This window comes from Polyodon spathula, chromosome 10 (assembly GCF_017654505.1).
Source record: "Polyodon spathula isolate WHYD16114869_AA chromosome 10, ASM1765450v1, whole genome shotgun sequence".
Lineage (NCBI taxonomy): Eukaryota > Metazoa > Chordata > Actinopteri > Acipenseriformes > Polyodontidae > Polyodon > Polyodon spathula.
This window is the reverse complement of record NC_054543.1, coordinates 10,090,373-10,216,437: the sequence shown is the minus strand read 5'-3', so window position 1 is coordinate 10,216,437 and position 126,065 is coordinate 10,090,373. Positions and strand designations below refer to the sequence as shown.

General features: G+C 35.4%; 5 protein-coding genes and 2 long non-coding RNA genes across 11 annotated transcripts in view; 2 read left to right on the top strand and 5 right to left on the bottom strand.

Annotated features, from left to right (window-relative positions):
- Positions 1–21,605: 21,605 nt before the first annotated feature.
- On the bottom strand, positions 21,606–38,625 carry LOC121321841 (disintegrin and metalloproteinase domain-containing protein 8-like). Its single transcript, XM_041261107.1, has 25 exons — positions 38,476–38,625; positions 37,087–37,196; positions 35,225–35,301; positions 34,921–34,999; positions 34,735–34,811; positions 32,039–32,222; positions 31,506–31,571; positions 31,134–31,205; positions 30,665–30,834; positions 30,276–30,357; positions 29,826–29,968; positions 28,986–29,163; positions 28,769–28,858; positions 27,804–27,999; positions 27,505–27,604; positions 26,765–26,942; positions 26,359–26,436; positions 26,136–26,220; positions 25,921–26,041; positions 25,270–25,441; positions 25,108–25,161; positions 24,920–24,976; positions 24,554–24,604; positions 23,446–23,523; positions 21,606–23,113 (listed from the first exon to the last, which is right to left on the bottom strand). Exons 1-25 carry the CDS (start codon positions 38,525–38,527, stop codon positions 23,063–23,065), a joined length of 2,601 nt encoding a protein of 866 aa, XP_041117041.1. The 5' UTR covers positions 38,528–38,625; the 3' UTR covers positions 21,606–23,062.
- Positions 38,626–40,186: 1,561 nt separating this feature from the next.
- Positions 40,187–51,038, bottom strand: LOC121321462 (gamma-tubulin complex component 2-like). 3 transcript variants are annotated; one of them, XM_041260424.1, is made up of 19 exons: positions 50,992–51,038; positions 50,437–50,596; positions 50,018–50,146; positions 49,580–49,756; positions 48,999–49,158; positions 48,527–48,734; positions 48,239–48,438; positions 46,981–47,170; positions 46,689–46,834; positions 46,221–46,401; positions 45,807–45,987; positions 45,409–45,581; positions 44,130–44,258; positions 43,703–43,823; positions 43,161–43,304; positions 42,766–42,894; positions 42,508–42,671; positions 42,048–42,129; positions 40,187–41,705 (listed from the first exon to the last, which is right to left on the bottom strand). In XM_041260424.1, exons 2-19 carry the CDS (start codon positions 50,584–50,586, stop codon positions 41,670–41,672), a joined length of 2,700 nt encoding a protein of 899 aa, XP_041116358.1. In that variant the 5' UTR covers positions 50,587–50,596; positions 50,992–51,038; the 3' UTR covers positions 40,187–41,669. The 3 variants fall into 3 exon arrangements, 2 of the variants coding, with proteins under 2 accessions (XP_041116358.1, XP_041116359.1); XR_005950943.1 differs by having other exon boundaries at positions 41,619–41,705; positions 41,803–42,129; XM_041260425.1 differs by lacking the exon at positions 42,048–42,129.
- A 236-nt stretch (positions 51,039–51,274) lies between these two features.
- Positions 51,275–56,479, top strand: LOC121321472 (zinc finger protein 511-like). Of its 2 annotated transcripts, XM_041260436.1 has the most exons (6): positions 51,278–51,571; positions 51,881–51,954; positions 52,544–52,745; positions 53,111–53,235; positions 55,047–55,229; positions 55,700–56,479. In XM_041260436.1, exons 1-6 carry the CDS (start codon positions 51,377–51,379, stop codon positions 55,767–55,769), a joined length of 849 nt encoding a protein of 282 aa, XP_041116370.1. In that variant the 5' UTR covers positions 51,278–51,376; the 3' UTR covers positions 55,770–56,479. The 2 variants fall into 2 exon arrangements, with proteins under 2 accessions (XP_041116369.1, XP_041116370.1); XM_041260435.1 differs by lacking the exon at positions 55,700–56,479 and having other exon boundaries at positions 51,275–51,571; positions 55,047–55,690.
- Positions 56,480–60,850: 4,371 nt separating this feature from the next.
- Positions 60,851–62,973, bottom strand: LOC121321580 (homeobox protein MSH-C-like). Its single transcript, XM_041260584.1, has 2 exons — positions 62,472–62,973; positions 60,851–61,380 (listed from the first exon to the last, which is right to left on the bottom strand). The coding sequence occupies exons 1-2, from the start codon at positions 62,872–62,874 to the stop codon at positions 60,965–60,967; spliced, it is 819 nt and encodes a 272-aa protein (XP_041116518.1). The 5' UTR covers positions 62,875–62,973; the 3' UTR covers positions 60,851–60,964.
- A 744-nt stretch (positions 62,974–63,717) lies between these two features.
- Positions 63,718–84,781, top strand: LOC121321508. The gene is made up of 3 exons (XR_005950946.1): positions 63,718–63,864; positions 83,821–83,924; positions 84,342–84,781. It is a non-coding gene; the product is annotated as an uncharacterized LOC121321508 (long non-coding RNA).
- Positions 84,782–85,786: 1,005 nt separating this feature from the next.
- LOC121321606 lies at positions 85,787–99,575 on the bottom strand. Its single transcript, XR_005950958.1, has 5 exons — positions 99,485–99,575; positions 98,148–98,220; positions 95,303–95,353; positions 88,068–88,238; positions 85,787–87,635 (listed from the first exon to the last, which is right to left on the bottom strand). It is a non-coding gene; the product is annotated as an uncharacterized LOC121321606 (long non-coding RNA).
- Positions 99,576–117,775: 18,200 nt separating this feature from the next.
- Positions 117,776–126,065, bottom strand: part of LOC121321519 (neuronal vesicle trafficking-associated protein 1-like) — a 19,133-nt gene continuing 10,843 nt past the window's right edge. The window contains exons 2-5 of one of the 2 annotated variants that reach the window (XM_041260503.1): positions 125,355–125,498; positions 124,949–125,068; positions 124,178–124,294; positions 117,776–120,350 (exon numbers count right to left, since the gene is read on the bottom strand). In XM_041260503.1, the coding sequence (XP_041116437.1) occupies positions 120,150–120,350; positions 124,178–124,294; positions 124,949–125,068; positions 125,355–125,483 (567 nt within the window). In that variant the 5' untranslated portion in view covers positions 125,484–125,498 and the 3' untranslated portion in view covers positions 117,776–120,149. The remainder of the gene's footprint in view (positions 120,351–124,177; positions 124,295–124,948; positions 125,069–125,354; positions 125,499–126,065) is intronic. The other variant, XM_041260504.1, reaches the window with a different exon arrangement.

Sequence of the window (126,065 nt, the reverse complement as noted above, 5' to 3'; positions counted from 1 at the left end):
ATACCCATTACAGAATCTCTGTGTCACGAGAACTGCAAATGAAGCTGAGCAAACCAACAAAGACCTTAAAATAAATAAAGTACATACAGCACTACAATATGCTTCAGTGTACCAAAGACACATTTCATCTAGTTCAAAATAAACATTATCTTAGACATTTGTTTTCTCTGTTATGTGTTGAATATAGAAAAGATGGTGATTCATTTGCTGTTGGCTTCATGCAGCGTTTATTAATATCAGGGAACTGTAGGGAATCTCAGACTTACAATCACTGGAATGCCACATATTTTGGGTATGTAGTAAACACTCAACATTTACATTAACTTTGTTGATAAAGATATGGCAGTAGAGGCTTTTCAACCTATAAAAAAATGTGTTTTTAGTACAAAAGACTGCAGTCTTGACCTTGTAATGGGAGGAGGCGACATTCTCAGGCTGCAGACTCAGTTACAGATGCTTTCCTATTCCCTGCAGACTCCATGTGTAATTACGTTCTTCTGCAAATACTTATTTCAAATGATTAAATTGAACTTTTTTTATAATACAAGCAGTAGCATGTCTTGCCGATGTTTGGTTTCAGCAAAACAGCTGTCCTTGTTTCTCAGTTCACTTTCTTGTTTTAGTTTAATGTGTCGCTTATTTTTCAGTATGTACTTTTATTGTCAGTGCAAACACGTACCTCAGTGCAACATTATTTGCAGCGCTATGCGTAGTCTGCCTCATTTGACCCACTTCTGCTGTTTTCTTTTTACATACTTCGAAACATTTATTTTCTTTTGAATATTCATAAATTAATTTATGTTCTCTATTCCTCATCCACTAAAAATATAATATTTTCTTGTTAATATTTAAATTTTTCATTCTCTCTCTGTCACATGACCCAAGGGACTTTTTCGACCTGGACCAAGGGTCGCAAATGGACATTAGATAAAGGGGAATTCAGAACAGAAAATAGGAGGCACTTTTTTACACAGAAAATTGTGGGAGTCTGGCACCAACTCCCCAGTAATGTTGTTGAAGCTGACACCCTGGGATCCTTCAAGATCTTCATTATTGGGTGACAATTTCTCCTGTAAAAGGTTCTTTTTTACCAGTATATAATAATAATATTAAAATGCTTTTATGGGCAATATTGCTTACTACAAACCAATCATCTGGCTCTGTGGAACAGAACCAATTCAACCTACATTTAGTCATGTGTTTTTATACAATATCTTAAGAACAGCCTTAATCTAGAATAAACCAAACCAAGTACAAGCTATCGTATTATATTCTGTACAAGATATATTAAATAGGAAGGAGCATTTAACAAATAAATACCAATTTTTTGGAAATTACAGAAAGTCTTACAATACAAACTATCTGACTGTGTGCCATTCAAGAACATAAGAGTGAAGTTCACGGGAAGTTCTTTGCATTAGCAAGCAATTCAATCACAAATTGTGTAACTTGTGGGCTATAAATATGAAAACTCAAGACTTGGAATAAGATGACATCAGTAACTAAAAGGGAAATTCATAAAGACTTTCATTGCATCTTTTTTTTCTGAATGAGTAAAACAACCATTGGTGATTCTAACACTAGAGTAAATAGCTTTCCTTTCATTATTTTTTAATTCTCACACAATTACCCCTTAACTAGTTAACTGTACATCCTCTGTAATTCCTGCTGGGGCTATATTGACACAAGGGGAATGTATTCATCCTATCACCAAGGGAATTCACCTGTCACATGCAAATCAGTTTACAAGGCATTGGAGAGAAAACAGTAGTTGACAGCATTGAGCTATAAACTGTGATGCAATGAAGTAGGAATTTAAAAAAGGGGCAGAAAGCATTTCCCTATTTTCTTCAGCATGGGGGTGAGAGACCTCCCAGGGAAGGAAACTCACTAAGTTAGCGAGCTCTCTGTAATGCTGACCCAGTGGCAAACCATGTCTGTGTCAGGAAGTTCACAGATTTTTCACTTCCAGCTGGGAGCTTAAGAGGTCATGGTGTATAAAACATCTTTTAACTCTTAACATGCAACTTCCCCGTGGCAACAGATCATTTCCTGAGCAGTCCCCAAAAGTCCTCAGTGAAGAAACCTTTTTTACTCGGGTGCAGCCAAGGTTTATTGAATGGGGTGGGAGGTTGTAGACGCACAAGGCAGAGTTTTTGTGGGTGTCATTTTGGATCAACTGTAAGCATTGAACAGCATTACACAGCACAGAAGAGTAATTCAAAATGGCACCGAATGGAAATAAATAGAACATTCGGTTTGAAGTTTCCTTTACTATACCATGAGTGTAGCTCACATTTAAGACATTGTTCCCCACTAAATTATCAGATTAGATATTTTTCAAATATATTTCCCTTGCTTTGACCAAGCTAGAACAATATACACAATGTCAAAAGTCGTGGCTCAAAGCAGGGCATAATGTGCTATGGGTATAGATTAGATTCTAGTGACCCACCAAAGTGACCTGCGACAGTCATTGTACAGCCCTCAAAATAAAACGTAACCTTGGCTGGTTCACGGCCTCCGTGCTCAGCTCAAGACGAGAGTCCTCCCTGTCTCTGTAGTTATCAGCCACAAGATGGTCATGTTTGTAGTTGAGGATGTTTGTACAATTATATCATTTTAAATCAATAACTGTTGTTTTCTTCTTCTTAAATTGATTCAAAATGTAATTTTAATAATTTAGGTCAGATAATCATTAATGTCCAAAATATTCTTGAGGAAGGGGGATACCCTGAACCCCCTCACTCAGCACTCCAGTTGATGAAATATGGGGCCTATGGATTCTCACCTGCAAAAAGAAACTTACAAAGCACTGTGGGCCAAGACATTTGAAACCCTCTATAGTCTGGAGTGTTTTAAAAAGTCAGATGATTCATTGAGAGGTACAATGCAGGAGTCCAACACTACGTGATACACACATTCCACACAGGCCAGCTCCATAATCTGCGGTATTGAAGGCAAAGCTGTAAAAAGGCTTGGTGACAGTTTGTTTCTGAATCAGCATGTTGACTTGCTGACTATACCCCGGTGCTTGTCATGTGGTAAGATGGAATTAGGCTCACAGGACTGAAAAACAAACCTAAATCACCACGCCTGGCATAAAAATTCTTCTCATTTGATGTTGTGGTTTTAACAGAGGAAAGGTAACAAATTAAAAATGCACTGTAAGACACTGAAAGAATCAGTTTACTTCTTCATGGACAGGATTCTTTAGAAAGCGAATACAAAAACCCATTTGATAAGAAGGTACTACAGTTTACGACAGGTATTGCATTGTCTGAATTTACTGCCAAATTTAAATCCAGGATTATAAATAGATACTTAATATATTCCCTTCAAATGTGCAATTTAATGTGTGCATAAATATTTTCAAGCATCTCCTTTCATCTATCAAGCATAGTGCTAGTCCACCTTGGGGGGGTCAGAAACCTAATGCAGTGACATTGACCAGCTAAGTAACTTGACCTGAGTCAGTTTCATATCCTCAACATTTTTGTAAATACTGTTGACCAAATCTTTTAAACAGAGGCTGGTCCAGGGGTACACAGGAATATAGCAATGATTCTAGTAACACTTAAACATGATTGATCTTTTTTCCTCCAAAATGTTGCCTTGCTAGGCATATTAAAACCAACATTTTACATTCCATGACTGATGATCAATATATGAAATCCTCTATGGCTCCATATTTAATATTATTATGATTAATTAGTCATTTAGCAGACGTTTTCATCCAAAGCGACTTGCAGAGATTAGGCGGGTGAACTATGTATCACAACTGCTGCTGCAGAGTCACTTACAATAGGACCTTGGTTGTATGTCTCATCCGAAGGATATACTGTATACAAATTATTTTAAACATTATACACAATAGTGATTTTATTTAACACATAATTGTATGTCCACATATTTGGATCCCAGGACTCAAAGGGGATATAAATAAATTACAAATATTTTTGCTATTAACAATGGCACTATTTTGAATAATTTCCTGGCTAAGTTCCAAAGCCTCCAGTACCTCCTCAATGCCACCTAAGGGGTACAGGATATGCAATGAAAATGAGATATTGCACCTTGCCAGAATTCTGGATAAATATCTACATAACAATGGCTGACATTTGTGGGGAGTAGCTCAGAAAGAACAGGGATTGCCTGGCTATAAACTTCCCTCTCACCTCTTGAGCTATTTATGAGGTGCTGTAGTGAGCTGTGTGAGGAACTGAAACATGACTCGCACCACAGCCTCCTAAGCTTTGCCTGCCAAGTAAAAATAAATAAAATAAATAACTATAATTTATTTAGTACCAAAACTCAACATGCAAAATGAGTTTATAAAAAGTTTGTTTGCCTATAGCCCTGTGCTGATGAGAAGACAGTGGAAACAGCAGTTAAGATTAAATTATACAAGAGAGTACACAATAATAAATCAAATCATATTTTAATGTATGGTATAAGACATCTACTTATGAGAGGACTCAACTGTGTTGCCAGTGTGGTGGGTACTGGGGAAAGTAAAGGTCAGTAAGATCCCTTCTTTGCACACAGGAATGCCTGTAATCTCGAGTTTCTTTGATTCCTTCTGGACATCTGGAACATGTTAAGTACTATTTAAATTTTCAGCTAATAACATCCCCCTGGGAATTGAATGAGGCTAGTAATGCATGCTGTGCATATCTTTCAGTGCTGGTAAGTCTGTTCCACATCAGAGCAACTTCTTATAGTGTGTTGATAGCATATGATTGAACCATGAGTATGAGTAATCACAATATAAATGAGGATGCAGGTTAAGGACACAGATTTCAAAAGTGATCAGACACAAACAAGGATTCCTTTGTGTTAGACTGGTAAGAGTAGAAGACTATCCCATTTATAACATTACTGAATAGAAGGCTTTCAGAACGTGAGTCTTACCTTGACAAGATTAGATCACACTCCCTGCATGGAGATTTACCTGTGAAGGGTGTCTTTTAAGCAATATGTTTTTTGTAGAGCTAGAAAGGAAATTTAAAAAATAGCTCATTTCCTACCCTAAACAACCAAAAGTATTACTACAAAGCATCTTTAGTGTGCTTTTAATAGAAGTCAAAGTACTTTTCCTCTATCATATCTTCTTATTGTAAGACCTGCCATTGAACATGCCTTCCATGCGCAGACAGTATCTCTCCCTGTGATACAAACCAGTCCTCTTCTTATCAAAGTACTTGTAATGAAATGTTGAATCTTTAGGGGAAGACTTAAATCAAATAATTGTTATTAAAATATGTATTTGTAATTGAGTGATTTTGAAAATGTGACCACGGGTGGCACCCTTCACAAATTGATGTTCTTGCTCCTGGAGCTGTGATAGCATCCAGCACAGCAGTCAATGCTGGGCATTTGAAAACATCTCCTTACAGCTGACTGCTACAAACAAACAATCTCATTGGTTTAGTACAATAAAGTGAGGTATTAGTGAGAGATCAAATGGGAAAAATGGAACTATCCGTGTCTCAGAAATTTGTCTTCACCTTGTGCATCTCAATAAGCATGGTGCAAATAAATTCTTCCTGGAGACAGATAAATTAACCACAAATTAGGCCATTTGGCTGATACAACACAGGGGGGATCTTTCCTAAAACAATGTTTTTAAGCAGCATTGTTTAGGTTCAACTATAGTTTATAATTGGACCTAAAGTGAACAGAATGCATTTTTTACATTTCAGAAGTTACACAACATAATGCTGGTATTCATACTTGTATTAAATGTACATTAATCATGCACCTATACAAGACCAAAAATGTACGCCTCTAAAATTGCATAATATTGGGCATATTTATTTATTTCAAGAATTTACTTGATTTAGACGGCTTAGCATACACAAGGTTCTCCCTGAAGTATGTTAAAATAATAGCTTCAGTTCATGTTTTTTAATATAACTAATTTTGACTGGATAGATAGTCCAGAGATATTACATATGTTGGCACTGAATGTTTTTTTTTCCATAGCTTAATCATGAGTAACAATGAGTTGTGTTTTAATAACTGGTCATGTCTCAGCAGAGGATAGTCCCAGTATTATCCGCTCTGTCTAGTCGTTCCCAGTGCCCTGTTGCTTTTCTCTGTCAGACAAACCAGAAGTGTTTTTCATTAACATCTGACTACCAATAGCAATACATTGGCAAAGGTGCAAGTATGGTAGTTGTTGACAACGTGAAAGTGGGCCCTAAGATGTTCTCTTTTTATTCCAGGGAGATAATGTTGACTTCAGGATATTCTCTTTTGCAAAATGGGTGCTACCCAGTTGAACAAGTTTTGAACTAAATTCTAGTTAAAAAAATAAAAAGGAATGCTATGAGGGACAATATAAAGAGGTTTAAAATGCGGTTAGTGGAAAAAACTTGGAACTTCCTTATAAATGGCATTAGCCCCACATCAAATCAGACTCAACTGTTTGCTCCACTGTGAGCTTACTTTGTATACTGGATGGAGAGTATACAGTACTCTGCAAGTAAAAGGACTACCTTGTTAAACTTCTGTAATAGTGTCACTAGTCGTGTAATAAATCTGCTGTACCTGTCCAATAAATAATATGTACAAACAAACTAAGCAGTGGCAGTTTGTTAGTGTCTTACAGAAAAGATAACGTATTTAACTGCCAGTAATCATTTGCTGTGTGGTTTCACATGCCTTGTCTTCATCTGAAATCTGATAACTGGCTTTTAATAATACATACTTTAAGAGAAACTGGGTTAAGAGTTAACTAGGTCAGATGACGCAATTCAGTTTAAAAGAGCCAAGAAGCTAGTGTGGCTTTTGCAAATAATTTGTGGAATTTTATTTTTTAAACACTTCATAAATTTTGCTTGCTCTTGGTCAAAGTCAGCTCCTTGACATCTTTCCCACACAAGTCCTAGTCCCCATTAGAAACATTATATCATGCATTAGAATTCCTATACTGTGTCTGATTCTATATTACTGTACCCTTCCTTTAACAATTTGAAAGTCTATTTCTTCTATCCCATCTGCACCCATCAATATTTATATTGATATTACTTAACTTCATATTTTATCAATTGTGGGAATCCTGAGCAGTAAATCATCTGCAATATTATATGGTAAAGGCCATTTGTATGGGCTGCCTTACTTATATGGAGAAGCTAAAACCTCTAGTTTGTCTCTGTGTACTTTCTGATGTATATACATTGGAGTGTATATTTTGTTTCTCACCAACACCACTAAGAAAGAATTTGCCTATAGCTTGCATATAAAAATGTTTATGTTGGCAGTTTCTGAAAATAAACTTCTGTGAAGATCCAGAATATAATTTCTATTGAAAGAATGCTGTTTTTTTATTTTCAACATCAGGAATACAATATTAAAACCCTTTCATTAAAGTAATACATCGCAGTCAACATCAACATGTTTACTGAAATGTTTATTTTTCGTTTCACGTTTACATCTACACTGCAGACAGCCTTACCTGATTACACAAAGTTTATGATACATTTTTAAAACCGCAAGCATGAATGAAAAAACAAGATCATTAGCTTTGTCTGTAGACTTCTTTACAAAAATTCAGCACGGAGAATCCGCTATGAATGAATGGCAGTGAATGAATGATGATGAAAGAGATTGCAATTGCAGATGATTTTTGACTGTGAAGGCTGCTCAGGGCCTGAGTGAAATACATATTTGGCCTGAGGCCTCATTCATTGGTGCCCGACGGCTACCTGCATGAGGCCGGCTAGAGAAACATGAAGAGTTACTTGCATCCCAGTGCCTCAGATAAGAAATGGTGTGGCCAACTACCCCTGAAAAGACAAGGCCGCCAAACCATGAATGAAGAATAATAAATAATTAACACGCTCCACAGTGGCACTCTGCCACATAACCCCCAAATATTGAATTTAATAAAAATCAGCAGCTGAGACACGGCCCATCCCCCAGAGTATGACTGCGCCGTGGGAGAGAGCCCCGCCTCTCAAACCCGACCACGCACCCCACAGAACTACTAAATACGAACCGCTCAGCACTGAGGTAAAGAAAAACCCCCTACTCATATATTATTTTTTTTTAGGAGGAAACTTCATGAAATCCATAGCTGAGGGCAACCCTTCCTCCAGGTTCTACATGGGCAACTCCTGTTTTGGCTTCCCAGCGCTTGACTGAGCAGCCGAAACTAAAAGAAGTGACAAAAAAGAATAACACTGAGAGCTTTTATACTCTTGCTGATGACGTTTTGGGGCAGATTCTCCTTCCAGAAAAGCAACCAAGTTTACAAGTATTACTATACTGGTGCAATTGGTAGACTAGTGTCAAAGTTATGAAAAAATTATAAATTGCTGTACTTCTTTTTTTCATTCTCACCTGTGTCCTCTATTCAGACCCATACTTTCTATTTTTGTCTCAGATATTTCTAACATTTCACTGTGACTGGGTGACCATAGTTGAAAATGCAATGCAAGAATAACACTGCTCCTAACTTTCTGTGGTACTTCCTGGTGCCTTTCTTCAGCATAATGAGGTCTATCTATTCAATTGACCTAGGCTGGTATAAATAAATCAAACTATGACCTTGCACATTTCTACATACGGAAGTACACTTCAGAGACTATGTGCTGTTAACCTTTATACACAATAAACCTTTTTTAATTATCAAACAGATCAATTCCATATTTGTTGTTACTGTTTACCTTGAAGCCATTTGATTCATTGTACTTCAACTGCCAATTTGTTAAGTGGTAGAGAGAGCAATATCGATTCCATACACAGTAGAGATACCAGTATCAATGTGAATTATGTAGTAGAGAGCATTTTTGTAAAATTAATAAAATTATACTTCTTCAGTACATATTGTAATTACAGAATATAAATTATAACAACATAGTAGTGATTTTTATGAGAAGGCAGTATTCTAGGCATGGAAAATAATACTCAAAAGGTTGTATTGAAAATAAGCCTGGTCACAAATAGGTTTGAAGACTATGTAGGGAACGATTCCCAGAGCATCGAAGAGTTAAAACAGACCTGCTGCTCTGAGACTGATCTAAGTATGAAGATCTGAGGGTGAAACTTTGATTTTATGTTATTTACTTTTTGATCTATGTAGGGGATTGGTAATAGGAGACACAAAATCAGCCTTCAAGACACTAATTAGATTTCAACAATGTTGGCACTGTAGATTAAAAAAACATTTTCATCTGATGTAAGTTGGACTCAATGTAAAGTGAGTTCATGTGATGTCAGCCCATTTCCTATGGGTGCTCATATCACAAACCCAACATAATCTATAGCCCATAGTAATCTATCCATGGCTGGTTTAATTGAATGGATTGGTTATGAAATATGTATTGTATATTTAGGAAACCAGGCAACCCCAACTGCAAGAAAAGTGAGTGAGCAAGAGTATTGACCTGTGAGTGCCTGGTATTAAATAAATATAAAAAATGCAATACTAACCCATAGAGAAACACCAAAGAAATGATAAAAATAAGACATTTCTATTCTAACTTGTAAATCTTAAGTGTCTTAGCACAAAAAATAAATAAATAAATAAGGACAGTATTTCCTTACAAGTTGCAAGAAAGGAAAATAGAACCATCTCTAGTTGGGTTTATTTCGCTATACAATATCTCTTAAGAGGTATTTTTAATGCATGTGATCCCTGATTCTATGCATACCAGATTCAATTCCCTGATGCTCCTAATTTGAACACTTTGTTACTAAGCCTAATTCAGAGCAACATCCGTTATGTATGAAAGCAGAATATTTGAATTAAGGCTAACTGTCTGAAGTGACTTCATTTGATATAAGGTCTTGATTTATGCTCCACTGAACCTTGCCATGGTATACTTTTATAATGAAAACAGTAATGTGCTCCCAGCCTTAACTCATTTTGTTTGAAGGCGCTATAGCTGATGAAATAATTTTATAAAATGGAATTATCATTTTTGTCATTTCAAACATGCATTTTAATTAAAAAAAGACCCCTGTTGCACTACTAGCTTACAAAAAGCTCTCTCTGCATGCCCGACTTTAAGGTGTTCTTCCATTTCCTCAGACACTTTGCCTGGAGACTGAAATTGTCCCCAACTCTTTCCTGTCAGTAACCAACACGCTGCTTCTTTGAAGTCCGTGACGTGCTCTGACCCCAAAGACAACGCTGAGGTGAGATTACCTTAGAGTACATATTACTGTACCTGAAAGTGAGGCATCCAGATTGAGAACTTTCTTTAACATAGCATGATATCAAATATTACTTTTAAAAATGAAAATACATATTTGCTAAAACAAACCGTACATTTCAGATCTGCATAGCAAATGGAAGTGCACAACTTGTAAAATTAATGTATTTTTTTTCATTCGCAATAGCCCATTGGGTGGAGTGGTCGTTCAGTTGCAATATATTCAACTTTAATATTTGCGTAATCAAAACAACATCCTGGGTTCTTGAAACATCAGAACTGTTGAAATGGTTATGTTCTACTGCTGTCTACATCATTAAGGGGAAATGACATAACAAATCGAGATTAAGAAACATGTTCCTCACAGGTTTCAAAATATCCTTTCCTCTTTGCTCTTAGGAAACATTTAAACTAGAGCCACAGGTTAGAATTCTAGTTAGTGATTCTCAATGACCCACCTCCACAGTCTCGTATAGAGCTAGCAAGGCCTGTTATTTTTCCTCCATTAATAGACATACTGAAGGATCCAAATGGGCATGCTGGGTAATCTTGTGACCTGGTCTGGGAGATAGAAACAGCATATGAATTGAATGAACACGCTAGACTGACATAATAAAGTGTACACTGCTCTGGTTTGTTGCTGTTATCAGAACAAAACAAAAGCTATATGTTCCTTTACACATGTCTGTCTCTCTGTGTATATTTCCATTCCTCTTGCTTCTGCATTTGAATATTCTTATCATTGAATTGCATGGAAATCTATACATATTTTATAAAACAAAAAAAGATGATGTAGAGCTTTACAGTGAAACTGGTTCTCAGAACATACTTATTGCTGTTTCTGACTTGCAAAAAACAGAATATAACAGAATAAAAATATATGATCAGGTCCTTCCTCTATGTGTAATCTTAAGGCATGCTGCATTCAGTTCAGTTCAGTTTTATTTTACCAGAGATTAACCTATTCAGCAATCAAGCATAACTAATGTTGCTTCTACTAGAATCTTACGCTTGGGAATCATGAGAACTGCATAATGTGTGCAATTCGTGTGAATAAACATGGAATTGATGTCATGCCGTGAAGTGTAATATATTGTTTAAAATGTTTAATGTTGTTTATTTAATTCTGTAATTCTTGATCCCCTTAATGGTAAATTCATAAAGACTTTTGCCCACAGTGACTCATGGAAAATGCATGGCCTAGATAAACGATGGACTGAATGTGTCTTAACTAATTAGGCCCCTCTCTGGCAAGTGGTTTGCAGAGGTCAAAAGGACAGAATGTAAGACTGATGCAACAGTGATCCATCAAATGCTTCACTTAAATTTAATTGCACAACTAATACAGTAACCTCAGTGTGCATCTAGCATCCATCCACAACCACTGATAATCAGCTAAGTATCTACAAGCAAGTCCAGCAGGCAATTTCCTAGATTCCCTTTGTAAAGTACAAATACATGCATGGTAGTGGGTAGGCTTCTGTCTCCCTTGATGCTTCCTCTGTGGGCTTCAGTGCACAGTACAACCCTAATATGCCTTCCTACCTCACTTTCCCACAACCAGCCTTGAAGAATCGTTACAGAATCTATTTTTTCTAGAACAGTTAATAAGCATGGGAAACATGTTTTAAGCTGAAACAACAACATTGAATCATGGAAAAGACATGCTAGAAAATATTAAAACAGGTATGAAATTCAATCTTTTTTCCTGAAATCCTTTAATGGACTCAAACCGGTTTATTAAACCTCAGAAATGGGCAGGATTCAGGTCTCAAACTAAGTGGATTTTTATTTATTCCTGGAGAAACCATACAGACTGGCCAGGTTTTCTCAGGTACAAATAAGAAAAAAAGATGGAAGTCATGGTAACATGACTACAAAAAACAAAAAACAGGACAGTCTTGCTCTACTTTATCCTGCTAAACCACTCCTGTATAAGCAAGTGTCTTTGTATAATATGAATTGCCTTTAACCATGTAAAGAACTGATGTCATATAACTCAAGTATATACTGCTATTCTTTCGCTGATTATAGAAATTGTATATTGTATCACTGCATCAATGAAGTGCTGACTTACTTCAGTTGAAGTGGGATGGTACAGAAACATCTCTTAGAGGCTTTTATTCATCCAGAGAAAATAAAATAAAAAATGTATCAGGCTTATTATGGTTAAATATGATTCTTTCTTCCCAGGGAAGGAACATTAAGCAAAAGCATTAAGTAGCAGAAGTAAACCACATAGTTTTCATTTAAATTGTTGTAGAAACCTGATAGGAGTCATTCAAAATATAAATGAAGTATATCGATACTGGCGTCTCTATGTCGAGAAGCTATTTATTTGTAATGCTGTCAACCACAAAAGAGTTACAAAGATTTATAAACCATTCTGTGTTAAACACTATCTATCTATCTATCTATCTATCTATCTATCTATCTATATATATATATATATATATATATATATATATATATATATATATATATATATATATGTTGGAATTCAACAGGCCTTAGTTAACTATGGCCAAAGGTTCTATATCACCCTATAGAAGGAAGGAACGAGTTGAATTAAACTTACTGAATAATGCTAACATATTGAATTACATACCACTTTGTAGTTTTCTGAAAAAATGTGACATTTCGAAACCTAACATGAAATACTGCAGTAACACTGCTATGGCTTCCGCTAGACTTTTGTGATATTTTTTGTAGTTTCTTTGGTTACATGATGTAAATAAAAGATCAAAATTATGTTCATATAGTTTATTTTTTAAATTATGTCTCAATCCTAAAATGTTTGGCCTAGCTGCATGCTCGGCTTTTCAACAAATGTCTGCAAAGCTGAGTCATTGCATAAAACTTTCATATAACAGGCTGGATAATGTCTATTCTTATTGTTGGAACAAGTTTGTTTCAGTGCAAGTAACAGCAGGAGTAGGCGTGGGAACTTCGTCAAAATAATATATTATTCAGAGTTCTGATTCACTTTTTAATGTAAAAACATACAGTATCTACAATAAGGAAATGCCAAAAACATAATAATGAAGCACAATTAGCAATATTCACCAAACATGCATTGAACCACTACAGTCTAAAGAACGTTATTAAATTGCAATAATCAGGCAAAGGGAAGAGCTTAACTTGTTTGATTTTTGCTCTTTGATAGACACATTGATACCCAGTTGCAGCAGAAAACTTCACTTATTACTAGCAATTTTGTCACTAGGCATGAGAATAATTTTTCCATAAGGTCTAATATTGCGTGTAAAAAATTAATAAATGACTCAATCAGAAGTTAAGGTTGTGGTACAGAGTCTGTAAGGGTATCTACGCAACAACCATGTTCATTTTCATTAACAGTAGAAATGAAAGCTGGAGAAGAAATGAAAATGTTTACAAACCCCCCTTTTTCACATGTGACTATTAGCAAGCTTTCCAGTTTAAGTGCATTCAAGAGAGCTTACCTAATACAGTACGAAAGCATTATTGTTTATAATCATTGATCAAAAAGTAAAGCTGCGTTTTGCAGAAGCTGCAAAAAAACCACCACTGTCTTCTTGTTATTTGTGTAAAAAACTTGCATCATTGTTTGACAAAGAGACTTGCTGATTTCAACCAGTACCACAGTTCCTGTCAGCATATTACTTTCCCAAAAACCCAGCTGAGCATGCCATACAAGTGGCAAAAATGATGGTTTTGTATACAGTTCTTCTGATGTGTTGCATTAATCATTGTAAGAGCAGTAGTGGTCTTGGGAGTTTGAATAAGGCATTAAACAAGGAGTCACTGGAGACATTAATGGGGATACTAGAGAGGGATTACTGGGAAGTTCCATATTCTTAGGTGTGTACAAAACCATGTACTCATACATCATGGTTCAGATCGCACACCACAGGTAAATCAGTATCAGTTTTGATTGGAAATCCTATTTCCCATGCTTTTTACAGACAAATTATCCTCATATAATGTATTATTGAGCTATTCTTGTTTTAAAAAGAAAATACTAAACCTCCATTATTTTATTACCTATCTAGATATCATAACAGCTTCAGCAAACTTTGAAATCACAACAATGGCCCTGTCTTCACTCACTCATGCTGTGCTACCCACTTAGGAACACAGTGTACCCTCTCAATTTTCAAAGTATCTTAACTTCTGATGGCTTTTGATCAGTTATACTGAAATATCGTAAGTCCTGAAAAAAACATAAGGTGGTCTTATTTTAAAGGTTAAGCCTAAACCTAGTTCTCACATTTTAATTTAATAAAATTGAATATATACCTCATTTTACGACAAATATATTGAGTACAGATTTTTTGGAATTCCATAATGCTACCTACAAAAAAGGAAGCAAGTCACATAATTTGTAACTATTTGGGTAGAAATCATGCAGCATACATGAATCATATGCAGAAACACAAAACAGGTTACACTTGTTATTAAACAGACCTGTGCTTGCCCCTGGGGTATCTGAGTGAGGGGTTTTCCAGTGCATTTCTCTTCAATCCTATCTCTTAATGTGCAGAGGGCAGTTTCAATAACTCCATTCATACTTAAAATAATCTTTTTTTACAGTTTCTTCTAGTACATGAAAGTTTAACTTGGAAAACACCATCCAAGAATGGATAAATACATAATGTTATAGTTTTATCCAGACAGCTGCTTTAGCTGCATGCTATAAAAAACATTTTGTAAATAAATGATTCCGTCCCTCATGTAATGGAAGAAGTGTACCACTATTGTATCAGACTCTCAAGCAACAGGCAGCTAACCTGAATTCTGCTTGAGCAGATTTGATTCTATCAATGAATCTGATCAAAATTAATTGAGAAAGGGGGTCCTGTAGTGAGCTTTCGCTGTGTATCCCAAAAGGCTTAATGGAAGATAAATGAGGCAGAATGCTGTCCTAATATTCAATGCCTGTTGTCTGTTTCCCTCGTCTTAAGATAAAGTTGAGAATTCTGTTTACAACTTTGAGTATCTGTCTAACAGTAATTAAATTACTCTTTCACACTGTTACTTCACTAGTGTAACTGACGGCACACATGTCTTCAATAAAAGCTATACTATGAATAAGTCAAATATTGTCACTTATGTGAAAGAACCTGTCTTCTTTTTCTTTTTGTTGATTCAGACCACAATACTGATGAAAATCATTCTTAAACAGTTTCTCCATGGATTTCTCCAAGGAAAACTAGCTAATAAAATGAAAACTAATGAAAGTGTAGGTTATCAGCAGTCCCCGTGGTCAATATCTCTGTTATAATGTAATGTTGACAAAAGATATTAAAAAAAAAAAACAAAAAAAAAAAAAACACTTACCTGTTCAATGCCCCCCGTTACTGAGTTTTGTTGGGTGGAGTTTGCTGGTATATAGTTTCGGAAAAAAAATACTTCACAACCTCTGCTGCCATAACTAATATATTAAAAGGAAACTATGTAAAAATGAATGGAGCACAAATAAGACCTGAGGATACAAGCCACGCTGATTTGTCATATTATGTGTAACAAAAAAAAAAAAACGTATGAATTACAAAATATAGAGTATTAACTACAGGTAAGTGTGTGTAATAAGCCTGTTAAATGTATGTAATAAGCATGTTATGTATGTGTAATAAGCCGGTTAAGTAGATGTAATAATCATGTTACATGTGTTTAATAAACATGTTAAGTGTGTGGAATAAGCCTGTTAAGTATGTGTAATAAGCCTGTTAAGGAAACTCCACCTCCAGCAAGGAAGGTCACCGTAAACAAATAACCCACCACGCAGCACAAAAAGCTTACTGTTACGTGGGGTTTGAAGACAGACATTGGTGGATAAACTCGCTGTGCTTTTTAACAGCATGGCTTCAGCGCTGCAGTGAACTTTTCCAAAGGCTTAGGCTAGCTGTGGAATACAGCAATAGGCTCAAAGATAACTTTTCCCCTTAAAGTAAACATTGAATAATAATATGCTTTATAATATACAGATATTTTTCCTCATAAACACTTCTTAGATAGTCTCTGAACAAATGTTGGCCACATATTGTTTTCCTTTGTGTGCCTTTGTTTTCTTGTTCCTGAATAAAACTATCCAGCTAGAAATCTTGAGACTAACTTAGTTTCTCAGTTTGCTTAGAATTCTGACAGGTTGATGATATCACTGCCATGTCCTTAATTGATTACAGGCCACGGCAGTGACATTACGTATGGAATAAGACCCGACAGGGCTTCTGTATACGATGAATGTATGGATGCCTCGGGCCATTGCCTCCAACCCCGAGAAGTCTGTAAATTCAACGTATACGGACGCCCTGAAAGGCCTTATTGCATTTATAATCCAAGTCAAACAGTAGATTTGAAGAAAAAAAAGCATAAATCATATTTCATATTTTTTTATAATTTTTTCAAATTAAATATCTTTAGGCCAATTGTGGGAACAATTCAATCATTGATCATTTAATATTTGGGTTGATTAGTTCTCTCAATAATAATATTTAAATTGACGTGCTTCAAAGATTGAGGATTTACTATGAACACACATTCACGCGCAGACACAAGGAATGGTTAATCAATAGTAGCATTTTATTAAGCACACAAATTATAAACAGATATCAGAAAAGTCAGAAAGTAAATCTCTTCGTCTCTAAGCACAAAACACAATTGAAAAGCTCTCACTACATTCATGCTTGACTAGAAGGCAGTTGAAATAGGACACCGCCTTTCCCCAAGAACATCAGCAGCAGGCAGCAGCCTATGACATAGCTATTCTCTCACTCACTCACACACAAACACACACACACACACACACACACACACACACACACACGTCCAGTACATCTGAGATAATGCAGACAATCTTAAGAATATATCACATTAAGTTTATTAATTTTACATAGATTAAGTATATGGCAAGCTTACTTTTAAAGAAATTCTTCATATAATAATATGAGGTAGATTACTTATAGTTACTTCATCGAAGTTTCACTGAAAGTTATTTCACACGCAAATTGTGCAAACTAAATAAATAATAGTTCAATTCTATGTGAATGTGTTACAATTAATTAATTTAGTTCCATGAAAGGAAAATGCAACTGGAATTATACTCAATGGTTCCTTGAAGCTTATGTTTTTGGTCCACTGGTTTGGAAACTGAATCTGTTGAAGTGTCCAGTACAAAACTGTCCTCTCTGCAACAAAGTCTTCAATTCCACATTTGAATTGAAAACTTGTCAATTGGGAATTGGGCAGGAATTTGAAATTCTGCCCTCTAAACAATTCACCCTACCCCTGCCTTGAATGTAAGTGCTCTCATCAGCCAGGATCTTGCCTGGCTGGAGATAGTACACCACACACACATAATGACAGCATTTGTCCCACATACGGGAGGAACTGAATAAGGTTGGAACATGGGTGTCAGTAGCACAAGCTCAAATTTCACTGGCCGATAACTATGGGACTTTCTCATCTTTTCAAATACGCAGACTTGTGGATGGGAATTCTATGTGGTCTAATGGGTAAATGTCGGGGTTGATTGGGTAGACTGTGGAATATGACAGGACACATGTCTGCTGCTGTCTCTAACATGGGAGCACTGATTGTATCACTGAGTGTTGTTTGTTACATGAAAAACATCTTGAAGAAACAACAGGAGAAGCTGTCTCACCTTACAACAGCTATGATGGTGGGAAACCTAGTAGCAGGGAAAAGCAACAGCCAGTGGCAGCACACAGGACTGCCCCTTGCCAAAACGTGGAAGACAACATGAAGATGTGTGGTTTTAAGGGTTGTGGTAAAGACAACGTCCACCAAACAAAACCAAGTGCTCGAACCTCTGGTTTGGAAATCCGAATGAAGAATCATCAGTGCCCCAAAAGGAGGGACTGAAGAATTATATCAGAATTATATTCTGTATGACAAGTGTGTACCTTGTATTTCCATATACATTTAATTGAATGTGAGGTGCCTTTGAGACTGTAGCAAGCAATGATTGCATCAGCTGCATCTGGCCCTTTGGGCATTTGAACCACAGTGTCCCCTCATCCCCAGGAAACCAACTTTGATAACTCTGAGACTGTCTCTGTTCTGATTCTATCTTGTGCTGTGATAACGGAGGATTGCCTGAGACAGGAGAGAAGTTACACCACAGTCAACATCCCATCAGATCAAAGGATTTACACCCTGGCCCCAGGAAAGATCTGCCCAGGACAATTGGTTCTGGTAGACTCCAGCACAGCTGGAACCACATGTAATGAACAAAAGGCGTTATCACAAACTTCTGTGACATTCCAACTAGAGACACGTCTTACTTTGTAACACTCTGTATAAAAACTAATGTAACTCTTCTTTCTACAACAGTCTCTTGTAGACTCCTCCCTTGTATACATTGATTACAATATCTAAAGCTGACAATAAACCTGAATCCTGAGTATCTTTGGATAGTGGAGAATAAATCCAGTACATTCATTGATCCTTTTTATTAACTTCTTTAACTATTTTAAAGTGCAACATTATTATTATTATTATTATTATTATTATTATTATTATTATTATTATTATTATTGTATTACTACCGATGCTGTTCTGCAAATCTATTTTTCTACTTTATCGTAAATGCTATTGAAGACTGTGACACATCAGATCATGGATGAGTGTTTCAGCTGTCTCTGACTTAATTTACTTATTAATAATTATGCACAGAACAAGGTATACATAGAATGTATATATATATGTATACAACAACACATAGAATACAAACGTATTGCTAGCTTTGTTTTACAATGCATAGAATAGCAGGACCGCGATAATATTCTTGCTTGTTTGGAGAATCTCTTTATGCATATGTTCTCTTTATGTGTATGTAAAGACATTCTTCTCGTCAAAGATTCGTGCTACAAAACAGAACGTTATTTATCATAAAAGCAGCGAACAAACCAAAAAAATAAACAAACAAACAAAAAAAAAACCCACCATAGCTTAAAATTAGGTCACATGTTCAAGTTGTGTGAATGCTGGACCATTTGGTGTCATTTTTAAAAGCCAGAAAAAGTGCACATTTTTCATTTAAATGCTGGATACGAAGACATTATGTATGGTCCGGTTTATTTTTGCTTATTAATAAACCTATTTTTATGTAACTTGCATAATTCCAATCGTGCCACGAACAAAAAAAAAAAAAAAAAAAGAAAGAAGAAACAGGTACTGCTGTATTACTTGGCGTCGCTTGCGTCAAGTGTATGCAGCTTTGTAGGTAAGATGGCTACCGATATTTTAAATTCTGTGAAACAGTTTAGTGATTTAGAATAAGTGACAAGGCTCCAACTATCCTATCCATCCAATACAGGAACAGCTGGAACCTTGCTCGACCAATCACATTTCTTGTTTCATGGTCCATTGCCAGCCCTGGATTAGAATTTATAAAGTCTTATTACACACATTTAGATGGTAGTAATAAGACTTTAAACTTCACCAAGCTCTATGGGTGATTACAACGCTTACATATAGTATTATTCGTTTATTTAACAGTACAATGATTCTTTAAATAGAAATCAATCAATGAGGAGTTCCAAAAATCTTGTTACAGACTTGTTAAGTTATTAATAACGAAGAAACCATTTGTATCAATATTCTTTAAAATATGTTGTTAAGGTTCCATATAATGACACTCATTGAAAACAGTAATAATTAATACCACGCATGACAAAACCTTCCTCTTGCTACCTATTCATATTGTCTGCTTACATGTTTATCTAGACTGAAGTCTATATTTTAATTTTGAAATTAAATTTGACAATTTAACCGTGACAAGCATTAATAATGCACTTTTAAAATGAGTTCAAAGCGAAATGTGGCTTTCATCTATTTATTGCTGCAGTAAACTGCGATTAACACATGCAGCATCATTGTAAAACAAGACTGCACACAATCGTAACTCACACATTTCACTCAGCCTCCTATGTAGAAATTAATCGTGTCATATGTGTGTGACTCAGATTGGATAACTACAGTTTCTGTCAGCTGCATAAATCATTGTACTTCCATCACTAAAATCCCTGGCTATATTCTGTTTAGGTCCGGAGAGAGGAATTTGGTCGATCCATACGTAAAGCTCCTGTAACGTTTCCTGATTTACATCACTATTCACTATTTCTAAAATAAACTAACAAACAAAAAGAAAATTAAAATTGCACCATGCAACAAACACTCCTCCGCAAACAAAGGAGACCCACAACAGGTTTGTAGCAGTTGCTAGGAGACCGAAGCGCTGTCGACCGAAGGGTATAGAGAGGGACAAAAAGATTTCTAAATAAACCTGCTACTTTGTTCTTGCTAAAGTAGCATGGGGACACCACTTGGCTAAAGACAATATTCAACAGATACAAGTACATTTGTGTTTCACAAGCTTAGTCTGACACCTTGCATTTACACATTTGTGTTGCCTAATTGTGTTAGGACAAAACTAGTGTGTTATTTGTATGACAGACAAATTAGGCTGGCGTTCAAATAGATGCCTATTATGATGTTTCAAGGAGCAGAGTGTAAAAATAATATTTATAATGAGTTTTAGTCTTCCTCGAGACTCAAATTGAAGGTAATATTTTTAGCTGAATCAAGGGGAAGCGTATATATGTAGGTGTAAAACCAAGACTTCAAAGTATACAAAGAATGGTGTTTTTTACACTTAACTTTGTGAGCACTCTCATGTGGTCCAGCAACCAATGCAATTAGCAATAATTGGTTCGGTTGTGTCAGTAAAGGTGGTGATGTAATACATTCTAATTGCTCTTTCAGTGTGAGATGCATATTTGTTAAAAAAAAAAAAAAAGCCTGAGATTCTGATTGATCAAGCAGACACCTGTGGTGACTCAATAAAATGTTTTTGCCTGGGACCGGAGTCTGGCAAGATAAGGTGTTAAAGCTTAAGCTCTCATAGAGGGCCATAGGCTTTGAACTATTAAATTAAGGACAACAATCAAGCAAGTCTTGTTATTAGTGCATTTACAGGATACTATCAAAGCGGCTGGTGATTTTACCACTTCAGCCAAAATGATTCTGTGGTAAGGGTGCTAATGTCAGTATGTTACCAGGTTCTAAAACTTTTAAATGTAGAAAAAAATATGTTCTAATACGCAAGTTAACCACAGAGGTGGGCCTTAGGCTTTGAACTATTAAATTAAGGACAACAATCAAGCAAGTGTTGTTATTAGTGCATTTACAGGATACTATCAAAGTGGCTGGTGATTTTACCACTTCAGTCAAAATGATTCTGTGGTAAGGGTGCTAATGCCAGTATGTTGCCAGGTTCTAAAACTTTTAAATGTAGAAAAAAATATGTTCTAATACGCAAGTTAACCACAGAGGTTTCTTCTAGCCAATAAATCTTACCTAATATTCCTAGACAAATACATTATATAAGGAGTATTAACACAGCTGAAATAAACATGAGAGATCACAAGAACATTGAGTATTTTTTAAATGTATTTATCACATCAAAATTAAAATAATGTACCAGTTTCAGAAGTTTGTCCAGTACCAGCATGTTGATTTTCAGCAAAAATTGCAACATATGCCAAAGGTCTCTTTATCAGGTGCAAGTGAAAAGTCATAATAACAGTACAAAACAAAGCAACTGTGAATAATTAAATACACAATCATTTAATAATACAAGTTATGCCTTCAGCTTTCTATTCTGAAAATGTTAACTCAGTCCAGCTGAATATAAAGGCTGTCAAGGAATTACACAAAATCTAAACCAATCTCATCACTTCTTCATGACTTTATATCAAAAACATGTATCATCAAGCCACATCCAGATGCAGCTTGCAAACAGGAAAGTGATCATTTGTAATAGGATGTGACTGCTTATGACAGTAGATTACAAACAAAATTGATAAGTAAAACTGCAACAAACCAAGAACAAACCCCTGTGCTGTGCAGAATGGATAAATTCTGATAAATGATATTTGTTATGATTTGTGCTCCAATAACTGAACATGATTCTTTCAAGACATCTGGACGGAACTAAAATTACCCAACAGATGTCTGATCCCCTCACATACACATCTCAAGATACACTGTGTCACTGTAGCATAGATTTCTCATTCTTTATACACCCAAAAGCAAGCATTCTTAGGTTTGCTCCATTGCCCTCGTTTAACATTTACAGGGATGGAAAATACCTTACACCATGGTGAATATCCCATAATTAACATACATGTTAATCATAAATGCAATATTATGACATCAGTGATACTTTCAGGATGTTTAAGCTTCTTAGGCACAGCAGAGAGAAGGGTGTCGTTCCTCTTGTTGTTTAGGAGACCAATTGGAAGCTATCCAAATAATCATGCTGCTGAGCTGACTGCATCTTAGACCCTGGTCTAGAGCATTGGTCAGGTCTCGGTCCAGAGCTGTTTCAGCAGGGTTCATTTTTTAAGGCCAAGATAAGTTAACAATTTAGAATGAAAACATAAAACCTGTACAAACACTTACTTGGTGTAAAGTGCCACGCTTCCCACCCCCACCCCAACACTCTTGGAGAATGTCTCTTTACTTTTCATTGCCTCTTATCAGAGGCAGAGTCAACAGCAAATGTGCACTGAGTCACTTGGACACCAAGGCAGGAAATGCACATAAAGCACAAAATGAAGAAACACCAAGAAATGTGTTGCAATATATTTGATAATGGAAAAACAATTCAATAGGCTGACAATTATCCAAAAACCCTGAATTGTATTTGCATAGTCATACACACTTTTCTTTCTAAACACAAACTATCCATTGACCTCTCTAAGGCACATACAGACATTTGAAGGGACTACAGTCCAAACGAGCCCCCCAGCAAAGCTTCAAGCAGACACCTCTCGCCTTTGTACAGGCTTTTTCTAAATCATAGTTATGGCTCTTCGACTTCCTTGTCATATTGGCTGACCATGAGGCATCAGTGCAGCCTTTGGCCTTGTTCCAGCCTACAAAAACATGTAATACATCAATGTAAACTGGGTTTGTTTTTCAATAACATTGACAAAAGAAACATGGTATGATTTTGCAACTTTACTTCAACAACCAAAGCAGTACAAATGTGCTGTAAACAACACAAAGGAATTTTATACTTTCGATACCTAGGATAGAATCCTCTTGTAAATCATATCCCTCTCTCTCCTACTTCTGATGTTTTTTTTTTTCAGTTTGCACATTACTAGAATTCTAAGATTAAGGCTAACACTGACTTGTATTTTTAAAAACAATATTGTATCCGGTGTGCTTTTGTGTGGTCTAAGATAGTACACTAGTGTCTTACCTGAGTCGGTTTCCAGTGTGGGACAGCTGATGGAGGTTTCACAGAAGGTACTGGAGCACATGGACTAGGCTTTGTATACTGTGAAAAGAGGTACCACACATCTTGTTATTTCATGCATATTAGTTTATGCATAACTGGTTTGTAAAACTTTATCGACTGGTTTCATAGACCCTGATTATCACTAATCTTGGACTAACTAATGTTATTTTTGGTAAAGTAGTTCAAGACCAGTGTCATAACCACAGCTGACATTCTACTGAGGTCAAACTTTGGTTTCAAGCTATAACTGGCAGTATTTATATGACAGCCTGGTATTTACTATTCAACCTCCAAATTTATGTTATATGACAAGCCAACAGAGAAGATTAAGGAGTCTTATATTTTACCAGAATCTTCACAAGTGCATCAGCATTTATGATGCAAAAAATCAACTGAGGACATGACCTTGGTGTCCTCACAGCTAGTTAAAGCCATGTACAAAACTAGTGCTACCAGGGGTCTGTGTAACCAGCTGTAAAAGTAGTAAACCTTCAGGTACTGACAAAACTACAGTGGCCCACAATCATGTGTCACCTAAATAATTATACAGAGTCTATTTACTACAGTCCTCCATAGTTTAGCCTTCTGGGCACCTACTTTATATGAAAGAACCCTAGTTTGTTTGCATCATCAAAAGACACAGTACTTTAGATATATGAACACACTCTTCCTTTCCCTACTTGTCACTGTTTATCAGAGGCACACTGTATTTAATGTACTATTTCATGTATTATGCTACTATCATGTATTATGCACTTTCCATTGTATTTAATGTATTATGTATTTTTTTAAAACTGTATATAATGTAGTATGCATTTCTCTGTATTTGAAGTATTATGAATTTTTTTGTTGTTACTGCATCTTGTAAAGCGTGATGGTTGTCCACTATGAAAGGCGCTATATAAAAAAAAGATTGATTCTTACTACATTACTAGGAGACGCAAATGAAAGTGTAAAACTGTTACAGCTCAAATGTTATACTAAGACTAGTCTCTTAGAAAAACAAAATATTGAAAATTGCAAATAAAGATTATGGTTTAAATAAACTAAACACTGAAGGGAGACTTACCGGTTTGGCTTTCAAGTTGGGCAGAGGTTTTGTAGGGGGGGCTGGTTTGGCCTGCAATAATATAAATGATTAATAATTTTGTATTTTTAAAGATGCTTCTAACTAGTAGTATTTAGCAACACCTACTTCTTCAGTTCCATTGTATAACATTTACTTCTGCCAACTAGGCCTAGAAAAGTTTTTTTTTTGCAGGTTCAAAACTGAAACCCAGGAATTTATTTTTGAATTTCCCTCAACTCTGTATTAAATAGACAACATGCTTTCAATTCTTGATGACGATAGTTTTAATTGAAGTGGGTTAACTATTAAGGAAAAATTGCAAGATAGATACAATCCAGTTTGATGTAATTAAATATTTTAGTTTACCTGTGAATATCTTGGCTTGGCTGGAGGGACAGGAGGTGGCATACTGGGTTTTACAACCTGAAAAATAATGCAATTAATAATAATAATAATTTATCATACATGCTTTATGCTACTTTTTACAGGGCAATTAGCAAAGACTGACAAGACAAAGCTGATAATCAAACAAACAGAATATAAGTATCAATTACCTGTCCTGATGTTGTATTATACTTCATGGGTGACTGCTGCACTGCCTTGGGTGGCTGCAGACAAAATACCCCCAAAAAACAATAAATAAAAAATAAGTAAAATAAAAAATAATATAAAAAGCAACCTGAGCAAAGCAGCAAAGTAGAACCCAAGCAGCTTACCTGTGGCGGAGGTCGACTGGGAATGACTGTGACGCACAGGGGGGTGCAGAGCTGGGGAGCAGACGATGACTCCAAAAATATTGGCTTGCTGATCTTGGGGGTCCCAGCCCGAGGGCTCCCTTTGTTACCTCCCCCTGGAAATAATGGGTTTGACAGTCCAGATTTTTCTTTTCTGAAAGGGAATTTGTTGAAAAAATAAATTGCATAAATTGGAATGCTTGAAATACAGCATGGTCCCATACAGTATTTTCCATTTAAGGTTTATTGAATAATCTTCTAACAAATCCTCAGGAGATTTTGTTTTTGGTTGTCAGTGATAGTTGTTTTTTTTTTTTTCACGGTTAGCAACGTTGTGTGTCTTTGTTATCCTAAATGGGTCTCTCGCTTCATTAACAATGTAAGTTAAACTTAGGAAACACAACTGAACAAACACAAAAAAGAAGCCTGGTTTTGGTAGGCAGAATTATTTCCTATTTCAAGTCCAGTTTAAATCCAGTTTAAATTATTCAGGAAACTGTGTTGAACTGACTAAGGTAGCCAACTTGACCAAAGTCCCTGGTTGGCACAGGTGCTTTAAAATCATTGGCAAATTACGATAAAAACCCCAGAGGAAGCAACACTATTAAAGCAGAAAGGGTGACAAATACTAACGTTTTTCTGGGGTTGTTCTCCTTCCCGCTACGTCTGCAAAACATTAGTCCACTGGTGATAAGGGCAGCCATTACTAGCACGACCACTGTTACTGTTACTCCAATAATGATGGCATTTCCACCTACAAAACAAATCAAAAGGTCATTCTGTATTCTCACTTTAGAGTCATATTTATATAAGAATATATAAGAAAACCCTTTCTTATTGTGACTTACCTTTAGGGAGCTCAGACAGTTTAACATCACAATATGGTGGTGACCATCCTGCATCACAGTGACATTCCTTTTTATGATTGCAGACCTAGAAAAGGGGATTCTTTATTAAGAACGGCATATAAACGGCAAAGGATCAGAAAAGGTAAGGAATCAAAACAAGAGCAGCTGTGAGAAATAATTAGAAGGGCTTTTCATATGGCACACAAAGGGACCACTTACTTACCCCATGATTACTGCATTTTGCAGAACAGTCTCCCGTTTCATAAATATCAAGGTCCTGACACCTGCCATTGTAGCACACCTGCGATTTTAAAGAACAAATAAAACATTTAGTATTCTACGAGGTTCAGAAGAGAAGGACTAAAGAGATGATCTCCAGCAAATTATGTTTCACAGTATGGTTCACTCTCCTTTTCCACCACCGCCTCTGTTTTTATTAGTTATTCTGCAATGTCATGAAAGTTTGGAGGACTTGCAATAATGCCAGGTATTCGCATACAGTACACTTGCATCTGTAACACAGTCTTAACAGAACAGTAACAGTGAATAACACTGATGTGTTAATAACTCCTGTCTGTCATTTTGCATGGACAGGTAATTGTTGACCTAAAAACAAGTCAATGTCTCACCTTCCCCTTTTCACATTTAGTTCCATTAGGGACCAGCCCAAGATCTTCAGAGTCAGTATCATTTAACATCTCTGCTATTTTACACTGTATGGTCCACTGAAGGGTTATCACGTATTTGTGTTTAGTGATTGGGAACATATTTCCATCCTGACAATGTAGCTTTCCACATTTAATATCCCTGCAAAATGAATTTTATTTATTACATTTAGACCATTTATACCTAAACAACATTTTTCAAAATTAGATATATATTCAGCGTACAAGAAAAAGCAGATCTGTTCTTTATTTATCTCACACACACACACACACACACACACACACACACACACACACACACACATATATTTTAAGGAAGACTTTACGTCTGTCTACATTTAAAAGTTGGCAGGATGAATGTGGTTGTACTGTATGTAAATGCTGACACAGATATTGTTAGAACAAGACCCACACTATCCTGGGAAGAAACAGAACTGAAAGCAAGCAGCTGAATCTAAAGAGGTGTTTTCCTGGTTTTGTGTCCTTGTAAAAAGAAAAATTGTTAACCCAGGGTTAATAAGCAGTGTTGAGTTAAAAAGGGTTAGGGTTAGGGTTAGGACTCTGTAAATCTGTTTTTTATCAGATAGATGAAATGGTGTAAATTCTTCCTGCTACTTGCCTCTGACTTCTTAAAAAAGATCAGGTTTCACAGAAATATCATCACTAGGATGTAAAGATAAGCAGTCGTATTAATTAGGACTTACTTTTCAGCACAACTTTGATATCCATTGAGGTTCTTGCAATGAGTATGCTGGTCTCCTCTTTTATTTTGCTGAAAGCAGGATTCTGGAGCGACTCTGGCAGCTAAATGATAACAAAAAATACCCCCCTGTCAAAGCTTACAAATGCAACAGGACATGACAGAGCAACGTGCATATTTAGAAAGCTGATTAAGCATTTGATTAAAAATACTGATAGCTGAGTTTCTGACAAAGAAAATGTATTGGGCTGAGCACTGGCTCTGGATAACTATTAATAATACCAGAAAGGCTTTTGAAAGTACCTGGTCCCCAAAGGGTAATGCAGTGCTGCTGGTGTGTGGGGCACTCTCCATTAAAGCAGTAACCCTGTCCAGATTTGCAAGGGGATCCGTTCATTTTGAAAGCATTCTCTGGACACTGTGGGTTCAGGCCAGTGCAATACTCTGGCAGGTCACAGTCACTCACACTATGTCTGCACACATCTCCAGCTGGTTTGACCTAGAGTACGCAATCAATTAAAACTTTAAAGGATGTGTATCTGAAAAGTAAAACCAAAGATCCGTTCCAGAATTGCAGTTTATTTAATCTGGGAAAGGCTAAAGCTAGTACTTGATTATTGTACAGAAAAATGTATTTTCTTGCATAAAATGCATAAAATGTCTGAGGACCTTTGAAGCAAAGACAGACACACACATCATGTTAATCCTATCAGACCAGAGTAAAAATGTAAAAAATATGTTCTGTTTTGTCTTCCTTGTTTTATACAAATTCCATAGTTGTATTTTTATTGCTTGATCATGTCCTGCTTTTATTTGTTTTAGATTACACGCTCAGGGGCACCTAATTTTAACAAAGGTTAGTTGCACAAACATTACAATATTTCATCAGTCCCTTGTATATACAGTATTTGCTTAAAAAAACTTTCTTCAATACTACTGTTTCAGAAAGCAGTAGCCTTTTTGTCTGTATTAGCAATACAAGATCACTAACAGCATAAGGAAGTGAATGTTAAAGTGTTAAAACTAAATAAAATCACAGTAAGCAAAAAAAAAAACAACAAAAAACAAAAACAAAAACAAAGAAAAAAACATGATAACTACAAAATAGCCATATAAATATAACAGTAGTACCTTGGGTAAAGCTTTACCTGTAGGTAGGATAGAGCACTGCATTTAAAAGCTTGGCATACTGAAGCACAGTACAATAAAATCACAATGAAAAGGTCATTAGAGGTTCATGCAGCTGTGGGTAAATGACGAGGTCTTACCTTGCAACCGTGGCAGCATTCACCATGAGCACACTGGGCCCCTTCCTTTAATCTGCAGGTTGTGGCATTGCAACAAGGGTTCCTGCATTCCTAAAACAGGAAAGAGATTCACATACATTGCAGGAATAAACTGATAGTTGCTCTGAGGCTGAAAGTACAGTAACTTAATCATACCAGTTTTTTCAAATCAAGTGTTTATATATTTGGTGTGACTTACCTCTACAGTCCCACAGTCACACTCTTCACCCTGCTCCACAAAGTCATTACCACACACTGGGCCTCCGTACAGATCATCTGTATTGGGGGTGTTCAACAGGCAGCTGGGGTAGTACTGACTCAAGAACTGCTGTAGGGCCTGCTGGCTACAGTGGCTGAAGCTATCTGGGTAAATGTCACTAATTATGAAAAAACAAAACAAAACAAAAAAACCCACAAATGTTACCATGCCGGGCAGGACATAAATGCACACAACAAGCAGGATAACTTTATGAAATCAACTCTTTTAAGTGAAACACTGCAGGCCAGCACAGACCAGACAGTCAAAGTTACTGCTAACTGAACATAGTTTGAGAACATGGGCATAAACCTGTCTTTAAAAATGAAAAATATTTTAACAGAAATGTAAAATGAGATGTTATTTCTGAAAATAGATAATGTTGAATCAACAAAATAATTTCTTATTGACAAAACATTCATATTTTTACCTTGTGACATCAGAAATTATAGTTATTGTACAATGCCTTGATATTAGAGCTGGATGGCCGAAATATAGCAGAAATGTAATTGTTTAGGACAGGGTCAAAATGGTGCCAACATGATTAAGCTCTATTGTTGTATGCTGCTTTGAAAATAGGACATTCTGGTAACTGCAATACTTTGCTGGTGACATATGGTATAATATCCTATGCTTACATAGTAGTTTTTTCTGTTAAAATGATCCTCATTCAGGCTCAAAACTGCTTGAAACTTTACAGACCAACATACTCCACAGTGAGATAAAAATGTAAGACGACAAGAATTCTACTGCCCTGACTATAAAACTCATTTAGGTTCTTACCCAATACTATCTGCCATTATACAGCTCTTGCGGGACTTTGATGCTTCACAGACACAGTCAGGATCATCATGAGACATGCCCAAGTTGTGCCCCATCTCATGGGCAATTGTTGATGCCACCCCTATAGGGTTTCTGTTATGGTCCTGTGAACAAGAAAAGCACACTGAAAGTTCTCCAGTACTTACTTCAAGTGGTGTGTGCATTCACAGCTCAATAAAAGCCTGGATACTCGCTGTCATCTTATTTTTTTTCTAAATGTAGCGCACCATTCTAGTACTGCTGAGTAATTAGACTAAGAACGGTGGCTTACAATATGACCGGTACATCCACTTGATTTCCCAGACTTTGACTCTCCATTATAATAGTGGTATTTCATTTAAAAGCTGAATTCATATTGCACATTTCTGGGTAAATAATGTGTTTTTAAAAACTATTTATAAAGAACGCTACCTCATTAACTGCACCAGAGTCACCAGAGCACATAGCAAACTTTGTTGCTAACCCCACTGTGCTGCCTTCAAAGTTAATGCCACTAAAACAAAAAACAAAGATATAAATCAGAAATGCAATTTAAAATTCAACTTTTTTTTATCATGTCTATAAAAAACGCCAATACCTGCTACCACTACACCACAAGAATACAGAAATGAGTTTTAGTCAAGGTTAGACTACAGTCAAACCTTCCTTAAGCTAAAGTTCTTTTTGTTGTTATACTTTAAATCTTGTTGGCCAGGCGGCATAGAGGTCAGCTGTAATCTTATCTGTTTGAATGATTTCTCCCAGTTTCTCAATGCCCTGCCCAATGAGGAACATTGTACACAATAAACAGCAATACTTACGTCACAAACTGAGCATTGTCATGCTTCTTCTTTTTGAGCAAATTCGTCTTGCGCCAGGCTAGGAAATGGCTCAGGGTTTTATCAGGATCAGTGTTGACAACAAACTTGTCCGTGTATGTCCAGACTTCCATTCCAACCAGCACAACACGTATGTTAACGGGTCGATAAAGCTGTAAAGTAAAAGATGATTAACTGGGAAACATAAACCACGGTGAATGGTAAATAAATACCATTAAATTATTGTCAAATCATGTGTGTATATCAGGGTCCCAATCACTAGTATCCCATAATATATAGATATCTATATTATATTATATTATAATATTTATATATATATATTGTTTACTACCGACTAAGCCACACTGACACAGTCATTGCAAAAAAAATAAAACATAACGAGACACTGGTGCTGAAATAAACTTAATCTTGCCATTACGAGCCAGATGGAGTTTATCCGTAAGTGAATTACCTTGTCAACATGATTTACAACTTCCAGCATCCGGCTTCGGATTTCCTGCATGTCTCTGTTATATTTTGTATACTGAAAAAGCAAAAAAAAAAAAAAAAGTTACACAAACATACTTAAAAGCTCATAATAAGACATCTCAAATTACTACAGAATAATTTACAGTAATTTTCACAATGCAAAAATATTGTTGTTTCTTGCTGGTTCATTTGTTCTGACTATATTTGTCAGGGCTTGATAAAGCCTGGCACATGAAACATGGTGCCCAGGACATTACACAAACAATTAACAATTATATTACTCCTCCTCACTTTTACAAGCTACCTACTTCTGTTAACTTTTATCAAGTAAAACTCTTTATCAGGTTAATCCTACCTCTCTGTTGTCAACAACCAAGAACATCTCCACAAATCTGTTGCCTTTTGCAAGAGGAGCACTTTTCTAAAAAAGAAAAAAGACAGACATCTGTTATACACACCTGACAAAAATACTGTTACATCAAAAAACAATTATTTCCCCCATTATTCTTGGTAAATGTGGTGTCAGATGTTTAAATTAGCTCACATCCTTAGGGTATAAAAATATCACACTAATTTTACAAGACAAAGGAGTTCGCGTGGCACACCATGCCATCTGCCACAGTGGACTCCTTCAATAGCCATAGTAATCTAGGCATGAATCACAGAGAGGGGCTTTAGCTACTCCTCCTGAGAAGCCTTAATGAAACAGCTCCAAGTAAGAAAGGATGCATCTTCTTTTTCATCATGGGGGAAGAGCAGGAGGAGCATTTGTCCCAGCAGGAATATCCTGGAGCCGTCGCCATCTAACAATGTCTAGGGACAATTCCGAGGATAAAAATACAGGATTGGCTTGAAATAAAATAAGTTGATACAGCGAGCTGCAAGTACCCAGATCGGTGTCTTGAAGATCCCAGCCAGTCTGGGTCCGTGGTCATAGACAGTTTCACTCGAGTCTCTGCAGGTCGCTCGCTTCATTCTCAGGTGCTCCTGTCTGTAAACAGCATGGGCTCCCTCTGAAGCTCCATTCAGGGGCTCAATCAGGTAGACTTTCTGCTCAGCCATTAGAAGGCCTCTAGAAAATAAAAAAAAGGTCACAAAGTCAACAAAAGTCTATGCTTTAGCTTTAAAGAAACCAGACAAATTAAAGAGTGGTCACTAATGTTCTTTCAAAGCCAAGACACTTAATGTAGTTGAGTGTCTGAGTGTCATGTAAAAAGAGATCCTCACTTCTTTGTAACTGTGTCTTCAATTATTCTTTGGGCATGGACATTCAGAAAGATGTTTGAATATTTAGATATCTGATATGACCTATAAATATCTGATACACCAAAACTGTCATCAGTATATGTTAAATATTGAGGCTGTTTGTCTTTAAATAACTTATTTAAAACCCTACAGATTTTTCAGCTAAACATCCAGCACTACAAATGTCTTCTTGACTCTTAGCAGGACAGTGGTGATTGTGGTTTTGATCTATATGCTTTTATCTGAACAATACCAAAGATAGCTCTGCTGAACATCTTTTTTTTTACAAAGAATCAGTAAATTGGGGAAATTACTTCACAGTAGCTATAAATATGTGTGAGTGAGTGATGCTACTTCTATGTATCTTGTGACGTGTAAACAATGTCACAGAATTTGCTAAATATATTTATTGTCAGTATTATTCATTCATCTTTTTAACTGTATGACCGAGCTGTGCTAAGGACGTACCAAGCCCTCAAGGTGCGGTTAAGGGGAGCCTGGTTTGTTTTTCCACTGCAGAGCCAAGACATGCTATTGATGTCACAAGCAACGTGTACCATACCCAGGGTTTGTGTCCATTTGCTTCAAATTGTCAGAAATTCAGGCATAAACTTTCTCACTTCTGATGCATGACTCCAGATTCCTGAACACTTCTATCTGCCAACAGAGAAACTAGAGTCTGCACTTCCTCAGCATCCCAAGGCTGTACTTTTCTCTCATCACACCTGCTGCCCGCCATGTTTGTTGTTTTTCGTTTTGGAATGTACTAACATGAAACGTATTGACGAAAATCCTTAACCCTGCCCCTGGCTCGGCTCGGCGCCATTCGCAGACGGATTCAGATGTCTTGTGAGGCTGGAGTTTCATGGTTTGGTTCTCACTCGGCTCAACAAATAGCCAGTGGAGAACCACCCGTACCCGTACCGTACTGAGCCCTCACGGGTCCGATGTACCAGAGGAGAAGGGGTATAAAGTGCTACCATCTGTTCAAAGAACTCAGATCTGAACTCTGGCGGTTAAACTTAAGTACTTGTCATTGCTTTATTCTTACGACTCCCTAAACTCATATAAACATTGGTTCAAAGAACTTAACGCAAGTTTGTTTTGGACAAATTAGAATCATGTAAAGAAATACTGGGTTGTATAACTCAAAACAAATTCAAATGTTATTATATTTCATACAAAAAAACTCCACCAGTTTTTATTTTTTTCTCTTATTTGAAAATGCGTTGAATAAACGTAACATTATCATTGTCATTTTTTTCAATAAAAGCATGACATCTCACATTCCAGATCAATGTGTAATCTTTGCTTGAAATAATATCATTGGTAATTTATCTCTTGGAGTGAGTTATCTTCATAACAGAGATATTTTATATATAGTGAACACCCTCTGGTCATTGCAAAATACTTTTATGCCCTTTTTTTGTCTAACCACTTTAGTTCCAGATATCCATAGTATATTTTAGCTGTGCTCTTGCTATGATTTCAATCCACTATTGGGGTTGTTTTAGTTCTTTTTTTTTTAAAACTTAAATGCTCCAGTGTGGACTCATGAATCAAGCATAGTGCAGCTTATTATAGGGACCTATTTTAAAGGAAGTGCAAAGACAATGAATAAAATAATCAGAACCATAATAAAACAGCAACTGAACTTTTCCTTCTAGCAACCTCATCATTTCTGGCTAGAAGTGTTACTTTTCACTTTCTTCAAAATAGGGCCCACAGCCTTTAATAGCTCAGCCAATCATTGGTTAATGTACACCCTGGAATTTCCCCTTCAAAAGAAAAACCCACTTAGCTTTATACACTAATGTAGTTGGCTGTTTACCCTTTAAACATATTGTGACTGTATAGTAACAGGTCATTTAGCGGTTAGCAAAAGCTAGCTGTTAAATTATGAATCACGTGTGGGAAATCAACCAGCCACTGCTAGGGCTTTGTTAAAATGTTAGCACGTCTTATCTTGTGAGCAGATGTCATTCTGTGCACAGAACATACAGAACACTTTTCAAGATAAAAACTCCTTTTCATGTTTGATAGTAGCTCCTGGGTACAAGAACCATTGTTATGATTAATAATTATAATGTTGTGTGTAGGGTTTAAGAGATGTAATCTTGTGCAGGAAGTGGTCCCACCAATCACATGCCTCTTACAGTTCTTCTGAAAAATGTTATCAGCTATATCAGAGAAAAATAGGGCTAGGTTATAAACATCTTTAGTAACACCATGCGAATATGGACTTTCCATCAGTTTAATGATAAACACATTTTTTGTGGGCAACAGTGAATTTCTGAAAGCTGGTCTACATAAAGAGATAAAACTACACAATTCTTTACCTGATTCCAGAGCATGTAGTTATACTGACGGAAGAGTCTTTCACACCTTGAATGTGACCTTGATAGAAGCAGTGTTCCTGTACCAAAAACAGCAGACTTTAAAATTGATACACCACAATAATATAGCTTTTAAACATGACATGTTCATTTTAAAATAATTTAGTATAGAATTGATTTTTTTCATACCTCAATATTTGGAGAGCTAGTCACCTCAGTACCATTTTGTAGATAGTGTGTCTCAGTGTAATCTTTTCCCAAAAGAATTCTAAAAAAATGAAAATCAAAACATGTTCCTTGAGTAAGGTATTTGTCATCCAGTAAATAACTATTTAAAAATAAACTATACATTGTATTATTCAGCAACACACAGTTACTGCCTATTTTATCAATAGGTAGATGTATAAATATCCATTGGACATCATTCAGCAATTTGACATCTTCAGAAATATTTGAATTAATTGAACAATAACGAGTGAGAATTATAGCTTACCTATTCTTTTCAAGATTAATGGTATAGTTCTTCCCTTCTATAGTCAAGGCATACTGCACTTTCTCAGGGTAGGGAACCTGCAAATGTGAAAGTTTGTATTTGTAATTTTTTGTATGTATTATACTTCCAAAAGCCTCCTTGTATATTACCATATTGGAAAAATGCATGGACCTGGGAGAAATGCTATACTATGGTCTGGTTTATCAGTGAATATACTATCAGAGAATTATCGGTGAATAAATCCCAGATGCTTCACTGTTACACTCTTAAGAAAGCCATTTTAATGTATTTGTTAAGGTATTTTTTGTCTTTTATTCAGAGTTGTAAACTCGGTTACTTTTCAGCAGGAAAATCCAGCCCTAACCAACAAGTCATCAGCGAGTGCATAAAGGCTGTGTGTTATTCTCTCAAGTCACTTATTTTATTTCGGCCGCTCAGTCAAGTGCTGGGAAGAGAAAACGGGAGTCGACCGCTTAGAGCCTGGAGGAAGGGCTACCCTCAGCCACGGATTCCCTAAGGTTCCTCCATAAAAATGAATAACATGTGAGTAGGGTTTTTTCCTTGTCTGCATGCTGAGCGGTTTGTATTTAGTTCTGCGCGGTGCGTGGTCAGGCTGGAGAGGCTGGCTCTCTCCCCCAGTGCAGTCATGCTCTGGGGGACAGGCCATGTGTCAATTTTCATTTTAATTCATTTTTCAATATTTTGGGGGTAGGTAGCTTCTGCCACTGTGGGGTGCGTTAATCATTATTATTTTTCCATTCATGGCTTTGGCGGCTGTGTCTTTTGGGGGGAGGTGGCTCATAGGCACTTCCTAGCTGCGGCACTGGGATGCATGAAACTGTTCATGTTTTTCCAGCCGGCCTCACGCAGGTAGCCTTTGCACACCCACGGACGAGGCCTCCGGACAAATTTATCATTCACCCTGAGCTCCCATCACAGTTCACTAGACCATGTGTAACTGCAATCAATTAATATTATCCATGGCGGATTCTCTGTGCTGACATGTCATTTCACACTATATTCCCCTCACCAGCTGTGACAACCCATTCCTATCTCAATAATGTATCAATTGTAAAGCAATACACTTTTAATTTTCAAATAAGTGACTACAGTAAACCATGATTTAACACAATAAGCTACACATAGTTAAATCTAATGTAGTGTCGGACAGTTTATTTCTGTTTTGGTTTTATTATAGCATGCAGATTCTTCACAGACTGTAATTTGGATTGAATTGCTGTGATATAGTACTGTATATAGTATTTCCATATAAACATTTTAATAGCGGATTACCCTTGGCTGAATAATGCTTGGATTGAACGACACATGTACATGTGGTAAAGAAAATGGATATTTAGTGTTGAGCACATTTCTCTAAAGGCAGAGTCATTTAAATTGTCTTTTTGTGGAAGTCATTACACATCAATCAAATATCTAGCAATGAAACACAGGGCCTTCTGGTTCTACACATCTTTTATTCCCAAACCAAATGTAGGACACATTTAGTGTATTGGATATACATAGGAATGACTTATCAGACTGGCAGCCCTGGTGTGCACATATGTAAACTCAGAAGTAGGAATCTAATTCACAACTCATGAGGACTATGAAAACCCCTGGTTGATTGTAAGTGTGTTAATGAATATTTGATAATCAAACTGAGAACATTATGGGCTAAATAATGCACACTATATATAGTGAAGAGAAGCTGTATTTAATCAGTGCACAAGCAAATTAAAACATTAAACATTTAAACATTACTGATACTTCACAAGTTTGTACTGCTGTTTTTTTAATCACTAATGAGAAACAGCACACAGTTGATTGATTTATCACTGGGCAGTAAAACAAAGAAAACACACCTCTTTTGAAGAAATGTCTCGTTTGGTTCGGCCTTTGGTCAATCTTTGAGGAGTAATTATTTCATACTTCTCTACATCGGCAAGCTGGGCAAAATCATTTGAACATGATGCTACAAAGAGAAAATAAAATTAGACTGAGTGGAAATAAACCATTGAAATAATATGCATCAATGTTTTTATATTTGAAAATTAAATAAATACACAGTAAAACTGATTTTCTTGTGCATTCCAGCCCAGTTCCATCCAGCTCCTTGATTATTTATTAAATGGCCCTAGCATCAATTAGGCAATATTTTACTTAAGGAAAACAAGGTCTTATACCTGAATTAACTAAGTTAACTAAATTAACTAAACAGATTTAATAAATCCATTGAAATTAACTGAGAAAAAACTGAAGATTATGGAAGTCAAAAACAGACACTTTCTTGGACTGATGGTTGTTGGCTGACAGTAAGCAAGATATAAAGAATGCATTGGGAAGAGAATAAGTGAAAACTTTATTAGGACAATGTTACAGTAGCTTATCTAACCAAGGCCTTAACAAAAATATATTTCTATATCAAAACAAAACCAAGAACAAAGACTGAAAATAATATGATAAATAGATGGAGGTACTAACAGCACCCGTTTGTTAAAAGGAAGGAAATTACATTATCAAAAGGGAGTTGCTGTTAAAACTGAAGATGCTACTCCAGATTAAAGGTCCAACCATATACTAATTCACCATACTTTGCCCCCTGACCATAATTAATTCCTTGTGATATTATATTTCAATGACAAGGCTATGACCCCAAAAAGTTGTTAAAAATGTAGGCAGTCACACTAACAAAAATTATGAGTTGGGAATTTGGGAAATCTTGTTGTCTTTCTCTGCAACACAATAGGACTTTTTAGGAATTACTCATTCTTCAGCTATATCCTCTCAGCTAAAAAATACCTTTATAAACCACTGGGAGATAGCAACTGTAGCTGCCACACCAGCCACAGATGCATTAAAATAACCCATACCTAGCCATCAATTGAAGCTTACTGTGGACCACGTCATCAATTACACCACATGAGTTTATTACACAATCTCAACATATTTATTAAATGCAACGTGCGCACATTTGCACTGAAACATATTACAGACTACGAGTAAAACAACCTTTCATGAGCAATCTGTATTTTAAACGCTTAAATAAAAAAAACATTTTAGACACTTCAGCACGAAACTGACATAGAAAAAAGCCACAGTATTTAGTACATCTAACAAAGGAAAATGTCAACAACTGAAACTCTAGTCAGACAAAGCATATTACTACAGTATAATACACACTTTTACTCGAATATGCCGGCAATTGTTTAACTGCAACCAAATGTGATTATAAAATATAGAAACAAACGTACCCAGTTTGCAATGGCATATCAAAAAAGAGAAGAAAGGTAGAATCCAGTGCATGTCTGATACAATAATTGTGACGCTCAACGTCCCAGATGTTCAGTCGCCTCTGGATTTCGAGTTGAAATAGCTCTTAACTCTTCTTAAACCCTGCCCACAATGGGATAGGATTTACATAAACTGTGAGCATGGGCAATTGAATAGAATTTACCAGTCTGGCACCGTCACATAGTGACTCACACGTAAAGCGATTTTTACCGGAAAACAAGTTCAGAGAAATGGGAGTTAACGCAGTGAGTAATTGAATTTCAGAATTTTAAAGGAAGTTCTGAAGCGAACTAGACGGCACATGGGTATTTTGTCTTTTTTGCTTCAGTTTCAATACCTACATAGCATACTGTTGACGCCCAGCAAGATGCCCATTATATTATGAATCCTCAAAACGTGTGTCACTTGCAAACAATGTTGTATTTCAGTGCTAATGTAATGTTAAGGTCAGCAGCGTGTATCAGACAATGTACTGTAGGGTACAAAGTTTAACAGCCTATATTAATGTAATACGCACTCACCTGGTTGGCAAATTATCATATATTGGTTTATCCAGCTATGTAATAATAGAGTAGGGCCGGGCACACAAGTGCAATGTCGGAATACCGTGGGACATTACCTGCCCATACAGTCGATCCTGTCAGAGAACATGGGAGATTCGCCGCCTCAACACCTATACAGTAACAATGTGGACAAATTCCATCGCTATCCCAGTAGAAAAGTGGGGATTCATTTGGGTATATTGAGACATGATGTATGCCAAACAATGTGGGATAGTGTATCACATTTTGGCGACAGTCATTTTGCATCCCTAAGAATGGGGGAGTCGTGGTTTGCTTTGTTGCAACAGGCGGCGATTGCCTTATAATAATCTGAAATCAAATAACTTTAAAGCAAGTTTTTATTATTACTATCATTATTACAAATAATAATCTATTTAATCCCAATTTATCCTTTTAATGTAGTGTATATGCAATTTAAAAACACTGCCTGATGTAAGCATCTGCAGTCACTGAAAATGTGGCAACATATCACTCTAGCACATGGCTGCCTTTACTACTTCGATACACAAGCAGGTGGAAACAGACCTGCCCAAGTCATACATAGTAATCTCTTCTATGTGAGACGGAAGCTCTGCACCAGTAATTCCAATTGGTAAACGGTGATTATTATTGAATGCATTGTAACGCACGAGTGATCACTTTGCTGCCTATTACAGGAAGACCATTTAGCAGTACCTATAGGATTTCAGGATGCGTGAGGCATGTACCCTTGTTTCCTACCGCACAAGAAAAAGCAGCGCAGTATACGCTCCCATATCATTGGTTGTTTGTGGGTCGGGAAAGATTATACATTGTAATCCAATATATATGGTTGTGTGCAGGATACTGATTCATAACTTATATATATATATATACACACACACACATACATGTATGCATATATATATATATATATATATATATATTATATATATATATATATATATATATATATATATATATAGATTGTAGACATGACTCTGTAGACATGACTCTGTATAATGATTCTATACTGTAATTATAATATACAAAATAATGATTGTATACGTTTTTTTTGTCCATGCTGTATAAAAAATGCATATAGTATACACTCATTAATATTGTTTTGCAACACCAAAAACATTCAAAAACAAAATGGAGGAAAAATGACTGTGTATAATTACCGGGGAAAAAAAAAAACCCAAAAACAAAAAAAAAACACAACTACATTTTTTTGCAGTAAACCCACGGAACCCGCGAGACTACGTCGCGAATAACTGCAAAAGTAATATGATACGGGAAGTATTTTACACAGGTCACCAAAAATAAGAATACCAGACAATCGAATCAATTAAATAAACATTACCTTTAATTAACTCTATTTAAGAGAAGGAAAGTGTTAACGACCCAGTCGTTCTGAGACACAGTGCTTATGATAAACAGACACAAAGGGAAAAGTTGCAGTCAAGGGTCCGTTTGAATCAGAAACCTGTAATTTCACATCCATTTGAACTTAACTTCCAAGGAAAAGCACATTAGATACTGTATTAGATACAGTACTGTAGAATTATAGCGCCACCTGTAGCTTAAAACTAGTATCACACCCTTATACAGGCATGCTATATCCTTACTAAAAAGACAATGTATGTCTCGAGGGTGTTTATTGAGAACCACTGATAAAATAATGTGCACATGATGAAAGACACCATGACACAAAAGTAATTATTTTCACTTCAGTCTAAAGCTATGACAGTAAAAAGACCATACACACATTTAAAATCAAATGAAATAAAAAAAAGTGCATGGTTTCATTTGAATACATCTGAAAAAATACCTAAATTGCTTTAACATTCTATTTAAGTAAAACTGGTAAAGATAGGCAATCCTTTTCCCTACATGTCCTACTTCAGTTCACCTGAAGCAGAAAATGTAGAAAAGATAGCTTACTTGGGAAGCCAAGATGACCTAAAGGCTGGCCTGGTTCGTCGAGCAACCTCAATAATATATTCCAAGGCACAGAGGAAGCAGACATCTCCAAACGATAAACAAGGACCTTAGCCTTTAACCTTCAAAATAGTAGGATAAAGCAAGGAAAACACGACCTGCTGGTAAGTAGGAATGAGTAAAACAATATAAGATGCTACTGCTATTCAGCTGGGCTTGAGAAACCCAAATAATGGAATGAGAAACACAATTACTTTTTCCCCCAAAAGCTAAAAAGAGTACTAGATTGCATCCTGCAATGAGGTTTTGAGTGTGTCTTGAGCCTTCAGTTTGGATTTCCTTGTCCCTTCCTTTCTATCAGTCAACAAGAAATCTTGTGAACACATTAGAATTGCCTTGGACAATATGTTATTTTTTAAGTGTAAATCCCATTTGAATAAACACAAATATGGTTAACAGATTAAGTGTCAAATCCAGTTTAAGAGATAATAAATACCCTGCAAGCTGCGGGATGACACCCGTGATAATGCACTAAAAGGTAAATGCATGTTGAGTGTTCCACTTTTTTCTTTATAACTTTAAAAACACTATTTACAGTCATGCGATGTTCAATGATTTAATGGGTTGATAATGGGGCCCTACAAGCTCCTGGAGGAGCTATCTTTTGGCTCCTTTCTGCAGACATTCGCTCAAGACGCTCTGTGTAGAATCCATTGAAGTCCAATCTAGAAGACAAAAAAAATAAATACAGAAAAATATATTCCCGATCTTAAATGAACAAACCACTATTCCAATTTAAATATATTTTACTGTACTTCTTACCTAAAATAATTTAGAAATATTCTTTAGTTTGTGTAGTTTTTATACTTGCTGTCTATCCTGTCTCCATTCTGCTGAAGGCTACTGTAGTTTCACTGTCAGTCATTTCATCCCGTTATGACAGATCTCGTTGACTGAAGCACCGCTAAAATGCTCTTATTGTCAGTCATCAAGACCTGCACTGACTGTGCTCTTTCATTTGCCAGCTATAGCGCCTGTCACACAATAATGAGTATTGTGCACAATACCCTGACAGATGGCTGAAGTCTCTGCGGCAGGATGAAGCAGGCCTGTCTGCCTTGCCTTCCAGTGACTTTAAGTCCAGTTGTGCTGAAGCAAGAGAGGGGTGGAGCTCAGACTCAGAATAATAAGTGCAGGTTAGTTCTGTTCAACTATCTAATGTTTTTTTCTGTGCATATTATTTTTATATAAACGTTATTTCAATTAGAATATTGGTAACCACAGTTTGTTGCAAGTTAAACATAAATGTGTTTTGTTTTTTTTAAAGCAGGAAGGTCTATTTCACACATTCTCTGCTTGAATTGAAAAATACAGAATGAAAAAAGCGGTAAATTTGTTCTAAAATAAATGTCGATATTAGTCGTTGATTTGGCAAAAAAATAAAAAAGTTCAAATAGTAGCAAGCCTAATAATAACTATGTGATATAGTGGATTTGATTTATGACATTTTAGAACCACAATACTCACCTGTAGATGATGTTGATCATACTATGTTCACAGTCATTGGTACTGTAAACACTCAGTCTGTCCAGCAGATCCAGCAGATGTGTAGAAAAATTACTGTCAAACTTGTTGATGGTTCCTTCAAATCCTGCCGATAACTGAAGGGCATCCACATGCTCCGATAAACACTAAATAAAAAACAAAAAACAAGACGCATGTCTGAAACTATACACAATTACAAGTATGTTAGTGACTGATTTAAATACAGTAAAGGGTTCTCACATTGGAAGTGAGCTTTTTCTTTTCAGCTTCCTCAGTACGTTCATTTTGTGTTGGAGGACCTCTCATTGTTCCATGTTCCAGTGTTAGGCGACTCGTCTCACCATCTAATTTCATACTCTGGGTAAACCTCTGTGGGGAAATTATTAAAATACTAAAGTAAATGTCCTAAATGACTGCCCTATTCTGTATGTATTGTACACAGGCGCCTTAACACAGGTTTTAAATTCATAAGGTTTCATATAATGCACTTAATGGTACATATAACAGACATGATCTGTTTATTACTCAAAAATGAATGAGATTTATAGCAGCCCATTTCATAATTAGCCTGTCACATTTCTACATGAGGTTTTTGTACAGAACTCAAAACTTTTTTACGTTTTATTTAAACAAACCTGCATGCAGTTTGTGAACATGACACACACAGACATCAGCTTGGAGAAGATCTTGAGCAGCTCTGGGTTTGTTAACATGCAGTCTTTCAAACAGTTATCCAGGAAGCTTGTGTGATGGCACAACACATCATCAATGTTTGACGCCTACGAAAAGCAAGATAATTTGTACAGACTATTAAATCAGCATGATCTGTGCAAACAAAACAAAAACCTATTTCTCATCAGCAACACAGGATATTGTTTCACGATTATCTTTTGATAAGTTGTTTCATTCTAGAGCTGTAATTACCCCTACGGAAAACATGAAGCCCTGCTCAAAGCCTGTTTCATATTAAAGCTCACTGATCTTATGTTTCAAGAAATACACAACAAAATGGAGAAGTTTGCCAGCCTGAAAGATCTATGTGACCTCTCAGTGTGTGAGTTAAGAAATGTCATTATGGAACTGAATACTTTTTCATTCTTTCCAGTGTGGTAAGGGAGGGTTACGGCTATTCATGGGACCGCTAAGCTTCACATACCATTCAGCTAGTCATACTCACAGATTTCAAGTTATTCTCCATTATATGCCATGCTGGCTCCATCACTTCAAACATCATGTAGTACTGAATATTTTGGACAAAGTTCAGCATACGCTGTCTCAGAGTAAATGCTCCTGCGAACCTAAAAGAAGCAACTTATGATGACAAACCAAACCTTTGTTTTAGGCAAACATGACATTTGCTTTTTTAATTTACTGGTAGTCAGTAGATATATATATATATAATAGATATATATATATATATATTATATATATTTGTATTGAAACAAACAAAAAATACAACACTAATAAAGAACAGGCTGAATATTCACTTCTTTACAATCATCCTGCCTTGGAAACAAAATGTTACTTTGAGTCATTTTAAAGCTTGTTCTTTCACTATAAAAGCATTTGGGAGGGTTAAAAGACCTGTAACAGAATAAACTTACCATTTAGCAGAATGCAAGGAATATTGCTTTGCATTTTTATTGCTGATCCACACATTGCAGAGGAGCCTTTCCACATGCTTGCAATAAAACATGTGCCTGAACAGCATCTGGTATCTGGTTAAAGCTTTCCTGTGTTTAAAAGAACAAGCATTTGCCTTACTTAATCACAGATATCAGCATTATTACAATCTTCCACCACGAACGGTCAAATCAAGCAATTTAACACCTAGAATATCCTCATAGTAAATCACTGAGACCTTATGATATCATAAAACCTATAATATATATATATATATATATATATATATCATATACAAAATCACAAAATATATATTTGTATTATATATATATATATTATGTATATTGGTTCCAAGTGTGTGCACACACACACACACACACATATAAAAAATACACCCTCACTATAATGAACCTGTTGGTGTCCAAGCCATTCATTTGTTATATCAAAGGGTTTGTTGTAGTGAAAGGATCATCAAAATGAATAATAAACTGTTGAACTAAGTTAATGAGATGAATAAAAGTAGAATTACACAGATCTGTTATTTCACGTATGCAGTATTCTGCCTTTGATTTCATTAAATAATTAAAACGCAGTACAAAAAGCAAAAATCCTGAATTGAAGCTGAACTTTTATTCAAAATCAATCTGACATGAATTGTTTCAAATTGTGCCAAATCTTAACCCAACATGCAAGAATCCCAAACTGATTTTATTGCAAATCAACCCGGCATGAAAAGTTTGACATGAATAGTTCATCAGATTTTTCGTTGTTTTTTTTTCTTTAATCAATTTTGCTTTGCCGCATGGTTGTGCTTTTTGACAACCTATATACATGACAGAGATGCCTACATTACTGCTTTTTTCAAACGATCAATACAGTTTCCAGCTTTGTTGCAACATGAAATGATTTTCATTTTGGAGGCATAGTTGTACAGTGCACGGTTCTTATTAAGACAAAAGAGTTGACTTCACTGCGGAGGTCGCTTCTCTTGCGTAAAGACCAGGAAGCTGACAGTGTGTGTTTATATTCTCTTTATTTTATTTGCGCTCCAGGGATCAGGTTTGTTATAGCCAAAGGTTTGTTATAATGAAGGGCGTTATAGCGATGGTGTACTAATTATATATATATATATATATATATATATATATATATATATATATATATATATATATATATATATATATATCAATAACTTATCAATGCTTCTTCATATTGTGATGATAACTTTGTAAGACAACTGTTTACAGGCAATTTTCTTACCTATTGATAATCAAGGACAGTGGCCATTTTACAATGTAATCAAAGGAGAAAGCCTCCAGCCCACTAAGGGCAATCTCAGTGGGATCTGCGTTGATGATTGCTTTTTCCTGCTTTGTTTCTATAGCTAGAACACGAAGCAGCTGGGTGATAACATCATGTGACATGAGATCAATCTGTAAGTGAAGAAGAAAAATGTTATTTCTATCTATTGTAGTTTTAAAAACTACATGTTGTTTGGACTATTATCAAGCCGACAATACAATAAACAAGACAAAATGTTTTCAAATTGATACTGCATGCTGTCCATTATCAATTCTTCTCAAAAGGGGTGAAAGCACTGTAAATGTCGATACAAAACATGAACACAAAACAAGGGGTTGCGTCATTACAACGCATACTTTCAAATCATCTTTAAACGGGTCTGTGTTGGCGGTGCTCATTCTCAAAGCTAATTCCAGTAAGGCTTCAAGCCTAGTAGGTATGATGTCATCTACTGGTTTCTTCAATTCCTCTTCTGTGAGGTCCATGAAGGAGACAAAAAAATCCCCTAGGTCCATCAGGAAGTAATGCTTTATAGATCTATGGTGTAAAAAAATTTAACTTAAGATTTATTGGGTGTGCTAAATAGGAATCACTAACAAAACATTTAGCTCTATATTAACGAGGAATGGGTATTATTACATGTTAAATTAAGTAAGCTGTCAATAGTTAGGAAAAAATACTGATCACTTGTGATCAATGCTCAAGTGTAAACATTTTTTGAGATAATAATTTGAAAGTATCTTTATGAAATTGTGATAAAGCATCAGTACCGTAGGCGTGCCACTAACTCCTTCTCTTCCATCAAGAAATCCAGAAGAACCTTGCTGGCATAATTGTAAGCTTTTTCAATTTGCTCCACATATGCCCTTTCTTTGAGTGTATAGAGGATCTCTTTGGCCTCAGGGCAAGTGACATCACAACCACACTCCCTTACCACATTCAGATATTTACCTTAAGAACAAAAACAAACACTACTTAAAAAGTGAAAAACTGCAATTATCCATTTTCACACTGAACCTCATAATTAAGGGGTTTGAGTCTAACATTTATCACAGGTGAAGACTTTAGTCGTCTCACACCTAAGTTTAACTATAACTTAATCAGCCTTAACTATCAAATAAATGTTACTTACCCTATCAACTGCAAATACATGGTGGGTATATGGATTAATCTTATATTAAAAGTGCATCAACAATTCTGTAAGTAAGTTGAAAAAAATCTAAAAATTGCAAACTTGCCTGTACTTAATATTTTGTCAGCCATTTTTTGTAAGAAGGCTGGGATTCGGTGTTGAACGACTGTGTATCGCTGATCCCAATATTTGTCATTATAGTCCTCCTGAATCTTTTCCTTTTGCAGCTCATGCTCTTCCACCATGAATTCACTACCCAATAAAAAATAGATTTCATTAAAGATTTTAAAATCTTACTAGAAATCAGTGTTAACATGCTTTAGAAGGCCAGGACAGCCACCTTATGGTTAAACTTTCTGGTAAAGTAAATTGACACTCCGTTTTTTTTTTCCTTTTACCTGTAAGGGTCCTTTATGATTCCTCTGTAGATCCATTTCTCAAGAATTTCAAAATAAGGAACACTGGATGCTTTTGTCAGATAGACACACAACTCCTGGGCCTGACTGTCTCCTGTGTAGTTGAAAGTTCGATCATGCAGAAGGCTTAATGTAGATCCGCCCATGCAGTCTTCTTTATCTACTGAGGTAGCTACAGGATAAAGAAAACCACTCATCATTTAAAAAAAAGCTCATTTTACAGCACAAGGAATATTGTTTATACCAACCTACAACCTATCAAGTACCACCTTGAAATAGCATTTAAAAATGTTAGTAAACAAGGATGGCACAGAAAGAGGCTCCAATTAGCAGAATTCAAGGATATGCAATCATCATCATCATCATCATCATCATCTATGGATGAAAAAAGTCAAATAGAAGGGAACTTATATGAACTGTTGAGGTCCGACTACCCCAGTTTAGCTTTGTCAGGCAGTGATAGTGAATATTTAGATGAGGATAATGAGGACGAGTCTGCAACCAGCCTAATCTGAAAAAACTGAACCAAGAAGGTTCATACAAGCGTTCTACTTTTTCAAGCTTTTGTAAATCGCTACAACTGATAGTAAATAAAGTGCATCCTGTAATACTATTACCTCAGGCTTCTGGTGACACTGACCTTCAGTCTCATCATTTATCTTGCCCACTCTGATGTAGTTTATAATTGAGTTATATACAATGACCTATCTTTTGATGACTTTGTCATGCTAAATGATGATGCTGGCCTTTGTTGTGTGACATTTCTTCTTGTTGTGGGCAAATACTGTTGGCATATCATCATCTTTTGGCCTCATCTTGCATTCATACCCCAGAAGCTCTGCCTGCATGTTTCTTTCGTGGTCCTCACACACAAAAGAATTTCGACCAAAAAGAAAGGTTTTCAGTGTACGCCCTTTCTCAAATTATATAGTCATTTTTTTTTTGCTATGATCGCCTGTTCTGAATAAATAGACTTTGGCACACAAAACAACTTTTTCATCTTGTTTTTACACTTATTACTCAAGCACCGGAAAGCTTTGCATTCCCCATGTAGCCCCCTCAAGTGTTACTTGACCCAGAAAGTGGACAAACAAATTGAAAACATCGCTAAACATGCAACTTGTTGACCAAATCAGTGCAGCAAGAAGCATTTTTGGACATGAAGAACACAAAGAGATCTTTGTCATTTTTGGGTACAGGTACCCTTCAACAGCATATGTTGTTAGAAATATACACTTACCAAGGGAAGCTAAAATTTCCATTGTTCTCATCGTTGGCTGGATATAAAACCAAAGTTTCTGGAGAGAAAGCATCCCTTGTCTCTGCAAATGCTCCAGCTGTGTCACCAGGATCATGTACTCCTTCATCAGTGTCCTCATCCCAGCAGCAAGTGCATGGTTTATTTGGCCATACTCAAAAGAGGATTTCTCTTCAATAAATCTGCACGGAAGAGATATTGTTTCTGAATTTGTTATATAATTTGGTACATGTCTATCATATTTTTTTTTACAACTTAGACTGAGCTTACCGGCTGATTGTGGAGTAGCTCACTGCAACAGGCAGAATCCTGTTCACAAGCTCCTTGATTGACATGTCTAGAGTTGGGTCCACTGTAAAGGACCGATTCTGTCTGCCTTGGACAGGCTGAGCTGTGATGTATCGGCCATCTACACCAATCAGTAGGTACAACAGATCTTCCACTAGTACAAGCTCCTGGGCAGCTAATCCCATGGTATCTAACAAGAAACCCACAAGCAAATTGATAGTTTAACTGTTCTGAATAAACCAGGCTTAAAGCCAAAGTTCACTACTGTTTTTCATAGACAAGCCTAACATTTAAAAGGTTTTTTATTTGTTATGTACTATAGTTTTAAAATATGTATTGTTCTCTCTTACAAAAACTGAGACAGGCCTAATTTTACATAACAAAGTTAGTGAGTTACGTTTAACAATGACGCTAATAGCCACTATATTTGTATGAGTTAATAAGAGACACATACCTATAGGCACAGTTGTATCAGTGCTTCCACTGGATACAGTAATGAAATCCCCAATAAGGGCTGGTCTCTCATACACCCAGTTTGGAAACTCTGGGATGGGCTGCACAGGGTTTTTCTTATTGTGCTTTTCTCGAAGCATCTTCCTTATAACTTCCAAGGGCTAAAGCAGACATTATTTTGAATACACAAATATAAAGCAAAAATGTTGAGTAAAAAAAAAATAAAATAAAAATAAAACAAAATCTGTCTCGCTATCTCCCCAGAGATAATGTTAATTATTTGGACTGAGCTTTCCACAGAAATCAGGCTGGTTTTCTTACACTCTCACATTTCACATTTGAATGGTAAATTAGCCCAGTCAACAACAGTGACCCTCACCTGATTGTCACTGCCTGATTTCTGTGGAGAGCTAAATCCAGACAAGAGGTTTATAAAGCACTATTAAGTCGACTGCACTTACCTGTTTCTTGATACTACACTTTTCTAACACTGTAACAATAAGGTTGTATTTAAAATACCTTTTGTTTAAAAGCAATTTTGAGATCAAGGCATCAAATCAGCAAGATAAAAAAATGTTTTACCTGCTGTAAGTTGGAGCTGGCTGTGACATTACCAAGCTTCTTCCTCAGCTCCTCCAGTTCCTGCATAGACATTTTTGTGCTAGTTTGAGGGATATGGAAGCTGGTGGTGCTGGAGGCTGTAGCACTGGCTGAATGTTCTGCTCTGTCCTTGGCATTCTGTTGGAGGTACTTCAGGGTCTAAAAATGCCAGAAATGCAGCTTACATTTACGTACCCAGAACTGTATAAACTATGATGTTTTCTAAAAAACAGTAGCAATAAATGCTCCTCAGCCTAAACAAAAATGTGAACCACTATAGAAGTAATTCAGATCCACTCCCTCTATTACAACAAATACAAATCTCCTACTGGGTTACTGATCAGGTCAAGGAAAATAATAACAAACTCAGAACGCCACCAACTATCCAAGATACAGTATATAAAAAAAAAATCATGTTACCTCCTTATCCTCAGTTAGCTTGGATAACAGATAGACCAGGGGATCTAGATTCCGCACATTTCTTGACTTCAGTTCATTATATTTTTTGAGAAAGTCTTCTGGTGTTTTGGAATACTCTGCTATTTTTACCTATGGAGTTTAATAGAGTTCTATGCTGTTAATAATAATAATAATACTAATAATAATAATAATAATAATAATAACTAATAATAATAATAATAAAAAGTTTATTCATAACACTAAACACTTGCGCTTCCTCAAACAAATTAGGATACATACCTGGCCTAATAATGAGATCATATCAATAAACCACTTTGTAAAAATTCTATGCAATATATGGAAGAGTCTCTGTGTGTTAATAACATTTGAGAATCAGGCAAGCTTTTTTTTTTTTTTGCAACTGCTGTCTGGTGACCAACCTTAGCACTGTGTGCAGAAACTGATGTGGTGACATATGGAATTCTGTTCTTCTGTAACAAGTCAATGTAAACTTCCGCTCCATCCCCTCCACGAACACGAAGCACACTGAGCAATTCATTCACATCATGATGAATCCGAAACTCACTCATGGTTGAAATCCTGGGAGTGGAAACGAAGGACAATGGGTGTTTGATACTAGATGATTGTATGTTAGTGTGTAGTTATGCCTTGCGGACAAATATTCAAAAGAACAAGATACTATATTAATTGGTTGTCAATACTAATTGGGATAGTATCAATGTTACCTATCGGATGACTATAGGATTTTACACTTTTAACAACCGCCTTTCCGTTGAGATGTTCTGGTTGTACGTTTGGATGCAACCCATAACTGTAACTTCAATGTAAACAGAGACACTGGTCTAATTTCAAACCTAAGTTTACATCGTCATCATATCAGGAAATGTTTGTAAAATACACAACTGTCGCACGTGTTGAAAATAAAATGTAAAGGAAAACATGTTGATATTATTTTCAATGTCCAACTACCTTACCGCTTCTTTGAAGCGCCAAACAACACAAACACTGGATTTTCTGACAACAAAACCGTCCCTCTGCGTCAAGGAAAACTGTGCAAGGCAGAATAGTTCCACCTTACAGGAGGCTGTATCAGAGAAACCTTGTTTAGTACATATATGAAAATATATTTATATTCATCATTAAATCAAGGATAAAGAAATCAAGTAAATACAGTTACAGTGTATAGAACATTTAAGTAAAGCTAGCAGGACTAAATGTGTTGCTGGGGGAGACGGAACCTTTCTTGATAATAAACTCGATGGGCTTTGGGACCTGTATGGGCTTGTCACAGTCACAGAGAAGGATTGGTGACAGTATTCGTTATAAAGATGAACCCTGTTGTGTCAACACAGTGAAACGATGTTGCAGTCTGAATTTATTCGATTTTTAACAGAGGCAGATGCTGACATACAGGCGTTCCCAGTGTTGCCAGTTGAAAAAGCAGAACTCAATACAGTAACAGGGAATGATCACGACGCCAAGGATAATAGTGGATCACCATTTACTTTCACTTCACAGCGATACCGGTTAAACAAAGAAGATGAGTTGTTTGAAGTACGTTTTGTTAATTTTAATTTCGTATGTATAATCTGTTTGCAGAAGTGCTGACAGGAAACCACCCTGAAGATGCAATACGTGCATTAAGTCAATGTGTACTAGTGTGTTTTTTACATTCTCTTAAAGTAAGCCACAGAACCAAAAATAGGTTCATGTGACCACTGGCTAATATGTGAATGAACAATACACTGAAATGCTACTTTGTCTTCCGTTTTTATGCTTCCTGTTATTGTTATTGTTTTGATGTTGTTATTTTATTTTGGGATGTACCGGTAAGTCTCATTGTTGTTATTTTTTTTTTTATAGGATGGGGATATCCAAAGACATCTATACTTGCAAAATGCTATAACAAGCGTTGCAGATGATACTGAGAAACCAAAGTAGGTACAGACCATAATGTGTCAAAAAACAAACAAACAAACAAAAAAAAAAAACAACTGCAGTATTTGACTTAATGATTACGAACAGTCTGATGACAGAAATAAAGTTTCACTTGATCTTTTGATATGTGGAAATCAAACTACCCAACAATGACTTGAGGCTAATACAGTTAACATTTTACTGTATGTCATACCAGTGTACAGTGGATTCTGTTTACCACAAATAAACTGAATAAAATGGTTTTAAAATGTAATTTGTGTCTTTAAAACATGCAATAGTGGTACATTTAGAAATATAATAATAATAGTAATATAATAATAATAATAATAATAATAATAATAATAATAATAATAATAATAATAATAAAAATAATCACTGTGACTTAAAGTGACTAATTTCTTTTAGTTTGTCTAATGCCAGTGTACGGTCTTAATAGGGTGCGCATCATGACTTAATATTGAGTTTGGGTTTACTGTATATTCCAGAAAATTAAGGCATAGACTAACTGTGAGACTTGTTTTTTCCCCCACTGCAGTTGGTCGTGCAGACTGGTACCCTTTTCTACAGTGATGTTTTTCTCTTGTGCAGGGTCTCTGAGTTCAGATGCCATATAGCAGGCTGTAGCCAGCTCTTTGACACACTGGAAGGATATGAGCATCATTACAATACATTTCACCGCAATGTCTGCTCCTACTGCAAGCGCTCCTTCCCCTCTGGCCATCTTCTGGACATTCACATACTGGAGTGGCACGATTCCCTGTTCCAGATCCTGGCAGAGAAGCAGAACATGGTCAGTTAACTTTACACACAAAACTGAATTCAAATTCATTTTTTCCATATGTTTTTTTACAGTTGAAATTACCCAAGCTGTTTCCAGCTCATACTCAGCTGAGTGAGTGAGTGATCTCACATGGGGCCAGAAGTGCCTGCTGTGCATGAGAAGATCATTCAGATCTACAAGCACACATTTCATTCCAATTAACATTGCAAATGGGACCGTGCTAATGGAAAATGGAACGTTTTATTTCTGTAATTGTGTTACACTGACATTTAGTGGCTTACAATTGTATGACAACCAAAGCCAGCAACACACTGTTTGAGAAGGCTTTTTTTTTCTTTCCTTCAATAATTTACTGATTTGTTTCCTTTTTTCAGTATCAGTGCTTGGTAGAAGGCTGCTGTGTGAAATTTAAGACCAGTATTGACCGAAAAGATCATTTAATAAAAATTCACAGTTATCCTCCAGATTTTAGATTTGACAAGCCCAAGAAAAGCAAAAGGTAAATGTTTTTATTTTACTATTTACGCTATACATAAAAATACTATATATGCTATATATAAAAGATTTAAAGAGTTTGATAAATCATCATGATAAATCATCACTTATCATTAGGGTGTGCATGCACCTACATTTATATTGGTGTACTTATTTTAATGTTAAACCTGATACAGCCTGATTTCAGTGCATGATTAAACCATGGAAGCATGGTTAAAGCTGTTTTTTAATTTTTTTTATTATAACTATAACCCAAAAATAAAATAAAATAAAGACCCCACATTAGAACCCCTAATTTATACTGTATGATTTCTAACTCCTCAACCTTCTCCACTGTTGGGGTTTGGAAATCAACAACGTAGCATTTAAGACCTCACTACCATTGAATGTAGAGGAGGAAACACCAATGTTAGTATCTGCATGGGAAGAGAAACCAGTGAGCATTTCTTTGTGTTGTGATGTTTGCCTTGAGTTCAGTGGGGCATGTTTTCAAATCATTGGTTAATTAAGCACTAAAAAAAGACCAGATTTTAAATTATATTTGAAAACTGATAATGAAAACTGACTACTGCCCTGACCCCAAAAATGTATTGTGTCAGAGGTGGGGTGGATTTGAGCCAGTTGAAGAGGGTCATGTCCAGGCACTGCATTCTCCAGTATTCATGGCTAAACTGTTCAGAGTTTGTCATTCATTCGATTTTAGCATCTAAACGAACATCCTTTTGGAAACACTTAGTCATTTCAGATTTATTCAGTGCATTAAAGAAGGTCTCCAGTTGTTAGAACAGATGGAGTACAATTGAAATATCCTGACCACATGCCCCAAAACCACAACCCATTTTCTCCATTGAAGAGAAGTGTACATAGTTGAAAACACATCTATGACTATAGTTAACATAGAAGAAACATAACCATATTGAAGTGTTTTTTCCCATATCTACATCCACTTAAAAAAAAATTCAATTGTGCTGTCCTGCTTCCTGCAGTTGTACTCCTAGGATTGGGACGGATTTGAAATATGGTTTAAATGTTCCTTTTACTGTTGTGGCTGTTTATACAAAACATAAACATCAATATCAGCCACATATCCAGATCTGAACAGTTTCTATATCATGTGGATATTATTGTAGCCAATTTGCATAGCATTGTAAGATTTCAAAGCCATGTTATGTGTCTTGTTTAGGAACTCGGTTGTTTCACTGCAGTTGCATTTTTCTGTCTCATGCAAAGCATGGCCTTAGTTACCATTTTCCTTCACATATTGCAAGGATTGATTGCTGTTGCTAAGCAACGTCTACAAACCAAGTGGCATTGAGTGGGGGAGACCATTGTCTCCAATTACATGAAATGCACCCTGTAGTTCTAGCTATTATATGCATATGTTTTGATCTTTCCTTTTTTAAGTTCTTGGATCTTTAATTAAAAAAAAAAAAAAAAAAAGCTATATTTCAGAATCTGATCAGTCATTTGCCTCGGTGACAGGGTGCTGTTTTCTAAATAATTTGTTCCTCCATGTTGTGTTATCATAGGAAAACAGGATTCCCAATGACAGTGAATGCCTGAGTGGTTCCACTTGTCATAAAATTTTATAGAAACAGGAAATAAAGTATCAGCATATTTCATCACATTTATTAATGGTAAAAAGAAAAAAAAAAAATTAAATAACGCGCACGTAACAGCTTCTGTTACTGTATATTCTTGCTAAATCAGAATAAGACAGATCTGTTCAGCTTTCATCTTATGAGCTATGGAAGAGAGACTACCTCCTACAGAAACTGTACTTAGAACTTGTATTTTTTAATTTATTAACAACAGCCAAGGTAAGACTCCACATAGAAGAGATGTGACAATGGAGGTGTCTGTAGCGTTCCAACCATGCCCTGATGACACAGGAAATATGGAGTCCATGGAGGTCTGTCCACCTGAAAAAACACAGCCGGCAATGAATGAAGACAGCCCTGGTCATGTAGAGCAGCTGAAACCACGCTATTCATACAAGTTAGTTTTTTTTTTTTTTCTTTACATTTTGTTAAAAAAGTACCCCTTTTGTGGCCACAAGGGGGAACACTTCAACCACAAATCAGACCACCACCCTTATTAAAATCCCCTGTTAAAGTTACAGTTTCCACGTATTTCCATTGCAGATTTTAAAACTCCCAAAATAAATACATAGTGACACGTATTTAAAACATGTAATGGGATCCTTGCAATGCCAGTTTGTACAGTTAGGGGGCACGGTGGAAACAGTTGTCTCTGCTTTGAGAAGGCCTTCTCGCTACCACCCCCCTTTAGTGTACAACTGGATATTGATAAGCCATGAACCTTGTACTGATGCGTTCCATCTTGAACCTGCTACAACAAAAGGATTGTGTCAGGAAAGGGTTAAATCTATAAGCAAATTATTGGACAATACTTTAATAATGTATGCCATAATAGTGAAATTAAAGAACTGTTTATTTTATTTTTAGGGTACCAGACACAATTTGTTTTGGTCAAGGCTCAGTACGAGGATTCAGGGGCATGAAGAAAAAGAAATGATTTCTACTGAAGAAAATTAAATGAATGAGGGGGCTCTGTCCCTATAGCTCTCCTTAAAGTGATACAGTAACTTGGGGTGTAAGGATTCATAAAAGATCTTTACAGCTCTAATAATAATGTCCCATTACTGCAACTGTCTTGGCAAATTTCATTAACATTATCAAGTAAAACCAACATTATCCAAATGTTCAATATCTGTCATCTCATCAAAGGTATTGCATTTTTAGATTACAAAATCTAGCATCATAAAATAATAAGTAGAGACTGGTAAAGAGCTGGTGTCCTGTGGTATGTGTTCATCAGGTCTTATATTCTCCTCCTGATTGAACTCTCAGCACACAGCAAGAGATACAGCTACACACTATCAGCTACAGAGTGAGCTGCAGCATGCCAATCACTCCACAGTGTGAGAGATTGGGAATCAGGTTACAATGCCATCTATCATACCCCAGTCACTCCCCAGTGTGCAGTCTACAGAACCCTGACAACAACCTTAAATGTGAGACGTACAGCAGCCCCATGACTACCCCACAGCAAGAGATTATATTGTATTACTATCCAGCGAGGCAAGAGAGTTACATTACATTGTTCACCCTTCCTGTATGTTTTTCACTATTTTCAATGTGCCGCTCTTCTACTAAATATATGTCAAAAATATGTATGTTAAAAAAAGCATAAAATTTGAACATGAAATTAAAAACTATAATGAAAACGAACCATCGTGCCTGGTGTTGTTTTGTGCTCCTCATGAGCTGCAGAATAAAATCTAAACAAAGAGGTGTTTGTAATGGTTATCATAAATGTTGCCACACAGCTCATTCTTGTAATGAACCACAGTAAAAAAGTTCTACCTCAAATATGTTTTTAAAAAGAAGCATTAACCATGCACCACCGGGATAATGAAGGTGATACCCTGTTACCGGCATGCAGGGTACCCACAGAATATTCTGCATAATACGAATATTGGCAGAATCAGAATTGTGATTCAGCTGGCGCGATGATCGGTGCAGCAGTAGAGCAGTGGTCGGACACTTTTTTTTTTATCCCATATAGTTAACAAAGTTGAGTTTTAAGTATTCTCATTTTTATTTTATTTCGTGTAAAAGACAGCTGTCCTATAGGAAAGCACTTTAGGTATCGAACATAACAGAAATATTAAAGGTACTTTTAAACTTTTAATTAGTTGTTAATTGTTTATTTTTTCATTAAATTATATTGTGAGTTAAATATATAAAACTTTATTTTTCAGTTTGTATAATCAATGCTATTGTTGAGTAAAATACACAAGTGTTATACAATAGAGTTGATCATATGTTTTCCCAATGCATTTTGTAGTTACACAGATAACGTTAAAATGGTCACAGATTTTCCAAATACCTGTCCTTTCCGTTTCCGCTGATGGGCTCCGTGCAATCCTTCAGAATTCCAATACATATAGTTACATTTTACAGACAAAGGCGTTGTTTTAATGTGCACTCTATTCCTTATTTAACTGATTAGTAGCCTGCTAAAACATGTTAATGGTTAGTTAATAGTTCATATACAGTTGCTAGTTTCTAGTTAAATTCAAATCCTGAAGTGGATGTGTTATACATGCGTATTTACTGGAATGTTGGAGACTTGCACTTTTTCTAATTTAAATTACATTTGTGTCTTAAGAAAAATCAACTACTGTACCACTAGTTACATAGCACTACCATTAAAATTGGCAATATCCTCGGATACAAATATTCAAAATGTGCTCTATAATCCGCGAGGTGGCGCTAATGCATTACTGTTGTCTATTGTATACATGTGCTTAGTTACTGCTGAAAATACAGTTTAAATTAGTTGGAAACAGCTAAGGTACTAGCCTATTTCAGGTATTTTTTTAAAACACCTGAAACCCTATTTAAAAACAACTTTTTACAAGCTAAAACGCATACCACAGAACTGATAGACTTGTTTCGCACGATGTAACGTTGCGCAAAGAAAAGACAAGACCTATAACTAAACAAATAGTCCTATTGTTTTATCCACAAAATACGTCATAGAAAAATTGGCGCATAGCATCGGACCATTTAACTAGTATGTTGTGTTAACTGTTGTGTTAAGTGCAGTAATATTCTTAAACAGCACAGCAGTCGTGTATATATATATATATATATGATTATGCGACACAGGACCAGCTGTTAATCAACCGATAGATATGTCAGATAGTGACTGTTGTAACCTGTTATAATAATTTTTTATTATTATTATTATTATTATTATTATTATTATTATTATTATTATTATTATTATTATTATTATTATTATTTATAAGAATAATAAGAATATTTTTAAAATAGTCTATTTTTCTGGTGTCCTAGCAAAACAGAGAATGTGTACATAATGTTAACAGCACTGTACCTTTGTAATGTCTTGAGTACTTGCCGTTGTGTTGTTACTTTAACACATATCACATTTAGGTCCATTTTGGGGTCATTTTTACCCTTTATATTCTTGTATTAAACACGTGTTTTGTTTTGTGGTATTTTCAAGTATTTATGCCATCAGAAATCAATATTAAACCATTATGAATTGTAATTAATTCCTCATTAATGCAAACAGAGGGCATTTCTATCAATGACTATGTTTTTCTTAAGTATTAATCATCTAAATCTCGAATAAAGACATGCCGATGTTGTTTTAACACAATGATCTGCTTGTTTAAACTTTAACTGCATTTTATAAACAATAACCAATGATGATACAATTAGTCTATTGAATATCCACAGCATTGGTCAGAAGTTTTGCATCCCCTAGAATTTTAGGATTGAGACAAAAAACAAACAAACAAACAACAAAAAAAAAAAACAACCTTACATCCACATAATTTAGATCTTCATTTAACATCATGCAAAAAAGAAACTACAAAAGTCATAACAGTAGTACAGTATTTCATGTTAGATTTTGAAATGTCACTTGTATTTATTTTTTGTCAATTTTTCGTTAAATATATTGAAGAGTAAAAAGCGGTTTGGGAGACCGGGGACGTTTTTTTTTTTAATTTATTTTTTCCCCTTTCTTTCCATTAAGCTAGTTTGACCAGCTATCTGTCATAAACCAATTCCCACAGTTATCCCGATTTAAGAGCTGATATGCATACGGCAAGAGGGCTTGAAATGTAAGGTGTCCGATGTTACAATTGACCATCATGGCAAGGGTCAGTGGTAACATTCTGTGAAGGTTAAATACATAACAACACATTTAACTCATGAATTTAACGTTTTATTGAATTTTATTGAAGCAAATGTTTATTATTATTATTATTATTATTATTATTATTATTATTATTATTATTATTATTATTATTATTATTATTATTATTAAACTCAATAACCTAATATATTAATTGAAAAATAAAAATGTTAACATAAGGCCATTTTTGTTGTACTACTTTTAAAACTTTTTAACATCCCTAAAAGCAAGAATATGCCACTATTTGTTTCCTTCAGTGCAAGCTTTATGTGCCCAAATAAATATAGTTCAGCTAATGTTGTATGGAGTCAATTGTAACACGTGTTACAACTGGCCTAAACCTAGGGAGCCCTTACTACTGCTGCAAGAAACAACAAAACTAAGAGCAAACAATTCTGTCATTGATAAGTACAGAGATCAGGGATGAGAATGCTAAAAGCCTGGATCCATAAACTGGATAACATAGGTATATATCACAAAAATAAAATTGGGGGAAAAACGAACTTTACTAGGCCAAAAATCGATTTTTGTATATGAAATCTCAAGCCTTTGGCAGACAGCTCCTCTTCTACAGGCAGACAGAGACCCGAATTGAGCATGTGCCGAGTGAGACGGCACTCTAGTTTGCTTGTGATTGGAGAAATTCAAGGCGTACAACCGTCCTGTGTTACAACTGTTCCCGGTCTCCCTATGTAATCCAATATGTTATAAAGACTTTTAGCAGGTTTCATTCGACTTTATAAAGCAAAATTAATTAATTCTACACGGTGATGCAAAACTTGTAAATTGTTGTTATGGAAACCAAATGAAAGTCATATCACGCAGAATGAAAATAATTACAATTTCAAGATTCGTAAAGTAAATTAAAAGTCTTTATTGAATACTTTGTACAAAATAACGACGTTCTGTTCCTTTCTAATGTAGTATGTACAAATAAAATATGAAAAATTATTGCAGAAATGTAAACAGATTCAACACACACACACACACACACACACACACACACACACACACACACACACACACACATATATATATATATATATATATATATATATATATATATATATATATATAAATTGTAATCCTGCTTTTTGTGAGACAATGGTTACATCAAACCATATTTTTACAATTGTTTTATTTACAAATACAGCATTATAAAGGAAGACCTTTACCCTGTCAACGGGACGACGTTTTCACATCCAATAGTGCTTGACTTTTAAGAGCTCTGTTCAAAAGGGAAAATACAGGTTCCTTCAATGTCCATAAATAGACACCAACTTCAATAGCAATTCATCACAGGAACCGTGCAACTTATAAAGTTTACTAAGATACCATTGTATTTGCAAATACACGTTTTAAATTGTGACCTGCAAGCATACATATACACATACATACAAAAAACAAGCACGATACAATACAGTATTGTCTCCAGTGGCCTATCAGTTAGCAAAAGAAAAGGTCAATTTTTTTTTTCCTAAATTGCATTTGGAATTAGAATATATTTAGGAGTCATTGTTTGGAGATAATCAAAAATTCAATCATTATTTTCTAATGTTTATTTAATGTAAATAATGTTTTATTGTATAGTTTGAGTTTATATCAAACATCCATTAATAAAACATGTGTGAGACCGTCAACAGATTTCTTAAGTCACCTGTTGCGTTTGTCCTGTGATACGCTAGCAGTCCCGGATATACGTGGGTTTAAACACAACCATACCGTTGTATATTTACCAAAAGTATTTGTTTGTGTTAAGGAATGTGCATATCACCACGTGTGCACACTATATGGGCATATTAATATATATATATATATATATATTATAATATATATATATATATATATATATATATATATATATATATATATATATTGCTATTTTTGTTCTCTTTTTGCGCCCATTGGGTTAAACATCTCTGGGTACATCGAAATGATGGTTTATAAGGCACAGTCTGATTAGTTTTAGTTCATTATGATAGATAGTACATTCCATATGTCACTGGCGCACCGAAGAGTCCTGGGACTGGCAGCGCGGGTCTCTGGAAAGAGCTGGGCGGTCCGTACAGTGAAGGTGAACCAAGGTGCGCACCGAGTGGGAACGGAAAGGCAAAGGACGGCAGCAGTGGCTTCGTGGCCAATTTGAACTTTTCTAGTTCAGCCTCTTGAAGTCTTTTGGCTTTAGCTCTTCTGTTCTGGAACCATATTTTCACCTGTGTTTCTGTGAGGTTTAGGGAGTTGGAGAATTCTGCTCTCTCCGCTATGGAAAGGTATTGTTTCTGTCGGAATTTTCTCTCCAGAGCCAGCAACTGCGAGGTGGTGAACGGGGTTCTAGGCTTTCTGTTGTTCTTGTGTTTCCTTAATGTACAAGGCGGGGGGCTGGAGTGTCCTGTTTAGAAAAACAAAACAAAAAATGACTTCATTATTTTTGCCAAAAGATGCTTAGACCGATGCATGGTTACATTTTTTAGAGGGTTTAAAACTGATGTCTCTGTTATTTGTCGGCCTTTATTGTTTTTCACTCAAACGCTTTCAAAAGGTACACTTGTTATTTTTATATGACAAGCAATGTTTACTATAGGAGATATGTATATTATTCTTGTATACAAAATAAAATAATACAATACAGGAACTTATCCAAGTCAATTGACCTATTTACAAAAACAACACGAAACAATTTACTTTTACTTTTCTTTGTATTGATGGAACGATAGATATTATAAGTTACTCATCACTTCCAAATATTAATGTCCGTATACAGGTTGATGTTGCAGTGAGTATACGGTTACAAGGTATGCAGAAAATCGAATGTTCCATTTCCCATGATAGGCCATTCATGAAATTAAAGTTAACTTGTTGACTTCAGCAGACTTATTCAGCAGGCATTTAAAACACATGGCAATATAATTCATCAATACGCGGTTAGGTTACTGGTCTAATTCTAAATGGAAAAAATAATACTTTAAGTTTGAACTTTAAAAAATAGACACATAAATGTGGCGTGGATTTGATGATTTACTGTTATTCATTTTAATGTTCACATCTAACTGTTTAGTTGCTTATAACTTAATTCCAACTATGTGAATCTACATTGTGGGACTGAGACAAAAACAAACGTAACATAATTGGGGGGGTGGGGTGGTTTGTGAAGGGAAATGTAGACCTTTTCATTTCTTCTTTTAACGCTATCCCAATTTAAAAGTAAAATTAAATAATATTCTGCTGACCACACATGGAATATTTGGGGATTACATAAACATAACGAACAATTTAAAACAACAATAATACCATAATAATAATTAAAATACCTGTCAAATGTATTATCTGACAATGATATATCATTTTTTTTTAAATTAGCTTTTACAAATTGAAATCTACTATACAGCCCTATAAAAATGAACACATCATCAACATTAGTGATATAAACGTTATACGGCAGCTCGTCTTTCTAAGATGTTTTACTGATAAAGATTTACTTACTGGGTGGAGTTGAGAAAGATGAATTTTGAAACCAAGTGCTCTGGTCCTTGTCACTAAAATCTTCGATGTCAGTTTTCGGAGACTCCGTTAAGTTTGGAAAACTCTCCACAGGAACGCATTTATCCGCAGAAATTGCCCTTGGTGACCGAGGCTGATCAGCAACGGGCTTAGTGGGAACCAGACCCTGTTCATTTGGCGAATATTGAGTCCTGCAAGGCGATCTCTTGGAAATAAGAGATTCTACACTAAAAGGAAGACTGAGTGCCTTGCCTTTACATCCTTTGATAACGTTGTTATCTTTTAATGGACCATCTTCCTTCTCTGAATCTTCTCTTTCGTGCTCCTTTAGATCTTGAGAGAAAGGCCCGTGTACAGGATTCATGACACTAGAGAAAGGGGCCATACACCTGTGCAGAAACCACTCTTCAGTCCTAAATCGCTTTTTGGCATGCGACGGTATGGTCAAAGTACACCGCTTTCTGTCAAAATACCCTCAACTTACTGTGACTTATCTGCTGTGCTTTCAGCTATAAAAGTTCTGTAACTTTCGCTTTATCTAACCGCCTTCCAATCAGATTGCCCATTTGTCTATATGACGTTGGAGGCAACGTTGTGATTGGCTGACAAGCTTCTAAAAGGCATCAAGAATGATTTTTGAAAGAAATGAGTAGTTAATCATAGTGTCTTGCTGGGAAGGTTTATGGACAGCTCTAGGGCTCTAATCTCCTAGGCGCACTGAGTCACCAGAGCAATTTCAGTATAATTAACCAGTAGGGCAGCCTTGAAAAAGAGTCGCTTTACTCATTAGTAAAGCACTTATTGAAACCATACAGGAAAGCAACCACCCCTTTGGTATTTGCCCAAGTTTTGCATTTTGTCTATATAGCCTACATTACGTGTTTTTTGAATATTTAACCGTTGCTTGCATTTTCTGAGTAATATAACGATAATTTATCCATACTTGTTTCTTTGTATTCACTTATACCTATGTATGTAATTGGGACTAATATATACAGTAAGCTATATATTTTTTCTTTTTTCATTTGTCTATCTGTCTTTATGAGCTCAATAAGTTAAACTTAGTTACCATAAACTATTAATAAAGTATAACTGTTTAAATAAAGCATTTGCACAGCCTAAAGTGTGTCTTGCCCCTTTTAAGACCGCAGGAGCTTCATTTGAAAAGCACCAGGCAATCCTTCACTATATGTCAAAGCATTTAATAAGGCAGACAAGTTATGTTTTGGAAGGCGCCAGGCTCGGCAGGATCAAAAAGGAAGCTACCTCAGGGAGAATAGGCAATAGTTAACTCTACTTAACCAACTGTGCTCAAAAAGTTGAATGTCTCGTGCATGGCTGGAAGGGGAACATTCTCACAGTCTGCTACAGAAGGGTGGGTTAACAGTTTAATTCCTAGAGTGTTGTTGAAAGGGAAACCTTTACCTTATATTACACATTTAAGTTATACAAGTTATTATTTCAGTTTAAATAAAACCATTAAATAATAATAATAATAATAATAATAATAATAATAATAATAATAATAATAATAATAATAATAATAATAATAATAATAATAATATAAATGCTCATCACTATAGTGTTTGTTTACCAGCTTATGGTATAATAAATTCAATAGATAATCTCTTATTTGTTCTGCAGACAGTTATCAATTTTACTAAGTTTTGTTTGCTATATTTAGCATTTTACAACGCGCTGTTAATAATGTTAATTTAAACAGCAATACCATATGCCTACGTGGTTATTATGTGTTGAATATTGGAAGCAGGCGATAAGACGCTGTATATCATTGATAGCTGGTTACAAAATGTTTACAGGTGAAAAGGAAGTTTCATAGCATTGTAGGTGACTTTTTAGACTTTTTAGACATTGATGACTTTGTTTGACAATACACCGTGAATAGGTTGTGAAAGGGTTGAGTAATATGGCAAGGTGACAAAAAGTGAAAATTCACACAATGTTTCAGTGTCTAGTATTCCATTCAAAAAACAGTTTAAACGTCAGCAAAATGTTAAAGTGCTTTGTGTAAAAATACGTTTTAAAACGCCTGAAATAGGCTATTTTAAGAGCGGCGCACACATTTCACGTAATATACATTATTACCTTTATTGTACTGCATGGGCTGATGTTTTTCTTTCTTTTAAGTGAGTATTAAATAGTTTTATTTGTCACAAGATTATCAGAGCTATAGTAGTCTTGAATCATTTTCATTTTGCTGATCATGGAAGTTTTAAGTGATTTAATTGTGAAAAAAGCTGAAATATGCATGGTAACATACTTTAAATGCGCTATATATATATATAGATATATATATATATTATATATATAATATATATATCTATAATATATATATATTATATATATAATAAAAATTTTATTTGTTTTCCTAAACAAAAGGAATAAAAAAATAACATTCATCACGATTTGACTACTTGCCTACTTGTAATCTTTATTATTTTTATGGTAAGATACCATTTATGTAAAAATAATAATTTGATATTTTAATATCAAATTTAGTAATAAATCGAAACTACGTAAATAACATTACATTTAATAGGAAAAATATACTTTAACGAACATTTCAAAAATATAATAAATAAAACAATAAATAAATAAATAATTAAATAAATTTAATAAAAAAATTAAAATTTTACGTTAATTTGTATTGTTTTTTTTTTTTTTTTTTTTTTTTTTAACGCATGGGGTTCCAAGGTTCCAAGAATCCTGTGGAGTCTGCTCCGAGTAACAAAGTTCTTAATGTTATAGAGGCTAATGAAACACCTGTATTAAAGTGCTTGCAGAATGAATCATCTGCATCATTATTACAAGCCCGACAACCAGGCCTATGTTAAATTAATCAGTGGGTTACTCACATGTCATAACATTAATTTGTTTTAGCTGTTTATTGAAAAAAAGAAATAGCTTACATAGCTTACGCACACAGAACAATGCATGTGGACGGTTTTGCTTTAGTTTTTCATACCCATTATATACTCGGGAAATGCAGTTAAGGATATTTAAGTAAGTCGGGTAGTTTATTTTAACACTATACTGTCGTATGACTGATGAAGTAAGAAAACAAAATACAAAACACATTCCTAGATTCATTTAAATGTTCTAAATGTTTATTATTGCTGGCCGCGCAAAGTAGATTTATTCTATTGTATAATTACATTTATAATTACAATAATGAGAAATACTGTTTTTGTTGTATACGCTGCTTGATATATACTTGTATTGCTAATAAATACAATTTCACAAACTAACAAATGTCAAAATGTAGGCCTATATTTGTCTTTAAAACGGGAAAGAACGTCAATATATTCCCTGAAACTTAAAATAAACTTAAGGTATTTTATCGTAATGTCACCCTATTCAGTAGTATACGAGTTTATTTAATACTCTATGCCGAATGAAAAGAGATATTTCAATTTACTAACAAAATATTTTGCAAAGCCTACTGTATTTTCATAATTAGAAGCAAATTCCTTAAATAAATACATTTTCCCATTTGAGAAAACTCCTTATAAGTGCTACACAATCGGAGAATCTTAAATGTCAAATAGTTAAACCGACACAATGGTATTAGGGGTCAGTGTACATGTATCAGCCTACATTTTTTCACTTTGAGCAAATCGCAGCCATATTGGTCACTCTGTAGTAAACCGACATAAGCTATTTGCCTACAGCCGAAAATCGGGTTCTTAAAGGCCATAACGACGCTTTATTAGTGCAGTGTACTCGCATCTAATGAGTTTCTCCAGCCACTTCGTGTTCTTCCACATTCTCGTCACACACGGCATCGTGAGACCAACAAGTTACAAAAGAGCAAATATATTCTACAATTGTCCATCAACGTATTCACACTTAAGACAGGTAAACTACTATCAGTCCTTAACCTCTTTTTTTTTTTTTTTTTTTTTGTTTAACGTGTTTGTCTTTACTGTAGCATCTCGTTAACGTGCTTCTATGTTGCTTGCAGATGAATTTAAATGCAGAATTTGAACGTTGGCCCCAGTGCTGTTGATTTCTTTACCTCTCTATTTGTTCTTCCTCTCTTAGGAGCAAAACAGTCGCTCGAAAATACTTGAATACCTTCTTCCAAATGCTTTTTGCACGACATGAGTCAGGTGTTTATAGACAGGATTGTATTTGAAAAACAACACTAATATCACCTAGCCTTTAATAAGATTGTTATTTATATGGGCCTGTATTGTTCACATACCAGAAACAAATCAGTTTCTTAAAACCTACTTTGATCATGTTTTTGCACATGGAGCATAACAGTCTAAAAAAGTTGAGTGAACAATATCTACTTGTTCAAGGGTCTTTTCTTCATGACTTCTGAAATAAGTAAGTATTGAAGCTTTCCTACTGCCGTAGTAATCTTCTAAGTTGTGGTAGTGTTTGTGTCTATCATTTTTTATCAGATATTCTATTAAATGTATGCATGCTTGTCTATATTCTATGCATTTTATCTTGCACTGCAGATGAAGAATATACATTTATATAGCAGCTTAGTGCAACACATAATTACATATATAACACACATAACAAAGTTTCCTATTGCATAAGAGTCCAAGAAAGTAATTCAAAGAAAGTCAGTTTATATAAATGTTCCTAGAATGTGTTGGGTACAACAATCCCTTAATGTGTATTTCACGCATGATAACATTGGCTTGTGTCTTTTTAGTCTGAAGGCATTATTTTAAGGTATCGTGCTACCATCTGACTATCATGCTCCTCAGAAGAAGGGGCTTCAATCAAAAACCCCTTGCATAGATTTCCTTTTGTGTCACAGATACTGTCCAACACAAGAACATTATTTACAGTACTTTATTATATGATAAATAATAGAACTCATTTACAAACTATATGTGGAAATAATGTAGTCCTTTACTTACAAATCTTAACATTACATTCTCATGTTAAGTGTAATACAAAATCATAAAAAGGTTAATTTCTGAAAAAAAAGGAATAAATGTGGAATAATATTCCACTGCAGCAGCCCAGCATCCTGGCAGCTTTACCTGGTTTCAGAGTTAAAATCTATATCCTTACTCGTTTCAGTCATGCTTAGTGAGGTTAAGACATGGCCCAATATGTGTGCAGAGACTTTCAGATGACAGAGAATTTCCTGTTCCTGAGCTGGGGTGTCTGTCTTCTTAAAACATTTCAGAATTGAATCAAATTGAATCATGAAGTTTAGGAGCACCAAATATAGACAGAACTGCTGTTTATCATGTAACAGTTTAATTCAGATCAACAAACATACCATGTGAATTGCTAATACTGCACAGACTATACTGACATTAAGAGAGATGAAAGAAACCTTTCCAATTCATCCATTCTCTTTTGAATAAATGCAGTACTCCATGAATGCTCCTTGAGTATGTCTTATTATTTCAACCAGTGTGGTAGGAAATTGCGTTTCTTATTAATGAGCAACAGTTGCTAAGCGTTTATTGAATTGAATGACTTTTGCATTAAGAAACTCTACAGATATATTTTAAATTCCGTTTACATGGATTAGGCCTTTTTGGATAACATCATCAGAATTAAAATAAAATAATAATTAAAAAAAGTATTCCCTGATCTGTGCTGTGAAATGGCATCCAAACCAGAAGACATCAGCAGACAGCAGATCACTTCCAAGGGGTTAATGCAGTCTTCATTGAAAAGTGCTGAATAATGAACAGCAGGTATCTGAGTCCATTCCAGGCAAGCCATATGGATTATTAGGTGGCATCCCCCCTGGTTGTTCACAAGATTGTCAAAATGATGGCATGATATCTGGAGATTTATTTGAAGCCTTTTAAAGTGCTGAGATAACCTGTTATGACAATGCTAATTCATTGTTAAACGTTTATAATGTTAAGGGCTCGTAGTTTTGAATCACCCTTGCCATGTGTTAATTAAAGCCTATTTTTTTGTGTTTAAAAAAAAATAAAATAAAAAACTTCAGTTTTCATCTTCTGAGTTTTAAAAAGCCAGCAGGATATGATGACCGAAATAGAGCATGATACAAATTGAATGTGTACAAGAAGAAGAATGCATTAGTTACGATTAGTCAAAGCCTTACCAAGTAGCTCTTTGAAATGAGGTGTATGGGTTCTGCAGTAACTTTACAAAATCACCCTGGAGGCCACAATTGACAAACACTACAGTAATGTTCTCTTTCATAGAAACTAAGCCAATTAAACTTGCCATATAAATTATAGGATGCATTCGAAGAATTAACATTTTCAAATGATGAAATGCCGCTGCAGTAAAATGAAATAAGTTCAATGTAATGGTCTCAGTTTGGAGAGCATGTAAAAATTACTACAAACCACCACTACCGGTACTTGAAATGAAATCCCAGTTATTCCATGAAGCATTCCACAGAGGGTTTAATTTTCAAATAGTTCTTACTGATTTCAAAAGAGTTCCTTATAACAGCTTGCTAGTGAGTAAACTATGTCAGATGTCATTATATAGTTTGAAAGCAGACTGGTCCCTTAAGGTCACGTGCAGATCATTTTCAGGTTTCACAGCAGCAATAAAATGTTCCACATGGGACGTAAGTCCAAGATTTACAAGCATGGCCACTATACATTAACCACCGAGCCAGTGCCAGTGTAAGAATATCATGACAACACTACAACCCAGGGATGGTACCTATAATTGCAGCTATGCAAAGGGTTATTAACTGACATCACAAAGTCAACATTCAGAAAATTCGGGGAAAAACAGTGATTTTCACTTTCCTTGTCAGTCACCTGTAATCATACAGTCTATAAACGTTATATAAACGTAGCAGGGTGACAGAGAAAGGGGGCTCGCAGTTCAGAGGATTGACCCTGCTTTAATAAAATTTAACCACTTGCCCCCCCCCCCCATAAATAAATAAATAAAAATAAATCTACACAAAATCAACTATATGCTTTCTGGAAACTATTCATTTTCCCTTAAACAAAACAGCGTTTATACATTTCTTTTAAATAATTTTTTTTTTCCAAGAACAGCTGAATGGAAAAAGCCTGGAAATTATGAGTATGAATCACAAAGTAATTTTTTTAAATTTTTATAAGTTGCATACTAAAAGTGCATTTAACATAGACTGACAGTTCCCACAACACAGTGCCCTGTTTTTAAGCCAGTGTACGTTTTCAGAGAGGTTTAAAATCATTTGATATAAACAAGCAAGAAACTATTTAGAACAATAATTTTACAGTTTTCTTCTTGTGACTAAGTTTTTTTTTTTTGGGGGGGGGGATTAGAAAATCGTTCTTTGCTCTTGTTATAAAATTAGATAGATTGAGATTGGGGGAGTGTTGCCTCATATTACTGGAACATGTGAATAAAAAGATGCATGATCCTTTCCATAGAATAGTGGTTTAGAAAGAGCCCTTAATCTCCTCTCCTAGGGTGAAAAAGAAAGTGGCCTGACCTTTAACTAAACAAGAGCCTGACATGACCTAATCAAGTTTAGGCTAACTTCCAACCCAAGATCTTGCTAAGACATTTGGCATTAATGCTGAAAACCTTAACATGCAGTGACATCAGTTAATAAAATACTGTTGATATATGGTTAATGTTATATATAGGTTATATATATATGGTTAATATAGGAAGTGTTTGTTTTTTTGTAGGCAGATGCACTGGTAATTGTTGTCTGCTGCGAACTTTCCATGTACAGTTCTGTTTTTCTGGATATATCAAAGCTCGAAACTTTTAATTTATTTATGCAAAATAAAAGAGTGAAAAAAAAAGAAAAAATATGTTAAAGTATTAGATAAATATATAACACAATTTTCTGGTGTTGCAAGGGTTTAAAAAAAAAGGAAATGTTACACCAAAAGTCATAACACCAGTAAGTGGTGGAACTGCAGGGAAGGTGTGTGGAGGACAAGCAAAGGGCCATTTTATGCTGCTGAATGTGCCTATTTTAATGTGACAACCTTCTGTTTGATAAGTTGCATAATATTTTGTAATTGTCTTGTCCTTGAAAACCTTCCCATTTTTGTTTTAGACAATTATAAACTTCCAAAAGGAAAAAGATGCAAGTGTAGTTTACCCATAATGGGAAACCTTTCCCTGGTGTAGGGAATATGCAGGTACCCAGGTAATGGGAATATGTTATCATGTATAGGAAAAATACCAGATACCTAGGACTGATGAGAGGAACTGTTTCGTCAATTATGGGTGGCTGGATATGCATGTTTTCTTAAGGAAATATTTGCTGCAATCTTTATTAAGATTGCCCAGCCAGTTCGGCTGCATTACGTTTCATTTATATGTCAAATAGAGACAGTTTAATTTACAAAATAACTTGTATTTTGAGTGTAGGGCATAAAGATGGTGTTGAACAATTAAATATGCAATTGTTTGTAATGGTGCCAATGGAAATTTAGCTAAAAGGCCAGGAACAATAAGTATAACCCTATGGATTTGAAAACAGGGTGTAGAAACTAATTGTGGTCACTTTTGTAACCAAGGAATTTCCTATCTGTTTTCAGATATTTTTTTCCCTTAGCAAGCAAACAAACAAAACAATTATTTTTCACAAAAGCTCACGTCACAACAGCAATTAAAGGGGAAACTTAATTGGCAACAATCATCATCATCACTCTGGCCTTTGAGCTAATTTAAACCACAAGACTTTTAATAAACCACAAAAATGGGTTCACATTGTATAGGAATTATACTTGTTTGGAGATACGTTGTTTAGCTATTTGTCTTTGATTCCTATTGATAGAGAAGTCGTAATACTGTGACCTTTCAACTTTTGTTCCAATCTGATCAAATGTATAGTTTGAAAGTCAATCGCACTTGCAATATCCAATACATAATGGATGTTTGATGAGATATTGTGCTTGTCAGGAATTTCCTGCACCATCAAGTGTGTGACCAGCAATGTAACAAATCTGGAAAAAGCAGAAAATCACATTTCTAGGAGACGGAGTATGGATCAGATTCAGGTGATCCTGTTGGTGAACTTGTCACCTCTTGGTTTTATCCTGAAAATATGAGCAAAAACAGGAGTGTGATGGAAGTTACATTTATAAAATCAACGGAGATGATGTGACCAGAAAGAGCAAAAGCTCACAGTAAACTTGGGATTTGTTTTCTACACTGTGGTAAGGTTTGTTCTGAAATGGATGGAAAAATGAAATTTACTCTGCAATCCTTAAAATGGACAAATGTCAGAGTTGAAAACCGAGCTGGGTACAAATGCATGCATGAAACCCACTAGATGGTGGCTAACTGGTATAATTAAGTGCAGAAAACACTTGAATGTTTTTGTAAAAGAGAAGAATATTAAAGCTTAATGGAAAACATAGATATAAACACCCAGTCATAAACCAAATAAAAAAGAGAAGTGTCCTTGCTTGTTTGGCCAATAACTACCTTTGGAATAAAATGGGAAGTTTAGAGCAGTTAAACCTAATAAAAGTGGAATATGGAAACTGAATGGAGTTAAAAGAATATGAATTGGAATCAAGATAGAAGAGAAGCAGCTTGACCTGAGCTCTAAATCTGCAGGAATATTAGGGTTGCCCTCATCCAGAGGTTTGGATCGGGCAGAAAACAGGAAACCACAAAATTGAGGATTTGAAGATTAACTGAGTAATGCAGATAATGTGCAGATCTTAAAAAATTACTTTGATACTTTTCTAAATGGAACCTCTGCAAGACTATCTTTGCGGTTTACCTAGTTTGCCCCTCATCACGTGAAATGGTAATGGGAAGATAAGATGATAGTCTCAGACTGTTCATACTACCACAATGTCACATGAAAGGAATACAAAGAATTGTATTTGTTGTGAGACATTGCTTCTTTTAGCTTCTGACATTTTATGTTCTTTTTGTTATAAATGAAAAGAGACAGCTGAATGTATACATTCCATAAAACATACATAGCAGATATGAATGTTCAGTGAGATATTATGCAAATCGTCTTTGAGAACTTCCTTCAGAATGTATTACTTTTGTGATAGCCTCGCAGGTTCCATTATGGTTATCTGTTGATATCACATACTAAACACACTGGCAAAAAACAAAGGGTACTGAGCCAAAAAATGCCAGTTTGGTTCAATTTGGAGCAAATTCCTTCACAGTAAAGCAAAGAAAAATGGGTACCCTTATACGCTGACCAACTGTCCGGCCATCCCTCTGTCACACTATACCATAGCTACTTTTTACCATACACTCCTAGCATCCTGTAGACATTTCAGATTGCACTTGGCTGTATGAAGCAAAACAAAGCATGTTTGCTTGTTTACTCTACAATGACTGTCAAAAGTACTTGTGGCAGAGGAATGGTATGGGAAAGGTTTTCTTTGTATGGACTTTTCCCATAGAGTTGTGTCAATACAATCAAACCTAACAAAGTAATGTCACTCTATCTCCTCGTGGACAAGGATGATCTCATGTGGGACTGAATATAGTCATCGAACAGGGAAGAGCGCAGGTTTTAAGACAGCTCTCTGGGTTTGGATTAATCCACCCAACTACTGTAAGCAATCTACATGTTAAAATTGTTGACCTGTGAATTCAAGACAGACCAAGATTTATAATGTCTGAATTGTAAAAAACAAAGTTAACAATAAAACAATTAAAAATGTGTTTTAATAATAACAAAAATTGTAATATTTAAAATGGTTATGCACTGCTGCATAGTGAATAGAAATATTCATTTAGCTTCCAAGTAACATAACTGGGCTTTACATATAGGTTTGCTTTTCACCAACATTGACAACATCTTACAGTGTGATGTTGCTTTGTTACTTTGTTAGTACAGCTTGGACCCCCCCCCCCCCCCCCCCATCACCACATTATTGACTTTGTTGGCAAAGTATTTCTCTGTTTAATATTATAATTACACTATAGGCGTCTCTGAAGCAGGGTTATAAAATCCTTTCTGTACTGGATCTGTGACAGATGTTTGTGTGATTACAGGTTCACCGCGATTACCAGAGAGAAAGGCCAGAACAAATAAGTAGGCCCGATTGTCCTGAGATTACAATTTAGAATTCCTCCCATGAAACGCTAAACAATGGGAGGGAGGAATTTAAAAGGGCCACTGAATAAACAAGCATTACATTTTCTTTGAGAATGAGTGGCTTGGCTTTTAAAAGACGGGAGGGATTTGCAGCATATCCATAGTTAAGAAGCAGCCAGACTTCCGTGAGAGGAAAAGTTGTCCACATAACTTTTATTTAATACTCAGCTGACGTTGATTTTTTTTTTTTTTACTCTTTTTTTTTTTTTTTTGGAAAGGGCTTTGTTGTGCTGCTGCTTAATGATCTGGAAAATACAATTGCACTTTCCTGACTGTGAAATTTGCTTTGAGGGCATCATAAATTAGCTGCTGGGAGATACTTAAATTGATTAGTCTTTGTGTGCTCTATGCATAGCCTATGTTCATGCACATTCTTATGAAAACCCTGAATAATGAAGGATTGAAAGCCATAGTTTTTAAGTATATTGTGCTGTTTTTTTTTTTTAATACATTTATCCATTTATTTTAATTGTCTTTTTACCAGAATACAATATGTGTATACACTGTGTAACTTATGGTATTTTAGTTTCATATTTACAGAGATGGGTGGTAAAGTCGAATAGACATTCAAACTCAATTTTATTCCATTTGCAATAATATAGGGCCTAGTATAGGGAAAACATTTTGGGGATATAATCTTGAGCATTAAATATAGTGTACTGTATGTGTTGTAATACTTATTTTGAATTTAGTAAGTATGTTTTCATTTAATCCAAAAAATGACAAGTAAAAATGCTGGTGGAATATGATTGTGAATTGGCATTATCCGCATTCAATTTGTGTCAATAAGTTAGTATTCAGAACCAAAGATGAACCAAAGTGCTCTATTTCCCTTTATTGCTATACTGGTAACTCTGATGCAAAAAAGGGCTTTGCTTTCGTAAATCAAAAATGGTATATCTTTACCATAGAAAACATAACATCAGTAATTTTACTTAGATATTTATCTTTTTAAATATAACAGGCCCATATCTTGAATTACCAAACTTCACCCTCTTTCACCTCTGCCTTGTACATAAAATTAGGCAATGTATCCCACAATGGTCACAGAACAGGCTTTAAATTGGATGTAACTTACACACACAAAATGACTTTTCTATTGGTCTAGTAATTTAATATAGGATCATATGATAGGGCATCTGCTCCCTTAAGCCTGTATATCTCTGCATTATAATGTGCACTTCCTGCTGGGTTTTTAACTTTTGCTCTGTGTAATTGATGGCTTCCACACTTCAGCTAAGTTCTTCACTCTTTAGCTGGCTGATTGTTTGTATATTTCTGCAGTGCAGCCTCTTTGTATCTGGCATTGTTCTTCATAGGAGCATTAGAATGGGCTGAGAGAAAAGTCTCCCCCAATATTTAGTAAACTCCGAAGGGCACTTTTCATTTTATTTTGCAAGCTTGGCACATGCCTTCTGTTACTAAGTGGCCTTGCATTCAAAGGCTCCCCATCTTCTATTCTTTAGCCCACTAGGTGCCCAGACTTACAGCCCTGGCAGCTGCTGAGCCTTCAGAAAGGCTATAGACTCCTCTCTGCAGGTGAGCCCTCCTGCCAAAGCAATTTCCAATCAAAGGCTCTTTCAGAATTTCAATAGGAAGCTGACTTAGTGTGCCACTGCTCAAAGTGCCTTCACAATGACTGCCCTCTCTAAATATGCAGCTCATATGGAGTGAAGCCATTCTGCCTTTTTGTCTATGGTGGGAGCCAATGGCTGGCGCAAGTTCCTTTGGTTCAGGGGAAGGGCATTTTTCTTGCAATTATCATACGAGCTGTTACACATTACTCATAAGGTGTGGTACTCCCTCAAAGGCTTCTTCTGTTTTTGTTAAGCTGCTGGCAAGCTGGGATATCTATTCATTTGGTTACTTAAGTATAATTGCTTTCTTTGAAGCCTCAGAGAGGCAAATAATTTGATTTGCCCTCAGGCAGTAATGGCGACTTACCCACTGACCCCCCTACCCTGTAGCTGCCACAGCACCTCTGTAAGGGCAGCTCCCATACAGAGAAGAAATAATACAGCTAGGGCTGCTCAATTTCACCTTCTTTTCATCCAATTCTTTTTAACTTTTATTAACAACAGCTTTCACAGCCATTCCGAATGCTTGAAATGAGAAAAGTGAGACTCCCTGAAGTAGACTGTCAAAATCACCACAGCATTTCCTCAGCTTCAGCAGGGTTGAGAAAGGACCACTAACTCAGTTCACACTGGAAAGCAGGAATCATGCTTGCATTTTGTGTTAACCAAGCTTCAGTATGCATGCCGCTTTGAAATTAACATTAAATACATATTATTTTATTCTGACCAGGGTATGAGCCTTTTTTGAAGACATTATTTAATTTCAATCATAAACTCTTTTAAAATATGTTTCTTGTTTGTTTTGTTTACTAATTTATAATTGTTTTAAGAATACATGACATACCTTATTGTTTTTGGTGCAGTCATATTTATAATTCTTAAAACAATTCTAAATTATAATGAGACAATATAAAAAAAATCTATTCTGCAGACCTTGGATACCATAAAGTATTAACACAATGGTTGATAATCTGTGTCGTTAGGAAGCAATCAAAATATTATTATAAATATTAAATGCTTCTTGTATTATTTATTCTTGAGTTTTCAAAGGGATTGAGCAGCATTTCCTGCAGCTGTGCCAGCTGGTAACAATTTTGAGACTTAGTAAAGCAAGTTACTGCCAAATAACTTCCCTTTGGGATATTTTCAGGAGACTGTGTAACCAGTTTGCACAGAAACTACTTGATCTTTGTTTAAATAAATAAATAAATAAAAAAATCATTAACTTGGATACAGAAAGTGTTATGAGGTCCAATAACATGTATGTGAAGTTTTAGTGTTTAATATTGTTAGGTACAGCAAAGTATCTTTTAGTTTGAGCTTCTCTGTCAGTTCTACAGTATTTAACAGTACAATAAAACCAAAATAACAGTCTACTTGTATCATTCTACATTAATTCAAAACTTTTCGAACGTACATGAAGCGCCATGTATTACTATGCTGGTCCGAGTCATTCACACTACCTCGGATGACATTAGGAGCATTTCAGATGTCTCTAGATAAAGGAAGAATTTGGCAATGTTGGAACTTGGGTCAGCCTTCTTTGGTATCACAACAGCCCACTCTCAGGCAGAAGCAGCAAATGTATATAGGAGGGACATGTTCTTTGACTATTGTTTAGCAGGGATAACTGATATTAAAGCACCACAATCAGAGTAAATGAAACAAGGATGGTGGGGAAGCATATTACCAGTGCACTGTGCACTGAAGCCCATAGCAGAAGCATTGTGTTTTGAATCCTGTGCAATATGCTTCCCTGTCTCACAATGAAGATTATTTTCTGTAGCACATGAATTAAGCAGAAACATCAGTAGAGAATCATACAGAACACACATAACATGTAATGATAGGAAAATGTAGATCATGTAAAGTATCCCTTTATGATATAAAGACAAGAAGCACTGTTTTTTAGGCATACTTGACAAATCTATAAAGACACAGAAGCCAAAGGTTTCCAATTATTGTTAATTCAAAAACATAAAAAAACCATGTTATATTTTGCTTGTCTATGTGCCAGATTAAAAAACAAACAAACAAAAAAAAACTCTCTTCCTGTTGAAGGAGGCACATGTTTAATTTACTAAGACAGATCTTAGACAGGACTGAAAATCTAAAAAAAGCTCAATGGTGGTTAAAAATGAGAACACTTGCAGAGCAAACACCTCAAGATTGGACAGTTTTCTCATTGAGAAATCCTATAATTATAAACTCGAACTAGGTAAGGTGAATCACAATGTTATTTGCATGATTTGCATTCTTTTGTGATAGATTAATAGTCACATTACTTTTTATTACTATTTAAAAACTAGGGGGCTAGAAGTCATAGCAGAGGAAGCATGTGTAATTTTATCTGTGCAGTACTGTGTCTAAAATCAGTTTATTATTTTATGAAAGGCTGTTTGTTTGCTCATCAATGCTAATTTCCATTTCAATTGACCTCTAATTTCTGCCATGAAGATCAATCTCCTTTTCAGGCGATACGTGGTCAATGCTATCTTACTGTTAGGCCACAGATTGGTTCTTTTGAGTCTTAAAAGGATTGCATGTTTCAAAAGAAGTGTTAAAGCACTGAACTGTTTATCACTAACACACAATAGCAGTCATATTATGTGAATTTAATCACTTTCCCCTAAACCCCTTCAGGCAAATTCTTTAATTTCTACTTTGCCTGTACATTCAAAGATATTATTATTTCCTACTGGAACTATTTAACACACTGTATATATTTACATAATATAAAGATGCTAAAACATAAGACATTAAGGACGCCATTCAAATTTTTCATCTAGTTTCTCATAGTTTTAATCTTATTCATGTATACACATTTTCAATGATTAATAGGGTAGAACGCTCATACATTTCTAAATCTGTATTTTTTCTTGTTCATTCTTACACACAGGAAATGAAATTGCCATGTTTGGGTGAGTGAGATAGAAAGAAGGAGTAATTTGCTTTAGTTTAGTCCACAACACAAAACGACAAGCTGGGAGGAGCAAGCTGTTGTTATGTGCATGGTCAATGAGTCAATTAAAAGCAGCAGTAGGCTGTGCTTCTCATTGCCTCATAGCTTAGCATTTAACCATAAACAATAAACTATTAATGAGGGGGATTCAGTCTCCTTGAATTGTTTTAGGAAACGCAATGTTATTATAGGTATTACATATTGAGCAATAAAGAAAAATAAAAAAGTTAGCATGCCACTGCAGTAGCACCTAAGATACTTTAAATGTAAAAAAAAACTGGAAAAAGACAAACTGCTCCAAGCCAATCCCCTCTTGACCAGCTGGCTAATGTTGCTAGGTTACTAAGCGGTGGAGTCTGGTTCGTCTCCACATGGCTTCTTCAGGTGCCTGAGCAGTAGGGGTCGCTGAAGCGCTGGGAGGTGAACTATCCTCAGCCAATTTTCCTCCCTAATCTCTAAGAGCTCAAAGGACAATGTCAGGCTCCCTGTGGGCCACAGTCACTTAAAGTCAAGATCAGATTATGTCAACTGGCATGAAAAACATGTGTGAAGATTAGCCACATAAACCAAGCAGTGTTAAACCAAACTGTGTTAAACCCAACTTACATTGACTTATACCAGTTAACAAATGACATGCCTTTCGTCCAGTCGTCATATTTGTCTCCAAAATAGCTTTAGCGCTAATGATCCATCTTCATCGGTAGTAATAAGGCTTGATAATCAAATATTGATGTGATGGTGGATCAAATTTACTGTTTGGGGAGTCAATTTGGGTTTTTGAAAAGCACCATTTGCATAATACAGTAAATCAGAAGTCTGCCCCTTACAACACCAAAAGAAGGTTGTGGTAATAGAAAAGCATGTGGTTAAAAGCAATAGATGGTTTCTATAAAAGATGGCCATTTTTTTCACGTTATCCTGAAAGTGTCAATATCCTGCCAGAAGAGGGTTATACAGGTCAAATGATGTGAATTTTGTAGTGCTGAGGAAAGTTCAGAATAATGTCCAACAAAACTCCACAAATACTATTATAGCAGTTCATCTAAATTTAGAACACAATAGCTTGTTTTTATTTCTATTTATTTATTATTCTCACAGAAATAATAGCTTGTTGGCTGTTCAATTTTCACAAGAGAATTAATAATTAAAAAAAAAAAAAAAAATTGATATGTATTGTGCATACTATGTATACATCTCAGTTTGAATAAAATTATTTATATTAGTGCAAATTACATTGAACTGAATCTGCTTTGGGGAAACTTTTAGAGAGAAGCCAAAGTCGTCTCCTTTGGTCTCCCCATTTGCACATGTAACATGTTGTATTGGAGACGTTATTATGCACTCGTTCTATTAGACTGTAAAACACAGTTCCAGATGATTTAAAAGATCTAAACAGCATAGAAACACATTGAAGTGCTTTTTATCCTGAAATGAATCTTACATGCACTCCTAATGAGCTCCATCTCTGACCTTGGTTGTATGTTTGTAAAAATGTCATGTCTCATAACTCATGACCCTGGCACTTAAACGATTTAGCATTAAGGAAAAACATCCAAAGAAAGGCTTAGTGCCAAAGGTCTACTTTAATAACAGGCTTCACAGGGAATTCAAATAATGAAACTGAAACTGAGGCGATCAGGGAAATAATATTCTGTTGGTTGATGCAAAGCACTTAAATGCTAGAAGAAAATAATAATACGAACAATAATTAAATAATTCTTACTATGAAAAAACTATAAAGACATACATATTCAGTTGAAAAACTTTGAAAGCTCAGTTATATTACAGGGAAGTGAAAACCCATTTACTGAAGAAGACTTTTGACAGGTTTTATGTGCATGTAGGGGGTCTGTGGTATAGTATACTGGCTAATTTGTGGAAATGTAGTCTGACGATGTAGGTTAAAATACAATTTATCACTGTGTGTGTAAATAGTCAAACTAGTCAAACAGTAATTGACAGCCAGTTATTATAGGATACCTCTTTTTTAGAGGAAATCTGTGCAAACCTTTAGAAAATATCCACAGCATAGTAGACTAATATTTTAGTCTTTATCTACATCTTATAAAACTACAATTACACCACACGCTATAATCAAGAATAATGTGTTTACTTGTGGTGGTAACTTTTAAAAGTTTGCCAACATACTCAAGGTGGCATAGAAGGCTAAAAACGTACAAGAATCACTTTCCAAATAATCATTGTACCAATTTAGTACTGAAATGTCAAGTAAACTAAACTGCTACTCTGTCGTACCATTTAGAATAATGAGAAATTGTTTATACTTATTTAAGGTGTCATTTCAAAACCCAATTCAGAAGGATTTTCTTTAGCTGTCCTTAATGAAAGGTCTCCATTCACAATAGCCCTAGTTGTAGAAGCAGGTTATTTTCTAGCAAAATATTACTCAAAAAGACTGGAATTGCAAGAATACAGGACCCTGTTCTGTGCCAAGAAACATGATCCTCTTCAAAAGGTCCATTACAAATAGAAGAAGCCTGCAATAGTAACACATACTGTATTGAGAGCTTATCAACATATGAGTGCAGTTACATAATTCACTTTAGAGAGGCAAATCAAGACTGCTTAAGACAGGACATTTTTCTTGTATACTGACATCAGCCTCCAATTAAAAATGTAACTTACTGGCTACTTTCAAACAAACAAGTATGTTAAACAAGTAAGTTTAAATAATGCATTTAATACTCTATGCATGCTTTTTAAGTGCAGGTGCCTTTTGAACTTATGTAGATGTTTTATATATGGATTACTGCTTATTCTAGTTCTCTTTATTCTCATTTTTTTTATATATTATCTTTGTCATGGCCCAGTGCCAGCACTAGGATTTACTGGGCACTGGTGCAAGACTGTGAAGTAGCCCCCTCGCCCCCCCAAGACAGTAATCAATCAACTAACAGTATATCCAAACATTTTAATAATCAATTATGTAACTAATCAGTTTAATAATAACTCGATTTAGTTAATATTTAAACATACTAATAGCTTCAATTAGTCACAAAACATATTAATCATCAATTGGATTTTTAAATTAGTGTTATCATCTCAACTTAGCCCACAGTACACGTTACAACTCATAAGCAAAAACACTATGAACACTAAAACACTCTATGAACACACGAAAATTAATTTTTACCATCCATTACTTTAGACAGAATTTCGTGAGGCGGACGGATGGACACATTCCGCTTGTTTGATGTGGAAATGGATAGCCATTTATTTCCATTTCTGTTCTAGCACCATGGCTGACAGCAGTCTGAGAATGCTGTTTGTGCTCTGTGATGATTTTTTTTTTCAGACAGAAAGTTGCAAGCAGTAGTTATATCATATATACCAAACTATAACATTAATATTATGGATCTAATATATAAAACATCTTAATATACAGTACAGACCATTGTAAATAGAGGCTATGTTTATTGCATTTTGCCAGAATTGCATGTAGCGTTGTAAGTTACCTAGAATACAATGAATACGCAATATAGCGCTGCCCAAAAGTTGTACAGCTTCCTATATAATTAAATAATTTTGCTTCATTGAATCAAATGAAGCCTTTTGAATAATGCCACATTAACATATTGAATTAGATACCACTTTATACTTTTGCATACTTCCAAAACTGACAACAATTAAAAAATATAACATTTTGAAATCCAACATGAAATACTGTTCTGTACTACATTATGGCTTCCAGTAGACTTGCAATGTCATTCACTAGTTTATTTGCTTACATCAATGGTTCTCGCACAGTAACAGTATTAGTGACTGAAAAATAAACACGTAAAAATAATTTTAAAAATCACTATAATACTAAGAATAACCGTAGACTTGACTTTCTTTGTTTCAGTAGGATGGGTGGGTCTGTTTCTGTGAGCAAAGTTATTTTAAATTGGAGTTTTAAAGAACGGTTCTAGATTACTTTTCATTAACACAAATTTACGAAGAGGGAGGAAAATTGACTGTTTTATTTTTAAATTGATAATTACAACAGAAACTGATTTGTGTGAATTAATACTCTGTTAAGTTACAATACACCCATGAGGTACCAGCACAGTCGGAGCTACGAATGTCCAGCTAAATAATCTTTATTTATAAAACGAAATGTTTGTATGGTGCATGCTGATTGGCTGTTGTAGATATTTTGCTATGCAAAATAATACAATACATGGCAAAATTATTTTTTGCCGAAGCACAGTTCAATTAATAAATTCTCAATACGCAACATATAAAACTAATAAATATACACATTGTTTTTAAAAATGAGTGCCATTCCTTTCGTCACGTTTGATCTTTTCGGTGGCTCATGCTTCAGTGCGTAATTTGGCTGGTCAAGAGTAGCCTACTCAGCTTTGTTTAGCCTCCATGCTAGTCTCAATCACTCCATAAACAGTGCTGACATAGACCACAATGATAGCCTGTTATTGACCAAACATTTAAAAATGTCAACAATGTATTTTTGTATTGGCTTCTCCAGGTCAGCGGTAGAAATGCATGGATAGTGAACTTTGTCTTTCCTCCTTTTCTGTATCTTTTCATTATCAACAAAAACTACATAATTGGCATTTTTAAATGCTTGGTCACTAACAAGGCTAACATTGTGGGTTATGTTAGCTCTGTTTATGGAGCGACTGAGACCAGCGTGGAGGCTTCATTCGTTTGAATTAATTACAATAAATGCAACTCCAGTTTAATGTTTACAAAAAATATACTGATTAGTTTCACACATCCAACCTAACTACAACCGAAGATTAATGCAACACACTACTGTACAAGCTGCATGTGAGCGCAATACACAACCACTCCCTAATAATGAATACATTTTAGACACCAAAACTCTATATGTTGGAGAGTTTAGACATTTTTTTTCTCCATATATGCATTGTCTTCCTACCTCTGTAGCTGAGTTTGTAAGGTCTCGTTTTAATAATCTGCAGACTAGAGATTGAGAACCACTGGATTACAAGGTGCTCAATAAAACATCAAATTATGTTAATCTATTTTTTAAAATTATGTCTCAATCCAAAAAAAAAAAAAAATGTAGGTAATGCAAAACTTTTGTCCATAGCTGTACCTGTGGGGCTCGGCCATGTTTCACCATGTGGAACTGCTCATGGAGCAGACCAGGCTGCTCCACTGAATGGTTTCGCCAAATCGGCCTGATTGGTCACAAAATGACGCCTTTAGTATCACATCTCTCAGCAGAGCAATCACATGACCAGAACACTGACCTATTGCCAGAGCGCTAACTCTGTGTGACGCCTCCAGATAGACAATCTGTCAACTGTGATTTGTGTTTTCACTGACAGTCCGCCATTACTACCTTGCTACGGTTTAGATTAGATGGCGCCTGTATAATTTTTACGTCATTAAAGAAAAAAGAAATGGACTCGGGCTGGCTCTCCCAAAGACTGGGCCTGAGTGCAGCTGTGTCCTATGCACCCCCTCGACGCCGACCCTGTCATGAGTATATGATAGATTGTTTGTTTTTGGTATAAGTCAATTACAGTATTTCCATTAGTGCATTAGTGTTGTTTTACATATGCCAAATATAACCTACAAGAGATTGTTACCAAATGGCTGTATTCCCATTGAATAGATCTAAGGGAAGCCCTCCAACTGCTAAACATTCCTGCTTTGCATTAAAGATGTACAAAAAACGAAGTTTTATTCTTGCAATGTTGTTTCTATTTCCTGAAATCACTTCATTTTTGTCATGTTCTTTAGGGCTGGTGGGTCAGACTGCTTCAATTACCCTGATAGGATACATGTGGCCGCTATCAGCTCTGGCATCTTCCCTCGATGGGGCTTCAATTGACTGGCTTTTCGAGGTAATTAAACAACTCAGAGGAAAGACAGTGATTCTTCCATAACTGCCTTTTATGTTGTTTTGTGTAACAAAATGAAATCATTTTTAATACATGACTGACTGAAGCCTCCCCCAAACCCTCAGTGTAAGTTACTTAAAGTGATCACAACCTGTTTCTGCAACTATGATAGGGTTCAACCTAGATGTGTATATACTTCTACATGAATAAATAATTTAAACAAGTTAGAAAAACAAAAATGAACAGATTCTCTAAAATATCTGTCTCTGCCCTAGTGTTTTAGAGCTTGTTAAGATTTTTTTTTTCTGAATGTTTTTGCATTATTAATCTACATTTCTGCTTTTTTTGTTGTTGTTGTTGCAATTGTACCTTTTTTTAATTTTCCTGATGTTTGTTTTAAATGTATTCTTACAAACAAAGAAAAACAGCCCACTCCTCTCAGATACTGGAACTGCATGCTGCAACCTTGCGATTCTGATGCCCTGATGAAGTCCTGAATCCTCTGTGTTCTGGCTGACATCGATGCAACATTTTTGTTGGGGGCGAGACTGCATATGGGTGGTTGAAGATTGAATTAAAAGCCAATTTTATACTGTAAATCAGACGTGGTTACATGTGTTACATAATCTATGTATATGCTTATTAACATTTGTGTAGTAAAGGCAGCTGCGCCAGAGCCTCTTCAAATAACGGGGTGAGGGTGTAGTAATCGATATGCATTGCAGTTACCTGAGTTTAGAAATTACTGAAACCTCTCTTTCACTCTCTCTCTCTCTCTCTCTCTCTCTCTCTCTCTCTCTCTCTCTCTCTCTCTCTCTCTCACGAAATGTTTCAGTATCTATATATACATTCTATATAAAGCACGGACCATGCAGGAATACATATTTATTTCTTTATGAATAGGTTACAGGTACAATGCATAAAAAAATTGAAAATGTATTTGATGCTACAGGCTATGTGGATTATTATTATTATTATTATTTTTTTTGAACTAAACACAATATTAATATTTACAAAACAGCCATGTTCATTCAACAACTTGCAAACATTTACTGTTAGCATACAGTATCTGAGGTGAAACACTGTTCAGGAAATGGTAGAAGCTGACATTTCTTTATATTTCGGAATTATATTTTGTCATGGGTTGTTATTGAAATATGTAGGGCACGTTTCAAGTAATACAGTATTAAACTAATACAAACTGTAGCATACTGTAGCGGTGTACCATTTCCATGTCATGTTGTCAGACAAGTGGACTTTTTGTGCTGGTACTGGTAGGCTTTTATAAGCAGTTATCAAGATAATTGTTCAGGATCCTGTGCAAGAGTGAAACTGCCCATACAGGACAAAAACAAATTAAACAATAATCAGCACAGCTAAGATCTCTCTGTGCTTAACCAGGGCTTCAGATGAGGGCATTAACATGTCCTGTTCCCATGGAGACGACTGAGAACTGTTTAATTTAGAGCAAGAAAGAGAGCTGAAGTGGCTCAGACTCAGCCTGCTCTTGGATAGGCCACATTCAGGAAAGTTCAAACAATGCTGGCTGGGTTAACAGTACGAAAAAAAGAGTTGTTTCAATACTGTCCTAAAAATGTAAACATTTGTGAAAACATGGCAGCCAGAATGACAAGGTAGCACGATCAGTTTGCTTACATTGTGTTTAGTAATCTCACAGATCCATTCAAGTTCTACTTTTCAGAAAGATTTGAGAAACTAAAAGGGAAGATATGTCTATCTATTGCCTTAACTTATTAGATTTTAATTAAAAATCTTGATTTTAAGTCTTTTGCTGTTTAAAAAAAAAAAAAAAAAAAAAAAAACAGTCTGTGATTAATTAATTAAACAAACAAACAAAAAAAAAATCTTAAACCAAGCAGCCATGTTTTTTTTTTTTCTGATTTCTGTTTTTTGCATCATTTAGTCATGTAATGAATACATGCAATGAAAATTCATTGAAATTACTGTGACTAAACTGGAGCGCGTGTTCACAACAGACCTTTTATTATGAATTATTACTGTCTCTTCTATTAGCAGCATGTAAATTATGACTGGATTTACTGCTAATTTGTTTTATTGCTCATTTTTATTTTTATAGAAGAAAAAACTAAAATCAGAACTAGTGTGATTGTATTGTTTTGTCATACTTAAAGGTTAATAATGACCTATGTTATAGCTGCAATAGTTTCTCATGCCTTTCTATATATCAGGAATGTTGTAGCATACCTGGATAAATACAGCTCACGTTCCAAACTGCAATCAGGTGGATAGTCCACTGTCTTTATCAGCATTGCAGCCAACAGCAATCTCTGGATTCTACATAATATCTGATGAATAAGGACCCATTTAAAAGATCCCACCCAGATATTCTGCACTTTTGGCTTGCTCATTAAAACCATTTACATTTTTTTTGAAGTGCACTATTATACATTTTGATAGGGACACCATGATATGATTGAGTGTAGTAAAAGCACCACCTCCCCAGCACCACAGACCAGCACAGATTTTTCATTTTGGGCAGATACTTTTTGTCATATCAAAACATAATATATGGATGATTCTGTTTATTGATGTACAATCAGATTTCAGTGACATCATACATGTACAATGTGCTCTACAGTATGAACTACTACAACTCTGAGCCAGTCACCAAGAAGGGCAGGTAACATGACCAATTCAGAACAGGTGAGACATTTTGTCCTTATATTTCATTTTACACATTTATTGAATGAATATAAAAGAAACGTTTAATTGTTGTATATCTGCAAAAATTCAGCAAGCAGAAAAAGCTCAACAATAAGTGTTCCATGCTAACCCATGATTTTCAGTATATAATGATTTGCCAAACTGCAAAGAATGGTCATCTTAAATAAATATTCACTGTGTACCTACCAGTGACTAAATGATGTTTTCAGATGAGGTTGTGACTGTCTGACTGGGGAGGGGGAAAAGGTGCTAGGGTTATATCTTGCAAAAAGATGAACACATTAGTTACGCTGTAACTATGCATAATTATTATAATTGTAATTAAGTAGAAGTACGCATGGATTTACTATGTAACTACTATGTAAATACTCAGTAATTACAGGCAGTTAATGTTGTAAAGTTACATGTGAATACAAATTATATAAAGTACTGCATATATAACAAACATGGTTCAGTACTGGGAATAAATAATTAAGTATTCACATAAATAAACGGCTCATGGTTATAATCAGTATGATTTGAATTTGCTGCACCTTGTCACATTTTGGATCCACTTATACACTTATACATTCAGGGTCTACTTTTTGCTCTGGAATCTGTCCCTGTCTTTGTGTTGCATAGTTTAGACAAATAGCCGAAAAAGGGATCTGGATCTCCTTTGAATCTGACCACAGAAAAGAACATAACCCCTTTTTAAAAAGCTACTGTAATACTCAGTGGGGTTATCTGACACAAACCCTTCTTTAAGTAATTCATTTCAGGAGACTTGACTGTGTTCAACCCATCTGATAACACTTAGACATGCACTAAAGAAGAGGCCCCTTTAAGTGATCCATTAGCATCCTATCCCCAAGAGTGGGGCAGTGTCCACTGAAACAAACCAGGAAACCTTCAAGGAAAACAGGATGGCAGACAAGCACTGAGATCAAAGGCCCCCCTTAGATCCTTCTCCTCCAGACATCTCGAGTCTTCCTTCCAGAGCCCGCTACCAATGTTTTCAATTAGGAGCTGAAAAAATGTTTTGAATTATAACATTAACAATTAGTCAGCAATTCCTGCATCTTATTTTAATGGCTTAAATTTACAGCAAAGCTGTATAGACAGAGAGGCTGTGCTTCACGCCATTCACATAATGGTTGGTCTAAGTCAGGATCATTTGAACCAAATACTAGCATGTGGACCAATGACCAACTCTAGGGTTAAATCATTTTCATCTTTTCAGAAACGGGTTAATAAATAACTGTAGATGCTGATTCACATGCAGATGAATTGTTCGTGGGTATGGACAATTAAAATTTATTTAAAATCTTGATTTTTAAAATTAAATAATGTTTGTTTCAAACAAAATGCATGCATATTTGCCAGTGACCGAGTCCTAACAGAATTCAAGTAGAGCAGCCTAGATCCCTGAATTAGCTCTCTCCACTCTGATTTGCACACCTGATGCGTCCACTTTGACTATCCATTTGCTGCTCCTTCACCTTTTCCATTCTCCACATACAGTACACCCCCACCATACTGGTGTACAACCTGTTCATTCAAGCTTGAGAAAATAGCTGATCAGGTCTGTCACAGCAGGTCTGTTTTGAGACATTTGTCTGGTTATTACATCTGTAACATGTGGATACAAATTAAAAAAAAAAAAGTATTAATTATACCACATGATGATAAAAAATAAAATCATAATTTTGTAAGTCAGTAAAGTTGTAGAAGTTTTAGAATGTAGAGCTAAATGATATGTCCCTATTAACTTGTGGTACCTCTGTTACTTTTTACTCTCCCTCCTCACTCTAACCAAAATACAGCTATGCTGAAAAGTCATAGAAAATGTGGCTCATATCATTAAAGCTGCAGTAGCATACACTGCAGTACAAAACAGATCTCAGGAATTTAGCTATATTGATAATAGTAAGATAGCACAAATCAAAAACAAACATACATCTTTTACATATGTTTAATAATATGCAGATTTTTTAATCTACTCTACTCAATTGTACAAATATTGTAGACTGGCTAAAAGATCTGAAAATACATTCTAACATTATAACATGCAACCGGTTCAGTTCATAAGCTCATAACCACGTTGGAGTAAACTCACGTGGCCCTTACTTTTAGCTTTGAATAATAACTAATAGTAATATCTAAATATGTGGTGCAACCTCATATGAAAATTCGAAACTTATATTGATATATAATATATATATATATATATATATATATATATATATATATATATATATATATATAGAATTGATAGACTATATGATGAGACTATATGATCGTTGATGGTAACAATCCGACAGAGGAAGGGCTGTGCCTTCAACTTGATGAAAATGTGGGGCTGGATGTTTTGATATTGTATATAGTATTTAATATAAGCTATTGGACTAAGCATACACCTGTTAAGAGTTGCAATACCCAATAAGCAAATTTGCAAAAGCCCACATTTTTTCCCTTGTCCAGAGAAGAAGGTTTAGGTGCCCAGGCAGTGCATTCTGTGGCTCATTTTTAAGCCCTTGGATCAACCTCTTAAAATATTCAGAGATTTTAACTTTAAGTGTTCAGTAGGCTTGGTTAAACTTCTGCTAGTTCTTTGATGCCATAACGCTGTAATTTGTCTAGTCTATTATTATTTTCCCTTGGAAAAGATAAACAGTTAAATTTCACATTGATGTCATTGTAGAGGCAGGACAATCATTGATTGTTTGGAGTGTAATAGAATCTAAGTGATAGATGTCTTTTGAAATTAGTAATTAAGAGATCTATTTTCAGCCAGCTGAGACAAGCAATTCTGAGAAACAGTTCTTTAGGGATGTGTAAAATCCAAATGCATAAGCAGGTTGGCAACATATTTGTGCAGGCTGGCCGTGCAGATTCGCAAACCAGATTCTCCTGGGCCATCTTGGGGTCTCTAGCAGAACTGTTGCCTCTTCTCTCTAACCTTTCTCTAGGAAGGCCGGCAGCAACGGTATTGGTGGTAATGTGTATGTGTTCTGGGCCACTTGTGCGCTAGGGTGTCAACGCCTAGTGGACCGCTACAGCGGTGGAGGGATAACCATAGGGGGCAGTGAGTCATCATTGACTTGGGCCTTCCCGAACCGTTCTCAAATGTGCTCTACCACCTGAAGGTGGAGTCGCCATTCTGACGGATGAGGACCCTCCTTGGAGAAGAGGTCCACTGCCTAATTCACCACTCCCAGGAGATAAACAGCCCGGATGGATAACAAGTGCCTCTTTGCCCAGTTCAGTAATTGAAAAGCTATGCAGTGCAACCCAGGGGATCCTTCCTGATGGTTGACATAAGCTACTGCTGACCTCTGGAACAAAGTGCTGGAGAGCGAGGTGAACCGCTCACAGTTCCAGCGCAGTTATGTGCAGGGATGTCCATTGACCTGACCAAGACCCGCGGACTCCTCTGCCAGCCCAGACTACACCCCAACCCGAGCTGGATGCTTCTGTTGTCACTACCTGACGGCTTGCCTCAATCAGCGTAGGGCTTCCCAGCATATGCAAGACAAAATAGTCAGACCCAGTAGTTTCTGACACAATACCAATTGTACTGTGGACCCCTGTTGAAACCGAGTTAAACAGTTGCGACTGGAGGCTACTCTGTCATCCGATAGGCAGGCTCTGATCATAAGGAAATCCAGCCAGAGACCATACTTTGCACCGGTATTAATTGGCTTTTGGCATCATTGAGGATGAGACCCAGTCTCGCCAGATCTTGGGCTTCCAATGATAATATAAATATAACTTTCTTATGCTGAATGGTGTGATCATATTCTAATTTCAATTACAAATGACCCCAAGCAAGCCATACTTTTGAGAAAATATAAAGTTAGTACCCATTACCCATGCATTTACTCTGCTACAATCATTTTAATATCAAAATACCTGGGCATTAAATCTCTCCACTATCCAAACTCCTGCTGTAACATCTCACATGGAGAAAAATGACAAGACAGCACTAATTCTGAGGAGAGATGGCATAGCAGGCAATGGCAGGTGGGTGGTTAAGTATTTGTTACACAAGAGAGTCAGACTTTTTTTAATTCCAAGAATTTGTTTGCTTTCCATTGATCTATGCCACAAACTGGTGCAGATCACAAGTTGAACAGCTGAATACATCCCTTGTCAATGCATACAATGTTTCTTAAAAGTCATGACACTGTGCAATTAGTAGCAGATAATATTAAATAATACAGAACAGCATGTTTTATTGTTCAGTTCAATAAAAATTAAGTCTTTTCACTAGAGAGAAAAAAATAGCACAAAGTTGCCTTTTTACAGTACTCCATTGTTTGTCACTAAGTCCATCCAGCAGTGTTGCATGTTTCAAGTTGCAACATTTTACAGAATCGTACTCATATGTACCAGGTTTGTAAAATCGATGGTGGTGCCCTGGGGTCATGAGACTGTCCTATAGTGTGTGTATGTGTGCGGGGGGCTTGGGGACAGGACATGGTGCATACAGTTGAACTTCTACACCAAAATTATAAAGCCAGCAAACCAGAAGAAAATGAAAAGTGCATAATCAGCATTTATACTAGTTGATACTTTAAAATGGATAAGTCGCACACATCACAGGCAAAAATAAATAAATAAATAAAAAATTTTGAAGACCCCAGGGAGCTCTAATCAGACACATATGCATATTTCAGGACATCCAATTTTAATGACAATTAACTTGTATTGTCAACATGGAAATAGACTAGGGAGTGCACTTATTGTAACATCTATATCAATTATATTAAATGATTTATTTCTGCTTCGAACGAAATAATGGAACATTTGCCTGCAAAAAAAAATCTTTATATAAATAAAAAAAGGTCAGGTATACGTGGGATTTGAACGATTAGTTGAGACAAGCAGTATTTTGAAAGAAGTCAGCCAGAAAAATTCTTATATTTTTTAGATTTTTTTAAGTCATCATCATCATCATCATTCTGAGATTCTGATTCTGAGTTCTGAACATTTTTGGTTTCCTGTCAGTGCAACATTCATTGTGGTCCCTACTGGCACAAATAATTCAGGTTTCCTCTCTCGATACTGGTTGATGAGAATAATGCTACTTGTGGTCCCCACTGGACAAAAAGGAACATTAATATGCGAAAAGATTCCTATATATTGGTAAAATAAATACATTATTATAAATATTGAAATAAATGAATACATGAATTAATACATAGATATGTATTTCTTTATTTATCTTGATATTTATTTTTTACTATCATATAAACACTGCCATTTAATTCTGTATGAACTGAAAATGTTTATCATATATAAATTTATTTCGGTCAAACTTTGTAATCCAGTAATATGAGAAAATTAGTCAGGGGTCTGAATACTTTTGCAAGGCACTGTATATATATAGTGCCTATAGAAAGTCTACGCCCCCTTTTAAATTTTGTACCTTTGTTGTCTTATAGCCTTGAATTAAAATGCATTAAAATATATATTTTTTCATTTATCTACAAAGCCTATCCTACAACTTCCAAGTGAAAAAAATATTCTAGAAATTTGTAGAAAATTAATTAAAAATAAAAACTGAAATAGCTTGGTTGGATAAGTGTCCACCCCCCCTTGTAATAGCAATCCTAAATTAGCTCAGTTGTAACCAATCGCCTTCAAAATCTCACACCAAGATAAGTTAAATTGTAGTGATTCACGTGATTTCAGGATAAATTCAGCAATTCTTGTATGTTCCCTCTGCTGGGTAGTGCATTTCAAAGCAAAGACTCAACCATGAGCACCAAGGCGCTTTCAAAAGAACTCCGATTATTAAGAAGTGGAAGGTGTATGGCACTACCAAGACCTGCCTAGATCAGGCTGTCCCTCCAAGGAGACTGATCAGAGAGGCTACCAAGAAGACAATGGCAACTTTGCAAGAGCTACAGGCTTTAATGTGGTAAAAAGTTTTGTGGTTTGACGAAACTAAAATGGAACTTTTTGGCCTAAATGCAAAGCGTTATGTTTGGCGCAAACCCAACACAGCGCATCACGCAAAGAAGGTTGCCCCCAATGTTTCTGCTAACTTGGTTTGTGTTTTTCAAGCGTTCGATCCGCTTTTATTGTGTAACTTAGCTTGTGTTTTTGATACAAGTTAGAAGAAACAGCTGGGGCAACCTTGGCCTCCATTGGTTTTACCGTTGTGCCTATTTGCTTTGTGGTGGGCAAGGTTACCCCAATGGTTTTTTGAAACTTGGCTTGTGTTTTTGATATCTTTATGGATGGGCACTTCTGATAACTTGCCGTTTTTGTTTCAGATAAAATACACAAACATAATATTGAATTTGGGAATGATACAAGAAAGTGGACCCTGACACAACTGTTATGGAATACTAGGGTTAGGCCCTCTAGTCGAGGTTTCTAAGCCTTCTGTGTCTCTTTATGACTTGCCTTGCCTTGTCAAATTTTATCTTAAAGGATTCAGTCTCAATCAGGCAGTGATGTTAAGAGTCATTCAGGGTCTGAAACTTAATCACTTCCTTTATATCTATGTCAAATTATTTACAATCCACATAATTAAAGGAAAGCCTGAAGGCGGTATTAAACAAAAGTCTTTTGAAGCAATGGCTTGAAAATGTGCAGCAAAACTAAACTGATTATCTTGAACTAATATTCTCAAGGAACTGACAGAAGTGTTGCCTTTTCATGATCCATAAACAGTTCCAAAGTTTAGCCAAAACCTTTGTAGTGCATGAGGCAGATTAACAACACACACAGACACACACACACACACACACACACACACACACACACCTAACCTCTTCCCCACCCCACCCACCGGTTTCCCTAAACACAGTAGTGAGGGAGGCAAGTGACTAGGCCTTGACATTTCAGCTAAGTACAAGAAGTATGTTTGGTAAGTCAAAGTCACACACACACTCTCCCAGTCTCACTGCACCATCCTTCTACTGTTCTTATTTAGCTAGGGTCCTCCCCAATAATGCCAGTTCCCCATCTGACATATGTTATGTGTGTATGAGTTTAACAACAGAACTGTTTATTATCTAGATTTTTCTAAAATCGAAGTGAAGGAACACAACCTGGCCAACATGTATTCAACCAATCAACCATTTGTGCACAAACAGGGTTTTTACACTAAAAGTTTGTGTTTTCTTTCTCAATGACTCATAAAGACTGTTTGCTCTGCCTGAACCCCAGAGGGGCCGAGTGTTCCAAAGTCAGCAGCTACATTCAGACAAGGAGGCTGGAAGGCAAGAGATCAAATGCTGAGCTTGTTCTTCTACAAGCAAGGACCCCTGGAAGGGTGCTACCTGTCTTGGCGCCTGGCTAAACTGTAATTACAGGATTACTTAAAAATTAAGGAAAAGAACCACTGACCCATCTTGAGGCCGAATGTTCCAGTCCACATTTACTTCAAACCAATTACTATGAATAAAGGGATTGAAGAAACATCTAAATCATGAAAGCAATACAGAAACTTGGGCTATTTTTCTAAAAATATAGCACCTGATTTATAGCACTTCAAGACAGATCTAATTATACACACACACACACACACACACACACACACACATATATATATATATATATATATATATATATATATATATATATATATATATATATATATATATATATATATATATATATATATATATACACACACACATATTACAAGACAGGATTTTGCAGCACTGTAGACACTACAGTAGCGGGCAACCATAATATGAAATGTTATGGAAAACATATGATATACAGTTAAAATATTATTATACTTTATCATTAGAAAGGTTAGTTTTATTATAAGCAACAGCCTAAAGTCAGCATTTAAAATGCATACTGATAACTTGACATAATACCCCCTCTCTACAAAAAATAATTATAAGGTTTGTGAGTTTTTCAATACATAAGTGCATTACTTCAGAAACAGATGCAATAGTAAATTGCTCCAGGGGCTGGTATATTCATAATATAATTTATTTAAAAAAAAATGAAAAGTGTTCTTTGAAACATTAATATTTGCACAGTGGAAGTAGAAAATAGAAATTAAATAAAAAGATTAAGTACACATTAAAAAGTGATTTAACTTTAAGTGTTTAAGGTGTATTTCAATTTTAACACGTTTCAATTTCTGCCTTGACGTGGTTTGAAAGGCGAAGTGAAGGGTCCCGCCTTATAAATGAAACTATTCTCAACATTCACATTTTGTCTGTGTTTTTTGATACCCCCCCTTCCCCCTCCACCACTTCTGCAACAGTGTCTCCCACTGGTGACCACCAAAGCTTGCTACCTCGCCTTGTAGGTCGGGATCGAGGAGTAACCCCAGGGCCAAACCGTACAGCCAATGGCCCAGCCTAGTGAAAGCTTAAAGTCTAGTGATTGCTGACACAGATATCTTATGCAATATTGAGGTTTGTCTTCTTAACAACCCAAGTACCGTATACAGTCCCAGTCTATGTAAACAACCCACAGTAAACTGAACAGAAGCTTTCTTAAGTAAGAATATTAAGAACTGGAATGTTTTTGAGTCGGTAAGGGATAGGAACACAATGCAAAAACAAACCACAGATAAATACTACAGACTTATTAGAGGCTCGAGGTTAATGAGTTATGGATTGCAAAACAAGATTTTCTGCTTTCCCAACACAATTGTTTTTTTCAAGACCTTTTGCAGTACACAAGTAGACCTTCATGAGAAAACTTACCATTCACTTCACTTCAAAGGGTTATGTGTCCATTTCACTTTTATTACTTTCCTTTGTTAAGGTAGAAAAGAAAAGAAAAAACAGATGTGTGAGGAATACATGTAATTTCACTTACAGATCATTTTAATTCTCCAAAAAAAGGTTAACATTTTCCCATTTTTTTTTCATATCTCAGAATCTGTTTGTGTGGGATTTGGACACAGGCATATTCATTTTCAGTTGAATTTTACTTATTGGGAGGTCACTCTTGACAATAACATTTGTCACATTAACATCTCCAATAACTACAGTGTAGAAGTGTAAATTACATTTCTTTCAGCAGGGCAGTCATTGTGTTGCGACTTCCAGCAACTGAGTTTTGTTGGAAACACTTCATTTGTGGGAAACCCACTGTCTGCCCGCATCATTACCAAGAGCCCCTTTTCCAGACATACTTTCCTCTACAGGAATGTGCATCTACACAGTTTTCAGTATTGTAACAATGCCAGACATAGAAGGCACTCACAGCCAAACCTTCCCTGCTTTTGCTCTGTTCTCAACCCCCCCACCCCCCCACCCCCCCTTAGTTAACACATGGTTGGATCTAGCAGGCACCATATGTGTGCTGTATGTGTTTCTCAACAGGTGCCGTTTCAGCAATAGGACAATCATTAGCAAATCATTAGCTGCAGATGTACTGTACATGTAATTTATAACCAGAAAAGGATCAACTGAGCATTTTAATATGCTCACAGTTTTGTAGTGCTACTACAGGGACTGAATTCTATAATGCCATCTCCGGACATTTTACTTAAAAGTCTGTTGGTTGCGGTAGAGGGATTCATACAGGGATAGCAGCTGCTGTTATGGATAGAAATAGATTATTTCTGCATGACATAACAAAAATATTAATAAAGACAAATGGACAGAAACAACACTTGATGCTGAACACTCTCAATGCTCACTTCTCAATGTCAAACACTTGGCACAGTTAAGAGAGCACTGGCACTCAAGTGCTGTTTCTGAACATGGCTCTTCATTAATGATTACTTTTTTCCCAGTATCATCATTGCATGATATGTATTTAACTCTTTATCCTCTCAGAAGTTGCATTATGTTCCACTGAATACAATAGGATAATATAGCTGTTAACAGCTGAGTATCCATTAGACAGTTTGGTGTGATCTAAAAGCCATAATTATTGGTGCATTGAGTTCAGGTAATCTGGCGGGGGTGGGGATAATCTCACTCCATAATGCTATCATGTTTGTAAATCTTGAAAGGAACAGAATATATGATTGAAGTTGTGGAATCTGGAGGAATGATTAAAGAGAATTGTACACATTGCTACCATGTCACTGAGCCTTAAAGTCTAGTCTAATACACAAGAGAACAACCAACCTGATCTAAGGAGTCATCCAAAATAATTTTAGCTACCTCCAAAACAAACCTATTTTAAACCGTGTATGGGGTATAAATGCAACCTGGCTAAGGTCTAAAGTAATGAGGTAGATTAGTCTGGCCAACTGTGTATTAATCTTTAATCTGTCCAACTGAAAAATGTGTGCCTCTCCACTTTGATTTAAATCTGATTAGGCTATTTATATCAAATGCCACTATTTGCCCCCCCACGGGGTGGGGGACCCCCCTCCAGCCACTAACCTGTAGTTTAAAAGACACACATCAAACATCACATGCATAGCAAAATCACAACATGCCTTTTGTTTGTTTTTGTTACATACACATATTGGACTTAGATTATCTAATGATTATGCTCTATGGAAACAAAACGAATGCTTGTATGCAATATAAATGTCTTAATGTGCGACAGTGTTGCCTCAGATGTATAATACACCTGTTAACTTCCATATGCAAGAATACAACATTTATATTAAGGGAATAAAAAGCTGAGTTCATAAATAGTTCAATAATTTCCTGGACCTTGCAATTAATGTGTACATTTTTTATGAATAAGTTAGTAAACATGCACTGGACAAAACATATTAACCAATTCAGCATAGTAAATCTTAACCAGATGTACACATTCGTAAGCCTAGTCCATAAACTATGATCCAAAGCAGATTTATTACGTGGAAGAAATACAAAATTATGAATGTTGTAATAGGAATACACACAATACCAAATGTATTGGCGATGTCAGAAAAGTATTAAATCTATGCTATATATTTCATGGACACACAAATATCATGTTCTATAATGTGGGGATTTAAAAAAGAACTTCAAAAGACCAAAATCTGACATACATTGAAACACACCTGATTACGTCATCCTCCAACAATGTGCAAGACTGAAACGACTTGTATGATTGTTTTTATTCAGCGATCAATCTCCTCTTCTGGGAATACACTGGCCTGTCCTGTCTCCATCCACTCCACCAAACAGTTTAGCCGTCTGATAGCCTCTTTGAAATAAATTCGAAGCCTCTTGTTCCAATTGTTGGCCTGCTTGTTCCAGAAGGGTGGAGGGAATAACAAGCACTATACAGTAGTCACCTGATGGCTGTCATCAAGTGCCTGCTGTGTCATTACTGTCTACCTCTTAATTACCCATCTTCACTCTCACAACGAGGTCCTCACAAATTACACTCAATTGTCATTGGACGATTGGTCTGTCATCATGCAGTGTGTGTTTCAACCCCACCATTGTCAACCATGCCCAGCAGCGTCTCCATACAAAACCAGTCATTACCCTTGGTGCCAGGTGACTCTGTGACCCAGACAGGTTCTGCTATGTCAGCAAAACAAAATGACAGCTTGGAAGCAGTTATTCTACCGCACACAAAGGGGAAATGAGGTATACTTTAGATGAGGCAGTTGAAACACTTAGAGATAATAACTTATCATACCGGTTCTATTCCCAGTGGCGCTGCTACTGAGAGACAATAATTACTGTTTCAGTAAAGAATAGAGTCATCCTGCCTGTTGAGAGATACAAATATATACACCCATTAGACATTGTAATCATGCATTAGCAATATTAATTTAAAGTTTCAAAATACTTTTATGTGATTATCATCTTAATCTTGCATTGATTCTAGATTAACTTGGACATTATCTAGCAGACAACACAGACAAAATATAAACTGGATTACTGAACTAGGTATCTAACATGTTTCCATTGCAATACAATGTGTAAGAAATAACACTGTTTAATGTGCTATTCTTTACTCTTCGAGCAAAGGTGCTTTGTCTAACATTCACCATGGCAGAGTGTTGCAAGGAAACAGTTTAATGTTTACATTGTTAGGCATGATTCTGAGAATTTTAATGAGGCCACAGGGTTGAAGCTTAAAGAAGATTTAACTTCTGAGTTTTTAAAAAGGCACCGGGTAATTCTTAACAGCTAGGGACACATGCAAGATTGCCAAGCATAGTGCTGTTGCTCATTCCACAGAAGATGATTTTATTGTTTTCCTGCACATTAACACTTCTTTCCAAAGGGCCTAAACGAAACGGACAAGGACCGTAAACAGTGTCTATCAAAAATAAATAAACAGAAGGAAATTGTGAGCAGAAATGTGTTTGAACAGTTCATGACTACCACTGGAAAGCATGTGACAATGGATTGCAGATTTTATGACAGACAAGTACAAGGTGGTGGATGCTGGTGGAGGATCTACAAAGTGTGGGACTTCATCGCTACAGGTGGGGTTGGTGATGTGTTGGTAACTGAAAGTTGTCAACATCAATCAAATGTCATTAGACAGCATGCAGTCTCATCTCAGAATTATACCCTACCCATTTGAATTCCACTTACAATTTGTATATTTCAAAGTGTAATAAAGTGCCAGACGACAGACAGGTATATTGTAATTATATCTACTCATTAGGTCTTTTTAGGATTAAAATATAAAATCAATCTAAATGTCATAATCCTCTATTAGGATAGTAGTAATTTTTCTTAAGTATTTCCTTCTTTAAATTCATAAATTACAATTAAACAAAAACAAATGTGAGCTCAGTGGGAGGTCTACTTCACATAAGACATAATACGCTACACTATATTTTTCAACAGTAATGGATGATTAATTTCTGTTTGATCTAATTTTAAAGTAAAGCCTTAATTAACTAAGCGGCACCATGGCCCTAAGTAATACATTTTGTTACATACTTTCTCATTGAGGTAAGTGTTAGTTAAAGTATTAGAGAACACAACCCATTTTAAAACATGGATATTACTTACCTCCTAGCTCTACAGTGATCTATTATTATTGATTTGCATGTTGATCAATACAGCCACTGCCAGTTGCATAGTCACCTACCATTCACTTCAGTTTTCCCAGTGTTGTTGCTGACTAGTTACATACAGCTCACATAGCTTATATTGGTCTAGTGGATCTCAAGACATATCATGTGACCACATAAATTTACATACATTGCAGACTAGTGAATCATTAGCTATTTACAGCACTGTGTGGACAGAGCTAAATGTAACACTGAAACCATTAATAATGAGCTTTTTATGTATTTTAAAGACATTTTCCGTGCTTCCTTATCCACAAATTAAACATTAAAAGTGTTTTGGTAAAATGTTCTTAATTAAATAGGTTGTTATGCTGCTTACAGTAATCAAAAAATAATACAAATTCTCATTCACTGTGAATTAAAATATAAATACGAGGTTATTAATTCATTTACCAGTCTGACAGTATATTTGGGTTCAGCCATCATAGAAAATTTAGTATTAAAAACAAACACATTGTAAACTTTAATTGCATGGCCTATGGTTTTTGGCTCAAATGTTGTACTCCTTCCCCAATATAACCAGAACTGCAGCCAAAAACTAATTTGTAATCACTGACAGATGATGAACATATGTGAAATCTTTTTACTGTGGTATTGGATGTAAATCAGTATAATACTGCAACTAAAGGCTTGAGAGACCAAACAATAAGAGCACCCTAAACATGTATGAAAATTACATAATACCTTACAGTTCATTGTCCAAAAGATAAGTAAAGGAAAAGGCATTATTGCATCCAAGGATTTAATTTGAAATATAGTTCCACAGAGTCTCTATTTTGTGCTACTATCAACAGGGTTTTTTGTGATACCAGCTACTACAGTTTTACCTGGAAATGAATGGATATAAACCAACTCTGTTTGGGTTAGAAAGCTAGCTTTCTTTTAAGGCAGGAGTGAAACTGAATCAATTAATTTTATCCCAATTTCATATTCTTATATACCAGATATCACTCAAAATACAGTGATAATATCAGAACATTGAACAATCTTCCAAATATATTTTATTCTTTAAAATGTATGACTATCATTGTAACCAATATGGGTTTTATTTGTGTAATAATTTAATCTGTAGTGAGATTTTTCTTCTTAGTCATTTGTAAAATCAATAACAAAATATGTTAATTTACAGTGAAAGGTGCATTGTCATTTTCTAAGTCAAAAACAGTTTGCAAACCAAGCTCTGCTATTGTGGTTTATGATGTCACGGAGCATCTTCAATCTAATTATTTTATATCTATTAATCTGAATTCTACTGTACACATGTTTTTTTTTTTTCCCCCCAGATAGAAATTATCTTACATAAATTGATAACTAGTAGGCTTTTCACAGTATTGGATCATTTCAAGAAAAGTCTAATAAAAATAAATTAATTACAGCTTGTATATTTAGCAGAAAATACATCAGAATATGTTTATTCAATGTTACACAGAACAGATGACAGAAATTATTAAAATATTTGTTAGGCTTTTTTTATTAATACTATTTACTGATTCCCTTGGTGTTCAGTGCACTGTGATTGTTTGCTGCATTGTGGACAGGCTGTGTGTGATCAGCATCATAGCCACCCCCATGCAGCTTCACAAGAGCCCCCTGAGGCACAAACTGAATACCACTGCCTGCCTTTTAAACAGCACATCTCCAGCCATAGGCCTTGTATTTCTGATGTATTTGATTTGGAGATAATAAAAAACAATTTGGTTACGCTGTTGTGTGGATTTAATGACATCGCTGAACTCTTTAAAATGTCTAAAAGAATCCTAGATGAGGAAGCCTCCTTGTTACACTCATTTATATTTGTATTTATTTATTTATGGTGTCCAAGGACAACTAATGGTCAGTGTGCATCTTCCAATCCTACAGTCAATACAATGGCCCTTTTACACCTAGGACCTTGCCAGTGGTTGTCGGCAAGCTATCTCCCCCTAGAGCCCAGCCCTGCAGGTGTACACTCAATGTAAGGAAGCCACGTTCTGTGGGATCTCCAGCCAGGATCGACAACTTGGCACCATCAGGGACCGAAAACGCTCTCCAGACTTCATGACTCACCCTGCACAACACGCTGCCCATGTCTTTATCAGTTGAGTCAGTGTTCGCTCCAAAATATTTATATTTTAATACCTTTAGTTTAGTAAAAAATATGCAAGGGCATGGTATTTTTTTCATGTGAAATCCATGTGTGTACAGTATTGTATTCCTGTATATAAGCTAATAAGCTTATTAGCTAGTTAGATAACGCGTCATACATATTTGATATTGCTTGAGACACTTACATCAGTTACAGATCTTTAGGGGGTGTCTAATATCACTGCAAAAAGCGAAGATTGTTTTAAATCAGAAATTTGAAAGACCTAAATAACTAGGTTCAAAGCACAAAATAACAGCCACGCCAGAGAAGTTATCCTCAGGGAAAATACAACATTTAAATCATCACAGGAGAAAATTACCTTATTTGTGACATTATCTAAAATAACTTTATTCACTTCAATAATGATGACAGTAATACAACTAGTAATCTGGGCTACACACTGTGATAGAATGATGATTGGCTTCCCTATCACGCTGTGCATCCCTTGTCTGGTAACATTGCTGATATACCTGCTATGAGAATACACAAATCCCTGTTAAAGTTACATTTTATTATTGCACTTTGTTCCAAATTGATCTGTATAAATATATCCATTTCAATATGGAACGAAGTCAAATATTCATTTCAGTGGTTTTCCCTCATATAACAGAAATTGCTGCAAGCTGCTACACTTGGAAAATGCTCCCTCATAATGCCCTTATTCTCATCATAAATCACAGCTTAATGTTGCATTTAAATAGTTACAGACAGACAATTTATTCTTGGCCTACTTTGTTACAGAGTGCCTGTTAGTTGAAGTTCTTCATGGTCTATTGCTGACAGTTACTATTCACTGACAGACCTTAGTCTTACTTCTCTACTTCTCTAGTGTTTCTGTTTTTTTTTAATTCCCTCTGAATGTCTTAATGAACTGGAAGCTAAGCAATGATGAAAATGGTAGCTAAGTTTAGAATAGTGATACTCTTGTTTCAAGCAGTGCCAAGGTGATGCAGTATGTAAATAAATTGCTATGCACATAAACAGCTTCTCAGTTCATATCACCATCTATAGCAGTTTTAATGCCCAAAACAAAACAGGGATTAAACAAAAATGTAATCCTTTCCAGCAAGAAATTTCAGAGACATGGTCTTATCCAAACTCAGCTGCAATTAATTTTGTCCTGTCTGAGCCTAAATTAAACCCTGCAGAAAATAAATCAAACCAGTGTGTGCCAGTTAAGATGCCAATGGCTATGGTATTCAACCAAATGGTTTACAATGAATTTGTCTCATTAGCTAATTAACCTCAATGTAATTACAGGATGCCATTGAATTATTTTGTTTCTTACTAATGGCAACATTTATACATTTATACATTGGGTTAAATAAAACAACCATATATCTGCCCCTGTTTCAGACCATAACTAACATTACAGGAGATTAACTTGATTTACTAGATAAGTAACATTTGAATTTGTTCTAAACTAACCCCCATAGTGAAGGGTATACATAAAAGCACCTACAAAAACATCTAAAAATAGTTAACTAGGCCACCTTTATATAAATGGCAAAAAAATCCCACACTACCACAAGTGGACAACTAATTTTGAGGTTCTTTATAGAGGGAATAGTGTAAGCAAGGCTATCCACTCAGAATCTTATAGAAGTGTTATGTAATTTCCATAAAATGCAGATTTTTTAAAGGATTGGTTAAAGGATTCTCTCTTAGTCTTCATTTGTAAATCAGAGACAATGCAATAAGGTGTCAAAGAAAAGCAAGCTATTACAGATGTTTACTCAATGATGTGGTGAACTAATGTAAGAACCTTTCATTCACAGTATTAAGCACCATAGACCAATCTGCTTAACAGCAACAAGTCCTTGGCAGAACAGTCCAAAGCAATTAGTGCGCTGTCCAGGGTTCAGCATCGTGGTAAACTGCTGGAAGAGATGACTAAATATTGCTGTGGTTTTGAACAATACAAACAGTGAAAACATTTTCCATTTTTTGGTAGAAAAATTCAAACTTTGAATTAGCCCTGAGGCCTGGACAACCACTATCATTTTAAATTGTTCTTTAATTAGAGCGAATGCCTAGCTTCAGGGATAGTATGACCCAAAAGGACAAACTGAATTTGCTTATTGTTATTATTTATTTATTTTTAATGTTCACACATACCGGGCAAACCTCATCAAGTTGGCACAGCCAGCTTGTTTTTTAAGAGGGACCCAGGAAATGCAAATTAGACATAAATGCTTTTAAATCATGCATTCTGACACATATTTCTCATTAATCAGTGGTTACATATACTTCAAACAAGAAAATAATTATGAATCAAATATTTAAATTTACAGTGAAGCTACATTTCAAAAGTCAAACAGTGACCAATTCCAGAACTGCAATGGTAACAGACCCATGTTTGTATGCAGACAGTGATGAGTCGAACTACTGCCACAGCCCAAGGCAACCCTGCAAAGACAAACGTCCCTAACATGTAAACAACATCTCCGTAGTCAATAATAGGCAACAGTACTAGTGGAGCAACTTATATGGGAAAAATATCTACAAATCATACAAGCTTCTTCTGTTATGTATGTATAATATATTTAACATATATGTTGTTAATTTAACATACAAGCATGGTTTGCATATATATAGTTGTGTGTGTGTGTGTGTGTGTGTGTGTGTGTGTGTGTATATATATATATATATATATATATATATATATATATATAGGTTTTAAAATTATTATATTATTTAATTTTATAAAAAGGAAGCATTTTAATTTTTATAATTAGTCTTTAATTTGTTTAAAAAAAAAAAAAAAGAGGACTGCACTGTCATGATAAATTATAAATTAAATGTGTGGAGAGCCTGGGGTATGCTTGCATAAGTATGAGGGGACACTAGGTGGAGGTGTTTGGGGGGTGGGGGTGGGCGAGGGCCAGTGGTCACCCTGAGAGGAGGGCTACTCCTCTGTTTTGACCCCCCCCTGCTTTTTCAGTGATCAAGGAGACACTTTTTGGGTTCTGCAAAATAATAAAAAATAATAATAATAAATTGCCTGAGCATTCATTGAGCGTTAGTCTGTTGTTTTTTTTTTTTTTACTGTATATGCTTCATAGCAACAAAAATGTTACATACACCTGGACACCTATACATAAATCTATAATATATATATATTATATATAGATATATATATATATAAATATATATATATATATATATATATATATATATATATAAGCCAAGGTATTTAATGTGCCCTTCCATAGTCTTCATTTTCATTCTAGAAAGTTTCTGAGGACTTCCAAACAACATTAAGTTAGTTTTTGTAACATTCAACACTAGTATATTATGCAGTGTTGCACAAATGAGAAATGTCTTTGCAGATCTGTGCTGAGCTGCTTTACATTACAGGCCTAGATAATAAAAAGTGCTGCACTTCTATTTGCTATGCAGGTCTCACATGTATAGTTTTTAAAGAAATGAATGTTACAGCAAACATGGATTTTAATTGTAGATGATACCTGGTACCATACTGAGTTAAAGTAAGCACTCATGTTTGCATTCCTTGTTTTCGGAATACAGAATACATTACATTACAGATTGTATTATGAAACGCTATTTGAGATGCTCCTATCCTCATTAGTTCAATTAGCAGTGATGCTGAGTTGCCATGGAGATCTGTATTACAAACAACCTTGACAGTGAGAAGGAAAATGATACCAAGGCTTACTTACTGGTTTAATTAAAACAAAACAAAAAAATCCTACTTGCATGCAAATATAGTGATTGAGTATCTTTGCTGAGTCAAACTAAGACTACGTTAAAATAAAATAGACGATTGTTAGCCCTCAAAAGTGTACTGTTTGCAGGGACTTGGTGGGTAGACTGTATCGTATAAATTTAAACAAAATCTTGTTTCATTTTAAAACTGTAAATCATAGACACTGACACAAAGAGATCCTCTGTGAATTCCCTTTCACCACAATCACAGCATATAGTATATATTCATGCAAATTATTAGCACAAACTCTAGTAAGGTTTACTTACACATTTCAATAGATGCTAAATATCTATTAGAATATATCCCACTTTGATTTATCCCGTCAAACACCCAATTAATAATATGCAAATGTTTCTAATTATCTTAATAAAATGGTAGAAAAATGAACCAGATGGGCTTTTGCCACAAGGATAACCACAGACAGATGAAAAGAGTTATGTAATTGAACTCCTCGGTTTCGAAAGAGAGAATCAAAGGGCAGAGTCGAATAGATCTGGGAAAACATGAAGCAATACAAGCATAGATAAAATAAAGCTCCTTTGATGTACTTGGTTGGTGCCTATCATTCTGAATTTATATATATATATATATATATATATATATATATATATATATATATATATATATATATATATATATATATATATATACTATATATATATGATATATATACCTGATGATATAGGATGTTATATGGATATTCTAGGGCTTTTCTATTTATTTACTTATTTTCTTTGGAAAGGCTTATATTTCTTTAATGAAGGCTATAATGTTGCTTAACTTAAAGATGTGCAATGAGAATTGTTCTTTGGGGAAAGGGTGAGAGGCTGTATTGTAGTATGGATTGAGGCCACATAGGCAGTTGCAGAAATGTTTTTTTTTTTCTCACAGTCATAACTCAGGTGTATGATGTTAAAGCCAACATTTTAGTTATAGAACTACTGTGTGTGCTAGTGACAGCGCAGTTGCCTAAGATTGAAAAGGTAGTACATGTTTGGCTACCAGAAGACATACATAACATGACAACAGGATTTAAGGATTTCGTTGAGGGACTTCAAAGGGATTAATGTAATTCTCATGTTCCGACACCTGTCTACCTGAAGCCAGCAGACAATGGCTCTGGACAGCCCAGGAGATGAAAAACGATTACACAAGTTCAGGGAAGCAAATGAACAAAGATTAGTAATCCCCTATCCCTTTCTTTTAAAGAAGTACCGAAGCCGAATAGGTACATCACCCCAAGCTACTAGAATGCAGAAATTATGGGGTTTAAAAAGCTTAACATGGATCTTCTTTCCAAGAACCAATACAGCTCACAAGCTTAAAAGCAAACATTAGCAGGCCCAAAGGCTTGAGAAGCGCTATGTTTTCATTATGCTGTTCAGGTGTTCTTAGAGGTGTAATGTACGGCAGAGGAAGTGTAGCTTAGTCTAGGCATCTCTAGTATCATCCTGCTTTAGGGCTCACATTCCTAGAGGTGCTAAGAGAGTCTTCAATGGGTTAAAGCCTAGCCCATGATCTTAACAGTTTTAAACTGACCATGGTGTGGAATGGGAATATTCATACTCTCTGCAACCTGTTCATCTCCCTGTTTTCTCAATGTATCTTAAGAGCATGTAGACCAGAGAAGACAGAGCTAAACAGAGACAGAGTTTTGATTTAAAAGGTTATACATTAAAAGGTTATATCTGTTTCGTTATGTTTTATATGTATATCTACTTCCTGTTTAGCATTTATCCTGTACACGTTTGTGTAGCCATGTTATAAACCAGACATTCACTGTTCCTATTGAATACTCTGATTGAACTTTTCATGTCAAGCAAAATTCCTAAATATGTCAATTGGATTACCATGATATAAGAAAGAGTTGAAATGCCAAAAGCAATAAACTCAAAAATCTCATAGTGGATTGTACATACAGTGCCAGCAAGGAAGGAAATAAATATATTATAGGGAGATATATTTTCTTTACAATATAGTCACAAAAAGGCAAAACCAAATTCCATTTGAAATGACTGGTTGCAGTATTCATATCAAAAACTGTTCCAATCTAAGCTTTTTTTTTTTTTTTTAAGAGACAGGTTTAGTGAGAGCTCAGGTAGATTTTTTTATGTTTTGTAGAGGTTAATATTCTCTCTGTTACACAGTGAACCCTTAAAAAACAATATAAACAGACTCTCTGTTCCGGTTGCTCCAATTAAATAAAGTACTGGAGAACCAGTTCCTGTTATATTCTGCATGCAGCACAACATATCAGAAACACTGGAGTACTTTTTTAAATAAGGACAGATATTCATCTGGAAGTCACATTTATACAGACCTCCACTGATTTTGTCTATTGTTTAAAAACATTTTAAGTGAAATAGATTACTCACCAACTGTCTATTGGGTCCTACAGCATGGAATTGATTGATTATTTTTCCTTCCCATTCTTGCTAATGTGTTTTACTAGGGTTATTTAACCTGGGGTGTAGCAGAAAAAAAAAAAAAAACTCATAACATCTGTAAAGCTTTTTCATGTGGAACTCATATGGTGCAATAAAACGACACAAGGAGCTGTATTACACAGTGGTTGCGATGTTATTGTCACCTGATCTGAGAGCAATAAATGTAAGATTGGAAGCCACTCCTCAAAGGCCAAAAACACAGTTTTCATATTTAAAAGTCACCTGCATTATACATGTGTGTTGCTGTGCTTTAAAACACATTTTGATATCAGGGGAAAAAAATGTATCAGTTACCTCTGACACTAATGCTATTTGTTCTCTTCAATTCAGAATGTGTCCTAGATAAGCACAATGGACTTTTCTGCTTCACAAGCAGTGGTGGTGGCCCTGATCAGTAGAATCCAGCAGGAATGTTCATTTGTGCCCTGAACTCGTTCCTGACTGCAAGCCTAGCTGCAGCCTCTAGGCAGCAGCAGTGAGCAAAATAATGTCATACTGTAACTGGCTCCTGCTCTCCATATGGATTTCATATTGGTAAGCCCAGATAGTTCTAGACGACGTGGAGCCATCCTTTATAAGTAAGAGGAAGTGAGTGGTGTGCATGTCTGCCACTGTTTCCCATTTACACCAGTAGGCTTTTGGAACCAGTCCAACAGCAATTACATTCACTGACAAGTTGTCAGAACTGAATCCAAAATGATTTGCTAAGGAATATTACATTTTTTTTCTGTCCCTCCCGTATATAGGATTAACATTAATGAACTGCACTATCAACTTTTTCTTCAGTTTCCCTATGTATCAACCGCAACACACTGGCAGATTAAGCACACATTTAAATAAATATACACATTCTCCTTTATACTTGCCAATATTTTCATTTTAGAGAACAAGGGACATTTTGTGAGATTTCATACGTATTCAATATGCTGTTAAGGACATAGTAGTTTAACCTCTACTTCAGTTCTGCAGGTTATAATTTGCTTTTACTTATCCATAAATAAAGACACCGCTTTGCTCCTTTAATAAACTCTATTTGTCTCCAGTCTTTCTGTCGTTATAATAGTAAATCAATATAAACTTGCAGTACTGCTATATTGTTATACTAGTCTATAGTAGGTAGTGCGCTAAGCTAAGGACCTGGCAGCAAGGCGCTCTTAGGACACAGCACAGATTTAAAAGATGTTTTATTTTGATAACATAAATATCGCCCTGACCTGATTATTCTGATCTGATTCATCCTTAACAGTAGGTTCTGATGTACTAGTATAATATAACCCTACTAGCTACTGCTGTACTGGTCCAACTGTACATGTCTATGGTATTTTACACAATTTTTCTTATTATTCTGTGTTACAAACAGGAACATAAAAAAGTAATGTCCTGTTGTCTGACTCCCATTATTCCATACACAGCACAGATCAGAGGTCTACAACCCTGGTCCTGGAGAGGTACTGGGTCTTCTGGTTTTCGTTTCATCTGACTTCTCAATTACTTAACTGAACCAATTATTGGCTTAATTAGTCGAGATTAACAGGTGTTCCAGATCTTTAGCCATTGATCCCATAAAGACACCTATAAAACCTGCAGGATTGGGGCTTTCCAGGACTAGGGTTGGAGACCCCTGTCATAGAGTGTAAATACAATTTATAGTATGTACATTTAAATATTATAAAATGTTTAACCAGTTACCTGTTTACTGTAAAAAGCGTGATTTAATGTAGTTTTTGTTTTCATTCTCATTGAAGAAAACCCCTTCTTTTTAATTATTCTGTAATTTATAGGCTTGCAGTAGAAAGACATTTGGCGTACTGATTGAATAATATAGATCTTTAGATTCATTTTATCTTAAAGACTTCACATAACATTTGTTCCACGTCTCCTGTGACCACACAGAGAAGTCTTTGAACTAAGCAGTGGCAGTGGGTGTGATTAAAAGATGATTTTTTTTCACATTAACAAGAATGCAGAGCATTGTTTGTTTGTTTGTTACTGGCTGCATCCTATGGTCTTCCTTTAGTTCCATTTTAAAAGAAAACCACAATTGTTTTGGTATTTCAAAAATATGAGCTCCAGCCCCAGTGAAAAAAAACAAAACACATTTAACTGTTGTATGTTCATAACAGTTTGGTGGATTTGATTAAGACAGTAAAACAAAAGGTTTGCCCAAGTCTACAAGATGTTAGATACATGTGTATCCTAATACAGAAATATGTTACATTAAAGCATTTTTAAATTGCTCTTAACCCAAAAGGCTCTGTGTTTTTTGTTTTTTTTTTACTACTATGTAATAATTATACTGATGGTGCTGTACAGTACATCATAGTTAAGGCTGGAAATAGTGTGCTCATATTTAGACTTAAGGATCCATTTACACAACATCTATACATGTGAAGTTAAAGTTTTTTTTAACAAGGGATATCAATGTATTACATGCCTTCTTATATTACCACTGTGGCTTATTATTATTATTATTATTTATTATTATTATTATTATTAATAATAATAATAATAATAATAATAATAATAATAATAATAATAATAATAATATAATAATAATAATAATAATATATAATTCTAATTGTGTTTATAACATACTAAATAACACATGTACTGTATTCAGTAAAAGGTCTGCGCTGCAAATCAGTTTGGCCAATTTCGAGATAATAATGGCTGCTAAATTATTATACTGTGAACTTGGTGGTCAGCCAAGAGCACAGTAGTTGCAGTCAACATTCAAATCCATTATTGCCACCTGCAGGTAGCCTGTCACAGAGGCCAAGGGTTGGATGAGTAAAAGAGACAGAAGAACCAGAAAGGATGGTCCCTCCGGGGCAGAGCAGCACTGCAGCACTTTGGTTAATAGCTTAATTAAATGATCACACAACGAGATCTCATTTGAAAGAACATTTGAAAGTATAAGAGGAAGCACATTTTTTTTCTCTTTTGGAAATCATCCTGATAAAACAAAAATAATTGCATTGAATAAAAGTGATATACAACAGAAGAGCTTGGATCATATTGCTCTCTGTCCCATTTCTTGTATGAAAAGAGCAACACATAATCTGTTGGGAATGGGCTGAACCAAGATGCCTGAAATGTCATCCCCTTTAAAAAAATTATTACTGAGCTGCCTTTCTTAGGAATTAAATGCTAGCTGACTAATGTATGTACAGCCCATCTAACAGCAATTACTAAACCACACTCAGATAAATCCAACTGAAACATTTCATATGGTATCTTTAATCAATAAAAAAAGTCCCTATAGTCTCACATACTCAAGATTGTAATGTAATAGGACTTTACATGCAAATACTGCAGTGCTGTACATGTACAGTAGGGCATTAGTATCATCTTCATTGCTGCTTACCTAAGCAATAGCATCTGGCTAGCTTTCATGAGAACAATTTTAATTTAATTTAGTTTTTTTTATAAAGGCAAAGGCACAGTTTCCTTACAGTTTAGTGCATTACAAAGAATTGTAACAAAAATAGGTTCAGGAACTAAAATGTCCAGCTTCTGTCAAAGCATTTTCAGTTTTAATTTACAGCTGTCAGAAATCCCAGAAATATCTGGTCAGCCAGATCATTAACCCCTAGTTTGAATTTCCTTTAAATAGGTCCTTGAAGTCACTGAGACTTGTATTTATCATGAATCAATTAGCCTAGACATTTTAATATGAACCAGAGCAGATGGTAAATTTAGCTGTGATTTTCTAATTACCCTGTCCATCTTCCAAGGGGTAGTTAAATGTAATGGTAACATAATATGGTCACAATATATTCTGAGGATTGTTTTTCTCCTCCATAAAAACATATTCTTGAATCTTGCATGTTATTAATTTAAAACATTAATGAAAAGCACTATTTTGAATGCAGTATTAATACTGGCCCATTTTATAATTAATGATTGCTACTTGTTCCCAGGCGTCTGTTTGTTGTTGTTGTTGTTGTTTTAAAATAAAAATGGTAGATATTTATGTTCCAGTTCTGTAGAAATCGTCTAGGAATTCTAGACAAACTAATTTATAGAGAACTGCAGTTAATGGGGAAAGGGCACATTTTTTTAAATCCTTGACTTGAAGGTATGTTGAAGTCATATCAGAAAATGTGGTAGATTAGATTTAATCTACACACACATTCTAATTCATAAATACACATTTTCTGTTGCAAGCTTATATATTTTAAAGCATTGTGGATATGAATACAGGTAGTAACACCATCGAGCTTCATGATTTTTATCTTTTTATATTAGAAACATGTAGAATAATGGATGTTCAGGTGAAATATTGTGCTCTTTCTCCTATGCAGGATTTGTTTAGTTGTATTTGAAGCTCATTGCCCATAAGAAACAGGATTGCTTGTTATAACCAACTAGACCACCCACTGTTGTTTGAAGAAAGAGATTAATAATTGCCTGCCTTCTTGGCTTGGTTGTTTTCTGATTCATTTTGGAAATTGTATAATTAAAGAATGTCTCTCAAATAAGATCAGCAATTTACATTTTATAACAACTCTACTGCTTTACTTGAAACGTTCCCACCAGTGGCTGTACACATGACATGCCACATCCCTTATAAAATGTATTTCATTAATACAATGGTAAAGCATAGTGAAAGAACAGGGCAGCTCAGGAAACGCATGTGAAGGGAAATGCATTACTGCATATGAACTGGCATTATTTATGCCTGTATGCCAATCAAAGTCAGGCATGGGAATCACCTGCCACAAAAAACATTATTAAAGCACTCCCATCTCAAAAGAGCATTCAAGGGGGAAATTTGAGTAATCATACTCAAGACTTTATTACTTCTGATGACATAATAAAACAAAACATTTAGAAATGGAATGGTAATATACATGTATCTTTATTTCAATAGAAGTCATTTACAAGGGACATCTGCAACTTCTTTAGGAGGGCGGAAGGATGGAGCCAGCCAGACTACAATAACTTAACCATACGTTTGTTCACCCTGGTGACTTTCTCAAAGCATCCCATTAACATAAACTAAACAACAGAGACTAATTTAGCAGGGGAATCTCATCCAGTCAAAACTACCAGCGTGGGTGGCTGGCAGGTATGCTTTCTACACCACTGCGCTGAACTGCCAGGCACAGAAAGATGTTACCAGCTCAGTCCCTAGTCCCCAGCCCAAAAAGAGGTACCTGCAACCTGGCAAAATAAATAAAAGTACAATACATTCAGCGCTGTACTTGTTGGGTTAACAGACTGACTTTATAATTTATTTATTATATGTTGAAAAGTAAACAAATGTGTCTTTCATGAGAATAGATCCAACTTCAAATCAGCTCAGAGATGTCACAAATTGGTTGTAAGTGGTTAAGTGACCTTTCTCTAATGACTGCGCTGGGATTTATTAGGATTGTCTGTGCCAGGTATTGAGCAATCTTGTTGTTCTCCAGTGACAGTTGTTTTGTGGCTGCAGTAAAGTAGATTTCTTTAATAAATGTAAGATTTTCCCAGTGCTCACAGAAGATTATTTTATGGACAGTAATTGGACACATCCTGAAAACAGAGAAAGGGAGAAAAAATAAACAACACTGAGCAGTTTTAATAGAAAAATTAAAATAAACAAATACATTTTGACAATGCAAATTTGCCTTGGGCTCCAAAAATTGTAACTGGTTGCAGTCCTGGGAAAATCTGTTTTCCATAAACAGATATAGTATAAAGGATCTTCTCTTGTTAACCTTCCAAGGTCATAAAGGGTATTTCAGATAGTTTTTTTTTTTTTTCTTAACTGAAGACAAGTTGACATTTAAATGTGGTGAAACATCTAAATGTTCTCTGTACTCAAGACTTACGACAGTGAACATTATTATTATTATTAATATTATTATTATTATTATTATTATTATTATTATTAGTAGCAGTATAGAAGATGTTTTTTTCAATATGAGAATAGAGGGTAGTGGACTATGTTGGCAGTGTTTGAAAGGTATTTCCTTCTGGCGCCAGTCTTAGGGAAGCCCACTGAGTTCAGGTATTGCAGCTCATGTTAACAGAGCCTTGAAGGTCAAGATCCCAGCCTAGCCTGCATGTCTGGGGTCTGCTTTCCTGCTCTTAGGAGTCAGCAGACATACAGGCCTGTGCTTAATCAATCACATGTGTCCAGGTACTGAGACCAAAGACATGCAAATCAGGATCTTTTGATAAAAACAAGGAATTTCATTTTAAGTTAATATGGCTAATCTTACAAAACATTTCTCAAACATTTCTCGGAAGCAGTCTCATCAAGATTTTCTCACCACAGGAATGTTAATGCTTTCATGCTTTCTTTTTTTTATTTCTCCTTTTTTACTTTCCGTTTTTTTTTATTCCTCAGAGTTTAAAACTCATATTTTCGAAAAACCTTCTAAAAACTTCTAAGACTGCATTTCAAAATACTAGAGAGCTACAAGGACATCAAAACTTGGGGTTGTGGAAGAGACTTTTTTTTTTTGTTGCCACTCTTAAATCTTAATTGTATTCCAGATTTACTGCAGCTTGACTTACTTGTTTCTTTTTCAGTGGCATGACCACAGTGTTTGTCAGAAAACAATGTGTCTTATATAATTAATCAACAATAAAACTGCTCCAAAAGTTATGCACTCCAAGCATCATCTTTACACTGTAAGGAACAGGATGTGGGGATATAACCACAAAGCTGATGCAACATTGAAACAAATGTTTTTTGTAATGGTTGAGGCATTTGGACAAAACCCTGATTGGGATATCGAGGCTGCTGTTTACAGCTGCGCTGTTGACATCATCACACAGCTTCTGGGGGAGTGTACAGGCTGGTACCCACTCTCGGTAACAAAACCAATTCTGAGCCTCTGAGAATCAGGCACACTTGAAGAGACTTCATCCATAATGCAACTAAAACTCAACACTAACAGATTGCACATTTGAAGATATGTTTTGTGTCCTAATTAATAAGTTAGAAATGTTTGCATTTTTTTTTTACTGTGGTTTAGCAATGCTTTACATAATTTATCTGTGATTTACCTTTCACTGATTTAAATATTATTCACTACATGCTTATGTGTTGCAGTAAGTGTTTATAGAAGGTAATACTAGAATAATTCATGTAACTAAATGTACTGTTTAACCATAAAAGTTTTGTTATCCAGGCAGCTATATAATGTGTGTATCAATTTAAGCCCTGCGGTCTTGTAATTTCACAACTGTGACTCACAGATTTTTTTTTATTATTTTTTTTTAGTTGATACAAAGACATCTTTCATCTTTCTACAATAATACTTACTGACTTTGACCTTTAACCTTCCAATAAGGGTTCAGTGTTCCAGATCATATTCTCTATCTGTTTCAACACAGTTTTCATTTGCAGCTTTAATTCCAGAAAGAGCTAGAATAAGAATTTGATTTCTTTAGTGTCTGGCAAATAAGGCTTTTGAAGTATATGCTACAGGTATTGTCTGAATTCTGTTTTAAACACTTAATTATTGCTAATAAACATATAGTTTTCTGCTTTCTTGCTGGCATCTTATTGATGTGCAAAAATATCACTGCAAAGTGTTATTAGTTCCATACTATGTAAACAAAACTCTCTGAGTCAGTTTCACACAGTCATCCTCTTTCTTTAGACGTATTATTCATATTTCATAGCTGGTAGGAACATTCCTCCGGGGGCTTAAAAGAAATGTACACAGTTGGATATAAAACACCGACCAAAGAAAACAAATTCCATTTTTTTATGGCTGTGCAAATGATTTGAATTTCAATTTCTGGCTTTTAAAAATTTAGATGAGAGTTATGTTGATTCTGAATTAGTTATGAAAAACCATAACCAAAACTCTTGACAATTTACAATAGGATTAGTTTACTACCAAAATATTAGTTATCACAGTAATACTGGCATATTGAAAAGAGACAGCCCACCTAACTGCTATTAAAAATAAAAGTGTATTTTGGGTTCAGCATGCATTACAAACAGGCCTTCAGAAGAATCACAAAGGAAGGGTGAATAAACCTGCAAAATTGCTGTTCAAATTCATCATGGTTAATTTTTGATCGGGGACAATATAATCAGAAACAACACATAACAGGATAATAAACTGGTAAAAATAATTTTAAAAATACATTAGTAATATTTATATGGTATAAACTATGCCTTTAAATTCAAATACTACATTCCTAGTTAAACAGACAGGGCATTCCACACATTTCTTGGACATGCCAAAAAGTATTGCAGCTGAATATAACAAATAGCTGCTGCCAAAGCATCTCTTCTCAAGCTGAGCAGCTGATATGATCACTTCAAACAGAGTAAATCAAAATGTAACTAAGATAGCTTATATGTTTGGCAGTCTCAGTACCACGGGGAGCTAAAGATTGAAAATGGTTATACATAAAATTGCTGCTATTCACTCTGCTACAGTTACAAAAACAATTTATACCCTGCCTTACGATTTTTTTTTTTTTTTTAAATGATATAATTACAAGTCAGTCAGACATGTAGTATATTGCTTTGCTTTAGAGACAGCCTCTAGTCTTAAAAAATCCTTTTGTAAAAACTGTATTTAAAAACAAACTACATTTTGGTAAGCCCCACGTTTTTAAAGTTTACCCACCTTTGAAAAAAAAAAAAAAAAAAACTTCAAAGAACCTGCTTGTGGTTAATGGAGACATTGCTTCATGAATGTGTGCCTGCTTGAACAAGGAAGGACAAGCTTTCACTCCATGTAGTGAAGGGGCTCAGTGGCAGCTCCTTATCATGGCAGTCATTGAAGATGAAGTCAGTTGATTAGTAAACAGGAAGTGGCAGTTTGAAAGTGTTTTTTAGACAAATGTACTAACTCTATACAGTATTTAAGCCTTGTAAACTGTACTGGAAGAATGTGGCTGAACACATGGTTTATCTTATTGTATTATAAAATTAGAGAAAAAAAAAATGGTGCATAAGAATATTTGGGGTGGAGTTAAAATGACAGGCTACAGGAAACTAGCCTATTTCTTTTTTTATTAAGGCCTGATTTTTTTTTTTTTTGTGAAATGAAATTATTTTTTTCCCCTGTGATCATGGGGTCTTTAAACATTTTCATAAATACTCTTTAGCACTTTTCTAAATTCCATGCCCTGGGCCAATTCTTTGCAAAATCTGTCACTCAACAACTGAAGCCAAAACCCACAACTATTGGCAATGCTGGTTCAATTAGCATATGCTGTGATACAAGGGGGCAGCTTTAGAAACAGAATGCATTGAAGCAAGGCCTACAGTGAAGATTGCATTCAAACTGATATGTGTTGATCCAGTCTACAAATAAAATGGTGTTATAGGAGACATCCTCTGACTGTACAGCTATGGTTAAAAGTTTTGCATCGCCCTATAGAATGAACTCATTTTGCTTCGAATGAAACCTGCTGAATAATATTACGTTAACATATTGGATTACATACCACTTTGTAGTTTTTCATATACTTAACAACAAAAATGGAAAAATGGGACAATTTTAAATCTAACATGAAATACTGCACTACTATTATGGCTTCTGGTAGACTTTTGCAATATCATTTTGTATTTTCATTGATTACATGTTAAATAAAATATCTAAATTAATATCTAATATCAATATATATATATAATATATATATATTATTATGTTATATATATATAATTATTATCCTATATATATATATTTGGTGTTTCTCAGAGTTAGGATTTTAAAGTCCACTGTGCAAAACTTTTGGCCATAGCTTTATATTCCCACTTAACCCTCTGTGTACCCTGGAGGTGAGTACCACACTATGAGCCCCCAGAGTCAGTGTCTAGGCATGTACTTTAGCACAACTATACAATACTGAGAAATGAAGTACTGGTTTGTACTGTACCATTTTAATGCTTGAAATCATTGCCCGCAAGTTTATAAGCAAGGATACTGAAAAAGAAAAGTCAGTAACAAGTCCTTCAAGAGAAAAGTTAACATTCATTTATTTTGTACTTATTAAGATCAAAGCAGATGATCACAACATTTAATTTTGGCACTTAGTACTGTACTCAAAAAGTGTTTGCTGCATTGTGAAAAGGTCACATTCTCTAATAAACACAAATCTACAAAGTGCTGAGAAATAAACAGTGTACCACATCAAAATGACCAGGAGCTGAATTACAAACACAAAGTGATAAGCTGAGTGTCACAACAATTTTACACCATTTAATAGACTCACAAGGCTGTGATGACGAAGGTACCATGACCTGTAGCAGTGTCTTGTCCAACGTCACATTTTAATCAGGCATCAAAATACAATCAAAACAGCAACATATAAACAGTTCAAATTAAAGTGTACATGTTGCATTTGTGAGAAATATACCAAGGCTGTCACTGGCATATGGAGAAATATTCATGTTGAAATGGATCATGAATGTATTTACACACAGCCTGATGTACTGTCCTTTCTCTTTGTGCTCATACTCGTGATATATATGGGGTAATTTTCTTTTTCTCAAGTCCGCATTTTTCTTTCTATCTGGACCTGAATATTTTGACCGCATTTGTCAATGCTCTTGGACTGCAGTTTTAAGAATATGTTTTATGAAAAGTGATTGCACAGTCCATCAATTGTAATCCAAACAACCATTTTCTGAAACATCGTGGACTATAGAACATATGAGATTGGGTACAGGAGATCAGTTGTTTTTAGGAAAATAATTACATACAAGAAAGTGCACTAATATAAAAGTGTGCAAACTATATAAATAGGATGTAACCCTACCCTAACAACACCATTTCTAATTGTACACTTCTGTAATAATAATTGTATCTAGAAAAAAATAAAGAAAACAAAAACACAATGATAAACACAACTTATATAAGCAACTGTAAATTACATGTATAAGAATATACATAAAACAATATTGTTATTTAAATGCATTAAATAAATACATAAATAAACAAACTAAAACTGCCTATAACAGTATGTGCATTAGATACATGTTTCCAAATCTCTGACCTTTTTAATAAAAAAACTGAGTACACCTATAATCAACTACATCTCTACTATAGACCAGCCAAAGAAACACATAACATTATATAGCTAGTATTAAGTAGTAATTCAAATAACACAAATGTTAAAGCTGGTGTAATGGCTTAACACATTAATGCCTTTTATTGTTGTCCTAATTGCAACTACTATCCTTTGATAGACTAGAAATATTAAGGATTAATGTAGGTAATGCATCAATTGGAGAGATCTGTGTTCTACATTGTACCTGATTAAATAACTCTCCAAGGCTAAATATATGCAATTCCAAAGTGAAATTACTTGTAGAGAATACGATCTCAAAAGATGTAGCTCTCTACATGCCATTTCCTCATACCTTGTTAAAATGCATTATATTTGTATAGAATACAAAGAGAACGTTGTCTTATTGCATTATAGATACAACGTATAATAAACCATGCACTGAAAAGATGTTTCGTAGGTACACTGCAAACCTCTGTCAATAGTACTGTATGCCTAAATGGTTTAGGCTACCACACATTCTGTTCCAGTGCAAATGAACACATACATAAAGACATCTATCTAGCTATATACACTTGCCCTTTATTCACCAATATAAAGCACACATATTCATCTTAGCAGCCATAATAACAAAATACTTACTTTGAACATTCTTTAGATATGGCACTTTTCAGCTGGTCTTATTATTAGTAGTTTATTTTGTAGATGCCTTTATTCATTAAAATTGTAAAATGTTTTTTTTTTTTTTTTTTCTTGTTTTGTTTTCAACAAAGCTTATGTGGCAGTGTTGTGTGTATGTTTCTAAGCGTAATGTGCAGAACATTACACTTCAGTATTTAAACATATTTAAGATTTTCATTTATTATTACGAAACCATTGTTTCTGAAAACTCATAATAGAGAATATTGTTTGATGTGATTTAACACAAGGAGCTGTAGTATATCAGCAAAGGTTTTTTAAACACTTCAAATGGAATGCTATGTAGGATATATTTTCTTTAAAACAAGGGGCTTTTTTGTGTTAAAATAGAACGTGTTCTTCCTCCTGGATTTCATATGAAATACATTTACCCTCCCCTAATTCTGAACCAAAAAAAAGCATATGTTTACAACACTTTCCCATTTAAATAACATGACCTTCAAATACCACTGCCTTTTTTTAAAATTCTCTATACTCTGCGAAAATGGTATCTCAATCAGGCCCATTCCTAAACCTATGTTGTTTCTCTTTAAAATGTCTAGCGCTTCAATAGTATCATAAAAATGACAATACATGTGTTGGGTATAATGCAGTCGTATCCAGCTGGCCCACTTTTCTACTACTGGGAACGGCTTGACTCCTCTTTAGCTTTTTCTGCTTCCTTCAAGGCGTTGATTACTGGTAACCACGGTGACGGCAGCTCCGGCATGGTTTTCTTGGCCTGGTTTAAGTGGCTGATAGCTGTGTAGAGGCTGCCTCGGGAGCCTGTCTCTTGCTCGGAGTAATACACCTCCAGTGCAGCAGGAGTGCAGTGCTTTTGCTGCACAAGAGAAGAGAACATAGACTAAGAATGGTGCACTAATAATACTTTGACAAAATTAACTGTTAACTGTCATTAATATTAGCAAAAAAACAGCACTAAAATACAGTACAGAGGCCGTAAGCAGGAAGTAAGTTAATACATTTCCCAATATCCTTTACACGCAGCTGTTCGAACTAGGGCAATTAGTTTTACTCAACATGTTCTTCCCTGGGGACTTACATCCGTCCTAGAAGTGATTCATATAAAACAGGAAATTTGTGTTAAGTGAATTTGCATTATAAGAAGTCATTTACAATAAGTGACCTCTACATTTTGCCGGGACAATGTTAAAAATTGTTCCATCAAGGAAATGTGTTTAATGCGAGTTTGTATTAATGAGAATTGACTACAAAAGGAATTTAATTGGCCTTACCTTCCCCAAACAGTTAGAGCTTGTCTACTTAAAAAGGAAAAAAAAAAAACTCCTCCAACTATCAGAGATGTATAAATAAATAGCAGTCAGCATCCAAAAAAACCCCCAACCGTATTCATTAAAAACATTTACTCTACATTTATTTGAATATTTAATAATATGGTAGGCAAAAATGGATGACAAGATGTTGTGAGTTGAATACCTAATCCAGCCAAGCTTCTACAACATACAGATGGAATGTCTTGAATGCCTTTGTAAACTAAATATTCTCCAATGAAAAATAAGAAACATGGTTGTCCTGCAGAGAATTGAAATCAGGGACTGTGTATGTGCTTCAGTAACAGTGATAATGCAGGTTCTTGATAATGTGAATGATGTTTTTCCTTTTCGTGTTTCAAACAATTACTTCAGAATATACTAATAGCCATGGCATGCACTAACATCAAAGGCAGAAGGAAACCTGCAGGGCTTTAATTACAGTTTAGTCAAAGGAAGTCTAACTGAAGGCACCCTGGTTGTATTTACATGCTGTAGATTTTTTTTTTTTTTTTTTGGTGAGGTGAAAAAAATCTTTCTCCTGAGAAAACTTCCAACCAGTCTGCTACTGCTTCACGGACAAAACTGTCTTTGCTTCACACAACCATAAGTTAAAATAATGAGACAGGATCAAAAGCCTCAGGCTAGGCACAATAAGAAAGGGCTGTGCTACCAATACATTATTCATATTGTTCAAATACTGTGAAACTAGCAGGTATTGCAAGGGTACATGGAAAATGATAAGGCATAAGTACCTTAGAGTTGTTTGCATATGCATACAAAGAGAGGTAGAAAGTAATACAATATTGATGTTATTTCACAGGAAGTGAACCTTGCACTTTAGAACACAAAGTAACAAATTACTAAGGGGTTGATTTGATCAATCTATACAATAAGCAACAGCAATAGCAGGGATTTCACCTGGTTTGCATCAAGCAGTTATTTTTAGGGGTAATGTCAGCTAAATAAGGACAGCTGGTTAAGCAATCCACTGCTGTAAGATACTCCAAAAAAAGAAATCCATCTAGGGCTTACAGGGTCTTACGTTGATTAAACAAAGTCTTAAGTAAAATGATTTGCTGTTTCGTCAAACTTTCACAACAGAGAAGTCTACTGGGGTCTGGAGATGCATGCGCATGGAATGTGATTTATACGTCAGCTTAGACTGGCAGACATCATGCACAACATAATTAAGTGCAATATGGGGAGAAGATTGTGTGGCACATTTTGTTCACAATCTGTGTGTGGAGTGTGCTTATTGCTGTACCCAGGTACCTCCCAAGCCCTTGAAATACTACGTTAAACAGTAAATGTGTTCATCATTTTGCAATTGCCCTTTTTTTACTAGCTCTATGCTGCAAGTTTTTATTTAGCACACGTATCTGCGATTTACCATGTGCACACATCAATTTGCCATGATTTCACGCAGTAAACGTTTAAGGTTAAAACATGCAACACACACTTCTTTCTGAATTAAAGGATCCCATTGATTTAGCATTAACAACATGGCTAGGCAACCCATTTAACAGCCTCATGGATGTCGCCTTACATGGTATTATCTGGGTAACTATCAATATGTTCAGCTATCACATGGTAACTACTGTTGGAATAAGTGTACCTTTACACTGAAATCACATGAGGTTACCATGTAATAGCATCAGACAAGGAAATGTTGTTCAAAAGGCCGTTCCGTATAATTGCATAACAGTTATCAATACAGAGTAGGAATCATAAGAAATTATTGCAATGCAATTAGATGGCTAGTCATGTCCTACAATTTAAAGTGCTACTGAATATTGAATAGATTAGTGAAAACACCTTTTTTTTTTTTTTAAATCAAACAGCCAATTTTGATTATGATTTGTGTGGCTCGGTAGTAAGCTTTCAATGTCAGTTTCTTCGTCACTGATAAAACAAACAACATTTTGCATCCTGATTGAAATATTTCCTGCAGAGCTGAGTACTCCAGCTTGTACTGTCTATCACCTTGTCATCATGATTAATACTAGAAATAACCCACTGGTTGTAATCAGTGATGCAAAATAAGTGATTAGGTAACAGGGAGTGGAGGAGGTATATATATATATATATATATATATATAATATATATATTATATATATATATATATATATATATATAAAGGTCCAGAAATCACAAAGTGATCTTTTTGGACTTAATGGTGTAAATTGTCATTTTCTTCATATGGTTTATATAGAGGGAGACGTTTGAGAAAGATTGGTGGTTAAATCTCGAAGTTTGAACTTGTTCTAATGATTGCCTTTGAAAATGGCCATGAGTCAGACAGTCGAGAATTGAAAGAAGACGAAATAAAAGCAGCAAAGCGGTGACACAAGGCAAATCCATGTGACTTGGTAAGTGCAATCAATATTAATGTTCCAGTAGAACTATCACTGTAGCAACTACTGACCACATACTGTAGAACTGAATCAGAAATAGAATTCTCATTCACAACATAAGGCACAACATGCCTTTCAATTCTACCATTACAAATTGAAGGGAAATTTCAATGCAGCACGATCCAATTAAAGGAACTGTCTAATAGATGACTTTTCAGGCTTTGTACAGTATGTTGCAAAACTGCCTTTAATCCAACAAGCTTTAGTAACATGGTTTAATCAGGTGACGTCTGAAAATAAGTGTGTATGTAAGTTGCATGGCCATAATTACTGTAGATACAACTTATAATTACAGTAGGTACAACAACCTATAAACCATTAATCTTTTAATGGTAGCACTATGCATTTTCTGTCAAAGAAACCCCAAAATAAAACATGTTCGTGACTATTTATTTGAATTATTTCAAAATGACATTTAATAAACTTAATAAGCTTTAAATAATTCATGATTTCAAGGTTTGTCAATAAGGCCATATGTGCTGGAGCCTTGTCCCCCGAGTCAGCCTACACAAACACTGTAAGCTGAAGCAACTGTTGAGAAGCTGATTCCCATGCTTTTTTGATTCGAAAATTAGAAATGGTGTGTTTTGGTGAACAAACCCAAAGCATCCAAGCATAGCTTATGGGGAATGGTGTTTCTGATTGAACGGTTTCTACACTGTCAAAAAGATCTGTACCACTGAGAGGACTGAACACACAATCTAACTTGACCTAGAGAATAACAGAATACTGTTGAGTGCTGAGTATGAAGCCAGTATCTAAAAGCGTCTGGTCTTAATCATCTAGAAACCCAAAAAAACATAATATGGCAGCCATCGTAGGTCAATGATCAAAGTACAGAACATTATTAGATTTGCCCAAGGAGAATCCAAAACACTGAAAAGATTAAAATGCCATCTGGAATGGGTTTGAGATATCAGCAGTTATAAATGCTATGGAGCATCAACAGTGAGCTTACCTTAAACACAAAGCCCTCGGGACAGCTTAGCTGGTCGTACCACAGTGCCTTGTACATGACTAGCATAAGAAGACAGGCCAGGAATGTCATCGTAATGAGAATCAAGCCAGTCAGCTGCTTGAAAAACACAACAACAATACCACTGAAGGAACGCTTCAAAGTCTGACCTTGGGTGTCTATGGCTAGTCACATAAACATTAATACTATACTCTTCATTGGATAAATAACTTTATTTACATTACATCCCTGAATATACAACAAAATAGATCACATTACCGTGTGATGCTGACAAGATCCCAGGTCTTATTATACAATGCAGTATTTATAAAGGACTATTGTTTAATACTCTGTTATTCCTTCACGTTACCCAGTAAGAAAGATTCACAATCGTATTAGTAGAAGTACGATTTAAATAGCAACAGCCATAGATTCAACAAATCCATTACATTACAGTTAAACCACAGAATAAAACATTTGTTTGCTATACATTTTATGCCATCTTGTGGGGTAGAATTAGGTTGTACACAGCTGCTTCCATATCTGTAACCGATTACTTAAAAAAAAAACTTCCCCAACACTGTGTCTAGTGTCTGAAACTATTAGTTTAATAAGGATATGCAACCCCCCCCCCCCAAATAAAAAAAAAAAAAAAACATACTTGATTCCTTTGATGATCTAAGAAACCACAATTATAGTATCTGTATGCAGTTGGTACTGTGTGTTATATTCATGCATATACTGTTTAGAATTATGTGTATTGAAGGATGTTACCTTGACCTTCTCTGACACTTCATCATATAGGTTTATATTCAGTTTTTTTATGCCAGGAACATATAACTTCCTCTTCTTCTTTTGCTGGAGCTGGTATTCTGTTGTAGTCTTGACAATTACCTGGGAAGAAAGTTCAGCAGAGGTAAGAGTTCCTGGTTCCCAGTCCTGGTGTAAAATTCACCATGCATGCATGTATGTATGTATGCATGCATCCACTGTTTATATATTTTATTTATGTTTAGATTTTTTAATGGATAATATGTGACTTTTTCCAAAAAGGCCTGTCGGATCAGTATGAACAAGAACAATTCTTTGCAATTGACTGCTTAAAGACAGAGACAAAAAAAAACACTGGGAAACCAATGGTATTAATACTAGACACTTTTCAGAACAATGATCACGTTACCTTGTCAGGAAATGGATGGTGAAGTTGATTCACATCCAAAGGTGTTATCAGCGGGATGTTATCGAATCCATCTTCCCCTGCCTGCTCCTTCTCTGGTTTCTCAGCCAGATTACTTCCCAACTTAACCATGTCTGACCAGCAGCTCTGTATGAAAACAGAACAGAAAATAACAGGTTGTGTTAAGTTGAGCTTTAAGTTGTGGATGGCGCTTGACAATAAAAATACTTCTATAATTTTCTATTGTTGCCTGTGTCCTTTTCTTATATAAAGTAATAACAAGAAAGGAGGGGATGGGTGAGTTTCATGTGTTTTAGTGGCAAGCTCCATGATCTTTGATAAATGACACACTTACATGGTGCTGCTTTATTGTTACGCCTGGCCTCAGCCTCACAGAACTGATTGATAAGGACTTTAAAGGCCTCAGTAATATTCTCAACATGATAAAGAAGAATCTTTGGGCCAGAAGCTTTTTACTACAAATTCTTAGAAATACTTTTCTTTCTGAATCAAAAATTCAAATGAATAAGTAAAAAACTCAAGACTAATGGTCCTTCTTGGGTCATTAATTAACTGGGGGGAGGGGCGGTTACTCCTGATGTAACTTCACTGCCTGCAATATTCACAAGGGATTTTTTTGGAAGAATAAAACTGGATCATGCTATTTAAACAGTATCATACTCACTTTTGCCCTTGCTTGTAAATTTGGCCTAA

Coding starts and splice junctions, on each gene's coding strand:
- LOC121321841 (XM_041261107.1), bottom strand. CDS start 38,527: ATGCACTGGATTCTACCTTTCTTCTCTTTTTTGATATGCCATTGCAAA. Junction 25,162..25,269: donor CCAGTCGACCTCCGCCACAG/GTAAGCTGCTTG, acceptor TTTTGTCTGCAG/CCACCCAAGGCAGTGCAGCA. Junction 23,114..23,445: donor CACACTGGAAACCGACTCAG/GTAAGACACTAG, acceptor ATGTTTTTGTAG/GCTGGAACAAGGCCAAAGGC.
- LOC121321462 (XM_041260424.1), bottom strand. CDS start 50,586: ATGAGTGAGTTTCGGATTCATCATGATGTGAATGAATTGCTCAGTGTG. Junction 47,171..48,238: donor GGAAATTTTAGCTTCCCTTG/GTAAGTGTATAT, acceptor TTTATCCTGTAG/CTACCTCAGTAGATAAAGAA. Junction 44,259..45,408: donor CTGTCCTTGATTATCAATAG/GTAAGAAAATTG, acceptor TTTTAAACACAG/GAAAGCTTTAACCAGATACC.
- LOC121321472 (XM_041260435.1), top strand. CDS start 51,377: ATGTTGCAGTCTGAATTTATTCGATTTTTAACAGAGGCAGATGCTGAC. Junction 51,572..51,880: donor AAGAAGATGAGTTGTTTGAA/GTACGTTTTGTT, acceptor TTTTTTTTATAG/GATGGGGATATCCAAAGACA. Junction 51,955..52,543: donor GATGATACTGAGAAACCAAA/GTAGGTACAGAC, acceptor TCTCTTGTGCAG/GGTCTCTGAGTTCAGATGCC.
- LOC121321580 (XM_041260584.1), bottom strand. CDS start 62,874: ATGGCCCCTTTCTCTAGTGTCATGAATCCTGTACACGGGCCTTTCTCT. Junction 61,381..62,471: donor ATCTTTCTCAACTCCACCCA/GTAAGTAAATCT, acceptor TTTTCTAAACAG/GACACTCCAGCCCCCCGCCT.